Source organism: Mauremys reevesii, linkage group 20 (assembly GCF_016161935.1).
Source record: "Mauremys reevesii isolate NIE-2019 linkage group 20, ASM1616193v1, whole genome shotgun sequence".
NCBI lineage: Eukaryota > Metazoa > Chordata > Testudines > Geoemydidae > Mauremys > Mauremys reevesii.
In genome coordinates, this window is record NC_052642.1 from 23270070 (window position 1) to 23394210 (window position 124141).

Here is a 124141-nt window from a genome sequence, read left to right on the forward strand (position 1 = left end):
GCTCTGGGGGTAGACCTGCCTTTAGTGCAGGGGTAGGCAACCTATGGCACGGGTGCCAAAGGCGGCACACAAGCTGATTTTCAGTGGCACTCACACTGCCTGGGTCCTGGCCACCAGTCCAGGGGCCTCTGCATTTTAATTTAATTTAAAGTGAAGTTTCTTAAACATTTTAAAAACCTTATTTACTTTACATACAACAATAGTTTAGTTATATATATTAGACTTATAGAAAGAGACCTTCTAAAAACGTTAAAATGTATTACTGGCACACAGAACCTTAAATTAGAGTGAATAAATGAAGACTGGGCACAGCACTTCTGAAAGGTTGCTGACCCCTGCTTTAGTGCATTATAGGGAAGGGAGGCCTTGGCTCCAGGGAAGGGTAGGTCAAAAATCACTAGGGCAGTGTTGTTCCCATGCAAGCAGGGCTGCTGGGACCATTTGTATAGTGGGGGGGGGGGGCGGAGGGTTTGCTGAGAGCCACTGAACCAAACTGTAACCCCTGTAGATCATGGCAGCTACTGCAAGCCAGGGGCTGCCCGAGCGCCCCCCACTCCCCCCGCCGAGTTCCAGCCGCTGCGATGCTTTCCCAGGGCCTGGACTCAGCGCCGCCCCGAGCTAGGGTTGGGGCTGCGCTGGGCGCTGCTGAGCCCCCCCCCCCCACACACACACCCGGCGGGGGGGCGGGATTGGTGCTGCCAGGGCCCTCGTCCCCGCCTCGGCGCCGTGACAACGGGCACGGCGAGGACAGGCAGCGGCCTGGCCACCCCTGCGGGGGGGGGGGTCTGATACTCCCGCCCCCGCTGCTCCCACCCCAGCACGTGCCGCCAGCGCCCCTGCGGGCGCGGCGAGCCGGGCTTAGGGCTGGGGCTCGGGTAGCTGCTGCCCGGCGCCCGCACGTTCCCGTCAGGCGCGGCTGGGACACCCCAGTGACCAAGGATAAAGGCCCCCTCCCACCCCGGCTACGAAGTGCGCCTGCGCGGACCCCGAGGGGAGGGGAGCGCGCCTGCGCCAGGGCGCAACCGGCATCGCGCTTGGCGGTGAGAGCGCATGCGCGAGAGGCGGCTGGCGGTGGCCTGGCGCAGCCACCACAGCGAGAGCGGGGCCGGGGAGCAGCGAGCGGCGGCGCCATGAGGCCCGGGCAGGGACAGCGAGAGTAAGTGCGGGCGGGGGGCTCTGGGGTCCGTGTGACGCGCAGCGCGGGCCGGGGGGGCGGGGCGCGGACCGGCGGCCCCGGGGCTGTAGCGTGCTGGGGGGCCCCACCTCCGCCCTTGGGGGCAGAGAGGCTCTGGCCCGGCGGGGCCGCGGCGCGGACAGCGGGAGCAGAGACCTCCTGGCCGGCGCGGCGCGGCGCGAGCGGGTCTCTAGGGCCGGGCCGGGCCCGGCGGGCTCCGGTCTGGCGGACGCGGACGTGGAGCGGCAGGGACGAGTCCGTTCGACGGGACCAACCGCGGCTGCCCCGTGCCCGGCCCGGCTCTCTGCGGCCGCTCTGCGGGGTCCCCTGTAGCCCCGGGCCCGGCCTTACCTCCAGACGCGCTCCGCCCAGGCCGGCTTCCGACCCGCTCGAGGGGCCGAGGGCAGGAGCGGTGACGTTTCACGGAACAGACTGTTTCACAGATTTCTCCTGCTCGCCCTGGCAAACCCTAGCTCGGCTTGAAACCAGTGAGGCTGGAACAGAATTTACACGTGGTTCCCTAACCTGGCTAACATGCCAAGGTGTCAGGACCTAGCATGAAAAGCAGAGAATTGTTCCATGTCATGTAGCGAGAGTTGATAAAACGTGACTTGCCCAAAGTGGCACCTTATCTCATCGGTTTCTGGATTAAGACACAGCATCAGTGACCAGAAATATTACAGTTCTTTGACTGACAAAAAGACTGTCCTTTCCCCTCAGATGTGAACCTAGCCATGATGATCTTGCCTTTGTCACCTTAGGTGATCTCTGCAACATGCTCTTTCTGGAACTGACCATAAAGACCACCTAGAAGGTTCAGCTTGTTCAGAATCCAGTGTTCCACTTCTAGGCAGGACAAACTGGCTCCATTGTCTATGATAGCTGCTAAGTCAATTCTAGGCTTAATTCAATGTCCTGTCCATTATCTAGAATCCTAATCGAAGTGTGATCTATGTCAGTGACCACCAGTGTTTTCACCTTGAGTCACAGCTGTGATTATCAGGGATGTTTTGTTTATTAGGCACCAATCCAGATCCAGACTAACACGGCTACTCCTCTGATACTAGGCACCAATGTGGATTTGTCAGAGCCAGGGCATTCTCAATCTAGAACCTTCAGCTGTGGAATTTGTTGCTCATAGAGACTTGGGTAAATGCACTGTGCTTTGAAGGAAGCAAAACTAGCACCTCTTTATTCTGGTTTTCCTCTAATTATGTGGGTGAGTTTCCCCAGTATAGTTTTGTGGATTATACTGTTAGAGGATGGAAAGGAGAATCTTGGTCCTACCCACCCCTTTGTAAGAAACTGTATTTCCCAATTATGCAACTGATGTTTTATGAGTGTGTGTAATAATTTTGGAACAAGAACAGGCTCAGCTGATCCTTTTTTAAAGAGAGACAGTCAGGAAAATCCAAGACAAGATATTTTCAGAAAGAAAATGGCTTCTTGACCAGGTCCAGGGCACACACATAGGTTAGCTCTGGCTCTTTCCTAGCAGAGACTATCTGCTGTTGGGGAGCTAGTCCCAGATTCTTTCAGGAAGAGAGAGGTCAGTTATTTTTTTAGAAAGGCAAAGAAAGGGGAGGACCTTCATGAGCCCTTTTATGAGGTGCGCACACACATTTGAGTCCTTACACAGAGAGAGGGGATGGTTTTGAACCAATTTTACCAACTATAAAATGTCCTTATGATGAGGAATGTGGTGGTACATTAGAGCAAATCTATCAGCACTGTAATAATAAATTACTCTTGTTGGGTTTGGAACAGGAAGGGGAATAATTAGTTACTGTACAACAGTGCTAATGCATGTTTATTCCTGATAAAGCATGCAAGTAGTTTGTGATCTTTACTGATGTTTTAATGCAGAAATACGAGTCACAAAGGCTCATGTTAAACAAGATTTTGTAAATTATTTCCTTTTGGAAAATTTTGAAGCTTCCTGGCAGGAAAAGTATGTACAATAAATACCAAACCATAATGAAAATCATTCGCATTGCAGAGGTTTACTTGTTTGTTTCCGGCCCACTCAGCAAGTTAACTATTTCACTGCCTTTGGGTATGCAATATATAATTTTCCAGAGCAGGACCTGAATGGCTTTATAGGTGTATATGGTATGCTTTCCTTTTGGCTCTGCTTTAAATTACTGCATATGCCTTTTACAATAAATTGTGGATATAGGCCTGTACATAGCCCTGCTACACCAGGGGTTTAATAACAATAGTTTATTGTTCATGTTTATTAAGATGACATAAATTATTTCCTTTCATTAGCCACTGAGGCCTCATGGAAAACTGTTGAGCAGAAAAATATTTATTTAGAAACCTAAGTACTTTTTCCTCTGATTATAAAAAGACAGGTTCTCTTAATAGTTTATTGCTCTGTTGGATTCCTCTGTGATGTCATTTCCACAAGCGCCAATGTGATTTCACTGTAATAGGGTAAATCTTATTAGGCATACTGGGCTTGATAGTTTCCAGGTATGCAATAGGAAAATAAAATGTATTCTAGTTCTAGAATTGCTGAGTAAAATTGCATGGCCTGTGTTACGCAAGAGGTCAAAGTAGATCATCCTAGTAGGCCCTTCTTTCCTTTAAATCTATGAATAGGTACGTTTCTGATCAGACATTTTATTTTTCTGTAAGAACTTGCGCTGTCAGTCCAAGGCTCATGAATTTAGGTGAGCAATAAGCAACAGGAACAAAGTTCTTAAAAAGTAAATATTCTGCTCTTATGAAAATTCAATGTGGTGGTAAATCTGGGGAAGTATAATATATATAATATGAAATGTATTTAAGTAGAATAGATTTAATTGTCGTATCAGAGGGTCTGTTGAGAGAGAGAAAAACAAATGAACGTTGGAGGGTAGGAAGCCAGACTTCCTTTAGTGGGGCAGTTGGAGAATTAACTGTCCTGAAGTAACTTTCATATTTTTCAGGAGAGGAAGATCCAGGCCAAAAGTGATTAAGGGTCAGGACAGATTGGGAGATTGACATAAGGGAGATGAGTCTTTCAGCAAGAGATGGACCATGAGTTTTGTTTGTTTTTGTTTTTCCCCCTTACAATGGCCTACCTCTTTGGGATCCCTGTAAATGGATCTATACCACAGACCTTATAATAGAAATTAAATAGATCTAGTCTGAGATGGAGAGGCTAAAGAGCTGGCTTCTCTCAGGGAAAGACTGACAGAGTCAGAGAAAGCAAGAGCTGGGGGAGCATTAGATGAATTGACTTCATATTTATGAGCCTACTTGAAAGAATGGTGTGAAAAATTGAAAATATATGAAGAAACTGCACTGAATTATACTGAAGTCCTTCCACAGAGTCAGAAGAGAAAAGAATGTGTATCACTGAAACAAGAAATGAGCAAAAATAGACAAATCTAAAGAACAGCATAGGAGAGATTATTGCTGGAAGATGCTGGCATCTCCTCAGTTTTTACTCTTCATATAAGTTACTGTATACATAGATTTTGAAGTGTGTAAAAAATTATATTTTATCCTGAGATAAGACTACACACGCTGCCTGAAGATACTTACAGGAATCTGTACCGTTTTAATGTTGACATTAAATAATGACCCTTCTAATGCTCTATCCATCATGTTGTGAATTTTCTCAGTGGAGTAAACAACGTATCTTTGGCAAAATAAATACCCTCTTGCATAAGGGCATAGTGTGGGTTCCCCCTTCCCTCCATATTCCAAACAGATCCATAGTGCTTCATCTGTAGAACAGTTTGCCAAAAGTGTCTCTGCTAATAACATTTGAAAAAAGAGGTTGATAAATGCCCACTTAGGAATGTTTTTCTCTAGCTGTATATGTTTTCTATAATTGTAGGCAAGCAAGTTTAATTTATGTTTAAAGTTCTCATCTAGTAGATACCTGTTTACCTACATTTGCATTGGTGACTGTTGCTGAGGGAGAGGTTCAAGAGGTGAAATTAGGTTCTTTCAAATCATGAAGTATCTGCATTTCCCAGAAATGCAGCCTGCTGTGAAATGTGCACATGCCTTAGCATGTCTACTCTTCCGTATTCACATTCATGACTGCATGGGGGATTTAAGGTCTGCAATATGTTCTTCTTTACTGAGTACTATGTTTTTCTGTCACTCTGCTTTTTCTGTTCTCATCAACCTCTCCTCCACTCTTGACTTCTGGTCATTTTTGGACAGCTCATGAGGGTGCAAGAGCAAATGACTCCAACACCCACCAACTAATCCACACAACCAAGACGTTCTGCATTCTCCATAAATTGCTTTGTCTCTCTTAGTGGATGGACCAACTCTTAATAGTGAGAGAAATAACTCATTTAACAGGTTGGTAGATTCGTAGATTCCAAGGCCAGACAGACCATTGTGATCATTTAGTCTGACCTCCTGGATAATACAGTCCATAAACTTTCCCAAAGTAAAAATGAAAGGATGCAAAATGGACTTTTGGGGACCTTCTTGTGTTTCCTGCCTGACTCAGTTACTCCAAGGACCACCCAGTCCACATGCTGGGCTTTATGGAAATTCCAAAAATGCCACTGAGAACATATCCCAAAATCTTGTCTGCCAAGGGATTAGTGATCAAATGGCTGGGGTTACTAGATAAATGCTTAAAGTGCACATTTTTTTCCCCACAGATGATTGTGGTATCTGGTGTAATTGAATACTTATATAGGTCCACATTGTGATATATTTAACACACTGAGTAGTACCTGAGTTTATAAATAGGCCAGTTAACTTTCTGGGATTACTCATGATGTAATATGAATAAGGGTTTCACAATCTCCCCTACAGTGCCTTTCATCTTCAGAGCACTTCACAAGTATTTTAAACTTTTTGCACACTGTAAATTGATGGGGTTAATATTTGCAAATTGTACTGGGGCAGGGGGGTGGCATAATATTCCCCTTTCCCAGTGGTATTTTTAACTTTCCCGGTAATAGTTTCTAAGCCTAGCAATCTGTATGTGGGAGTATACAGTACATATATTTTTAATTGCATGTTGTTGTTTGAGAGGAGTTTGGATAACATTCTTCATAAGAAAGATAACGTCTCCCAAAAGAGTCTTATTGCTATTCCAAATACTGACTTATGCTAGTGAGAATAGTTCTGACAGTTATGCTTGCCTGGCACCACATGAATTTGAATATGACAGTTTGGTGTGTTCTTCAGCTCAGTCTATGTGAAGGCTAAGTCTTCATACTACTTTCCTTTTCAAAAGCTTTGTTTTGTTTGGTGTTAGTAACAATGCTTTTTGAAACATGCATCTTTTAAAAACTACTGAGGTGCAGGGGATCGAATACTTACTGCCACCATTTCTCTACTACTGGTAGAATTATATCCATTATTTCAGAGCCTCCTCTTCATTTTGTATTTCACATAACCTTGTTACAAACATGCTTCTGTCCTTGTGCACAGGGATTATGAATTGCTTGTGCGCATAATATTCAGAATCTTATCACATATATGAAAATTAGCTTCTCCAGAACATGTGAAAAAATACAGATATCCTGGTTTGTGGAATAACTCCTGAATGGCACAATTTAATTAGTTAAGGTCTGCTTTTGACATAGAATAAGTCTTGATTGGTTAGCTTTATCTATTTTGAGGGGGAGTGGGCAGGAGAGATTTTCAATACAATATTCCATATTGGCATGTTCTACTATGGTTGACCCAAATTAAGATAGAATAGCTTCTGTAAAATTTGAAGAACTGTGCTGTGCTTTTTTAATATAGAACAATGAAATTTAAGTGCATCCATATACATTATATAAATAACCTAATCAAAATACCTAAATAGATAGTAGATGGATCTACTCTAGGACAATTTATTAGAAATTGTATTTACTATAAATGTAACACTATAAATTCTAATCTTAGACATAGTTTTAGGTAGGATTTTATTAAGCATGTTCCTATTCTTATTAATAGAATTGTATGTGTTAGATTGTCTTCAGTGAGTGAAACAAATCTTTATCATCATTAAGTCTGCAGTGTAAGTAAAAATTGAAATTATATTGGTTTTCAAACTCTTATTTTGTCACAATGGCTAAAGTAGTAGTGTTACAAAGAAAAAGGTTAACCATTAAAGTTTTTATTTTTTTAAAACCAGTAAGTCAGAAAATGATCTGCCAAGTGATACGTTGCTGACATATTTAGTACAGGCAGCCCAATTAAGATGCTGTATATTGTTTCCAGTAGGATTCTGATTATTTCTAATTTTGGAACTATGTGAGAGCAAATGGAAGTAGGTGAAGTGATGTGCTTTGCTATTCATAGTGAGTTCAGTATCAATTTTTTTTCCTGGAATCTTACTTCTCATGTAACCTGTAATGTGTTGTACTGAGAAGAAGTCAACTACTTTGGTGTTCTCCTTTTTCTTTGTTTCACTGCTAAGATAATAACCAAGTTCAGCTCCCCACAAATAATCTCTTGTGTGGTGGGCATGGGGTTCCTGGCAGAGCAAAATGACTAACCTCCAGAGGTACAATGAATGAAAAGCTCATTGTTTTCATGTATTTTTACCTGTTTTCATCAGAGAGCATATTTGTCTTTTCAGTAATGGATTTTTCCATTCTCTGCTACCATTGTATAACATGACTTACTGTATCATGCCATCCATATTCTTGCTTGCACACTCAAAACTTTGAGCATGCATTTGAGATGACTTGTATATTGCAGTCTTATCCTTTATGGATATTGTGTTGTCTCTACAGCATACCGCACTGTCCAAAAGACTATTTATAATCCGGTGTTATCTTTATTTTAAGACCAAGATTCAGGTTAAGCCATAGTCGTATTAAATAAAAATTACTGTGGAATGGAAAGAGCATCATAATAGTTTAAAAGTGAGTCAGTGTTACTAATCTCTGAGGTAAATTTCCAGTGCTTGTATTCTGTGGCAAATATGCAGTGGAACAACATACATCCTTAACATCTGGAAAGGACAGTCCTTTGTAATTACCCAATCACTTTTCCATTCAGCCAGGTCAATGGTTTTAAAACATCCATTTGTTCTGTCATTGTATCTCTTGGTACTGTCTCTTAAATTGCACCAATCTTAAGGTTCCTTCTTTTCTGTTTTATGTCTATAATAATCAGAAGATGCACTGAATGCAATCTCCCCTAACTGATGAAAAATTATGTTTAGAACCATCTGAGAGTTGGCTTTATGTTGGTTATAATTGTATTCCTTCTTTATGACTGTATTTGCTCACCCTCCATGCCCTCCCCAACCCCCCATCCCCTCAATTCTGTGAGATAATAGGATTGCATGGAAACTAAGTCCTCCAGTGCCTTTTGAGAACAGTGCCATTTTAAATACAAGTAGAAGGCATTGGCTTCAGTGCTGAGAGGATATTTGGTTGTTCATTTAAGTCTGCCAAATTGCTCACAATTCAGAGGTTTACTTTTATTTATTTAGTTTTTATCTTCAACTACTGGAAATTCTTCCAGAATGCTGGCTTTCATTTTTTTCATCTGTACATAGTCAATAATGTGTTCTTACTAGAGCTCTTAATTCATATCTCCTTTAATATTAATTCCCCACAGCTGTGAGCACTTGTGAACTAATATCTATGAAAACCAACCACATGAAAAGACCAAAGCAGGCTAACAAAAGTATCTCTAACCAATTTTCCATGTTCTTTCTGTTCATACCACTTCTCCCCCCTCCCGTAAAGGCTTCAGATGTTTGGATTTAGAAATTACTTGTTTTGGAACTGGTCACTTTGAAAGCATTTTTTTTATAGAGGAATTGTAGATACTTACTCCCATTCAGTTCTGAAATCCTTCTGCTCTGGTCTATAGCTTCTTAGTTGCAAGACTTTATTTTGTTCTTACAGGATTTCTCCCAATATTCTCTAGGAATCCCGTTTTCCACCCAAGGCTAGAGAAATATTTGGGAAATCTTTTATACCTGTTCTAATTATCCCTTGTTTCTGCGCATTTACTGGGTGATGCTCTTGATTAAGATTTCTTATGACTTTAAAGTGTTTCCAATTACATATTATTTAAATTTGTGATTAAACCTCAGTAGTGCTTGTTTTAATATTTTGGGAATGTAACTTTAAAAATGAGTGTGATTAGTAAATAGAATATTTTGGTGTATATTCCCACATATAAGGATGGCATCAATCTTCAACATATAGATAATTACCTTAATAGCATAAACTGGCTTCCCACATACATGCTAAGAATGAGTAAAGTTGCACACTAAAAGAATGAAAGCCTGAGGAATTTTAAGTGCCATGTATAATATAAATTACAACCATTCAACTAAATTAAAAGTAGTGGAGGAAAGAAGTACTATAGCATTCTTAATACTACCATCTAATGTGTGAGAGAGAAATTGCATCCAGTTATTAAACGCCATTATTTTAACATGGTCCAATTTGGCAAGGTATTGTTCCATCAGTAGGCTTTTTTTTCCCTCCCTTGATGTTTCAGAATTGTCTGACATCCCAGGATTAATGAAGATTAAGGCTTAGAGTGCCTGCATCTTGGTAGGTTATTTGTAAAATGGCTGTGCACCATGTTTAAGAAAAATTGCCTTTCATATGTAGGGTTTATATTCTGCTTGAATGTGTTCTGCTCTATTTACTTGTCATTCTGCGCTAGCATGTGAACTATTTGATTTATGAATAACTTACTGCTGTTGAAATAAAATTAAAGTAGCTGTTGCAGTTATTTAAAACGCAATTAAATTTGATTTTATTCTGTTGTAGTATCTCCTATGAAAATGCATAAAACTTAGTGTATGGGTGAAAATCGTATTAAAAAATGTTTAGTGTTTTTGATTTTTCCCATAAGCTATGTCTTGCACCACTGGGACTTTCCACATAAATGCTCAATTAAAATCTCATACCATTGAGTTTGATGCTGGAAGTGCGGTGACTGTAAGAAAATATGGTAGCTATTATGTGATCTTATACATATCCTTAAAATTGACAACCTGTTCTGGGAGATGTAATAGGCTAGGACAAAGGCGTTTCTTCCTCAGTCTTTCAAAAAGTGCTATGAATTTAATTTCTCTGGGAAGGTCACACAGATCCTCCTAGAACCCTGAGCAGTTTATGCAAGAAAACCTTGATCTGTTAATACTATGGCACAGTGATAGAGAAATCAGCTTGTGCATAATGGTCTGATAAGGGCATGAACAGAGTGTAATGTTTATTGTATCAAAAAATTCTCTGTATTGAAGCACTCTGATGTCTTAATTTTGTTAGTACTGAATAGAGTAGAGTGGGTAGCGATGTCTTGGTTATCAGTTAAAATACTACTCTCGACTTTGCTTTTTCTTACTGGGAGGAAACTATTGTGTCCTTCCCAATTTTGTATACCATTTAAAGAATATATCGCTTCCTGATTTGTTACTGGTATAGTACTGTCATACATAGGACTTGAGAATATTTTTTTGGGGGGAAACGTTAATTTCCTTAACTTTTTTGAAAAAGTTAAGTAATGGTGCAAGATGTTTTATTTAATCTAGATGAGTTTGCACATGTAAGCTTTCAGCGTTAAGTCTGTCAAGAACCCCTGGAGCTGGAAAAAATGAATTGTAGCTTTTGAAGGCCCAGCTAAAACTCTATTTTTATGCACATGATACTGAAAATAAGGTAGTAAATATACCTAAAGGTAATGCATCCTATATTTGCTACAGATTCCAACTATTGGTTACAGTAGTGTTTTGAGAAATGCTGAACTAATTTTATACATGTTAAGTTTTTCAACAAATCACATTGACTTCAAAGAAAATTTAGAATAAATTTGTTCTCCAGCCACCTGCAAATATATCAAAAGCAAAATTAAGCAGGAGTAACTTCCCATTATAAGTCACTTATAGTTTAGTGATTAATAGACAAAACTTCCATACCTGTGCATCAGAGTTTCAGTTCTCTTGTGTCACTGACTCACTGTATAGCATTGGGCATGTGAGTTTGGACCTGGTGTAGGTCTCTGTATCTTCTCCACAAGTCCAGTGGTAGAGAGGGGAATTGAACACACCCTGGTTTCTAGATTCTGAACCCCATATTTTGACGTTGTGGGACCTGAAGTACTCAGCCCGTCATGTGATTGTGCAATTCATCTATTTGTGCTTCTGGTCCTCCCGCTCTACAATATGATCATATCTCACAGGAGTGTTGAAGATTATTTAATGTTGGAAGGTGCTATAGAATTGCAGAGCATTATTGGAGTCCTCAGGTTTTGCAAGAAGATTAGAGCTGATAAAAGTATTTATGGAAGCCTCTTAATGCATCAGCTGTGTTACTATGAAATGCTTTAAGGAAAACTCCAATAATTAAACTTCCTAAATGTTTACTAAATGACAGCGTCAAAGAATGTAAAGCATTTATTTGGGAATGCATTACTGATTCAGTAGCTGTTTAGTGAAAGAGGTAGTTTGTCACAATGGGGGACTGCAATTTTAATACTTCCCAGCAGGAGGCATTAGGACTAAAAGAGTAGGCTGAACGATTAGAAAGCATTGGCAATCAACAAAAGGTAACCATTATAAAATTTAGTCAACTTCAACTGTTGAAATGTTAATTATATAGTATACTTTAATTTCCAGTGGACTCTAATAACAAACCAATTTTGTTTTCCTTTGCATCTGTTAAGATGTAAGCTTCTGTCTTGATCACTATTTTACTATAAATAAGATACATAATTTGGAAAATGTTCTGTGTGCTTCTTTAAAAGTACTGATCATATTCCCCTGTAGTCCATCTTTCAGGCCAGGTCTCCTATTAATGTTAATGAAGTTGAACCTTCAGTCCCTTCCTATGTAATGCACAAGATTGGAAACATTTGTTTGTTAACTGGAGGCCTAAACCTTACCAGCCATAAGGAGGGATACAGAAGATGAGGGTGTGGGTTCTGTGAGCAAGGACCAGAGCCGAGACCTCTTGTCATCTCTGGTGGCTGGAAGCAGGAAAAGGCTGGGATAGCCACTGAGGTGGTATTCAGGGACTCTGCTTGCAGCTTTCATATCAGTTCTGGCTAATAGTGTGTGCCCCCTCACTAAGCTGGAAGAGGAGTCTGCACCCTCCCTCCCAGACCTTCTGAATGTTGCCAAAAAGGAGGGTCTCTGCTACTTTACCCCTCTTTGGTGTGTATGGGGATGAGTGGCAGGGAATCTATTGGGTTTCCCCTACTTTTGCCTCGTGGAAGGGAATGGAACAGGTTTGTAACCTCCCCCAGGTTGTGGTTTTAAGCCCCTTTTCCCTCTGAGTAATTCCCCAGCGAAGAGCTTTGATTGTACTCTTGAGAGTGTCAGCGCAGCCTCCCCATGAAACTGAGCAGAGGCGCTGGGTGCACTGTGTGCAAAGCTGTGAGTGGGGGCAGCCCCTAAGGCGCTGTCTGGCCCCAGAGACCGAATCAGTGCAGATGTGGCTCTGTGAGGAGTCTCGTTACCCGCATCAAGGCTTGAACTCTTGATGTTAGTGTTAAACTCCTCCCCTGCATGAGGGCACTTCCCACCCATGGCAGAGCCCGGGCCCCCCAGCGAGGGAGCCTTGGGTCGGAGGCCGGGCTGGGAGCCAGCCCCGAGGCGTGGCGGCGGGCGTGTGCCGTGGGCAGCTCCCGGCACGGGAGGCGCTTGGGGCCGGGCAGCGTCACGCCGAAAGGATGGAAATTCAGCCCCGCAGGCGCGGGCCGGGCGGCTCCCTGGGTGCGGCCCGGCCGGGCGAGCCGCCCCTCGCTCGGGGCAGCGCTAACAAAGGGCCCCGGCCGGCGGCGGCCATTGGCGGGAGGCCGCCATCCGTCAGGGCCGGGGCGGGGCCGGTTTCCGGCGCTGCGGGAGCCGAGTTTGCCAAGAGGATGCAAAGCGCCGAGCCCGGTGCAGCAGCCGCGGCTCCCGCGGCCCCAGCCCCGGCCCCGGCGGCTGCCTGCGCCGCCTCTCCGAGCCGGGCCCCGGTAAGGCTCCGGCAGGGAGAGCCCGGTTCTGCTCGGCCGGCTGGGGGGCGGCCTGCAAGGGCCCCTTTCCCGCGGCGGGTTCCTGTCCGGCTGGAGGGGCGGCCCGGGGATGGGGATGGGGATGGGGCAAACCCGGGAGAGGGGTGCTGCTGTGCGGGCAGGCTGGGGCGGGTCGCCCCGCAGAGCTTAGCCTGCCTCGGAGGAGTCCCTCCCTGGCCACTGCGTGTATGGACCTCCCCTCCTTTCCCTCTTGCGGTCGGAAACCCGCTGATCCCCGGTTTTCCTCGCATCTTCCTCCTCCGCCTTTCAGGCAGATAGACTGTTCCTGAGCGTCTGTGAAATGCCTCCTCCCTCCGAACTTAATTTGACCCTATTAATTTTTATTGGAAGGATTACAATTAAACCCATCCATTTTTAAACTTTCTTTCCCTGTTCTGTCAGTAGAAAGGACTATCTTGGCTTTGATTTTCTGTTCTGCATTCGCTACTGTCCATCTAGTTTTGCCTGAACCGGCTCTAGCAAGTGAAGCAGATTTGAGGTACTTCACTTCTGGTTTGGGCCTAAGTGACCATATCATAACTTTGGAGCTGTCCTGTAAGACAAGGAAGAGCATTTGAATCCAGCAGAAATCAGGGCAGTGCTGATTTTGGCACTTAAAATAATTCCTACATGGATTTCAAATGTCAAGCTTTAAAATTAATGCTTTGTAAGCAGCTGGTGCGTATGTGCTAATTAGGTGGCTATGCTGATTGTAAATGTTCTGTAATTAGGCATTTCCAACTAAACATGTGGAACAAGTATATCTTTTATATTGATTAGCCAAGAGCTGGCATGACTAATATCTAGTGCAAAATGCTAAGAGTTGAATATCAATTTTTTTCAGGCACTTTGGAGATATTAATTAAAGTGATATGGAGTTCATTCTTGTAAGCGAAGCAAAGATTCCAGAGATCATTGTAACCAGAAGGCAGTTGGTAATATGGTGCTGTGTTAGAGACCCACTAGTGGGTTCTTATTGCAGCATTGGCATGGCTTAGGTTCGGCAGCCCCAAAACTGTAAACTTTAAGCAGAAAGGTCTGTTCTTAATTAACTGATATCTTCTGCTTAGGAAAGTAAGCTACATTTGCTAGCTCCTTCAAATAGGTTTGATGAATTTTTTTCTTACCACCCATGATACCAGGTTAGTAACTGTTGCATCGTCATGTTTATTTCATTCTCTAATAGGAAGTCAGTTTTTGTGTATTAAAGTGCAATGTTTGGGAAGCCTGTTAACTCAAAAACACAAATGAGCATTGCAGCAACTATTGCAACACTGTTGGGTTTCTAAAAGCTTTTTTAAAATTATTTTTAAATGAGATTTAGTTGAGTAGGTGAAGTGACAGTGTCAGCTGGAGACACTTAGAAGGCATTGAATTGCGTAGGAACCATTGAGTCAAGTACCTTTTGACTTCCTAATAAAGGTAAAGTCACAAGTTTTGATGGGGCTCACATTTTTCATCTGTGAGAGTATTCAGCCCCCCCACCTTTATGAAATTGTATTACATGACATTAATTTATCTTCTGTTTAATTTTTTATCTTAAAAATGTAATAGTAGTAATATGCTGTATGTCGGTGATTTCCCAGAAGAACTGTACTCAGAAGATGAAACATTCTGCTATATAATCATAGGATACCTACACTAATCTCTATCATTTAACTTAGATGCAAAATAGGAAACCATCAGATGTTTACTTATGAGGAAACAATTATGTGAAATCATGACTTACCATAATCTCTGTAGCTAAGTGGTTGAAACACATTGCACTACTGAGACTGAAGTAGCTGGTTTAATTTTCTCCTATGGCATTTTTGTTCTGTCCTGGTTATTTATGAGCAACAGTGCTTAATGGGAGGAAAAGTGACTTTTGTTCTCTTCCCTATGAGAGAACCTATATCAAAGCCTTCAGAAATATAAATTGATTCCTTTCAGAAGTTGAAGGAAAGGAATAAGATTGTTATTGAGTTTCTTAACGATCGAGTAGCAGTGCCAAAACCTTGCATGATTAAATGTTGGGTTTTTTTTTAAGGGTGGGAATGGGCTCTTGGTGCTCAAGGTGGAAGAATAGTGGACAAAGCAGTACTGTGAATACTTTCACATGGAGATTTGCATTACGATAGTTTTTTAGCTGTTTCAAGCTTGTCAGACACTTGCTGAAATTAAATCCTGTGTGTGTTTAGAGTGGGGGTTATTCCATGAGCTTTACTGTAGGAGGCTTAGTTTGAGAGAGCTGTTTACAATGTGTCTGAAATAGAGGGTAGAAGACACAGTGGAGACTATTATCTGTTTACTGCTCAGATAAGGAGGCGGAATAGATTGCTGGTCTGTTTCTGAACTCCTTTAATGAATGGTTGCTAGGCACATTGCATCTCAATCAGTTTAATCCTCAAGATGTCATTTACAGGTCTGCTCTTTGTGAGTGCCAGAACTATGCACTTTCAAACTGTACCGGCCAGAATTTGCTGACAAAGCAGCCTGGAATTGCTTGTTCAAGAATTGGGTGGGTGTGTGTGTGTATATGTATATATTGCTGAGTGATCCAGTTTTAAAGTGCCTGGTGTCACAGGGCCACCATTTCATGGACATGTGCTAGATTAGGTCTCCAGTGATAAATAAGAGACAACAATGTCATTAGCATCTTTTCTAGATCAGTTTAGTATATAATTTACTTGTTTGACATTAGATTAAGATGAAGTAAAATAATTCCTTATTTTAAAATTTTGACTGCTTTCTGTCTTGAAGTGTTTATAGCTTGGCTGAATTAGCTAGGGCAGTTTTTTAGGGTTAATTTTTGAAAACTGTTAAACTGAGGAAAAAGTATTATCTAACATATGAGAAAATAGGACAGTGCAAATACTGGCATAAATAATAAATTCCCAATTTAAGAACCTTCCTGTTAAATTGGGGGTGAAAGTCCATTGAAGCAGTATTCAGGAAAGTAACTATATATGTTTTGTGCATTATGTAAATGTTTATGCTGGCAGTATAGAGCAAAGAAAAGTAGTTTCCCAACATGGTTAAACTTTAACAGCCTGTTTAAAAATAAAATACTAAGGCTCTCTTTTTAAATAGGTTTTCCATGAAAGATATTCATCTTATTGCAAATAAGAATGTGTCACTCTTTGCATGAGCTGTCTTCCTTTTGCATGGAAGATTTCCTTTAAATTCTGCATGATAGGAGTTTGATCTACTATAAGTGCAAATTGAAGAGTGAGTAGTAGTGGAAAATGCTTTGGATTTGTTGAATGTTAAATGCATTTTAGTAACATTTATAGACACTGCACATTGAAATGAGATCTGAGTTTGTTGCATAATTATATTACAAACTGCACATGAAAATTTAAGGTAGGAACTTAGTAGACCTTATGAGTTAGACGTATTTTAGGCATAAATGAAAACAATATAAAAGCTGCTGCAGAAGTTAATGTGAGCCTCTTGAAACTGAAATTTTGAAAAAGTCTTGATTAAAGTGAGATCAGTATATTTAAAAAAAAAAAAATCACAAGGTGTCTTCTCCAGATGGAGCATATGCAGTCTCCTGTATTACCAGCAAAACCAAGCCAGCACTTGGAGTTTCACTGCAGGAAGGAAAAAGTCCTCTAAACAGAATGGTGTGAGATCATAGAGTACTTTTTATATACGTGAAGATTTTATTATGTGCTGTGGATCGAGGGCCTGTCTGTAAAGTACAGCACAGGAGTGTTAAGATCAGATTGTAAAAAAAATAGATGATTTGCCTAACCTGTCCTTCAGATGGCTGAAATGGGCAAGGAACACCTGGTATTTAGAGAATTGCAGTACTGGTGCAATACTTTGGGAACAGGGTTTCTTCTTCATGACATGACTCTGCACATCTCCACTGTGAGATTGTCTCCTGATCCGTGGAGACAGACCCCCTATCAAAGCAGCTAGCTGTTAGAGGAGTGTGTGCCTGTCACTGTGCTCCAGCATCCTAGAAACAAAAGTGCAGAAGTCCCCACCTCCAACTATACCCCCATTCCTACCTTGAGGCTCAGTATCCATTCTCTCATCTTCTCCCTACATTTCGATTTATGTCAGTATTGTGTAGACAAATACTTCACATCCCTGCTACAAAGTTTGATCAATGTGTATATTCAAAATCGTTACCTGGGAATATGTGGGATTAAAATCTTGGTTCTCAATTGTATGAGGACACCTGCTCCTTCTTGCACCTCTATTGAAAGATCCTTCCCTTCCAACTATAGCAATTGCCAGGAGAGATTCATAACTGTAAGCTTTGGTGACAGGTTGTCCTTGTACAAATTTTGTAAGGATTGAGTTCTAAAATCCTATCCCAAAATCTTGACTCTGGTGGCCTCCAAATTTCCTTTAAAGCAAACACTTTGCTGAGCCTCTTGATCTTCCATGTTAGGCTTGGTGGTACCCCTTGAATATGAAGAAGGCTATTGATTATTTCCTTGGCAGTAGAAAGTTTTTTGTTTTTTTGTTTTTTTAAATCCTCAGTTTTATTATTTATTAGAGAAAAGAGCCAGTACTTTAGAGTGCATCTGGACTGAAAACGGATCCATTTTTGAATACAGATGGTCTGTGCTTACTGAAGATCCTGTATGAGGAGAACTTAAAGCTCTTTCTACGGGAGGAGTGGATAGCAGCTTCTTTAGCATCTATTTGTTGTGTGCCATTTGTTGAGATACCTACAGTTGATTCCCACCTTTCCAAAGCATCACTCTATCAGTATTCATCACAAATCCCATTGAATGCTTCATTCCAGGAGAAAATGTTCACATCTCTTTTCAACTAACAGTACTCAGCCCTTTTCCTAAGGTTTGTCACCACTAACTAGTATCTCTCAGAGGGATCTGTGGGAGCAATATCACAAAGGAATAATAGGTTACTTATTGAAGTACTACGTGTGTTTTGAACTTGTTCCTTCTGCAGATCCCCACTGACTCTTCCCCCTCTATTGGAGATTTAAAAGGTGTGCTCTTGGCTCCAGAATGCTGGAGCCACATATTTCCCTATCTGTATCCATCTTTTTCTCTCTTGTCTTTTACTTAGGGGCATTCTGGAGTAGGCACTGTCCTATTGTTCTGTGTTTGTACAGCACCTAGCACAATGGGATCCTGGTCCAGGGCTGGGGCTCCTAGGGGTTATGGTAATATAGGTAATGCGCTCCTTCGGTGTTTGCTTTTAAATGGGTTCTGTTGGCAGGTCATGCGCTGTCAGAGGGGATCAATGGAGACAACACATTTAAAAAATGTTAGTTTACCCCTTCAGTTTCCCTTCACTCTTCTGAAGATAGCTTATCCCACATTGTATCTGAGCTACCTTGGTTTGTTTAGTGAGTCTGTATCGCTAGGATTCAGTTACATCACATTTTTTCCTCACTGTGTTGTATGAAGTATGAGGAAGTTTTTTCAGAACTGCTCTGATTTCTAGTTTTACAATTTTACAATCTCTTGATCTGCGCTGGAAGTCAGCACCTGAGCACCTTTTGTCTTACTCCCAGGAAGTACTGCATCTTGTTCCTTCCTCTTTATCAACAAGTGTAATTTATGCTGTCTTTTATCTATGCCGTAAGACATGGAAAAAGAGCAAGACTCCTTCAGTAGTGGGAAACAGACTTACATGCTTAATGGAAATATTTTAGCCTTTAAATTAAAATTAACATAAGGAATATAAACGATTAACTTCTGTGTTGGACATGTAGTGAGTCAGTTCTGGTGATAAAGCTTTCGATTTCAGACTTTTAACTTACCTACTGAAGGTTGGCTAAGCACATCAGTAGTTAATACTGTCATAAAATTTGCTTTAATGTCAAGCCTTTTCTCTTAAATGAACGCTTTTAGCATATATCAACTGTAGAAAGCAACATTAGATTTAAGAAAATAGCATTCAATAGTCTCTAAGCATTTTATTTTTGCCTACTTTGTAAGCAGTCGATAGGCCAAACTGAATTATACAAATATGGTAATTCACTATGCATTTGAATAGGGCTCAGTAGTGCAGGCAGGGGTGAGAGATTGTTGCCATCCGAGTGGTTTATGTAAAATTTTGGGTTCCATTTCTAATGCCCCAAAAAAACAATTCTAAATTTAGTTGTGTAAGGGCACATCTGTTAATTTCCTGGTGAGTTGCATCATTGGTGAAAGAGCTCCAGGTAAACCATAAAGCACACATTTCTGCCAGGCTGGATAAAAAGTTTGATTAGTGTTGTCCTTTTCAAAATCAGGACTGCGTTTGACAGCATTCTTGATTTTTGTTGTGCGCGTTACTTTTCCAGAATATTGCTTTAATCAGTCTCTCTCTTTGCATTAAAGAGGCAGATTCAGCTATTCAAAGCAAGTTGATAATTGCTTTTCATTAAAGGTACAAGTGCCAAAGAGTTGAGCATATCTTCCAAGAAAAAACATTCATTATAACTTCTGTAGAGCTTTTATCAATCACATAGTTATAAGCCATATGAACGCAGTTAAATGAAAGACGTTAGAAGGGAGCATTGCACAACTTTAAAAGTGCACGTTCCTTAATTGATCAGCAACGTAACAACGAAACAATGTTAACCGGAACGACTTCAAGAGAGGAGTTACTGTAGTGGTTGGGGGGCGGGTCCATAAGTGGTGCTCTTTCTCAATCAGTACTGGATCAGTGCCCTTGCATAGTGCTAAGACTAAGAGGTTGTGTGTTTCTGGAGGCCTCTCTCTTTGCAGGAGATGTAAAATAGTGGTTGGTTGCTACTTATTTGGTTTGTTACATCCCAGATTACTGGGAGTTCTGCAAATGAATACACTGTCATATCTACGCTACAGCTGCAGTTATTATGTTGGGGATTTTGTCAAATGTGACACTATTTGGCTTTGGTCCCACACACCCTGCCCATCTTTTCCAGGTTCTAGCATAGTTACAACCTGGTTTGATTCTATCTACACATAATTTGTCATCAGAACTTGAAAAAACTACTGATCAAAGGTGAGTAGGAAACTTTATCTGGTAAGTGGGAAAGCTGCAGAAGAATTTAAGCTTTCTCTCTCAACCATAGATTCCTTTCTAATGAGAATCTGCATGAGGTCACACGCCACAGTTCTGCTGCTCTGAGTCTGCAGACAGAAATTTCTGGCTCTAATACTCTTGCATGTTCTGGGCAGTTTCGCTGTTGCTGTTCTGAACTGTGGGTAACAGCAAAACTGGCAAGAAGCAGCAGGTCTGTTCTGCTCCTGGGGAAAGCGTCAAATACAGAGACCCTTGCTCAAGGTAGCTAGGAGGTGGTTGGTGTGTGGGTGGTGAGTGTGTGCGCCCTTTTTTCCCTTCCTGTTTCTCAGAAATTTACTAAATGGAAGCTGATATGAAAAATAGGTCTGGGCTAAGACCATGGTAGGACGCTCAGTACTTTCACCCTTCCCAATAGCTGAAGGCAGGAGGCTGCTCCTAAATCCTTCCTGGTGTTGGTCCACCCCTCTTGTATCAACCTCTGACTATCAGGTGTCTAGCAAAGTTTACTATTACTGAGAATACTTTTATAGCAACTTCCATTTCCACTTTCCAAATACTAAGCCTCACCACCTGCCCTGTGAAGTAAGAAAGTATAGATTCATAGATTCCAAGGCCAGGAGAGACCACTGTGATTATCTAGTCTGACTTCCTGTATAATGGAGGCCAACGAATTTCCCAAATAATTCCTAGAACATCCCCATTTTATAGATGGCGAAACAGCTGTAAACAGGGTGTCTCATCCAACCTCACACAGGATGTCTGCAGCAGAGCAAGGAATAAAACCTAGATCTGCAGTCTTGTATCTTAATCACAAATCTACTGTTCCTTCCACCCAAGAAACTACTGCATTGTAATTGGGTTACACAGTCGTATGGAAGCTGGGACCTTAAATTCAATACTAACATAATTTAATACTGACTCAACTATCCGCGTTATTGAACGTGTCCACATGTCACAGGCATCTACCCAGCACTGACTATGAAGTCCTCTCCCAGCATACATCAGGCCTGCTGTACTAGAAAGGTGCCAGAGTGCCTTTCTTACTAAGGCTGGACTTGGCTTTTCATTTTGTTTTGTATGGAGACTAGTGTCTCCTCCCTAAATTTACAGTACATACTCTGTGGATAAAGATTGGATTTTCTCTTTATTTTCAACTAGATCTTTTTGGTTTAAGTTAAAATTAATTTAAAAACTAGGAGTGTTACTACTACTAAATGGCTGAGTTATTCTTCACACTTTACATATAGTTAAAACTTGTTGCCTGTTGGTTTGAATGTACATTTTGAAGAAATTTTGGTTGTAATTAAGCACAGGAAAATAATCATTAATCTGTTTTATTATAGTCACAATTTTCCTTACTCAGGATGGCCACCATTTCCCAAAACTTACCATGAGTAAACTGAAGCTACCCAAAACATGCCAAACTAGTCACACCTTGACTAAATTTTATTTTGTTTGCGGTTTTTTCTTTTAAAAGCTCATAGTGTTAGAAGGCCTTTGTTTTGAAAGTCCCTTTATAAAAGGAAGAGGAATTCAATGAAGTCTGAGTAAATTAATACAAACCGCTTTTTGGATACAAACAAGTTGATTTTCCTATTTCTTTCCAAACTTTCAGGGTCCAAGTAGTCTCTCTGCTTAACCCCAGACTGGGCAGTGCATGTTTGTTTCAAGTGTGATAGAGTGCTCTAAATCCAGCTTTGGAGCCTTGGCCAGGCCCTGTAGTCATTCTGCTTACTGTCTATTCTACATCTCCCCTTCGTTATCCTAGACTACTACCTACATCTTGTTGCCTGGCAGCTCACATTGCATATTTAAAAATGCAAAATTCACTCTAAAAATAGATTTCCCATAATATAGATGCTTTCAGTCCACTAAAATGAACCATAGATTTGGGATGTGGGCATAAAGGGGAATATTATCTACCCTACTCTTTGATATTTGCTTATATGAGATATGCTGTTGTGTTCTGAAACATTGCCCTAAGAGGAGTAGTGGCTAAAGGGAGGGGATTGAGAAGCTAGACTTCCATGTTCTATCCGTTGCTCTGCCACTTCCTCCAAAGCCTCAGCTGATCTGTTCATGTAATAGGGCCCCCATCACTGGAGTATAGAGCACCTTGCAGACTTTTTCTTGTCAGGTATGAGAGAATAAGTTAGAGATTATCCCTTGTATAAGTGACAGTTGAAGCACAGAGTGACTAAATGACTTGTCTAAGATCACATGGCAGAACCAGGATTTATACCCAGGTCTCATGAGTCCAACCCAGTGTTTTAATTACAAGACCGGCCTTCCTTCTATTTAATTTTTGTCTTGATTTTATGCATCTGTAAAATGGGATATGTGCAATTCATGCCTGTCTCAGAGTGATTGGGAGGCCAAAGCAGTGTTAGTAAGGTTCATTGAGATGCTTGGATGAAGGACAAAGAGTTAATAATTAAAATTGGAAGCAAGCTGTAAAGGGGTAGAACCATTTTCTGGTCTTTTGGCTAGCAAAAATGCAAAATATAAATGGGCCAACCAGCAAATATTAACCTAAAAGCTCCCCTTCCCCCAACCACCTGCCTGGGTCTGAACACTAAAAGCAGTTAACTGGCTCCATTGCAGCAGAGATCAGAGATGCCCACTCTTATAGCAGGACAAGCTATTGAGTTTTTTTCAAGTAGTAAATTATCTTTTGAGTTAACCTTTCTACATAGTAGATACATTATGAAATTAGTCAGGTGCTGCTATTTCGGATCTAGGTAGTTATGAAGTTAGATGAAACTATGTATTTTAGAAACTCTGCACCTTTGTGTTTGGTTTTTGTTAAAACATGTTTAGTGAGAAGCCTTGTTAATGGCTTTATTTTGGCCCAACTAACCAGGCATTAGTGGAATTGCATGGTGGTTTGCAATGGGCAAGCCACACAAGCAATTTCATGTTTGTCCACATCATTGCTAGCAGCTTCCTTTGCAGAGCAACACTGTCATTCAGATTAGGGCTTTAGTTCATTGATGTCTAATTAACATTTATTGCAGATAGCAGTGATAATTACTTCCAAGTCAGTTTGTTGTCCGTTGTTATCCCAAGGCTAAAGTACAAGTTGGATGGATTTTAATAACTGAAGTGACGCATTGATCTTCCTTTTTTTTTTTAAGACCTCATTTATACCAAAGGCCAGAAGCTATGTAAAACTCCATTTTACAATTGAAACCTACTGTTCTACTCTTCAGCAGACGTGTAGTGGTGTATTTTAAAATCTATTAAGACCAGCCTAAAATGGCTTTTTATATTCAAAAATCATATACTGGAGCTTTCTGCTTTATCACAATAAAATGGATTTGATGGTACTGATGTCATTCACAGTAATGCATAACTGTTATGAGATTATAGGTGTGATATTTTAGTCTTTTGGCTGCATTTTAACTTCTGTTCAAAATTACAGATATAGATTTGAAGCCGGGTAGCCCTTCTTGATAGTTTTCAAGTCCATAAGGATTGTAATGTTGCCAGTGTTTGTTTCGTGAACTCTTACTTTAAAGCCCTAAGTTTTCTGTTTTGAGTGTTACCGTCAGTGGGTTGGGGAAAAGGGCAAAAAGTGGACCCATATACATTTCAGTTTCTTCTTTCCTGCTTTTCAAACTAATTAATTTTGTTGCCTGACTAACATTATAAATGGTGGTCAGCCTAAAAGGTGAAATTGTTTACAAGCAAAATCTTAATTAAACTGCAAGGAGCAAAATTGATTTTATTGAACCGCTTACAGAGATCTAGAAGAGGACCACCTTGATTCAGACAATCAAAAAGCTTTATATTGGTAGAAGTTGATGTGACACTTCAACTCTTACAGAAGGCAGGTCTCCATTGTTCATTGCTTCTCTCCTTGTTTACCCCCAGATACACTTGCTAGAGTGATTTATTGCTGTATCAAGAAAAGCCGCCGCCTCTGTAAGGTTACTTTGCAGTTTTCTGCTTATAAAATGTTAAGAGGCTGTTGCATGTGTTGTCTATGAATACAGTGCTGGTTTGATAGTTTAGTTACAAAAAATGGTTAGATATGTTCAATATATTGTTCCTCTAGTAGGTTACAACAGAGATCCTACACAAGAATGTTTCTGTGTGGGTTTCCAGAAATGGAGGGGTGGTGGAAAATGGGAGAAGGGGAGAGCGGGAAGTCTGGGAGATATGCTGATGATATCAATCTAGACTTTGTATCAAGTGATGAAACTGACTGAAATTGTAATAAATACCAATGTTGGCTAGCGGGGATGGTGTGTGGTGTGCATGTATGCTCTTAAAACGCAATGCAGTGCCACTTGGTGTGTATTATGAAAAGAGACAAAAACGTAACCCCTATCTACTACTACTTAAATATGCTGATTCTTAAATCACTGGCCTTCTCAAACTGACACTTGTAATACTCTGAAATTTTTGAAAATAGAATTCTTCCTTTCAGTATTGTGTGAATTATGTAAACAATTCCTGCCCATGTAATTGGTATGAATGTGCTCAGGAGAACATCATATATACTTCAAAAACTAGACTTAGGGGGTACTTGGGAGAGCAAAAAGGAATGAGCCTCAGTCTTCAGTAGTCTGTAGTTTTGTCTTTAGTATCGTAACTGAGAGTAAACAAGACAGTTTCACTAGGAGCACGAAAATCAGCTTGCATTCAGTTAGTTTGTAGCAGGCACTTACATATGCTTGTAGTAAAGCGACTTTACAACCCTAGTTTGTCCTGGAGCATTTTATACAGGCTGAACTTAGTTATGCAGTGTGTATTTGGGATTTTGTCATAATAATGCAATGTTACTATTTATGAAATTTAATGCAGCTTCTATATGAATAAGGGGAAGAAGTGAAGCACATCCATGAGCCATAAGTACTTAAAGCCCTCACAGGGCTTAAGGGACCCCAGGGTGCTGGAAACTTTAAATAGCTTTGAGCTTTGTGACCTCAGTTGTGAAGGTCTAGTTAATGCTGGAATTTCAAACATGCATCTTTATTTTCAGGAGTCTAAAGTTAGACTTCACCAGCTTACTTTTTTCTAAATCAGACCTGTTTCTCATATTTCATTGGCCTATGTCAGTTTTGTGGGGACCATTTCCTTTGCCTGTGTGAGAGTTTCAGGCAGTATGGTATGTTTGAAAGCTCAGCAAAATCTTTTAATTTGAGCATGTGATCTATTTATTTAGTAGCAGAACTTGTAAATTAGAGTAATGGGACTTTACTGCTAGCACGGGGCTATTAAGAACAAGTAGTTTACTCTATGCTGTACAAGACACCAGAGGCATCTATGTTCCCCGATAGAGCTACTGTCTCCTGAAGTTTATTTTCTGGTTGATAAGCATAGAACTTAAAATTTCTAGAAAATTATACTATGGCAGCCTCTGAGAAGTCTCCTGCTAAAACTGATGGAGCCCTTCCGTAGATACTTTGGTTTAGGATGAAGTTAAGTGTAGGTGTCTCTGCCCTGTGACAGCTTGAAATAGTTGACAGGTTTCAGAGTGGTAGCCGTGTTAGTCTGTATCAGCAAAAACAATGAGGTGTCTTTGTGGCACCTTAGAGACTAACAAATTTATTTGGGCATAAGCTTTTGTGGACTAGAATCAGTTCTAGCCCAAGAAAGCTTATGTCCAAATAAATTTAAGTCTCTAAGGTGCCACAAAGACACCTTGTTGAAATAGTTGAGTCCACTCTGGAGATGGGGTACAGAATGCTTTCTACTACCCAGACAAAACCGTACATACTCTGCCTTCTTCATCTCAATATATTGGCAATTTAATGGTAAAAAACATACTGGGGCGTTCATGATTAGTCCAAAACAAAGCATTATAAATCTAGAAAATTCAGAATTAAGCTGAAAAAAATTCAGTTAAGGCATCCAAACAGCCCTAACTTGGCCCTATAGTGATGACCTATAATAACTACACGTTTACGACGATGGCAGTCTAGTGTTGTGCTCCCAGATTAGATGTGATTGAGTTTTAAAGAGTCAGTGTGTTTATCTTCTGACTTTAAAAATCACTAATGGAGTTTTTTGTCTGGGAATTTTTGTTTTTAAAAAGATTTTAAAATTTCACAAACAAGAAGCCCAAAGAGACTGCTATGTGCAAATTTCTAGTGATTTGATTATATGTAGTGTCAGCTTTTAAATCTATTTTTATACTTAACTTTTAAGGGCAGATTTAGTGATACATCAAGCAGCCAGAGCACCCAATTAATCTGGGTTTTCGGCTGCTTTGCATTGCTCTAGCAGTGTAAAGCAGCCAGGATATACTGGTGAATCTAGTGTTTTCAGTCAATTACAAATTAGTGGGCTGCGTTAGTGTGTGAAGAGGGAGCAAAGAAAGCTCAGACTGAGTCCTAATGTGTCCTCTGTAGCTGTCTCAGTTCCCCCAAGATGCTGCCTCAAAGGACAGTGGTAAGGGGAGCCTTGCAAGCACTGATGCCCAAGCTAGTATGCAGCCTTGGAGCCTTCATAAAAGGGACAGTTGGGCCTGGTTCAGTCTGTCTCCTACCTCAGAGTCATTCCAACCAATAGAGCTGATGCTTTTATTTCAGCTGGTGAGGAAGGGTTGAGTTGCTTCTGTCCCAATGGTCCACTTAAGAGTTAGCTGACCCTGTCTCTAGCCTATATAATTATAACAATTAGATCAAGTGTTTGCATTAATCCATTATGGAGATCATTAAGGACGAAAAAACCTGACATACTAAATTTATTAGAAAACATGTTAATTTGTTAACTGATCAGCTAATGAATTTACTTGTAAAATCTTAGAATATTCATTGTGTTCTCAGAGTACGTTCGGGGGCGGGTATACTGTATTTTTCATTTAAAAAAAAAGAGAGATTGAAGCATGTCTTAAAGTACAAAATGGAGCTCAACTTAACTATGGAGTCATAACCAGTTCCCCTGTAATGTTTTCTTAGCACTGCTAGAACACCTACATTGCTTCTTTTAATATCCACCATTAAAAGCCATTATGAATTAAATTATTGACAGTCAGCCCACAGTGGAGACCAAGAAAAGGTGGTGGTTCTTTTAAAATGTTTCCATTTTTTTTAAAAATTATCATAAATAAAACTCTTCCTTTAAAGATATGTGTTGTCTTTGTCATCACAAATCTATGTACAGATCTCCTATATTTAAAATGAGTAACTTAGCTTGTGGGCTCCTACGTAGAATGAACTAGGCAAAGCTTATTTTTGCAGCCTTTTAGCAAACATAAGCTGTGTGTAAGTGGTAGATGAAATGGAATTCTTAACTATGTAAATTGGTATGCTTTGGACGCCAAGGAAATGCTGCTTTCCTCTGATAGGAGTCTGACCACTCTGAACTTTCTGCTGTCTTGGGCTGCTCTTAGCCACTTGCTCACATTTTTAATGCGGCATTGTCCTGTTCATTGCTGTGGGTATGTGTACGGCATTAATGCACGCTGTGGCACTTTAGCAAGAGGTTTGCTCCTAAGGGTAGGTCTATACTTACCTGCCGGGTTGACGCGTAGCGTTCGACTTCTCGGAGTTCGAACTATCGCGTCTAATCTAGACGCGATAGTTCGAACTCCGAACACGCTCCCGTCGACTCCGGAACTCCGCCACCGCGAACGGCGGTGGCGGAGTCTACGGGGGAGCTGCGGACTTTGATCCCGCGGCGTCTGGACAGGTAAGAAGTTTGAACTAAGGTAGTTCGATTTCAGCTACGCTATTCACGTAGCTGAAGTCGCATACCTTAGTTTGACCCCCCCACCCTAGTGTAGACCAGGCCTAAGAGTCACAATACTTTAAGACTATAATGCTATTTAAAGACTGAACAGTTAAATAAATCCTCTGCGTATCTCATTCTAGGAAGTGTTACTTGTTCAGTCATAAAGTATTGTTAGTGCAGTTTGTACTTTATATGGTGGTGCTCCTTTTTTTTTTTTAAAGGGGGAGTACATACAAAAGTTGTTACATAAAACATTAGAGCAGTGATTCTCAAACTTCTGTACTGGTTACCCCTTTTACATATCAAGCCTCTGTGTGCGCCCCCCTCCTTAAAAATTAAGAACCCTTTTGTACATATTTAACACCATTATAAATGCTGGAGGCAAAGCAGGGTTTGGGGTTGAGGCTGACATCTCATGACCCCTCCATGTAATAACCTTGTGACCCCCTGAGGGGTCCCGACCCCCAGTTTGAGAACCCCTGCGTTAGAGGCTAAGAGCTGTTTTAACCATGAAATAAGAGAGAGCACCAGATCCTGGATTAGCCGCTGTTTTTAACAAAGTACAAATGAGATGCTTTTAGGACCTGATGATGATTGATTAAAATCTTCTGCATTGCTGAAGTTTGCGTTGGAACTCTGTCATCTTTGTTCATTGTGTACTCTTCACTGAGAAACAGGCCTCAGTTATGCCAGACTTGTGAAACTAATAGGGGAATGAGGAAAAAGAGTGTAGATACTTTCTGCTGAATCTGAGCTTTTGCTTACTCAGGTGAAGCAGTAAAAGTATATAAAGGAAGAATGTCAAAGTCTGTGGCAATTTATAATGGTTTTGTCATCTTTGGTTTAAAAGGCATCTGAATGCTTGTTTTGTCTTTCATTCTTGTTGGGAATAATTTGGAGGAGGGAACTGTCCACAGGATGCCAGGAAAGTTCTCATGGAATTCTGCAGCTTTGTTTATATTCATGAATAAGTTTCTTCAATGTAGAGGCCAAGCAATGTGTCGCTTCCTAAAATAATTAATTTAAGCTCTGGATGTGCCAGCACTTAGGGGTTTTTTAAATCTCATTGAGAACTCAGTCTGTTACAGGCTGAGACAAATTACAGGTTCAGGTTTAGAGGTCTTAAAGAAAATGCAAGATTTATGAGTTTAATACAGTTATTACCATATACTAATGATTAAATATAGAGCCAAAATGAAGTTGTTCTCTTGGTGTTTTGCATAATTATCTGAATTCTGCACTGCCTGGAGAGTTGTGTGTATTTATATTTCTCACAGGATTGCCAGTGAATTCCTTAGGTTTTCAAAGGGCTGTGTGTTTTGGGCTTGTCTGCCTTGATCAGTAGCTAGAATTGTCATGCTGGCTTTCAGTGCCCAAAATGATGGTGAGCTCCACGTCTACACTACTCACAACTGGCACTTGTTTGCACATGTAACTTACTTGACAATATACCTGGGAGACTTGCTGATGATAATATTTTGAAAGTATTCATGCTATGAAGAGTTTTTTTCATAAATAAATATTTGCAGAGAAAAACCTATAGGATTTCCAGTGCTCGGTTTTGATCAATCAGTTGGCTCAATAAACAAGTTAATGTCTTGTACAAATTGACCAACTGATATGACACGGATAACTTTGGTTATGTCTACACTGCAATTAACCTGCAACTGGCCTGTGACGGCTGATTCTAGGCTCAGGCTAAGGGACTGTTTAATTGCGGTGTAGACATTCAGGCTTGGGCTGAAGCCCAAGTTCTGGGACCCTTCCACCACACAGAAAGCTCTCTGTTTTAACAAAATCCGTGCTTCTGGGTTACACCACATGGCCTTCAATGCATGGTAGTGGTGAAATGATAATTCATGGTTTCATTTATTAAAACTGTCATTTCAACACACAGCTGTTTGGGTATGTGTGCTTTACGGTGGGTATGTCATGGAGTGTATGCACACAACTTGTGTGTCATTGATGTCAGTCCCATTGATCTAATGGGAACTAGTCTAATCAAATCCAGTTTCAAATTCAGAAATTCGTAGTACTCTCCAAAAAGGCATCCACATGGAGTTCTGGTACCCCTAGAGCTCCAAAGAACCGCTACCTTCTTGTTGATAGCCCAAGGTTCTTGAAGATGAGAACAGCATAGAATGCTACAAATGTTCTTCATTGCCCACAACTGTTAGCCTATGGCTACTCTACAGCTTGTGTCGGCATAACTTCTGTCACTCGGGTGTGAATAAACCACCCCCCGAGCAACATAAATTACACTGACATAACACTGTCCACATGAGCACTTATGTCGGTGGAAGAGCTTCTCCTGCTGACATAGCTTCTGCTGCTCGCAGGGGCTAGAGTAGTTAAGCCAAAGGGGGAGCTCCCTTCAGCTTCGAGCAGCTGCATTAGAGAGCTTACAGTGGCACAGCTGCATCAGTGCAGCTGCGCTGCTGTAAACTCTTTGGTGTAGCCAGGCCCTTAAAGTTTCTTCTAACTGCGATGGCCACAGCTGATCCCATTAGACCGTAGAAGTTGCTAAACTTCCTTGCTAGGATACAGGATGTTTATTCTCAACTAGTTTCCTTGTAGAGGTAGAGGGTTGTTTCAAGTGCTCCCAACTGCTTGAAAAGAATTTTGTTAGAAACCTTAGATTCAAGTGGATAAAGTTTTCTATCAGTTGTGAAGTCCATCACTTTTCTTCTACAAAATCTATCTTGAGCAGTCTGAGCTTCAGATATTATCACTAAGATCTTGTTAACATGAGAATATAGCATCAATTTATTAACTAAAGGTGCAATTTCAAACCAGTATAGTTAGGGATTTGCACCGGTTTGCATGGACACTCATATTTTGGTTAGTTGACATTAACTGGGAATAAATGTAAGCAGAACTGACACAAGGCACTCTGAAATGTAACTGTACAACTTTAATGTATAGACAAGGCCTATATTTTTCACCCATACACATCCCTGTGGAGAGTCAGATTTTGGCCTGCCTTCTGTTAGCAGGTTTCAAGTTCATCATTCCCTTAAATAATTTACCCATGTGGTGCTGAAATTCCAGTGAAACATCTGCTTTTTGAGAGAACAGCACCTTGTTCCCAGCACCTGGAGCAAAAGGGATTAACCTGTTAGTGTGGTGGCTGGTAAGTGCATGCAATCCACTGCCTTTATTTCCCCAAAGGCATCTTGTTGGGGTGGCAAGCACCTTGCGTAGAAGGCTGCTTTTTCTGAAGGTGCTTGTTTTTGTTTAACGAGGGTTCATGGCTCTATTGACTGAAGCACTTCCCACAAGGTGGCTTTTTGTGCTTCTCTAAATGGTGCAAGAATATCAGTTTAACTTTTTTCTCCAGTATTTATTTTAAAATTATTTACCTGGAGCAAACAAAACCCCATCATCACTTATCTGCTGACCTGCCATGCTGATAAATGGGCTGCTGCATTCCATTAAAGTCAGGATATACAGTACTTGGTATGGCTTCTTGGTGACAGTTGATCATTTTTCATTTGTTGACCTATCTCTGTGTTACCTTCACAGTATGTTTTAAAACACAGGTTAGTCTTAGCCACCCTGACATGGTTCTGGACAATCAGTTTGTGATTTCTACCATTGTGTCCTCACAGGATGAAACCTAAGCAGATATGTCTGGTGGTAGTTCATTTACATCGGGGACAGTGTCAGTCCCACTAGCTGAGTCTTGTTAGTGTTATGAAGGGATTTAAAGACTGAGTTATCTGTGCTGCAAAAGCCATTTCTTAACTCTGTGCCTAGGTATAAATGCTGATAAAAGAATTATCCTCTTTAGGTAGATAGCTGATGTGGACCTACAGTTTCTATCTTCCTTCATTTTAGAAGTAGGTTTGATCTGTTTAGATCCGAGGTGGAAAAGGCAGTACTGTATAGTTTCCCTCTTGGGGGAGTTTTGTAACCCTGAAAGGGAACATCGTGTATGTCAGTTTTGCTCCTCTGTGCAATATGCTACATGCCACATAACTCTGGATATGGGTTATTCATCTGTCTTGTAACCTTCGGGGAAGCTGTTTTGCTTATAGATAAAATAACTTTATTGCCTGGGTTTATTAGGTTGCAGTTGTGCAGCTTTCTCCATTACTCAAGGACTATAGCTGTTTTATGCCTTATCTTTGAACAGCAGTGTGGTAACTTTTTTTTTTTTATGCAACTCATTAGAACCAGGGTAGGAGGGCCTGTCATAGGAAATCCAGAACTTTTTTTCCCCTTCAGAATAACCCTGCAAATACAAGTGTCAAAATTTTTAGTTTGTAGGTTAAATGGTAGAAACCTTCCAATACAGGTGAACACTGAGTGCCAGCGTTTTTCATTTCCCAGTTAGTGTACAGATGTCCCATTTTAAAATGTCAGTTTAACCATCGCAACAGTTGGAAAGCACATTGTTTCTATAGATAAGTATAAGATATACTTTATCAACAATACTGCTAATTAAATTGCATTGGTGAGCCATGGGTCCCTCTCTCACATAGGGATGGCTGTTTGCTTCTATTTCACCACAGTACTCATCCGTGTATTATAACCTTTAATTGTCTCTCTTTTGTTGCAGTGTGTGGAGGAGTGAATGCCCAATGTTGTGTTAGTGCCTGTCTGCCATGCTGGCCTGTCTACCAGGACCAGGTGACCTCTCCTTTCAGCTTCTTTCTTACCCGCAGATGAACACTGGACTTCAGAAATGTGAGTGGTGGTTTGCCTTCAGGATGTGGTTAATTGTTAAATCTGGCACTGGTATAGCTATGAAATAAACGTTTAGGTACAGCAGAAAGTCTATTTAACATTTGTCTTTTATATTTTGTCGTGCCTTCAAGGCATCCATCAATAATGGCTGTGAGAAACAGCTGTCAAAGTTCAAGGATTAGCAGCTAGCCCTCCCTTTCCAGCGTTTGAGAGGTTAATTTTAATCATAGCAGTACAACACACTTAAATTCTTGCCTCTTTACTAAAAGCATTAGGCAGTGAAACAGTGCCTATTGATTTGACTCTTAATAGAATTTTTTTTCTGGTTCCTTTTCACCAAATTGAATTGACAAGCAGGCACCAATAGAAGTTAAATCATTCTTAATGCAGAGTTGTTGAAGTTTATTTTGTTGATATAAGGTTGTATCGCATTCTGATAAAACACAAATAGTTGTAATCTGGCCAGTATTTCCAGTATTCAGAGTGCTGTCTCTCCATCCTGCTGTCTTTCCTGTGGCTTTGACAATTCGTTCATAGAGTACAGCGGTAACAAACAAATTCACTTTCACTAACCTCTTTCGTCCCTGTGACATTTGCACTAATATTTCAGGTGACCCTTCTATTCAGATGCAAGCATTAGTTTATTAAGGGAATGGTTTAAATCATCCTCTTCCCCTCATCCTCCTGAGATCACTTGAGTCACAAATTGATTCCACAGTTGGGCTGGCAAATAAGAAACTATTCCAAGAGTGTTTGTTAAAGAACTGGGTATAAAGATCTCCATACGGAAATGTACTTTAGCCTGTCCCTAGTATCTGCAACTTGTACATGGGGGAAATTCATGTCTCTTCGATTAGCTTTTGATTTTGGACTTGCTATCACCTTTTCAAATCAAATAATTTACACTCCAATTATAGTCAAACTAAACAACATGTTATGGTCCATGACTTGCTAATTGAGTTTGACATGGGAATGTTGAGGAGTAAAGGTAATAGGCCCCAGTTATATAACTAGTAGACTACCAGGAGAGAACAAATTCTTGAGACACGTGTCTCTTACATCACAGTATTTGTAATTTCCCCAAATGTGCTTTGTAATTGCAGTAACAGTTGTGGCGTTAACCCAGTTAATATTAACGAACGGTGGGAAGGACTGCAAGCCAGCCTAGGGAAAGAACAAGTTAAAGAATATTTAGATGTATTCAAGTCATCAGGGCCCGATGAGATTTAGGGTGCTTCAGCTAGTTCCTTTAGTAATCTCGGAACCATTAGCAATTATTTCTGAGAACTCATGGAGAATGGATTAGATCCCAGAGGACTGGAGAAGGGCCTGCATAGTACCTCGCTTTCAAAGAGGGCCTGTGAAACTATAGACCAGTCAGCCTAACATTGGTACCTGGAAAGATACCGGAATAAATTATCAACCAATCAATTTTTAAGCATCTAGAGGATAGTAGGGTTATAAGTATAGTCAGTGCAGATTTGTCAAGAACAAATCATGCCAAATCAATCTAATTTCCTCGTTTGACAGGGTTGCTGTACTAGTGGATAGGGAAGTTGTAGATGTGAGAGATCTTGATTTAAGTAATGGTTTTGACAGTCTCGCGTGACATTCTCATAAGCAAACTAGGGAAATGTGATCTAGTTTAAATTACTATAAAGTGGGTGCAAAACTGAAAGATAGTGTCAATGATTTGTTGTCAAGCTGGGGGAGTTTTTCTAGTGAGACCCCATGGGGTCTGTTCTGGGTCTGATCTATTCAATATTTTCATTAATACTCTCCACTCCATTGTGCAAGTATCTTTTTATAAATTTTGCAGGCATTTTTTGAAGACAGGATTCGAATTCAAAACAACCTTGAAAGTTGGAGAATTGGTTTGAAATCAACAAGATGAAATTCAATATAGACAAGTGCAAAGTACTACACATAGGAAAAAATCTAATGCACAACTACAAAATCCTAGAGTAACTGGTGAGGTGGTAGTACTGTTGGAAAGGATGTGGGGGTCTAGTGGATCACAAGTTGACTGGCTATGACTATGCTATGGCTTATGTTGGCATAACTTATGTCACTCGGGAGGTGAATAAACCACCCCCCTGAGCAACATAAGTTACACAGACATAAGCGCCTGTGTGGACAGGTCTATGTCGGCAGGAGAGCTTCTGCCAACCTAGCTCCTGCCACTCGTGGAGGTGGTTTTATTATGCTGACAGCAGAGCTCTGTATGTGCAGATAATCCTTGTGAGTCAACACTGTGGTGCAGTTGCATAAAAGGCTAATAGGACACTTCTGTTAATACACCCCAGAATACTGTCAGACACAGGAGGAGATTGTCCTGCTCTACTCAATACTGGTGAGTCCTCAGATAGAATACTATGTCCAGTTCTGGACCCCACGCTTCAGGAAGGGTATGGACAACCTGGAGAGAGTCCAGAGGAGAGCAACAAAACTGATAAAAGATTTAGAAAAGCTGATCTACATGAGGAAGCTAACAAACTGGGCATGTTTAATCTTGTGAGAAGGAGACTGAGGGGGGCCCCAATACCAGTCCTCAAATACGTTAAGGGCTGTTCTAAAGAGACTGATCAGTTTTCCATGTCCACTGAATGTAGGACAAGAAGTAAAGTACTTTAATCTGCAGGAAGGGAAATTTAGGTTGATATTAGAAAAAACATTTTTGGATAGTTAAGCACTGGGATAGACTGCTGAGGGAGGTTGTGGCATCCCCATCATTGTCGGTTTTAAGAATGGTTAGATAAACTCCTGTGAGAGAGGGTCTAGGTATAATTTGTCCTGTCTCAGTGGAAGGGGCTGGGCTGGGCAACTTCTCAAAGCCCCTTCTAGCAGTACGTTTCTGTGGTTGCAGCAAGACGATGTGCCCAGAATAGGGCTTTCACAATGTGATATGCAAGTAGACTGCCAGCTAATGGCATTCTCCTCTCCCCCCCCCCCCCCTTCTTTCCTCTTTTTCCATCTTAATAATATATAAAGTATTTTGTCTTTTCAGTTGAAGTATTGCTGACTAAAACTGCCTGGGAGGGGATAGCACTTACTGCACTTTCTCACAAAGAAACCTACAATTTGTTAAAAGGCTTCCTTGGTTGGTGATCACTTCAGAGTATTGGAAAGCTTCATACTGAAAGGGCAAATTTAGTGAAATCTTAATATATTTGTTTGGTGAGATGAGGGTGTGAACTGTGCGCCAATTTCATGCTGCATTAGTTCTATATTTTCTAAAGGTAACAGGCTAGCATCTCTTAGCTTGATATTGCCAGCTCTTTCCAGGCACCGCTTAACATTGGACAGAAAGCACTACCATAACCTCATTTAGGCCTTGTCTACACAGTGAAAAGCCTGCAGTAGCTACTCCCACATTTACTGTGGCTGTTCACTGCACGACTTAGTGCACAATACTTTACTGCACTTTGGAAGCGCATTAAGCTAAACTGTCCAAGAAGTGCTCAATAAGTGTGTCCACACAGGGAGTTAGTGCTGAGTAGCTATTGCACTATACATTTGCTCCCTAGCTTGCTGCTCACTAATTTTCCTAATGTAGACAAGCCCTTAGTGAAGAGTTTAGGTACTGTGTTTAAAAGAATTTAGCACATAAAGTAGCTGGCAGGCGTTTAAACAGCACTAATGCTTAGCAGTTCCAGTTAGCTCTGATTTATATTGAAAATCAAGATGCCCCTCTGCGGCAGATGTGTATAAGATTATTTGGTGCGTTTCTCCAAATCCAGTATATGCATAAATAGTCTTGCTCCTGGCCAAAGGAAAGCTGAGTTAATAAGCATTTTTAATGCTTAATCAGAATAATGCATGGCTTTTTTGTTGTTGTTTGTGGATGGCTGGGGAAGAGGATTTGAAATAGTCCCATGCTTTTTATAGAAGCCTTAAGAAATTGTATAACTACACCAGATAACCTTTTGGTAATACAAGTTCAGAAAGCCTGAGGAATTTTTTTCTAGATATAGCTCTCTGGATCACATTGGTCTTGCATTCTATTTAAAGCTCTACGTAGTTACCTTCTTTTCTGTCCACCTCCAAATGAAGGGCTTTTTTCTAAGGATACTGTATGAAGGAGGAGCTGCTAGATGACTTGTAAATAGTCTCTTTTTGAAACTGATGATGAGGGGTGGGGTGTGTGTGTGTGTATGTATATGTGTGTGTGTATAATATATTTTAAAGACTGCAAAACAAAAACCAAAACAAAACTCAATTTTGTAAGATTTCAAGGGAAAGCAGAGTAACCCTGAAATTTGTCCTTCACCCATGTGTGGGATTTCTCATTGGTTTCTTGTCTGCATTCTTTCTTTCCTTCTGCTTCTTAAATATAATACTGAAGACAATATCAAAATACTTGAGGCAAAGAACGCGTTGTCAAAAAAGCAAAATGCCTTTTTATTGGGCAATTATCATAGTTTCCAGTGCTGTAAAGACAGGTGCCTCAGGGCCTTAAAAGAAAAAGATTTGATTGAGATGATGATGGAGTAGCCACAGTTGAGACTAAGAGTGGGTTTTATATTCCTGGACTAAAAGACAAATCCACAGGCTAAAATTAACTCTTGCCCAGAGACTGAAGACTCTCGTTAAACCTACAGAAAAATTGCAGCGGTTGAGAGCTTTACCCAGGAATTGGGTAGCTCTTCTTTTTTTGTTTTGAATTTGATTATTGTGAGGGTCCTTAAGGCTTGTTAGACTTGACTGAATTGTAATGAAAACAGAACCCTAAGTAGGTTACAAAGCTGTGCTTTAAAGCCCTAATGTGAAATGCACATAAAGAAAAATGTTAATTTTGTACTGAAATTAAGCAGAGAAACATGCCATTGCTAACAAGAAAATATTTCTGATATTGAGAGGTGCACATCTAATTGTTGTATGGACTGGCACAGAAATCTGAACTGATCACAAGTGGTGGGGATGTTGGACAGCAAAGACACATTTTGTTTAAATTATGCTTGCTATTTTCCCATTCATTTGGTCAACTGAGCTAATCTGTTGTATTTTTTCTATCCTACCTAATCCCCATGACTTCTACACTGTAGTCTTGGAATCCCTGTACTGGTTCTTCAGGTCCCCTGAGAGTACACCTTAATTCCTATTTCTGACTTATTGACAATTTTCTCTGTTTTGTTGCCCAAATTGATCCAACAAAGATTAGTCTACTGTGAAGAAAAACTACTGGTGTAACATAATTACATTTTATGTCATATATGGGAGCCTCAGGAATACATTCTCTTGATCAGTCCTAAGTAAATTATGGATGTTTTAGCTAGTTCAGGGCAAGAGAGGCATTGACTCTGTAAACTAGAATTACATAGGAAAGACGGGGGGAAGGTGAGGGAATGGGTTGTTAACTTCAGAGAGGCCTGTTCAAAGGGGATTTGAAAAGTGGTTTGTCAGTTACTTAAGATGGGACATCAGGTTTCATCTTGGCACATGTTTAACTTGAACTGAGGCTTGTTTTCAGTCTTAAAGTAAAACTATTTAAGGAACTCTGGGGTTCAGAGTTATAGATGATAGATGCAAACTGTACAGTTTTGCATATTAAAATGTGATCAATATTTTAACTGCTTCCTTTGTAATGCATTGTCAAAGTACACCCAAGACCTTATCTACTGGAAAGGTGGCAAACAATCCAGTATACTTTGTCACTAATAACATTCATTACCCAGTTTGATGTTGGACTTCTGACATTCTTGTCTAGTTTTTCCATAGAATGTAAAAGAAAGAGGTCTTGAAGTGTTAAGTAGAAACTCTATCTGAAATTGGCCAAGTTCGCACAACCGGTGTTGCATAAAGGCATGGATTCCCTTCAGCCTGATCAGTTACTCTTTCATCAGAATTACCTAGCACGTTTCCAGGGTAGGTATCTCTGGAAAAGGCCGAGAAGATCAGAAGGAATAGAAGAACCTGCTAAAAATAAAGCCAACAAAGTTTTGAGAGCTGCTGACAGAAACCTGGCAATAGAGTAGCATTGCTAAGCCTAACTTGGAGACAATCCTGACTTCATTAGAAATGCAAGAGCTGAGTCAAAAAGGAAGTTAGAACCTGCATGACAGGGTGAGGTGAGACATGGGAACAAAGAGGATGTTTGTTACTGAAATACTCATTTGATAGTTATCTTATTAGTAGGGAGGGTGGTAGATGCCAGTGCTTAAACACCATGGTGAGAGACATCTCAGAAACAATGAAGATGGATAGGTAAACTGCCAGCTGGCATATGAGTGCATGCTGTGCTAAAGAAACAACTACTGTAGCTTATAAAGGATATGTTTAATTTCGTTATAACTGCTTCTCCTTTTGGTATCCATCCCATCATCTCCTGCATTGCCCTTGGTTTATAAGGACAGCTTTTCTCATAGAAGCAGTTCCCTGCCTTCAGTTTTAGAGACTAAAATCATATGCTTTGCAGACAGTGACTGAATGGGAGCTATTAATGCTGCATAGACCTTAACCGTTCTTGGCAGATAACTTATTTGCTTTCCAAAAGGCTATAATCAAGTGCATATGTTCAAGCAGAGATTTACCTCCCTGGTAGCAGCATGATCTCTGATGAGCTGTAGTTCCTAGGTCTCTTCCTCTTGGGACAGTGAGGTACCAAGCGCGCTGGCAATGGCCCTGCTCTGCTCTGGAGAAGTCAGCTGCAGAACCCCCTACCAGCAAAGCACTGCAGTAGCATGTGGAGGAGCTGAACGTCTTGTTCTATTAGAGGGGAGCTGCTTTTTTGGTGGACAAAAACTGCAAGGTGAAAAATCAAGCAAAATGGGATTGAGGAAGGCACAAGCCTATATTGGAAGATCTATAACATTGTTTTTAAAGCAATAGCTTATGAGAGGCAGCCAGTATAGCTGTGAAGGGAAATGTGCTGCCTGCGTGGAATGAGACTACAGCACTCTACAGGTGCATTCCACCCTCCTAGATTTTCAGACGGCCTTTGCTCAAATGTACAAATGACAGCCTGTTGGTCTATAAGGTGCCACAGGACTCTTTGCTGCTTTTACAAATGACAGCCTGGTGCTCAACCTTCAGCCAGGTGGATATCTGCTAAGTGAGAATAAATGGAACAGGATGACTGTCTGGAATAATTTTGCCCACATGTGGTAGGTAGATGTGCCTTTAGGATCTGTTGTGGTACACTGATTTTAACTGTTTGTTGTTAGGATACTCTCCCAAACTGACTGTCCTAGTGAATATAGAGTAGTTGGGTAGGGATGGACAGAGTTGAAAGGCACAAAATAATGCATCTTTACCAGAATGGGATACAATATAACCTGGCAAACTAGAATTGCTAAAGACTTCTCAAAGAACCTTTGAATATTTGCCAAAGAAGGCAGTTTAAAAAAATTTAAATGCCCCAATTTCAGAATAATGCTGAAATTGAAATTCAAGAAGTTTTTAGATGACGTGACTTTATATGGGGCTCTCACCAACATTCTGTGCATTTTTCCATTCTGTTCGCTAACTGCTTTCTCTGTTTCCTAAACTAGAAGCTCAGGATTCAAAGAACGGATTAAGAATGGGGGATAGGGAGGGAGGGCAGAGGCAGATTTAAATTCAGAGAATATTCATTAGGCTGTGGCATTTCCACCACCTTATCCAGCATAGAAAATACCCTGAGGTGCAGGCCGTCTGACATGTTTGTAATGGCCATTACTCCTGCAAGGATTAATGTAACTACAAACATTTTCTGAATAAACTGAGTTTAAGAAATGGTTTGGTTCAATTTTTACTCCCTTTGGGCTGGTCTTGCCTGAAATTGAGTGGTGCGTCATGTTGGTTTCCACTGAAGAAGAGAATCCGATAACTGGTGCTTGCCCACTGGTTTTGGGAAGATACAGCTTTTTTTTTCTTTTGAATGCTTTTCTACTATAACTTGCTTGTTCTTAGGGAAAGCAGTTTCTTACCAGGGTCAGTACTGATGGATTCCCTCTCTCTCCACAGGGGACACTACACAGAAGATGAGATCTGCACAGTATCCTACCCCAGCAGAATTGGATGCTTATGCTAAGAAGGTTGCCAACAATCCACTGACTATAAAAATTTTTCCAAACAGCGTCAAAGTTCCCCAGAGGAAACACATACGCCGTACTGTGAATGGACTTGATACTTCAGGCCAGAGGTATAGTCCTTACCCGTCTCAGCCCACCACAAAAACAGGCCTGCTCGCGATAGTCAAATCTCCAGCTAAAGGAATTATCAAAGACTTTGACGGAACACGAGCACGTCTGCTGCCGGAAGCAATGATGAATCCCCCTTCCACACCATACGTTGCACCTAGCACTTTAAACCACCCCCAGGCGCTTGCTCGCCAGCAGGCCCTTCAGCATGCACAGACTCTGCCACACCCCCAGAGTAGACCGCAGCCACCAAGCTTAACACACCCTCAGGGTATACCGCAGCCGCAGACTTTGCCGCACCCTCAGAATATGCAGCAGCCACAGAGCTTGCAGCATCCGCAGACCATGGCACATCAGACTCTGCAGCACCCTGCAAACACTTTGCTGCAGCCAGGTTTACATGGAAGCAGAAAGATGCCAGATGCAGATGCGCCGCCGAATGTGACCGTGTCTACCTCAACCATTCCCCTCTCTATGGCTGCCACTCTGCAGCAGAACCAGCCACCAGACCTGAGCAGCATTGTGCACCAGATTAACCAGTTCTGCCAGGCCAGAGCTGGCATTAGCACTACCTCAGTATGTGAGGGACAGATTGCAAACCCGAGCCCCATAAGTCGCAACCTGCTTATCAATGCAAGTACCAGGGTATCGACTCACAATGTTCCCACTCCCATGCCTTCCTGTGTAGTAAACCCTGTAGATCATGCTGCTGCTATTCCTTCTTCTGCCTCTGTTAATTTACCCATGGTAAACATCAACAGGGTGCCATCTGCATACCAGAATGAAATGAAATCAGTTGCATGGAACCAGCACCAGCTTGCACATCTCCAGCAAATGTGTGGTGATGCTGCTGGACCTACTGGACTTGCGGGGAAGCACCCTCAGAGAGAGATGGCAGGGCAAGGTTTTCCTGGTAAAACTTCAAACTACCCTCAAGAACTGTGCATGGGCCAGTCTTTCAACTTAAAGCCTCCTATTGAGAAGCCTACACCTTCCCCACCTGTGAATGGATTGCAGGGACCCTTGCCATATACTAATGGGCACTATTTCCAGCCCATATGGAATAACATTCTGCCCACACCGAACAGTGACAGCTCTGGATCACAGGACCTTGCCATGCCTTTTCATGGAGGACAGCCAGCAGGGGCACCACTAGATTGTGCAGCAGGAGCTCATTATAGAGCCGGAGCTGGTTCATCCAGCCAGAATAGTGTGATGCAGACCATGGATTACCTAAGTGGGGACTTCCAGCAGGCTTGCTTCAGAGATCAGAGTATGGCTGTGCTGGGAAAAGTCCATCGCCCTCCCATGAACCGAGCGCCTGAACCAACTGATAGTCGAAACCTTCATATTCAGCACCCGGGGTATAGATAGGCTGCAGTCACTTTCACAGACAAAATTAGAGGTTTAGTCTTAATTTTAATTAATAAGCAAAGTATTTTTAATTTGCAAACTTGTGTGATCATTATAATCATTGAAACAAGACTTAATGTGTATTTAAAAGCTTTACATCCACATTTTCTCCTGTTAGCATCAAATATATAACATGTCTTTTGTTTCAAATAACTTGATTACACTACAGCACCCCACAGCTGTTTCTTCACCACAGAATCCTCTTTGCTCAGCTTTTGCCTTCTGCTTGGTGACTACTTGCTGGACTGTTAAGTTGCTGCAGGGTTCATAGTTGCATCTGATAGCCAGCTCTTTAAAGAGCTAGGTAGCATAGATGCTTACATTTCCATTTAAATTTCCTCTGCAGATTAAGAGCAACAGAATTTGTTAGGAAGTAGGGCTTATTTTCAACTCGAAAGCCTGTTTCATTAAATGCATTAAACATTGACCATTTGCACTGTCTAGAGGCTTATTTAATTGAAAAGGAAGCCTACCTTTGAAAGGATTTAGCTAGGGTTATATATTTAGGCATTAACATAGGAAGAAGCTTTTTGCTAGCTCTTGCAGAGTTCTGCATTTATCATTTTGACTTTGGTCTATCTCCAGAGTGAAAAGTCCCTCCCAGATCTTCCGGACACATTGCTGAGGACAGGGTATGGGAGTGGCAATTTTAGGATGTAGGATACATAGCTGCAATTGTAGCTGCCTCCTTCCCTCTTTGCTTCCACTTCACCATTTTAAAGCTAACTATGTCTGAACCCCTCGCTGCTAGGAGTCTGGATTTCCTGATACAAAGTGCTGTCTTGAGGTTTTATTCCAGGAATCTAGACCCATTGATGACCCCACAAAGGGTTCAGTTGCTTCTCCAGTAGTTAGAATTAATTTCAGGGTAGATAAGCGTAGTTAGAAGTCTGTCTCCACTGTAAAGGAAGGGCACATAGTCACTGGCATGGCGTTCTCACATTCCGACAGCATCAGTGAAATGAAAGGTATTTGCTATGAAATGAAGCTCTAGCCATGAGACATGGTGAGACTTACAACTCTCTATTCTTGTATGTTAAAGCACCACCATAGATATGATAGAACAGGTCTCATATCTGGGAATTACCATTTAAGCTATTTTTAAAGTACTCTTTTCCCAGATTCTCTGTGCCTAACCACTTCTCTTTCCTCCCCATGTCACCTAAAGCAGCTAAATGAGTTGGTGACCAATAGAACACTAACTATTGGATAACCTCAGTGTCTTATTCTCTTCAGCATATTGAAACGTCCCTTCTTTTAAAGCTAAATTTATTGTAAGTAGGAAGTTTCTCATCTCTGTAAGTGAGACTAATACTTGAACATAATGATCACAGTCGAGTTTGGAATTTAAAAAAAAAAGTAAATGCATTGATTCTTTAGATGTACACTGGCTACAAATATTGCTCTACACTGTAACTTTTAAGTGTAATATTTCTGTATGAATGTCGCCTGGTAGCGTGGGTTTGAGTAGCATTGTGTATGAGTGAACCCACTGGCCTCCGCCATTCACTGGCCTCCCTCACAGCCCTTTGAAAAACAAAGCCTTAAGTATTTGCTCCTTGAACTTTCCTTAATGAGCATGATTTAAAATCTTAAGACATCATACAAAATTAAAAAAAAAACACAACTTCTTACAAGTTTTGAAGTGATGTCATAGTTGGCTAGAGATTCTTAAAGATTTTCGTAAATGGAAAAAATTAGAAAACATTTATTTGTATTTTTTAATTTAGACGTGTAGTTCTGGGCTGTAACAAATATTTAGGTTTCAAAGCTTAGCAGAGTACGTTTTCTGATTCCTTGCGTAAGAGAGTACACTTATACCATGTCATTATTTAAATTCTTTTAAGTGTACTATAAACCGTTCTTTAGCGATTACTCTTTAGCGAAGTTAAGCAGTCTGCCTAAAGACGGATTAAATTATGTGTTGGCTTGTGTTGCCTTATATTTAAAAGGAAAAATTGCCTGATTGTGTTATGCCAAATGATAGCAACATGAAGTCCTAATTTATTGTTTATAATCGTATTCCTGCAGTCTTTGTGAAAACTGGTAAATATACATCTATGAAAGAACTAAAATCTAAGGCTTTTCATGCAATATTTTTCTGAATACATTATCTTGGAAGCCAAGGATTGAGTCTGAAGCTGCTTCCCTTCCATTTTCCCTGTCGCCTTTTCCCCTCCTCCAAATTGATCTAGGGCTGTGCTGTGACTTTAACATTTCCCACTGAGTTAGTTATTGTAAGGGGTTCTGCTACCTGAAATACCTACTTTTTATTCAGTCCATTAGCCTGCTGAGAATCCAAACCCCTGACTGTGATTCTCCTTCTGCCCTCCCCCTAAACAGAGAGCTAGTGAAACCCCATGTTTTGGCTCTTGACAAAAAGTGGTTTAAATGTCTGAAGTTATGCTAATGTTACAGTAAGCCATGGAAGATAGTCTGAGAGTCTTGTCAGGAGTTGTTCTGCACTATTAACTGCAAATAGAATCCTCACCTCTGAGACTTTGGCCTGGTGCAGCAGGACTGTGAAGCAAAAATATTCAAGACACATCCAGGTAGGACATTCCATTAGCCTGTTTAAAAAAATAACAATTTTGCTATTAAAACCTACTCAGATATTTCACCTTGTTCTGAGTCCAATTTTTATTGAAAATAACTACATTTCTGCGTCAGTGTATGACTAACAGCTTTTTCTTATACTTAAAGAGATTTTTACCCTTTTTTAATCAATGTTTTTGTTCACTTACATACTTAGTTTACAGACACAACCTGTAAAAGAAACCTTTACTCCAACATGAACCCAGCAATAAGGGTCCAAGAAAGGTCCCCACTGGACATGCACTATTGCTCAAATGATCACAAAGGATAGAGTGGTACTTAGTATCATTTGGTAGAATCTTCTTATTTTGGGACTCTTTTATGCAGAGTGATGCTCTGGTGTGTTTAGTAGGAGCCATGCTTTGACTTCTAGAGACACTTTGCAGTATTCATTCAGTTTGATATTTTTCCTTCCTCCCGTTCCTGCTATAATTTTACTAATACAAAGATGAGTAACTGCTTCTAAGGAAAATAGAGCATTCTGGTCCTGTTCCATGCAATATTGAATGCTGTGAAAGTCTCCCTAGCTAGTGGAACACTGTTTTGCATGTGTTTAATTTGTACAGCACTCTTGTAAACTCTAGGCTTTCACTTGGGTCTTTGCCATAGATGGGTGTCTTCCATTGGAATTTACACCACTGTTCTGATTAGAGCACTTCCAGCTTTCCACGTCTTCTCCACTGAAAGGTCAAGTACTTATGACCTCTGATGCAAATCTCTTGCTTCCCCATGGGTGAAATCAATCTTGGACATTTATGGAAGAATTCTTTCCTTTGGGGGGAAAAGTAAGGAGCTAAATATTTCATGTTTTTCTCAGTGAGCTCTGGACTATTTTATGCTGTGCTGTCATCACCATAATCTATCCCCTTCTAATGCACTACACTGGTTCAGCAGAATATTGCTGTGTGGACACTTCTGCTGGTTTCTAATGACTGACTTCTGCCCAATGGAGGTTGTTACTAAACAGAGCAGAGAGGGGATAAGTGTGAAAGTGGTGTAAAGGCTTCCAATGGGAAACTTCCATCTCTGCTGTATCTTTTCTATTGAGTAGGGGCTTTGAAGCTGTTAAATCATCAGCCCAATTTGTTACAGCCCAAAGTTAACATTTTATAATGACACTTGTGAATTTTTTTTCTTAGAGAACCTTTTCTGAAGCTTATGATGTGAAAGATGTCTCCACAGAACTCGGCCATTCCCGTAGAAACCAAACAAATGTTTGCTGGGGTTTGCTGTGGAGAGAATCAGGAATTGCTGCTGTATTTCATTAAAACACATACTGATTATATACACTGCTTCTCATGTGCTACGGGTATAACGAGAATCTTTTCTTTTCTATTTTTTTTCTTTTGGTCTTCAGGAAAAATAAAAAGTAAAGCCAAAAAGTCCTTTTCCCTCTGCCCCTTCTGCTGTTTTTATGCAGTGTGAATGAATGAGGCTTGCTTGGCCTATGGTATTCAACTGATGTAGCCAATGGCTGCAGGATGGACGTTTGCTGTAATAGTCTAACTTCTGGCCAAACATTTTCCCAGAAAAAATTGGGAAGGACTGCATCTGGGATTTCAAATACTTTAGGAGCATCCTAGAGATCCTTCTGCAGTAAAAGCACTAAGTAATTCTGTGAGACTATTATGTCGTGTGGAAAACTGCAGGCCAAAAAATGGTGAAATTCCTGAAGAAGTCTGTTTGGGGGCTGGGTTTTCTCCGTTCCTGGTCTTTCTATCTCAAGAGCTGTGGGGATGTTATTTCCCTTTTAGTTTGATGTCATGAAAAATTGTTCTTACCTTGAAAACTTGAAAGTTACTGTCACTGTCCTCCTGTCTCCTCTCCACTGCCTTTTTCAGGTAGAGTGGAAGTGAACTCTCCCCAGATGCCAGTATGAGTGCTTTGCCAGCTGGAAGGCTTTGAATGAAGCAGAAACGAGGTGCTGCATAGGCAAGTGGAGCACCTCTTCAAAGTAACCACCTTTTGTGAGTGTTTAGTGAGAAACTTCCCATTAACCCATTGGTTTGTGGTCCACTCCAGTTCTCGGGAGCAGCTCCAGTTTTCCCAAGCGCACCTTGCTCTGGCTGATCTTAGAAGCTGAATCCCCTTATTAATCTAGCATAAAGGAATATTGAAAAGAAACCACTTTACCCCATTGGAGACGCCCACTGGGATTGGGTAGCTCAGGTCTCAGCAAACCCCAAAGTAAACAGATTGTTTTGTTCTACAACACTCAAGTTGGAAAATGGGCAAAGTGGCTATGGCAAGGCAGACTAATCTCCCAGCTCCTCCATCCCAAATAAACTGACTCCCCAGCTAGTGGAATGTACTGGCGTTTACCTCTTATTTCTCAGGTTGAGAATAGGAGGAAGATTCAGGGTGAGATTTTTAAAGGATTCTAAAAGGGTACTTAACACACCTTATTTTAACAAGGCAGAGAGAATAAAAATCTTTGAGGAGAAGGACAAAACTTGTGCTAGTTGGAAGGTCTGCTCCACTGATCACCTGATGTGTGATTTTTCAGAAGTTATTTCCATGTAAGGGCAAACTAAATCTAAGGTGGCATGTGTCTGTTTGGAAAGGTGAAACTATGGAGACTCCCTTTATTCCTGTTAAGGATTTGCAGCAAGTAACTTGGGTGTGTCATAGCCACACAAGGTTCTTCATTTACTAGTATAATTTTTAAACCTGGATTTTAAAATGGAGTTTAGATCAAGTTTGCAGGATTCTCTCATATAACTGAAGGTTATGGCCGGGGGTGCTTTTTCCAGTTTATAATGAATATACATCTAACTTACATGATGAAACTAGAGCACAGGCAAAGTCCATCTTTCCCTGAGCAGAGAAAGGGACTATATTGGCTCCAAAATCATCCCTCCTGGATTTGCTTGAAATGCACTCAATGAACGTTTAAATCCCACTGATACTAACTTGTATCTTCCAGGCTGTATATCCTCATTCCCCTGAACTCTGGGTATTTTGGGCTGGCGTGGATGTCTGGTTCCTCTAGTGGAAAGAATGTTCCATTTATACCACGGGGGTCTCATCCTCTCTACAAACACAGGAACATTAATTGTAAACTGTTATCTATTGGGGGAGGACATTCCTTGAAATACGCATCTCCTTTACATTAGGAGGTCTGAACTGCTTATGCAGATGGTTCTTCATAAATCACTAAAAAAGAACTCTAATTTATTTGACCTGTTCCAAGTGTTGCTGTATCTTTAAAGGGCACAGGATAGGAGTAGGAAGTCAGGGAAGGGTTAAAATCTACCTGCCTGTCCATAAATCCCTTTCTAAGAGCTTCTACTTCACTGAGGTCTGTCTTGTATAGCTGTAGTAATGAGACTGTTTGCAAATATTAAGAGCTTGTATGAACACCCCTAGAGTGAGAGGAGTTAAAACACCACCAGAACTAAGTTGCCAACCAGTTGGGGAATGTAATAAATACAAACTATTAACAAGCTAAACCAAAGGCACCAGGCATCGTGCCCAAACGGCTGTAGACTACAAGGAGTTCCAAAGTCTCTAGGGCCTTCTCTGAAGCCCTCCCTTGGTTCAAGTGGGATTAAGCTGAAATGCTGCTTCTCGGCTGGATGCTTGCTTTCATCAGCAAGGGTGCATGTGTGGGTTGTGTTGTAACCTCTTCTCCACTCTGTTGTATGTTGGGAAAGTGTTTGAGTTCTTAATGCAAGGCAGTGCTTGTCAGCTTAGCTCATATCCTGAACTGAAAAGCATTGGCAGATTTTCTGCCTCTTGATCTGGGGGGTGAGGGGGTTAAGAGTGAGGTGAGTGCTGGTGAAGCAGCCCTGCCAAAGTCCTTCCGGATCACAGACCACAGCATTGGTTTAAGTTGTGCAGTCTAATATACATAACACTAGACTTGGCTACTGATGAGCTGTGAAGATAATACATTGCTGCAGGATTTCCATATCTGGGTTTTAGCTCCTTGGCATGAGACTGATGAAATCCCTTCACTCTTACTGGTTCTTTTGAGTCTTGAGAGCAGTAGTAGCAAGGTAGAATGTGAGTCATGTCGCCTATTGGCTGTTGCAAGCTGTGTGTTACTCCTACTTTCAGTGATCCATTGGGTTTCCTCTTGGCCGCAATGGCCAAAGAAGAACTTTTGGAAACTTGGCATCTGCGTTGCTCCAAGTCTATCAAAACTCCTGTATCCTTCTCAGATTTATTCTTCTTTTCTAGTCAGTCCTAGACTGCATCCTATATTTTTCATGAAGTGCTTCCCTTCAGTGCCTTGGCACCTTATTTTGACATGGGACAATATTTCACTGCCATTTCTAGATGTGTGGTCAGACTCCTAATGTTGGTGGGATCTAGCCATGCCGAATGTCACCAGTTGTAAATATGAATGGATCTTTGGCCCTGTGCCTATCGTGATCTGCTGTCCTCCCTGAACAGATGCACACATGGATTTTTACTGGTTATAAAACTCTGCTCTGAATGAGCTGGAGAGGCCAGACTAGATTGTGAGCTCTTTGAGGCAGGGGGTCTCTCTCACTCTGTTTGCATGCCCTGGTCCAAATAAGGAATATGCTTCTCGGTGGGAAATTGCTGTGTTACTTGAGGAACCCAGAGTAGAGCTACACTAGCAGTAACTGTTTGAAGTGTGACTATTACTGGCACATTGTAGTAAGTATTGTAGTAGTATTTTATCTAACTAATATGACCTAATTTCAAGGCAATTGGGTACACACTGTTAATTCACTTGGGGCTTCTGATATCCTGAGGACAGACCAAAACTAAAACAGTCAAGTCACACTAGGATATAACTAGTCCCACAATAAAAGTTTCTCCTCCTCCTGGCCCCTGTCCAAACCTCATATTTCTGAAAAGAAAAGCTCAAACTTTTCCAGTTTTTAAAAGAGAAATTAAAAGCAAGTCTCAAATCCATTTATCAACGTGAAGCAGTAACGTCTGAGACATTTTGGCTGAGTGACATTGATTTAATCCATGGGAGTATTGGCACTAGGGAATCTAGTTGTGTTACATGACCATGGATGGCAATTCTGATTAAACCTCCAAGTGATGCCTGCCTTAAGAAACAGCCTTCATCCTTAAACAAGCTGGCAGGCATCATATGGGTTTTTGAAAACTGCTCTGTACCTAGATAGCAAAGGCTTAGTTGTTTTCAAAAAAGGGTTAGCTATTGATTTAGCTAATGAGAACGTCACAGTTACATTAGGATTATAAAAAAGTGATGCCATGCCTCCGGGCATAAGACAATCACTGACTGTTGTGGGTAAGAAGACATACCCCCATCAATTAATAATTCCATAATTATCCACTTCTTGCAGCTTCCTCTGAAGCATTTGGTACTGGCCTCTGTCAGAGAAAAGATGCTAAACTAGTGGGGCTACGTCTTAGACACAAGGTAAATCTATACTACACTTTTATTTTAAATTTCCTGGAAGCTTTTATTTAAAACTTGACACTTTGAGAGCTTTCATTTAGTACTAGACAAGCTGAGAATATTTTCCCAAATGCATCCTAAGAGATGGTCTCTGTTTCTTGATTCCTCATAGCAGTTGGCTGTTCTATCCTTGCAGTGGTTTTGCAACCTGGTTTAAAAAAACAATTTTGCAAACATGTTAAGGTTAAGAGGTACTTAAAGATTCATTTGACATTTAAATATATGCATTGCATGAGAAGTGCAAAATTTCCCTAACTGCAGAGTAACTAAGTAAACTGGCATGTCTTAGAGTGCTAAGTTAATCACAAGTTACCAATTTCAATGGTTATATTTTTTTTATTCTTTTTTAAGTGTGATCCTTGGGAGCTATTAAAGCAACACTGTATGGCAAGCTTCACTTTTAAGATTGCAAAGGAATAAAGTGCAAAGTAGCAGTGAAAGCAGAGGTGTAACAAAAATGCTTTGGTAGTGGAAGAAGCATTTCATACTCTCAGGATCATTTCTGCCGGGGTCTGCCCATGGGTCTAGCAAGATTGTTTTTTCTCTTGCCTGCTGCCCTGGAGCCCTGCATTCTGGCTTTGATTTCTGAATTAATATTGCAGCCAAGCAGATAGTACCCTGGTTAGGGGGGATAGCACACCCGTTATCACATGTCCCATGCTTCTACATCATTTGATAAATAGTTTTGATGTAACATGTATACATGGAGAGGGGGGAGAGCCATCAACGATACGTACGGTAGCACTGCAAATGGTTGCTCCAGCTGGGCACAGGAGTTATGGATGGAAAAACCTGCTAGATAATCTAATCCATCTCCTGTGGCGAAGTGCAGATTGCTTTCTGCATCCTGTTTTGTAATAAATTGTCCTAAGTAGCCAAGCAAAATGCTCAGGAGTTGTCACAGCAGTGGTCTATCTGAAGTCTATCTAGTCCAGTATCCTGTGCCTACCCTGGGCAGTACCAGATACTTAAGAGAAGATGTAAGAAACCATATAGTGCACAATTCTGGCATATCTGTTAGGTTGAAGTGTCTTCCTAGCTCTGACGGTGAGTGGTTGGCATGAGGGTTTAAATCCCTTAAATAAAGATGACCTATTTAATGTAACTCTGGATGTGTGCTGATCTACTTAATTGTCTCCTTTTTTGGAATTTCACTTAGGAGGTGATATCGTGTGGCAGAGTTTGAGTTTTTGTTCACTGTGTATACAAGTGTTTCCGTTTTATCAGCTGAAAATGTTTGCCTTTCAGTTTCATTGAATGACCCTCGCTCATGCTGTAGTGGAGAGGATAAACAGGAGCACCCAATTTACCTGTGCTATATGTATCATTGACTTAATACTCTATTATCTGTGGGCTTATTCACCGCCTCTCTGAATCAGTCTCTCCTATACAAATCCCTCTGCTGTTTAATTCTTTATTGACAGTCTCTAGACTCCTGTTTTTGCTACATCTCTCTTCAGATGGAGTCATTGCAACTGAACACAATATTCCATCTTCAGTACTGTCTTACGAAATGCACTTTGTGGTACACCGTTATGAAAGAAATAATGACACTAAATGAACTTTATTTTAGTTTACTTTATTTCTAAAAGAACTTATGTTCTTAACTTCAGTGAATGTTTAATTCTAACAGTCCTTTGTAACATTAGTTATGCTATCACACTGCATGCTACAAGACAGTAAATACTTATAATAGATAAGGCTACGGGAGGTACTGTGCGTGTGTGTGTGAAAGGTGCTACTTTCATAGTTTCAGTGGAAATAAACACCTACTGTAAGAATAAAACTTGAACTAACACTTCTGGTTCATTTTGGAAAGTAGAAATTGAAAAACCAGCCAAGCATGACACTCATTCTGAACATGTGCAAACCCTCAGACAGTAGAAATTCAGATGAAAAGGGGCCTCAAAACAGTCCTGTTGAATCTTGGCTGAAGCAGTGTAAAGCTAGCAGCTTTTGTTAGTGTGGCACAGTACGCACACATTCGCCATTTTGTGTAATTTATGAAGGTTTAAAGGAAACACTCAAACTCCTGAGTCCCATGGACTGGTGGTGGTTACGTCTACACTACAGCTGGAGTGAGCCTCCCAGCCCGGGGAGACACTCATGCTAACGAGGGGGATGTTCCACCTACGGCAGAGACTTGGGCTAACCACGTGAGCTCACCCCCACCCTATCCTCTGGGTCTGAGCTCCTGTGCCTCACCGAGTCTCTGCTGGAGCTGCAGTGTGCACATAGCTATTTTTAGCATGTCAGTGGAAGTCTGTCTACCTGGGCTGGAGGCTCTCTCCAAGCTGCAGTGCAGACAAACCCAGTGAGACTGTGTATGTTAACACTGCAAAAAAAACCCACACATTCTGGTTAGCTGGCTTGGGTTAAATTATCAGTGACAATACGGCAGCTCTGCTTTGAACTCAGACTTGCCGAGTAAGTTGAAGTCTGAAGGGTAGCCAACACTCCCCCTACTAACCCAAGTGAAAAGTGGAGTTGCAGAGCCTGTGCTGCTGTTTAACTTGGTAGCTGACTCCAGTTAGGAACACAGGGCTTTTTGCACTGTAAACATATCTTTAGGCTCCTAAGTACCTGAGCCGCTTTTGAAAATGGGGCTTACGAGTCTAAATAGCTCATAGAGGTAATATCTGTAGATGTAGCATTGTCAGGACTCAAAGGTACAAAAGTTTCAGGGAGAATAACTGGACTTGGTGTAGGATTGGCTCGACTGGTTAGGAGTAGGAGTCACAAACCCAACTGAGGAGCACGGGTCGGTATTGGACCCACAAAGGGAGCTTTAAGTCACTGCTGAGCTTCCTCGAATCAGGCTATCCTGGCATTGGTCCAGTCTCCAGTGCAACTCAGAGCAGCCTTCAGGATGCTTTTAGTTCTTGACTGCATTTGGCCCCACAGAGGCTGTTCCAGCTGCTGAGGTCACCAAGGTGCAGCCGGCAGGACAGTAGTGTAGGACTAAGCTGCTCCATGTCACAAGAGGCTCCCCTGTGCTGGTGCGATCTGTCAGGTGCAAGTTAAATCAGTCCAGGAACAAAATCTATTTGCCCATTGTTTCCAATAATAAATGTACTTTCCCTTGCCTGTTCTGGTTCAGTAGGATTTCACAGGGCTGGTTCAGGGGTTTGTATGGTTAATATAGACTGCAGGAGTGTGAGTGACTCACCTGGAAGCACCTGACCCTGAGTGTTTGATATTTCAGCCTTAATGTTGAATGAACAGTTTTTAAATTAATAATTAAATTGTAACTCTCCCCTCTATAGATCTTAGAATGGTCACAAACCTTCCTAAAACCATCAGCAGTCTGCAGTGTGTTCAAGTGGTCTCAGCTGGATGACTTGATTCTCCTCTATTTCACTAGCCACATTTAAGTGAAATTAATTCCTGCAATAGGGTCTTGCTCCCAATCAATACCAGGGCAGGCAGCTATATTGTGGGGTTTTTTTTAGACTTTTGTCCGTCTCCCATCTCTCAACTGTTCCTTATTATTTGGAGAGTAGTTCCACCTCTTGGATCTGCATTTCCCTCCCTGCACCCAAAATGTCCTGCTGGTTTTGGTGCATGTATCTAATAAGTATTTGTACCTAATGCTTCTAGAGGTTCAGTTTGCAGCCGTTTTCAGCTCCCTCGGTGGAAAGGGAGCATGTGCAGTCTGACTGTAAGAAGGAAACTAGCCCCTCTCCTGTAAGATGAGATCAGACGGCTCTAGGATTCATTATGGTAGGGCTGCACTGAACAAAAAGAAATCCCTGTACAGCAAGTTTAGCCCTGAGTGCAGCATATTCAGCCTCCTTTTGCTTTCTAAATCTCTAGGCTCTCACTTAAAGGCAGGTATTTCAATAGTGTTTCTTTGCATGTCCTAGGTGACCTACAACATTTTTTTTAAAGTCACTGAGCCCAATAAATTGCTCTCCATTTAAATGATGGAGCAGATCAAACGGGGCTGAATTTGGCTAAGATGTTCTACCTCAGCCAGGCTGATTCTGGTGAGGTGTGGGGTGATCGGTAGTGACAGACTGCAGGCAGAGAAGGAGGAGAAGGATCCTGTTGCATCTGCCATGCTTGATGGGAAAATATACATCCCCAAAAGCTCTCATGTATGTGCTGGAAAGCACCTTGGAAAAGACCACTGTAAGGGAGAGGCTCAGGTCTGAGTGCTGTCTGAGGTGGACACAGAATGAGGGGAAGGCAAGGCTGATTAGCAGCAGGGCCTGGCAAGCACGGAGGCCCACCAGCCATGCAGTTGTGACTAATAGCTCAGACAACTTCTTAAGCAGCTTGTTCGCTAGGCAAGGGCTGCTGCAGGACCGAAGTGATTAAGCTATTACATGGACGCTGCTGCTGCTGCAGTGTCTCTGATGTGACAGGACCCTAGTGAAGTAGGGAGGTGGCTGTTTATAGGTGCTCTGCAAAAGCTTAAATTGGCCTATGAATGACTGATAACTGTTAGCCTGATTGGGCTCCTGCTCTCGATCTCTATCCTCCTTGGACTGTGACAACTAGTGCATTGAAAACAGCAAAAACAGGAGGAGGAAGCTGGATGTAGTGCAGGTGGGCAACTGCTGTCACCTTTGAAATGGCCAAGGAGAGACTGACAATGACCAGCTAAACTGCTTCTTAGTGTCCATTTTTTCTAGCTACGCGTCTTCCATTACCAGCCCTTGGTGAAATGTTCTGGTGGAAGGAGCTTGGGGCTCTGTCACTGAGGTATGGAGACATCTCTCCTAACCCCCCACCCCAACTCTTTAACACAGTTGACCTTTCTGAGCGGGCATCTTGACCCCGTCCATGCCTTGGTGCTGAAGCAGCATTCTTTTACAAACACCATGCCAGGGAGCTCACTGGAGAGTCTTCTACCACCCTCATCTCTGGGATATCTAAGCACCTTGGTACATGGCATGTGCTGCAGCAGTGGAGGTATATTTTTGCCTGATGTACATAGGCTATTACAGCAGTGAAGCAATTAACCCCATCCTGACCAACAATAATGACTAGGACAGACAAGCTAGCCGTTTGCCCTTCTAGCAAGCAGTCCAATAGCTCTGTTCTGCCTCCCGCAGCCTGAGTGTTTTCCTTTGATAATTTACAGATAACAGTGAGTTCTCTGAAGCCCAGATGTGGTTCTCTGCATTTTAGTGAGGTTTTTAGTGGGATCAGAATATAATTGGCACAGTTAGGAAATGTCACTGCAGTTTAAAGACAGGTGAAGTGTCTCATACTGTATGTGGGAGCTTCCTAGAAATCCCAGTGCCTCTCCTCTTGCTGTCAGTCACCTAGCAAAGTGGTGCTGGTCAGACCTGAGGTGCCTGGAGACATGAGCTCACAGGATGGGCTGGGGGCAGGAGTGTGTTGTCACAGCTGTGTGGGATAGGACTGAGGTGACAGGGTTGCATTGCATTGACACAGCTGCTGGGTGGGAGGGGGCCTTGGCCTAGGCTGGTGCACTGGCAGAGCTGTACGCTCTGGGGGAGGAGGTCACCCTGAGCATGGAGGTCTGTTGGCAGAGCTGAGTGGGAAGAAGTTTATGCAACACTTGCTACACCTGTTGCAATGCACTTAAAAAAAATGGGGTGAAGGTAACATTTCAGCAGAGTTGGCCGCTATATAGAGATTAGCTAAGTGCAAAGGGCTTTCTTTTTGCCGGTATCCGCCACAAAGGGTTACAATACTTCCCTCCTCCAGCATTGCAAATGAGCTGGTAAAGCCAGCCTGCCTTAATGCTAAACCACTACACGGAGTAAACACCAGCCCCGTCCCAGTCCATGCCCACTGGCTCTCAGATGGTTGGGGTTCTTTGGCAGTGGGAGAGTGGCCGTGCTAGCTTGGTCAGAATGCCCTAGTGGCTAGAACTGGGAACTGCTCATGGCGCCTGTGGCTCTGCTACTGCCTTTGGGGTTTGGGAGAAGTTTCTCCAGGTGTAAAATACACACAGTGCTTTGAGAGCCCTGCATGAAAGAGCCTAGGCCCATGCAAAGCATTGTGCTTGTTTTCTTTGTTTTGCAGTGGTGCTCGGAGCCCCACTGTGTGAGGCACTTACAGCTGGTACCTGTGGAAAATGTAATAGGCTTTTAGGAGTGGAGCTAGCCAGCTCCCCGCCCCCTGCTTCCTCCCTCCTCTTTGGAGAGCTTCTCGGGGTGACAGGCCTCTGATGTGAGAGGTAGCTGTTCTCTCCTCACCATCTCTCCCTCCTCAGTTGGCTTACAAACTAGTCCTGTTTGGAGTGGAGGGGGACCTGGCAAACAGACCCTTGCACCACTAGTAATGGTGAATGGAGGTAATTTCTACCCATCTGGCCTCCGAACGCCCCTTGAGAATGTCAAGGTAAGTGATTCCGTCCCTGCCCAATGGTGAGGTGGCTGGGAGGAGGTGAAACGCTATGGAAGTGTGCATTGTATCTTGGGGGCGGGGGTCACTGGAGTTCTCTCCCTCTCCCTTGATTTTGTGCTGAACTTGGGGGAGGCAGTTGGCTGAGACTGTCCCAGCAGTTCTCAGAGGGAAAGCGGTGGAGATAATACTCTGTAATGCTCTAGAATAACCGGCGGGGGGAGATTACTGAGCCAATGTAGGGTTGGTGAGCTCTGGCCATATGAACTGACCGCAGGGATGGTGATGTACAAGCCTATATAATAAACAGCTGATGGGTTGAATAATAGGAACTGTGTGTTCCTGGCAGGCTAAGGAGGGGCTGTTCTCCACCAATGGCCATATCCCTGTAGTGATGCCCACACTGCCGGAATAATTGGTCTTGGCACCAGGGCGCTTCACACATTACTGGGGTTCATACCATCTGCTTCAGTCCAATGTCACATCCAAAATACTCGGGTGTCTAGCTCTGCGTGGTGATGAACCCAGGCCCTAGCAGAGGTGGGTACTTCAAATTGCTTGTCCAGAGCAGGGATGTGCAGGGATGGGGTTTGGCCTGTTTCTGTCCCCTGGGCAGGCTACTGCAGAAAAAGCAACTAATTTCATTGGCTCTCTTGAACTAAAGAAGAAACTAGTCAGGGTTCCAGGGTCTGAGCTACTGGAGTAAAGGATGCAAAACTACTGTAGGCAAGGCTGACACCCTCCCTGGCTTAGGGCCTTAGAACAGCATTTCCCAACCTGGGATGTGCCAGACTAGCCTCGAAGATGTGAGACAGACAGCAGATCATTGCAGCCTCTCCTGCCTCCACAGATCCTCAAACCATGCTGCTGTGTCTGAAATGATCAGTAGTTTCTTGATGCTTCCTTTCCTCTCCGCTTTGAGACTGACCCTTCACAGGGCTGGCCTGGCCCTAGGAGCAGCTTTGGCATGCAGATGACAGGATCAGGAAGCAGCTTGCCAGCGCACACTCTGTATGTGAGCTGCTGCAACTCCTAGCTGGAGTATTTTAGGTCTAGGCAGACACATGAGACACTCATCCACTAATCCATCCCTTTTCATTTCGAATTGGGGTAAACCTGCGGCTGTTTGGCTGGCGCTCTAACCCTCTTGCACTGACTTGCTGTGTGGGCTTGGACCAGCCAGCCTGTTGGGTTCCCGGGCCAGCCGAGGTACTACTCACTCACTCCCCAGCCTGTGTGGGTTCCCTGGCCGGCCGAGGTACTACTCACTCCCCAGCCTGTGTGGGTTCCCAGGCCGGCCGAGGTGCTACTCACTCCCCAGCCTGTGTGGGTTCCCTGGCCAGCCAAGGTACTACTCACTCACTCCCCAGCCTGTGTGGGTTCCCAGGCCGGCCAAGGTGCTACTCACTCACTCACTCCCCAGCCTGTGTGGGTTCCCAGGCTGGCCGAGGTGCTACTCACTCACTCACTCCCCAGCCTGTGTGGGTTCCCTGGCCAGCCAAGGTACTACTCACTCACTCCCCAGCCTGTGTGGGTTCCCTGGCGAGCCGAGGTGCTACTCACTCACTCACTCACTCCCAGCCTGTGTGGGTTCCCTGGCCGGCCGAGGTGCTACTCACTCACTCCCTCCCAGCCTGTGTGGGTTCCCTGGCCAGCCGAGGTGCTACTCACTCACTCCCCAGCCTGCTGGGAGGGTTCCTTGTTGAAGTCTCTGCACAGTGTGGTGTATAATTGGAGCCTCACTGCTCCTGCCAACTCTCACTACAGCTGGATTCTAACATGTGCCCCTGTTGCTGTCTGGGTTTTGTTCTGGCTATTTGCCTAAGTGGGTTTTCTGCTACTGCTGGGTGGTTTAGAAAGGTTATTTTCCTCCTGAGTTATAGTGTGTTTATAAATCCTCTATACAAACACTCCCCTTTCAAACAAGCCTCTCTCAGCTCAGGGAGTGAATTTGAAGAGGGGGAAGTTAATGTGCTGATGTTTCCCAAGGCAAAGTGACTGGACACATTTTGTGCCCTGCCACTTTAACTCTTCATGCAGTGTAACTCCCCCACACATCTGTGTAAGGGAGCTGCTGTGGTGGCCTGGGGGAGTAGAGATCACAGTAACAGAGGCTGCCGTTGCTGCAGCTATCGCAGCAATATTTGAATGCACAGAGAGGAGGATGTGTTAGTGCTCACAGAATAGGCCTGACCATTTGGGGGCTACTGGCTCAGCTATAGATTTTAGTGAGTCATTGAGGCATTTCCGGGCCTTGTGTCCCTCCTCTCTAAGAAAGGAAATGGCTTCTAAACTAACTGGTAGTTGTAGAGTGCTGGGAGCGCCTCTGCTGAACGGCAGATGTACACAGTAATACAATATTTCCATGCTCAGCTTGTCCCTATTGCAGGGTGTCCTGCTTTCCCCTGTGCCAGCTAGTTCACCTGCCTGGCAGCTGGCCTTTCGCCCGAGCAGCTCAGCTCTCAGGCCCGTAGAGGGGTGGTGCTGTCAGGGGCTAGAGTTGGCTTCTTTCCTATTGCATTTGCAGGCCTGCTCTACCCTGTGTCCCCGTCACCCAATTTCCCATCTTCCCTGGGTCTCCCAGCCCAAGTCTGCCTGGCTTTTCCAAACCCCAAGACCTCCGAGCCTGCTGTTCCTTCTCTCTCTTTCTCTGCTGTAGCAAATGTTCCCTCCCAGCCCCCCGTTAGGAACAGTTCAGCCCTTGGGCCTGGCTGGGAGGCTTCCCTGCCTGGGCCAATTCTGTTGTCATTTGTTTTCTTGTGCTGCCCCCTGGCGGTCTAAGTCTTCCATCACCCTGGCTTTCTGGAGGGATGCTGCTGGCTGGCCAGGGCCTTCTGGGACCAGCGTTGCACTCCGAGCTGTCCCCTGCTCCCTGGGGGTTGTGGGCATGGTCCCATGAAGCCATCCTCATTCGAGACAGTCTCTCCCCCTCTCTTGCCCATGGAGCTGAGCAGCTGCCTATCCCCAGAGTTCTCTTTGGGGTTGTTTTCAGGCCCGCACCAGCCCGGGGCTAGCGGGGAGTCTGCTCCTGCCCCGGAGGTGGCTAGAGACCCCTGGGCCTGCGTCTCCCCTTCCCCCTTGCGTCCTAGTTCGAGCTGTTGCTGTCCTAAGGAGGCCAAAAAAGCCCGTCTTGCTGCAGGGGGTGGTCTGGGCATTGTCACAGGGCAGTGCTCCGGGCGGGGCTGCCTGCTGCTAGCGCTGTGGGCTCCGGCCCTGGGAGTTCGACCCTGGGGGGTGGCAGAGTGTTGGACTCCAAGGCCCCTTGAATGGCAGCAAGGTCAACTCTGTCCTTCAGCTCCCTGAAGAACTCACCTATGCTGGGGGGGGGACGATGCTTGCTGGAGTCAGAGATGTAGGAGTGAAACCCACATCAAGCTGGCTGACTGCCAGCCCGGAGCCGTGTGCCCAGTTTGGTCTAAAAGGAGCTTGTTTGGGTGTATTGAGATACTGAACTGCCTTCAACCAAACTGCACTCTGTGTCCCCCCCCCCCCCCGGGGTGTGTGACGCTTTAAGTGCAGCTGCCTCCAGTCAGGGGTGGTAGGCAGGGCTCTCCGGGCCTGTATTACAACCTCTGTGGGCTCCTTACCCCTGTTGGGGGGGCTGCCCTGGGGTGAATGTTAACGCTTCAGCAGGAGGCAGGGGGTGCGGGTCTCTCTGGTTCCTAACGTGCTGGGACGAGCCCTTCCCCAGCCTTGGGGGGGTGTGGACACACACACACACACCGTTCCCCAGAGACGCCGCCACTCGGGGAAGTTTAGCGTAGGCCCAGAGCCGTTGTCCCGGTGCTGGCGGAGATTTGTGCCTCCCCTGCAGCCCGGCAGTCCCCTCTCCAGCGCCCCTGCCGCCAGGATCCCCCCCCCGCTCCGCTGCGCCCCTCGCTGAGGGCAGAGGCCGCTGCCCGGCCATGCCCCTGGGCGGGGGGACTCCGAGCCCGGCTGCGCGGGGAAGGAGGCAGCCTGGGAGCAGCGTGGCAGGGCGTTTATTGAGCAGCTCGGGCCGGGGCGCTCAGCGGAAGCTGGCCCGCAGCTCCCGGCCGTGCAGCGGCTGGCACGGCCGCCAGTTGTCCTGCAGCGGGCAGGGCGGCTCGCCGGCCGCGCTGCTCAGGAGGCCGCGCAGGGCGCCCAGCTGCTCGGCGCCGATGGCCACGGGCTCCCGCAGCACCAGCCAGGTGACGCTCTCCAGCAGCGGCGGGGTGGTCAGCGAGCCCGGGTACGTCCAGAAGTCGGCGCAGGCGGGCAGCAGCTCCCGCGGCTGGAGGGCGGGGCAGGGCGCCTGGGTGCCCCGGGTGCGCACGGAGCCCAGCGCCCCCAGCAGCGGCTGCAGGGCCGGGCAGGGCGGGCCCAGGCGCAGCAGCACGGCCACCACGGCCAGCCCGTCGGGGCGGCTCAGCGCCTCGCTCAGCCGCGGGTAGCGGGCCCGCCAGTGCACCAGGTGCAGCTCGGCCGGGAAGCGGCGCCCCTCCAGCGTGTGCTCCGAGCCCTGCTCCGGCCCCGAGCCCCAGTGCAGGTGGAGCTGGGCCAGGCGGTAGGGACCCGCCAGGGGCCCCCCGGCCAGCGCCGCGCCCTCCCCGAACTGCACCTGCACCGTGTGCCCGTTGTTGGCGATGCTCTGCGCCGCCGCCGCCTCGTAGCCGAACTGCAGCGGCCGCAGGGCGGCGTCGTAGCGGGTGTCCTGGGCCCGGATGTCCACGGGGGACTGGCGCCGCCCGCGGGCCAGGGGGAAGCGCTCATGCCAGCGCTCCGGGCCGTCCTCGGGGCCGTAGCCCCACGCGGGGACGGGGCTCCGCCGGCGCCCCTGGGGCCGGGCCTGCCGCAGCAGCCCAAGCAGCTCATGGTGACCCGGCCGCCTGCGCTCTGCGCCGGGGCGCGACTGTCCGCTCAGCGCCCTGTCACAGCCGCGTGTCCCGCTCCCGGCCGGCAGCTCCCTGCAGAACCCGGACTCCCCCCGCTGGGCCCACGCGGCTCCGGACGGAGCTCCGGCTTGTGCTGGCTTCGCGGGTGCTTTCTGGGTAGCCTCTTCTCAAGCTCCGCAGCAGCTGGAGGAGTTGATGTACCCCGGCCCCGGGTTTGTGTAACCACTGCCCCAAAGGATCCCTGCCTCTGCCCTGGTCCCCCCCCCCCCACACTCCAGTCCAGAGGCTGCTGGTCTGCGCACAGCTGTGGGGCAGGGCTGTGGGGCACAGCTGTGGGGCAGGGCAGGCCTGGAGCGCAGCTGCAGAGACCAGTCACTTCCTCCTGACTCATGCTCCCTTCCCTGGGGATTTCTGTCTCCCCCTATGTGCCCTTGCCCCCCAGCCTCCCTGGAGGATCCCCCCAGGCAGGTCCACTGGGATCCCCGCACGTCCTGGAGGATCCCCCGGGGCAGGGGCTGGGACGGGTTTCTCTCTGCTGGACGTATGTTTATTTTCTCCTCTCCTGTTTCTAGCATGTGCTCTGAATGCTCCCAGCCAAGGGCCAGGAGCAGCCCAGGACCCACCCACCCGGGCCTCTCACCCACTCGGAGGCCCCACGCCCACTTGACCAGTTGTTGCACCTGCCCTGGCGTGAGACACACTTCAGAGGTTTTTCCACCCTGTTCAACAAGGCAGGGAAGCAAAGGCTCGGGTAACCCCCCACCCCAGGGGGCCAGCACTTCCCAGCCCCGCCAGGCATCTGTCCCAGCTCCCCTTGCAGCCTGTGCCTGCCGCTCTCGGTCACCTGCACATGCTCCAGCCCCAGGAGCCTGCAGGATTTTCCTCTCCAAAAGCCAGGGAGGTCATGCAGTGCCACAGTGTGAACAGACAGACACCCGTTGGGGCTGCTCAGTACCGCTCCAGCACTGGGAGGATTAGCCAGGATTGGAAGGGTGGTTGCTGCCTGAGTGGGAGGCGCTGGCCGATTCCATGGAGCCCTGTGGTCACACTGCTGGAGACAGATGCCGTATTGGGATGGGGGCTTTCCCCAGCTTAGGGCAGCTCCCTGTTCAGCTGCAGTGCCTGTCCCATGGGTGGGGGTTGCAGCGAGGTCCCCTTCCCATTGCTGTAGCTGCCTGCTGAGGCCCCGGCTGTCACACAGGCCAGTGGACCTTGGTTTCCTCCCACTGCCCCTGCCACCCAGCCGGCGTCAGGAAGTGGGAGGGCCTGTCTGAGCACAGGACAGCTTAGCGAAGGTCCGGTACAGTGGGAGGATGGGATAGTCTGGGGTTCAGGGGGGTGGTCGGGGACAGTTTGGGGTTCGGCTGTGGAGCATGGGAGGAGGCCTGGGGTTCACCTCACAGGGTGGTTGCTATTCCTGCATCCCAAGCGCCCAAGCCAATCTGCCCCCTGTTTTTTGCCTCTGGATTCTGAGGCTGGGTGGTGCGTTTTCCTCTAGCTTTCCTGGCGGGGCCGGGAAGAGCTGGGGGACTTTCCAGGGTGCAGCCCACTTGTGGTAAAGAGGGAAGCAGCGGCCCCAAGCGAGATCTTCGCGCTCAGCACAGCAGATCTGCCCAGCCTGTGGTGCCTCAGAGCCATGCCTGGGAGCGCTCCACGTGGCTGCTAGTGCTGCCATTACTCAAACAGCCAAATTCTCTGTCAGAGGCCTGGACGGCTTCCTTCTTGGAGCAGAGCCTGAGAGCGAAGGGCTGATGGTGTTGAGGAGGGTGAGGCACACGGGCAGGACTTCTGCCCATGTGCCTCACCTGTGGCGTGGAGCTGGGATCTTCAGCTGCTGCTGGGTTCTGAGCCACTGATGTTGTGTCCTGCTCCTTTTATGCCACGCTGAAGCCTTTATGTCTCCTGGGAACACCCAGGGCACGTGTGGGTACTTTCCGCTCAGACCCAGGAGTTACAAACCCCACGGGCAGGTTTCCCTTCCCTTCCCTCCAGCTCGGTAGCAGCAGCAGTGAATCACCTCCGCAGCGCTGCCCAGCCATGACCCAGCTGGGAGCTAGGAAGCGAGGTCACGATGGAAGCCACGCAGCCCTGTGCTCAGCAGCCATTTCATAGCTGCCTTCCCAGGGGCTTTGCGTGCGCACACATCCTGAGAGCTGCCCCCAGGCAGATCCAGGACTTTCCAGGGCAGCAGCAGCACCATTTCCTGCCTCTCATCTGGTCTCCTCCCCCACCTCACAGTCATTTCCTCTCTGTTTATTTTCACTGCTGCACTCCTTGTCTCCCCTCCTTCCTCAGCAGGCCCCATCTTCTCAAAACAGGACCCCAGTCCCCTCCCAGCTCTTCCGACCCAGCCAGTCTGCTGCAGCCTCCAGCCCCAGAGCCCCAGCACTCTTAGCTCTGAGCTGAGATGGGCTTTCCAGGGAGCACAGCACGCTGCTGACTCCAGCCTGGCTCAGGCCCCTTCCTGCCCTGGAGCCTAGAAGGGCCCAGGTCCTGCTTGCAGGTGGAGTCCCGGCAGTGGTCACACAGGAGACCCCCAGCCTGCACCAGACGTCGGATAGTCCTGCCTTGCTACCAAAGGGGCACAACTGCTGGGAGGGCCACCGTGGAGCCGCTCCTGCTGGGGCGTAGCTGAGGATGAGGCCAGCACAGCGACTTTTACCAGTGCCCCATAGGAAGCACAGCTGGTCTCGTAACTCTGTCCAGAGTCTCCCGGAGCTGCCTCCCAGGCGCCTGCTACCCCCCTTTCCCCCAGATGCCGAGCCATGCGGGCCATCCTAATGCAATTAGTGCTCATTAAATCCAAGATTTACATTTGACCCTAATTACCCTACCTGCCTCCATATGGCTGTGCCCTGTCTCCTGTCACTCGCTCCATCGGAGCTGCACCCTCGATGTGTCTGGGGATGAGGGGACACCTGCCCCAGGGCTCACTGCCGAGTGCCTGGCCAGGGAGAGTGGGAGGGCTTCTTGCCTGCATGGAATCCTGCCAGCCCACTCTGCCCTGCCAGCCAGCTGCGTGGGCATAGCCCGGGCCCCAGGCTGCCACGGACGGCTCGGGAACCAGCAGCAGGGCTCAGTAAGCTGGAGCGGTTTGTCTAGGGCTCCTAGTGTGTCTGTGCTTGGCCTGGGCATCAGAACAAACCTATCGCGTCAGTGGTGTCTTAGCCAGACCTCCCTCGGCTGGGCCACGAGGAGCCCCCCAGAGATGCTCTGGGCCAGAGTTGCCTTTTGTTGCTGCATTCTGCCACCCCCTGTGCCCCTCCATGGGGAGCCTGGAGCGGGCAGCCTGAAATGAGCTTGACAGCAGAGATGTTTGTCCCCTCAGAGCTGTACTGCAGCTCTATGCTGGAGCTGGATCCCAGACAGGCCTGGCCCCCTGCTGCCCCTCCCATGGCAGGGATCGGGGGGGTTGGTGCCATTAAAGTCTGAGCCCCATGCCCGTCTGCCAGCTCCCAACTCAGCTCTCTCTGGGAGTGCGCAGAGGCTCTCAGTGACGGCTCCAGTGCCCCTTCCGGGAAGGCGCGCAATGCGTTACTCAGCGTGAGAAACGGCTCTCCCCAGTGCCGTAATGCGCTCTCCAGCACGGGGCGGGAGGCAGAACTGGGGCACACCCCAGGCACAGGCTGTGGGAACCCAGCTAGGCCGCGCTGGGGCTCAGCGGAGGAGAGGGCTGAGGTTAGCTCTCAGCACACAGGGCGGTGCCCCGGTCCCCGTTATCCCGGCCAGCACACAAGGCTCTCAGATGCCCTTCCCAGCCGGGCAGCACGGAGGTAGCAAAGCCAGCCCCTGCCAGCTCGTCACACCTTCCTCCAGTGGCAGCATTGAGGGCACAGCCAGGCACCCCCAGCCCTGGGCATGGGGAGCGCGTACCCCTGTGCCCTGCACGTGCCCCTGCTGACTCCAGGCTGGACGGTGACTCACCAGATCCAGGCACTGCCCCAACGCACTCTCATGCACCCAGAGACACGCCGACCCCGACAGCGCCATGCCTGCCGTGCCCCGAGTGACACACCCCAACGTGCTGCACGCACTGGCTGGGCGATGGGCTCCTCCCTGCTGCCCGTGGCCGTGGCCCGGGCCCCACGCTGCGTGTATCACAGCCGGGGCCCAGAGACCCAGCCCAGGGGAAGCTGTGCCAGCAAGGGGGCGGAGCGGCACGGACACCTGGCTGCCATCAGGAACCATCTGGCCTTGCTGGGCCTGTAACACACACATCCAGCCCAGCCCTCTCCCCCTCCACTGCTGCTCGCCGCCCCTCCCACAGCCGCAAAGGGAGAATGGGCCGGGACGCAGCCCTCTCGCCAGCTGCTGTTCCAGGGCTGTGCACCAGGGATAATGGGATCACCTTAAACTGGGGCAGCACTAATGCAATTGTGGGCTTAGCAGGCTGGAAAGGTGACAACCCCCCAGCTGAGCCGAGCCCTGCCCACCCTGCCGAGTGCTGCCTCCATTTGCCACCCGCCCCCCATTGCTGTCGGTTCCTGGACTCCAGGGGGGCAGGGCAGAGCAGAGAAGCCCCCCAGCCGGCAGCACTGGGCCTGGCTGGGGGGAGTATTTGGGGTGAGCTGCGTGTTCCCACGGCTGCTCCCTAGGCAGTGCGCTGAGTGCAGGGAGGTGCCGAAGCCATGCCCAGGGCCTGATTCCTGAAGACAGGGCCTCTCGCTCCCCAGCAACCCTGCCCTGCGCTGGGACGGGGCCGAGCTGAGAGAGCCACATGGAGCCCTAAGGGCATTTCCTCTGCCAGCCACAGGAGCCTTTGCCCCTCCGCCCAGGCTGTCCTGTCCCCTCACCGTCCTGGGACAGGGCAGAGGGGCTGACTGTGCTTTCCAATAACCCTGTTCCTAGCTTAAGGAAAACTGGTACAAGCCTGATGTGAACACGCGAGCGCATCCACACAGCCGGCGGCAGCAGGTTCTCTCAGTCGTGCTAAAGCCCCTTCACCCCCTTAAACCAAACCAAACTGGTGCAACTCAGGGTTCCAGGAGCCAGGCTCTGCCTGGGGTACAGAGAGGGCACAGCTGCGAACACCTGCGGGTGCAGGCGGGTGGTGGGGCGCTGGGCCCTGCAGCCTCTCCCCTACCTGAGCGGGAACCAGGGCACCTGGGATTTATTCCCAGTTGTGCCACTGATTTGCTGGGTGATCTTGGGTAAGTCCCCTCCCCACGTGTGGCACAGCTGCCCAGGCCAAGCACAGACACACTAGGAGCCCTAGACACTTGGGGCCCTCAGGGTTACGGGGCTGATAGCTGGGGGTGACTTTCTGACGCCAGGGCCTGCGACCCCCAATGGCCTCTTTGCTGGGTCCTGCCCCCGCCAGGGTTCTGGCTCCAGCCGCTCGTTCCCACACAGCGGCACAAGCACTAGCTGGTGCCCAGTCGCACGGCGTGAACCCACACGCGTGGCAGGCCCAGGCCGGCCCCTTCCCATCTCACTAATTACAGTAATTGTGCCCCATTGGCTCCAGCGCTGCTCTGGGTCTTTACTCACTTCACCCTTGTCTGCTTTGAATTATCGCCCTGTCATATGCAAATGGCACTTTAATTACATCCAGGCCAGTTAGGAGCTGGCAGCCCAGCCCTGTGCAGTCACCCTGCTGGGGCTCCGGCTGCTAAGGAGAGTGGGGGTTTGCACGCAGCACCTCCCCCGGAGCTCAGGGTAAACACCCAAGGGGACAGCGGCCAGGTGCTCCTCAGCAGCTCTCTGCAGCAGCTGGCAGCGCTGTGCTTCCTTCCGGGGGGATTTCCTTCACTGGCGCTGGCGCTTTCAGCGGCTGGGGCCGATGCTCAGTTCCCCTCCAGAATGTAGCTGGGCTGCTACCCTGCCAGGCCGAGTCGGCAGCTCCTTCGCCAGGCCTAGTGCAGGGATTCAAGGGGTGCAGCGAGAAGTGACCCCCGCTCTGCTCCTGGGGAGCCCATTAGCTCTGCTGCCCAGCCAGTCCCCTGGCCTGGGGAGATTCGCACCCCACCCAGGGCCAGCACCAGAGAGCACTTCTATAGCAACCCTCCTCCACCCCCGTGAGCAGCAGCAAACTCCTGGACTCTCAAACCAGCACCCCCAAGCCAAGCAGCCTGGTTCTGTGCCGAGCCAGGCAGAGCCCTGGGAACTGGGGCACTGTGGGGCCTGCAGGGGTGGTGACCTCAGCCCAGCAGGACGAGCTCCTGCTTCCTGGGCTGCTGCCCTCCCCCATCCGGGCCAGTCCTAGCCCTCCTCCCCTCAGTCCCCCCATCCCCGGGGCCGGTCCTAGCCCTCCTCCCCTCAGTGCCCCCCCATCCCCGGGGCCGGTCCTAGCCCTCCTCCCCTCAGTGCCCCCCCATCCCCGGGGCCGGTCCTAGCCCTCCTCCCCTCAGTGCCCCCCCATCCCCGGGGCCGGTCCTAGCCCTCCTCCCCTCAGTGCCCCCCCAGCCCCGGGCGTGGCCTAGCCCTCCTCCCCTCAGTGCCCCCCCATCCCCGGAGCCGGTCCTAGCCCTCCTCCCCTCAGTCCCCCCGTCCCCGGGGCCGGTCCTAGCCCTCCTCCCCTCAGTGCCCTGAGCCTGAACGGCTCAGGGGGGGTCACAGGAGAGACTTGGCTGCTGCAGCCAGGAGTGCTGGGCCCGGGGCTCTGCCTCCAGCTCCTGGGCTGGCAGGCAGGGAGGAGCAGAGACAGCTGGGTGGGCGCTTGCTCCCGCTCCCTGGCAGCTCAGCTGGAGCCAGAGAGGGCATGTGCCCAGCCAGTGCCCGGAGCAGAAGGTCCTGCAGTGGATGCTCCACCTTGCAGTGTCCACGTGCCACGGCCTCCTCATCCTGCTGCACCCCGCACTGCCCCTTGGGGAACGCCCACCCCAGTCCCCGCACACCCCCGGGCCTCCACACAGCCGCCAGGGGGTGCCCTGAGGGGCAGGGCAGGTGCCCGAGCCGCTACTCAGGGATCACATCCCTCCCCAGGCTGCACAGGGGGCTGGCACGGCGTTACATGGATGCTGCCACCCCGGCCTTGGAGCCCTGCCAGGATCATGCCCCAAGCCGAGGCCGGGAATTGCCACTGGCTGCCAAAGCCCCTGACTCTGCCACGCACTAGAAATGGGGCCAGAATTGCCGTGGGCGCTCAGCCCAGGCCGGGCAGCGCCGGTGTCTGGAGCTCGGCATTGCCTGCCCAGTCACCCCGGCTGCTCTGCTCAGCTGGGCCAGACGCACCTGCAGCCTCACCTGCCCATGGAGCCGCTGGGGGGGGCGGGGGGGCCGTGCTGGCGGCAGAGACTCCCTGGGGCTGGTGTGGAGCTGTTGGGGGCAGCCCCTCCCCCCCCTGCACTGACTGCTTGGAACAATGGCGGGGGGGGGGGAGAGGTGGAGCAAGCTGCCGCCTGGCCCTCAGCGATTATTGAGTTACCCACCTCCATCTGAGCCCCATCTGCTCGGCGTGTGTGGGGCAGGGATTAGCGCTCGGCTGACCCCCCGGGGGGGGGGGGGGCTCCCCGTCCCTTTGCCACAGCCCTGCCACCCCCCCACACACACACACTTTAGCAACGCTGCCTGGCGCCTGACTTGGCAGGGCCGCCAGCAGCCCTGGGCTGGGCTGTGAGTGGCGACGGGGCGGCTGGCTCAGGGCCCCAGGGGCGACGTCCCCCGAGGTGGGAGCAGCTCTGGCGAGGCGGTGGGTTCTCCCTCGCGGGGTGACCGAGCGCGGGTGTCTTTCGAACTGGGTGGCTCCAGCTCAGCCAGGGTGCTGGGGCCGGGGTAGGATTGCAGGGGCAGCTCGCTGCCTGAGTTGTGCAAGAGGCTGGACTGGCCTCTCCTGGCCACAGTCTCTGGGCTGCACATATGAGGGGCGGGGGCGGCACACCCCACTGGCTCAGTAGGTCAGGAGCAGCAAGGCCTCTGCCTCTCATTTTAGCTGTGCCCATCACGGCCATGCAGCCACCTCTGAATTCGAACACAGCAGCTGTTTACCAGGCTGCTGCAGCAGCCGTGCCCAGCTGCCCAGGGTGGGTAGGGAAGGGCCCCGTCCCCGTCCCCCAGCGTGGCGCAACAGTGCCTCGTTCTGCCACATGGACACGGCAGCTCGGTGGGCTGCTGTGCCAGGAGCCCCTCCCAGGGCCTGCCTGTTTCAAAGCCGGGGGGGCTTGGGGAGGGAGCAGACCATCGGCCTTGGCTCCTGGCTGTGACTGTGGGACTGGAGCCTGAGACTTTCCATCACAGTCACGGGCAGGGCCCTACCGGCGCCTGCTCAACACAGACCCATCACAGCTGACGTGCTTGAGCTGCCGTGACGGGGCTGCGGAGCGTAGCGCTCGGGCCCGGACGTTGGGGGGGGAGGGGCTCCAGCTGAGTGAGCACCTGGCCAGCTGGGCTTATTGAGCGCAAGCTTAGAGCCTTGTGCACCAGCCCGTGGTACCCCCTGGAGCCCACCCCACAGCCCCCAGCCTCCCCTCGCCTCCTCCAGCTCTGCGCAGGCCTGACCAGCTGCTTGCTCCTGTTTGCCCCAGGCAGCCGGCTTTGGCGCCTGGCGCTGGTGAGCCGAGCCGGGGCCCCGCCGGGCGTCTCCCCTGCAGCTGGGAGCCAGACGCCCGGTGGCCAAACGCTCGTGATGGGTTCGACTCAGCCTGCTAAAGGCGCAGGGTGGCGTGTGTGGCAGAGGCCCCCCCCATGCACACGGCCCCGCCCGGCCAGCTGAGAACACGCCTAACGACCCCACTGATGAGCCAGTGGGTGCAGCTGCGCGGAGAGGCCTTGGGGCCAGGCTGACGCACACGCTGGAAGAGCTGGTCCCAGGCCCCGCTCAAGAGAAGAGATGAGCCACCTGCAGCTCGAAGTCTGACATGCTGAGCGGGGGGGCACCCCCCCCCTTAAAACAGGGGTGTTGTGGGAGCGTTGTGTGCAGCTGGAGGGAGCGGGGGTAGAAGCGGGGGGGGGATGCAGAGGTGTGTGGGGCTGGGCAGGGGCGTGTTCAATCAGGCTGCACCAGCCGGGGCCAGGGCATGGCACGAGGTGAGCGCAGCGTTGCCGGTTGTGGCTGAGCAGAGCCGGCTCACCCTCCCCGTCAGAGGTGGCTCTCACCGCTGCAGCCCCCCCCCCCCAGCTGGGGGTGATGGGGCAGCACTGGGACCCCTAGGCCAGCAGGGCTCTGCTCAGCCCCTGGCATGGGGCTGGCCCAAGCCAGGGCCCTGGGTGCTGGCACCCGCTAGCATGAGGCGAGCCCCATGCCCCTGCAGCTGGGCCTGGGCCCAGGGCGATGCCATGGCGCATTCCCACTGCCTAAAGCCTGAGCCAGGCAGCGCCCAACCCGTCCCTGGCACCATCGGGAGCCCTGCTGATGAGCTGTGCCAAGGGGCCTTGCTATGCTGCAGGGCCCCGCTCGGCGCTGGGACTGCTTGGGGGGGGGGGAGTGTCTGCCTGCCTGGGCTGCACCTTTCTCTGCTGGGGGGGGGCAGGGAACAGCTGGGCCCCTAGGTTGTAGGGAGAGCCGCTGCTCCTGCTGTTCTCTGCTGGGGGTGGGAAGGGGTGTCCCCACTTGGCCAGGGTGGGACATGGGCAGGATGCACCCGGCTGGTGGGGGTATGGCCTCACAGGGCGCAGAGGGTCGAAGCGGGGGGGAGGGGGGGGCTGGGTGAGTTGAATGGGGGGCCTTGCTCTGCCCAGGGCTTCCAGCTGCAGCTGCTCCACTGGCTGGGCCCCCAGCGCTCTCAGGCCCTAGTTACAATCCAGCCTGTGGCAGCAGCTAGCGGGAGAGTCACAGCTCACCCCTTGCCTGGCCTATGGCTACCTCTGGGGGCCAAGAGAAACAGCCCAGCCCAGCGGCAGGGGGAGCAGGGCCCAGCCTGGCCAGACCTGGCACAGCGCAGCTGGGAGTTGTCTGCCACGTCCCTTCCATTAGCTCCATGCTCAGCCCCTGGCTGCCCTGGTGCCCAAGGACCGGCGGCCCCAGCGCCTGATGGGTTTATGGCCCCTCGAGCAAATGGGCCAGTGCATTAGGCCTAGGCTGACCAAATGTCTCCATTTTATAGGGACAGTCCCGAGTTTGGGGGCTTTTTCTCACCCCCTACCTCCTGTCCCGATTTTTCACACTTGCTGCCTGCTCACCCTAAGGAGGCCCTGCGCAGGGAAGTGCAGGCAGCAGAGTTGCGGCTTGGCGAAGCTGTTCCTGGCATTACAGAGCAGCCATCACAGGCCAAAGGGGCTGGACTAAGCAGCCGGGCAGTGTGAGGCCAGGCCCGGTTTGCTGGCAGAGCTCAGTCGAGCTCCTGTGCATTTGGGAACAGGCTGAACCTTAACCTGCAGCTTCAGGCAAATTCCGAGCCAGAGGGAGAGGCTGGTATCCCTAATCAGTAACTGCAAAGCCCCGGCCAGATCTCTGCTGGGCAGCACCTTCCCTGCTGCTCCCTGGTCTCTGCTGAGGCACATGGGGGCAGCGCCAGCATATAGGGGCAGAGGGACTAGTGCTTTCCTCTGCCTTGTGGAGCAAGGGGGCAGAGGTAGTTGAGGAGAGGTCTTGACAGTGAGTCCTCTGTCCCCCCTGCCAGGGGATGATCAGCAATGCCATAGTTAGTGTTACCTGCCTCAGACTGTCCTCATTAGGGACCAGAGTCAACGCCCACTGAGCTGACTGGGGGAGTGCTCCCTGTGATGAAGTGGGTGGGGGGTTTCTTGGGGTTTTCTGTGTTTTCCAGTGGGTTGTATGCACAGGGGGTGGGACTCAGTGTCCCCAGGTGTTACTGGTTTAACGAGGTGAGGGAGTTTGTTGGGACACAGGACCGGAGAGGGACTCGGGACCCCAGCTGATGGGCTGGAGGATGGAGACCCCAGCGACTGGTGACCCAGCTCAGGAGTCACAGTGGGAGGACAATGGGCTGCAAAGAGAGGACCCTGGTGACCTGACCAGCTGGGTCCAGCTAGAGGAGGGCTGAGAGGAGAGGAGACCCAGGCCTTCCTGTTTACAACCCTGTTTACCTGGAGAGAAGACAATGGAAAGAGGCAGGGCTTGGGATATCGGAGGCCCAGCTGGGAAGCAGGGGGGCTCGGGGCTGGAGGGGGAGCAGGCAGAGCCCCCCTGGCTGCAGGGAGACTGGGATGTGCTGGGCTGAGGGAGGCCAGGCCTGAGGCCCTGAGAATTTCCAGTGCTGTGTTCACCTCTCAATAAACCTCCTGTTTTATGCTGGCTGAGAGTCACTCCGGTCTAGGGAACAGGGTTGCATCAACCCCTTCGGGGGTGAGGAGGCCTGGGGAGTCCAGAGCGCGTGGACTCCCTGGGGGGGCCCACAGCAGAGACAGACGTGCTAAGGCTCAGAGAGGTGCAGCTCCAGGAGGTGGAGGGGCCTGACCCCGAGCGTGGACCCCTGAGCCCAGCTGTCGCACTGAAAGGGGCACCCCCACGGGGCCATGAGTGGGCACGATCTGTGAGTCTGACACACTCCCTACGCTCAGCGAGTGGGCAGGGTGGTTGCAGACAGGTGGTGGATGTGCTGCTTGGGCACGGTGCTGGCAGGTTTTCTTTGCATCCCACACAAGAAGCAATGTACATTTGTGTCAACAAAAGCTCAAAATGCTGCAGCCCCAGGCACCCTGCCAAGACAAAGGGCCTGTCAGACCCAGTCCCTGAGCTGCTCTGATGGTGTGACTTGTGCCCAGCCCTTCAGCTTTCAGTCCACCCACCCACCCCCATCTTGGGCACCCATCAGCTAGAAAAATGCTATTGCCATCAGCTACTAGGCACATAGCCAGGGGGATGGGGATGGTGGCAGGGGGGCAGGTTTTCGGTATCACATAATGTTTAAATGTTATTGGGCACCTAATCTGTGAAAACATCATCACGGCACCCAAAGGACCAAAACAGAGTCTAATTGTGCCCACAGGTGGCAGAAAGCTTCTAAATACCATTTGTAGTGCAAGTGTGTACTCAGAATAGTCCTGTTCTGGGGAGTGGGGGAAACGTTTCACCACCGCTGATAGTTTGTGCATTTCCCTGAACGCTTTTACCTTCAGTTAAAGCAAAATTCTATAGGCCCAGACCAGCAGGAGCGTGTTTGTACCTTGTAATACATCAGGAGATCTGTCACTACTCACGGCCTGGACTGATTTGAGAAGTTTGCCTAGCTGCTACGTGTGGGAAGTTATGCAGATGAGAGCCCTGCCCCCCAATTATAAAACCTATTTTTGATGTTCTCTGCTCAGCCGGGGAGACAAGTCTAAAGCACACACGTTACAATGGTAACAATCTTCTGTCTGAACCCAATGGTAACACACGCAAACCTCTTACGTACCGGTCAGGGAGCGCAGTCGAAGGGCTGTAGAATGTCTTGGATGAAGATAGCGTGTGAAGAACAAAGTACTCGGCCGCACCCAGTAACTGACAAATGGCTGAATTTCTCCTTTCCCCCCCATATCATTATAAAATCAATCAATCAGAATATAACTATCGGACTGACATTTCAGTGTAGTCTAGAGAGCAGTATAAACAAGGCGTATGAAATTTTAGCTTGTACTGAGTTCACTAGAGCTTTGGATGTAGCCTGTTGCACAACTAGGCAAATATCTAGATGAGCTGCCGCTCTGCGTCGGCCTGGCCGGGAACCCCTGCACGGGACTGTCCGGTCGTCTCGCGGTGACCAGGTCTGTGCTCTGGCTCTTTGCCCTCAACACTGCTCAGCCTGGCGGGGGTGGGAGCAGGTTTATAGCCAGCCTGCAGGTAGGTTACTACAGCCCCCAGCTGATAACTCGGCTTGGTCTTGGGAGGGGAAGAAATCACTTTTGTACAAAGTGTGAGTAAGTGAGTGAGTGTGTGTGTGTGTGGGGGGGCAGGTGCTTAGAGGTAAACGGTCCCTGCGCTCTGCAGTCCAGAGACAGGCACGGGGGCTTGGTACCTTGGACTCGAAGGGGGGGGGGGGGGAACACTGGTTCTGGGCATAAGCAAGAGCTGCTTAGCCTGGGTTAGCCCTGAAGGACACCTGGGCTTCTGTAAAGTGCGAGCTCTGTGTTACCTTTGGGAACTTAAGACTAACTCCTTCCTGCATCTGTGATCACTCGCTTTAACCCTGTACATAAGGCTCTGGTTGCCTTTTCCGGCTTAAGAAATTCTCCTGCCATTTACGAGGGCTGGCCGTGTACCTGACCAGTTCTTTCCTTGGCTGACATACGTGTCCATGGGCACTGTACGTGAAGTCTGTTCTGTCTGCCTTCGCCACGTCTTCAAATGCTTCAGTGCACGTTCGGGCTTTCGCCAAGATGCGTCTCTTCACGTTTGCTTGCAGAACGGCATCGTCCATGGAATCGCCAAGTGCCGCCCCTGGCCAACAAGTCACTACGTCATTCCCAAGGCAGCTTTCCCTCTTCCAACAGGGCTGACTGAGGCACCACAGGTGACGGCTTCCACGAGCCATCTTCCACCCGACCTCCCCACATCACCCTGAAATTCATTGCCCAATGCAGGGGTCCCCTCTCAACGGGGTCACTGGCAAATTTGGTTTGACGCCTCCATTTAATCAACGGCGTTTGCAGCACATTGTTTGGTTGTACACAGCGCTGGTCCAGTCTGGGCCCAAAGCGGGGCCTCTGTCTTGTGTAACTTCCATTGCCAAGGCAGGAAGCAGGGGACAGTTGATATAAAATAGCAGCTAAAGAACTGATTAAATCTCTCAGTTCTACAGCTACTAGAATCACAGACTCTCAGGGCTGGAAGGGACCTCAGGAGGTATCTAGTCCAACCCCCTGAACTACATGACACCTACTAGCTCGTACTACCATGTAACTACGGGCTTTGGCATGAACCCAGGGCCAAGTACTACAGGAAACATCCATAAAGTCTTGGAGGCTAAATATTTTCCAAACTGTCCAGAACAGGCTTATCCGGAGCACACCGTTCTATCATCAACAGTATTCAGCAGCTTGCTGTCAAGTGGGGTCACAGCTAGACTGTTCTGCAGGTGGTGGCCTGTTGGGGGCGGACTGGCTTTTCGGAGGGGATGCCCAATAGCATTTCGACATTCCGTGATATAGAAACACTGCCTCTCCCTGCCCCCAGGGGCTCCCAGCGTGTCTAGCCGGTGGGTTACCCGAACTCATTCCTGGCTCTGCCCAACCCCGGAGGAGCGAGGAAGGAAAGGCAGCAGGACCAAGCCTGATAAATACAAGAAGAGTTTATTGAAAAAGTGTGAAGGCAGCAGGGCCGGGGCAGCTCCACAGCCAGGACAATAAATAACAGACGCCCCCGCACGGAGTGAGCGGCATGGAAGACTCCCTGGCAACAAGACACATGCAGCCCCACCCCGCCCGCAAGGGAGAGGCTGGGGCCGGTGCTCTCAGAACATGGCTCTGTGTGGAGGGGCCCTCTGCCCTCCAGGGGTCCCTGAGGCAGCAGGAGGGAGGCAGAGCCTGGGGGCCCTGCCAGTTGCTTGCTGCTGGGGCATCAGGCTCTGGCTGTTCGGTGCCTCCCTGTGGGGCTTGCCAGAGCACCGAGGGGCTGGTAGCTACAAGGGGGCCCCTCACTGGGGCTCCCTGCTTAGGGCTTCGTTGCAAAGGCCTCATGGGAGGGGCGGGGAGGGGGTCCCTGCCCCGCTCCATGGCTCCTGTGTTGTCCCCGCGTCTCTGGGACCCTTGCTAAGCTGCAGGGCCCAGGGGCGAGTCCTGCCCCAGAGGGCCCCGGCCTCGGCCCCTCCAGGCACTGTTTGCTCCTCAGGAGGGGAGGGGAATGTTGTCAGGCCAGCTGATTGGAGGAGAGCTTGGGTCATAGTGGAGATCAGGTGGATCCACTTTCTGCCAATGGGGTGGCAGCTTAGAAGCCCCAGATCCCAGGGGGTGAGGCCACTGCCAGTATCTGGACAGCATGGCTCTTCCCCTCCCCCGCCATGGGCCCCGCTCCAGGGCTTGCGGGTGGTGAAGGGGGGCTGGGGAACAACCCTGCCCCACAGAGGCTGTTTCACGCTGGTGGGGCGCAGGCTGCGGGCAGCAGCCATCAGCCTGCCTGGGCCCCGTGACTGTGCTGAGGCTGGAGAACCAGCCCCTGGGAATGTGTCTCTGAGGGCAGGGCCCGCTCTCCTTCCCACCCACTGTCTGCGGGGCCTCTCCCTGCACCCCACGGCCAGCTCCAGCCACGGGGCCCAGGGCGGTTCCAGGCCAGGGCTGCACTGGCTCCAAGCCAGCTCGCTTGGGACAGTCCCCGCTCAGGAGGGAGCTGCCAGGCCTCTGGGGCGGAAACACCACGAGGGCCCCAGGCTGCTGTGGACGGCAGCGACGGCCGGGCTGAGCCATGCGGCCCCCGGGTAACGTCTCCATGCCACGCCCAGCCCCAGGCTCAGGCCAGGATTCGCGGCGGGATCTCCACCGAGGCCTTGATGAAGACTGTGTTGTCCCGCACGTAGTTGCGCTTCTTGATGTCCTCGTGCGAGATGAACTTGGGGTACCCGAAGCCCAGGGTGCTCTCGTCCAGGGAGCTGCGGGAGGCCCCCGGCTTCTGGAAATTCTTCCAGTTGGGGTCAGGGTTGAAGGTCTCAGTGATGTGCTGGGGCTTGGCCAGCGAGGGGTCGCTCTGGTCCAGCAGGGAGAAGGTGACGCGGTAGGAGAAGGGCCACTCCAGGAGGTTGTCGTACTGGCCCGGCAGCACCCGGATGTAGATGGACAGGTGGCTGCCTTCCCCGCTGCCGTTCCCATTGAGGAACACGGACACCTGCAGCTTGTAGCCGTACCGGTGGGTGTAGAAGGGCGGGCTGAAGAACTCGTAGTTGCTGCGCACTTTGGAGTCCTGCAGCTTGCGGGCGTAGTCTGCGATCTTCCAGATCAGGACCCCGTCGCTGCTGACCGACAGCTCCTCCATCTCCTGCCGCAGCTCCTGGATCTCCTGCCGCTGCCGGCTCACCAGCGAGCACACCATGCCCAGATGCACCTTGGTGCTCTCGTCCAGGTGCCGGCTCATGGCCAGCTTGGGGCACTGCACGGAGGAAGGAGCAAGCAATCACTGGAGTGCAGCACAGGGAAGGGGCGGTGCTGGGGGGATAGCGAGACCCAGGGGGAGGGAGCTCCAGCAGCTGCCTGGGTGCGGGGGGGGGAGGGGGGGGCAGCGCTGGCTCTGGCCAGGCCCAGCTGGACGGGGGCAGCAGGCAGCACTCACCCGATGTTTGCAGCCAGCGTCTTTGAAAGGGCACAGCACAGTGGCTGTGCTGCAGTTCTCCTTCAGGTGCCCGGACAGGTCTTCTCGGGCGATGCTGGGTGTCCCGCACTGGTTGGGGCAGGACACGGGGTAGCGGGGACACTGGTACTGGTGATTCTGGGGGCAGAGGGGGAGGCGCTGTTAGCTGGAGTAACGCTGCCCCGGAGACCGTCTGGGCCCTTCCCCCAGACCCATTCAGCGCAGCAGCTGCCTGGGACCAGACCCGGGCCCACCCCTGCCAAGCCCCAGGGAGCGGCACCCCCACCCCCCAGGGCCCTGCCTCACCTGGATGGTGTCAAAGACAAACTGCTTGGTGCAGTAGGGGCAGGGCTGGGTGCGCTTGGGGCAGTCGGCCAGCGTGTGCTGGGACAGCAGCCGACGCATCATGCGGGCCCCACACTTGTTCTCGCAGTACACGCTCTCCTGGGGGCAGACGCCCTGGTGGTTCTGGGGGGACAAGAGCATGATGAGCTGGTGCCAGGGGCCATCACCTACAGGGCCACCCCTGCATCGCCCCTGCCCCCCGGGGGGACATCCCCACACCGCACCAGGGGACCCCGTGGGGCTGCCCCCACACTGCCCCTGCCCCCACAAGGGTCCCCAGCGCCCCGCACCAGGGAACCCCATGAGGCCGTCCTGGCATTGCCCCTGCCCCCGCGAGGGTCCCTAGCTTTGCCCCTGCCCCCGTGAGGGTCCCCAGCTCCCCACACCAGGGGGCCCCATGAGGCCGTCCCAGCACTGCTCCTGCCCTTGCGTCAGCCCCCGCGAGGGTCCCCGGCGCCCCGCACCTCATAGGCCTCGCCGGTGAAGTCGCTGGTGCAGAACTCACACTTGACGCGGCGCTTGGGGCAGTCGTGCTGCAGGTGGTCAGGCAGGTCGCGCCGGCTCAGCTTGATGCTGCAGCGGTTGGGACACGGGATCACGTTGAAGCCGCACGTGCCGAGATGGGGCTGGCGAGACAGGACCGTGAGCTGGGTGGGGTGTTGGCGCGCGCGTCTGTGTCTGGCATCGCAGCCCAGCGCCAAGCCCACCCTCGCTCCCTCTGCCCCTCACCTGCAGGTGCTTGATGTGCCCGCTCCAGCGGCAGCCCTCTTCGCTGTGGATGCAGCGGATGGTGAGGGTCAGCACCTGCGCCTCTAGCTCGGGGTCCGGGTAGATCTGGGGAAAGGGGGACAGAGACCACGGGACTTGCACCTTGGGTCAGAACAGCCACCCCCCAGAGCAGGCCCCAAGCAGGGGAGTCCCACGACGCTGGCTGGGGCAGGGCATTCCTGGCGAGGCCAGGGGGAGTCCTGGGGCCCAAGGCAGACAGAGCGAGTGTGGACATGTCCCCTGCTCTTTCCCAGGTGTTGGTCGCCCCTGCTGGCCCAGTGTCTCCAGGACCAGGGTCCTGGCTTTGAGCCTCCCCCTTCCCAGCTGCTCCACGCACAAGCATCATGGCTCTAAATCCACCTGCCCTGAGAGGTGCCCGCCTGAGCCACTGGGCTGCCTGCAATGCCCTCTCCATGAAGGAGAGGCTGGACGAACCTGCCTGGGAACCACTTAGCTCAGGGTTAAATTAACCCCCTCTCCTCGTGTCCAGAGCTGGGCTAGCAGGGGCTGCAGGTCGGGAGTGAGGGGCACCGCAGGGCTGGGCTAGCAGGGGCTGCAGGTCGGGAGTGAGGGGCACCACAGGGCTGGGCTAGCAGGGGCTGCAGGTCGGGAGTGAGGGGCACCGCAGGGCTGGGCTAGCAGGGGCTGCAGGTCGGGAGTGAGGGGCACCGCAGGGCTGGGCTAGCAGGGGCTGCAGGTCGGGAGTGAGGGGCACCGCAGGGCTGGGGGAAGGAAGTTTTGACAGCACCTGCCCCATTAGCATTTCTCTTACAAACCAACCCACGGGAGGGGAGGGCAGGGACTGGGTCTTGGCTCCAGCCACATTCTCCAAAGGGCTGGAGGAAACAAGCCGGATGCCCGGGGCCCTTGCTGGGCCCAGGAGCTGTGGCTGGATGTCCGCAGATCCCCAGCCCATGGTGCCCTCCCCCCTGTGGGGTGGAGCTGTTTCCTGCTGGCTGGCAGGAGCTCTCGCGTGCAGCCTTTCCTGGGAGAGGTGCCAGTTTCCCAGCGGCTGCACAAAGGGCTCTCTTGCCTCAGAGCAGCGTTGGCACTGCAGCCTGTGCCAGGCCTGCCAACGCGCAATCCAAGGGCCGGCTGGGCAGGGAGGGGGGGTCCCTGTCTGTGACCTGGAGGCTTCAGCCAGGGCTGTTTGCCACCCGGACTCACCCCAGGGAAGGCACAGGCCACAGGCTGAGGCCATGTGTGGGGAGGGGGGGTCCACGCTGCCAGTTCTGTGGGACCTGATGCAGGGTCCCCCATGGGCCCAGATTCAGCTCGGTCCAGGCTCAGATACGGACGCCCTGCAGTTACAGCCCAGGCCGCGGTGAAGGGGGAGATTCGGCTCCCCACGCGCTGGCTGACCTCCCTGCGGGACGGCATGGCCAGGCCCTGATGGGACACCAAGCTCCCCTCCCCATGGGCAGGGTGGGGCTCTCACCTTGGCGTAGTCGAGGGGCAGCTGATCCTCTGGACACTTGAAGACGCCTTCACTGCAACAGAAATGAGCCAAGGTCAAAGCTGGGGGGACAGCAGGGCTCCCTGGGGGGCAAAGTGGGAATTTTCTGTAGGCTTTTTTTTAAATAAGCCCTCTGTGTGCCTCAGTTTCCCCTACATGGCACTTCCCCCTGTACAGGGGAAAGGACGAGGTTTGCTCTGAGAGCAGGTGAAGACACAGAGGTGTGTGCGCCACCTCCCTGGCCGAGTCATTTGAAGTGTCCCAGCCATGCCCAACGCCCAAGCTCCCCCCACCCTGCGAGGGACACAAGTGAACCGAATGCCCCCTTCTCTGCTCAGCCTCCTCTGGCAGCCTCTGGGGCACATGGCCCCACAAGCTGGCCCCAGAGTGGCTGTGTTCTGCTCCACCAGAGCCAGCAACCCGGAGCCCAGGCTCTGCTCAATGCCACCAGTGCCACGGGGTGAGTGTCAGCTCCTCTAACGACCGCACACCCCTCTGGCGGTGGCTCCTGGGGGGGGGGGGGGGAGGGCGCCACCCACCGCTGCCCACAGGCACCACCCCTGCAGCTCCCATTGGCTGCAGCTCCTGGCCAATGGGAGCCGCAGAGTCGGCGCTCAGGGTGGGGGCAGTGCACAGAGACACCCCCCCCCCCGGACGATAGGGCCGTTCTGGCCACTTCTGGGAGTGGTGCAGAGTGAAGCCTGGCAGGAAGCTGCCTTAGCCCCACTGTGCTGCTGGGGGTCCCCGGGGGCCACCTGCTGCCCCCTTTAAAATTGCCTGGGGGGCAGCAGGTGAGGCCAGGAGATGCTTTGGGAAGGCAGATGGGGCCAGGGGACAGACCTGGCCTGGAACATGGGTGGAGCCGGGCCCCGAGTATTTCTGGAGCGTGGGCACCTCGCTGCCCCCGGGAGGAAAGCAGGGCAGATTCTCCCAGCCCTGGGCCTTCAGGGCTCTGCAGTCCAGGACCACAGCCCAGCTCCCAGGCTGAGGAGCCTCATTGTCTGGCTCCAAAGCCCTCTGCAGCCAGGTGCTAAACGCCTCCCAGGCTCCATTAGAGGTGAGAAATCTGCCCCCGCACAGCAGGAGCCGGGATTCCGCCCTTCTGCAGCTGCTCGCCAGATGTTGGGGGGGGAGGGAACGTGCTGCCAGGCAGCCGGGGGGGCTCCTGGTTTCCAGGAAATCGCTAGTGCTCAGTCCCCTCCAGTCATGCAGCCTCTGACCCTGGGATGGCGGGGGGTGCACAGCTCAGACAGGCCACCCCCGTGCCCTCCCCCGCGGGTGAGCCCTGGACTGAGAAGGGTCTGGGCACGGGGACAGGGGGGATGGACCATGTTCTCCAGCCTCCCACAGATCCCAGGAGCCTGGACACACAGACTCAGCTGGGAGGGCCAAGAAGGGAAGGAGCAACAGGGCCCTTGTGGAGCATCCGCTGCCCCATGTGCCTCGCCCAGCAGCCCAGGTGCCCCCCGCGTGGGGCAGATGGCGGCGTCGGCCTGGGGAGCACCTAGCAAACAGGGGGTGGGGAGGCAGGCCAGGCAAAGCCGGCTCCGGTTAGCGCCTTCCCCAAAGCCAGCCCCCCCCCACCTGGAAGCACAGCAGCCTCCCCCCGGAGCTGCCCCTCGCCCCCCCGGGCCCAGGCCCACAGACACCTGCACCCCGCAGGAGGGAAGGGGAGTCGCTGCTTGTCCACTGATCAGCTTCCGGAGGCGCCAAAACCCACGCACGGCACCCTGCCTGGGTCCCTCTCCGCAGCCAGCCTGCGTGGGGCTGGGCCGGGCCGGGGCCTGGAGGTGCCCTGGGCTCCTGGGCCTACAGCACAGCGGTGCCTCTCCCAGAGGGCACCTGAGCCTGCAGCCAGCACCGCTGCTTTCTGCGGAGCCACTGCCTGGATTCAGGGCTCCCCCTCCTCAGGAAGCCGTGGGCCGGGAGCCAGGCAGCTGGACTTTTCCAGCCCATCCTTCAGGCTTCTCTGGCAAGGAAACGTGCCCCGTATCTGAACCTGCCCCCACGCGCTCCAGGCAGCTGGGCTCAGCTCCAGATGTTACCCCTGAGCTCAGCAGCGAGCACTCAGCCCCCCCAACAGAGCTCCGGAAAGGAGGGGGTCCCAGGGGAAAGCGCTGGCCCCCCACAGCCTGGGTGCGAGGCCACGGCCAGGAAGGGAGAGGGGCCTGGCTGCAGCGAGGTGGGGGGCAGGTGCCACAGAACACTCAGCCCCCCGAGCTAGTCTCCCCCGGCCAAGCCCTTGCCCCAGGCAGGGCCATGGGGAGCAGGGGCTGCACTCCAGGCCCCAGTCACACCCCCGGATGCAGCATACCCAGAGGCCACCTTCCCCGCAGGAGGCCAGGACGTGTTCAAAAGGTGGGGCTGGCCCTGGCTGCCTCCCCCAGAAGCTCTGTGGGCACAGCTCCAAGCACACGGCTCCTGTTAGGCCAGGCCGGGTCCCAGGCTCCTTGCCCCGCAGGACAGAGCAAGGCACAGCCAATGCCAGGCAGGGAGTGTGAACACCTTCCCTGCATGACAAAGGTCAGTTACCCAGTGGGCGTCACGCCCGCAGGCAGCGCCTCCCTGTGAGTCACTGGGGCAGGGTGGGAACGGCTACATCAATTTCCCCTCCCCTGCCAGGCCCGGCTCCCCCTGGCACAGGCTGGATTGGCACATGGAGCCCCAGCTCCAGACCCCGCACAGAGCTGGGCCAGTGATCATTGCAGCAGGGGATTTACCTGGCTCTCCCCCCACCCCACCAGCTCAGCCAGCTGCTCCTCCCCTCCCCCAGTTCCCATGGCCTCCTCTCCCCCTCACCAGCTGCTGGGAGCGTTACATGAACCCCTGATGGAAACAAACAGAGACTCTGGAGCACGGCACCGTATTCCTTGCAGTTTGAGCGCCCGCCCACTGCTTCTGAGCCCCAGGAGAGACCGAGGGAGGCCAGAGCAGGGGGGCTCCCACCTGGCCCCTGCACAGATTAGGGGTTTTATCAAGGCCCATGAGCAGTGATTTCTGGCCCCAGAAATGCCCCCACCCCACCCCCACTCCTAGCAGATGCTGCTTCCTCCCCCAACAAATCCCCCGCTGGACAAACAGGGATGGGAAGGGCCCGGGAACAGGTGTCCCTCCAGCCAGGCTGCCAGCCTGGGATTCTCAGCATGCTGAGACTGCAGCAGTCGCCCCACTGAGACCAACAGCTGCTGCCATCCTGGGCCAAGCACACCAAGAATCCCACTGTGCCTCGGCCAGCCCCGGCAGGCAGCAGGCCCCTGCCCAGTGCCGCTCCAGAGGGAGCTGAAGGGGTTGCTTCGCCTGCCCTGGGCTCTCCCCTGCTCTGCCAGCCTGCATGCGGCCAGCCCCCCGGAGCAGCTCTCTGTCCTCTCAGGCGCTGAACAGGGAGCTGTGGCTGGGAGACACCAGGACCCTGACCAGAGGCCCGATGCAGAGCTCCACAGCGAGTGGTGGAGGGGCAGGGGGCACCAGCACGGGCTAAGGGTTCGCCGCAGAATCTGCAGCTATGCCTGGGCCAAGGCAGCGCAGAAAAATGCCCCTTTGCCCTACAGTGAAATCTGCTCCCAAGCCAAGGCCAGAGGAACCAGACACCAGGGCCAGCCGAGCCCTTCCCTGGAGCCAGCGCTTCTCTCCCGCCCGGAGTCACCAACACGCAGCAGCTCCCTCGCCCCACTGGGACCACCAGGGGCTTGGCTGCACTTGCCAGATTCTGGAGAACCCTGGGCATGAGGAGACTGAGGCTGGGGGGCCCTGCCCTCGCCTCCCCCTGCTCAGGAACCCTGGTCCAGCCCAGCTGCACAGTGCCACCTGCCTGCCTGTGGTGACAGTGTCCAGCAGCGAGGCCTGGGGCGCGCGGGCACGGCAAGAGCGCAGGGAGGCTGGCGGCCGCTCTCCAGGCACGACAGGGTTACATCTCCGGCAGTGCTAAATCGCTCAGCCAGCATTAAGGAGCTGCCAGACGAGAAGAGCAGCACGTGACCGTGTGTTCCCAGGGGCCTGGCCCGCCAGCAACATGCACAGGAGCCAGGAGCCGATCGGGCAGGGCAGGCAGCCACAGTCACTCGCCCTACAACAGACCTGAACAGCAGCTGTGCTGAACTGTGCTCACGGCAACCAGAACTGCCAAACCTGGGACCACTCAGCCTCTGCATCAGAGACCCCCGGGGCCCCGGGCAGCCCACGGCCCTGCCCGGGGGAGAGGATACCCTCCGTGGGCACAGCCAGTCTGACCTCCTGCACAGCGCAGGCCCCAGAACCTCACCCCCCCACTCCTGTAACAGCCCCGAGCTCTGATAATCATCAGTCCTGCCATGAGGGCAGGGGGCTGGACCAGACAACCTCTCGAGACCCCTCCCAGTTCTACGATTCTGGCTGAGTCGCTGACATCACGGTTTAAAGTCTTCAAGTTACAGAGAATCCCCCATTGACACTAGTTTAAACATGCAAGTGACCCACGCGCCAGGCCGCAGAGAAAACCCGCCAGGATCTCTGCCAACCTGACCCAGGGGAAAATTCCTTCCTGACCCCAGATATGGTGATTAGACCCTGAGCATGCGGGCGAGACCCACCAGGCAGACACCTGGGAAAGAATTCTCTGTAGTAACTCAAAGCCCTTCCCATCCAGTGCCCACCTCCAGCCATTGGAGGGACGTGCTGTTGGCAGTCACAGGTAGGCAGTCCCATTGTACCACCCCCTCCACAAACTGATCAGCCTCAGTCTCGAAGCCAGTTGGGTGTTCCCCCCCGCAAACTTGTTGCTGGCCAGTTTACATCCTTGTGTTCACCTTGGTGCTTACCTCCAACACCACCTCCCCACCCTGGCCCAGAGAGCTCCCCTGGACACCCAGGCGAGAGCACACGGGGCATGTGAGCAGAGACACCGCCCCAGCGGGAGGATTCAGAGGGTGCCGCAGGGCAAGGACGGGAGCAGCAGCATTTCATACAGACTAACCAGGGCCGGAGGGAACGAGCAGGGGGCCAAGGGGCAGCTGTGGAGACAGGACGGTGCTTTTACTCACCCGGCGGCGCTTCGGGTCTTCGGCAGCACCGTGGCGGCAGGACCTTCGCTCGCTCCGTGGGTCTTGGGCGCATTTCCTTCAGTGCCACTGAAGACACCCGGAGCGAGCAAGGGACCGGAGCGCCGCCGGGTGAGTGATAATTAAAAAGGCACCAAGATGCTCAGTGGGGGAGCGGGCGCTGCCCCGTCCCCCCCAGCTACACTACTGGTTTCCCTGCCACCTGAGCCCAGCGCCGCAGGCCGAGCCCGCTTCCCTGCGCGGCCCTAGGCTGCCCAGCTCCGTTTGTCTGGCGCCTGCCGTTCCTGTGGGGACGGTTGCTGGGCAGCGAGGGGAAATAAAGCCCCAGCCTGAGCAGCAGGCTACCTGGAAGCAGGGCGCTCGCCAGGGAGCCGCCAGCGACCTCCACACCCCTGATGGTGCAGCAAGGAGCCAGCTGTGAAACGGAACCTGGCCTCCCCACATGCAGAGGGGCCCCCCGGGGACGGACCGTGGGCAGAGCCGAGCCTGCACTACAGCTACCTGAGAACGGTTCAGACAGCAGCTCCCACAGCTGGGCATAGCTCAGACAGCGCCCGCCTTGGCTCTGGCCTGGATTCCACACCCAGAAGAGGCGACTAGGGCGAGGATTATGGCAGACAAGGGTGAACAAGGCTCCTTGGAAAGGCTGGCGCAGGCTGAGGTTGGGGGGAGCCTGGCACCATGCTAAGCAGTGGGGGGCCTGGCTCACACCAGCAGCTTGGGCACAGGCACATGGCCTGGGCTGGCTCCAGGCAACCCGGTGGCTCCAGCAGCGTGTTACGCTCCTACCCCAGGGCCGTGCACAGAGCAAGGGTTAACCAGCACAGAGTGGAGCAGGCTGCAGGTCCCACAGGGCCGGGGGAGAGAACTGACATAATCCCCAACAAAGCCTGCTCACTCCAGCACTGCTGGCTGGGCAGAGAATGTGCTGAGGCAGCAGTTTGGGAGTTCGTGAGTGAAGTCCTTGCCTGTGACCGTCCCTGAACACTGTGTGGTCTGAAGGCTGGGCTGCCCAAGGTGTGTGTGAGGGGGGTCACAGCACCCTCACCGGAACCCTGCTCCGTTCCAGGCGCTAGCAGTGAGCCGCGGGCGCAGCCATGCGCCCTGCCCAATGAGTCAGACCCGAGCCCACACCCCTGGCCACACCACGGGGGCTGCATGGAACAGCAGCCCTGGAGCAGGGTCAGCACCTTCCCGAGGGTCCACAGAGTTCCCCTGAGGCAGCATGACATGTGAGAGCCAGAGACAGAACCCAGGAGTCCTGACTCCCAGCCCCCCTGCTCCAATCCAGTAGACGTCTCCCCTCTTCCCTCCAAGGTTAGAAATCTTAACTCGAGCCAAGAGCCGGATGCAGGCCTCGGGCAGCATCAGTGCAGGTGACCCAAGGAAATGTCAGCTTCCAGCTGCCCCCAGCCACTGCCCAGCCACCCCCTCCACAGCACCAGAGGGTGGAGGGAGCCTCCCTTGAGGAACCCCCAGTTTTGCACAAATTAGGTTCCTCTTGCCTTCATGTGGCACTCGCCTGACTCCTCCCAAGAGCCAGCTGCCTGGGGGACTCTCCAGCTGTGCTCAGCGGAAGGGCGCCCTGCTGGAGGGGTCGCCCCCCTGCCTTAGCAGAGTGGGGCTCGGGTCAGGGGCTGTTGAATAGGACCATTGGACAGCAGAAACAGACCCAGTTTGCAGGATTTACAGAGGGCTCGGCTCCTTGGTGCAGCCCGAGGCCTGGCCTCACTCTGCTCCCGGCCCTGTACCAGCTCAGTCCTGGACCGAGCAATCACAAAACACTTTCTGAATTCCTGGCTACGCAGCCAGCCCGGCAAGGTTCAACTGGGCAGGACTGGGCCTGCCCGGCCCCCACACCACCAGGAGGGCAGAGCGCCATGGGGGACGGGGAGACGCTACTCTGAGCCGCAGCCAGCCCTCGCGCTGTTAGCCCTATGGCAGCTGCGAGCAAAGACTGGAGCACATTCCCCCACACCTCCAAACAGCCCAGCGAGCTCGCACACTCCGCACCAGCCCCTTTGGGGAGTGGGGCCACGGGGGGGGGAGCACATTTCCCATGGCCAATAGCCCACCAGTGGGGGGAGACAGCAAGGCACGTGGAGCCCAGCCCTGCTGGCAAGGGGACGCTGCACCCCGGGACAGGCTCCTGCAGGAGGGTGCTGACGGGGAAGCCCAGGTGCCAGGGTAGGACGGTTTCTCGCCCTACAGGAGATCTGGTTCTGAGGAGCCCATACACCTTGCTGGCACGAGACCACATTTTTTTGGCTAGCAACATCCCTAAGGGCCACACACGTGCTCTGTGCCTCCTCGAGATCCCAGACAGCAGCCAGGCAGCAACCCCCCCTCACAACTCAAACCCGGGCGGCCGAGGGCTCCTGAGAGTAGGGACGAGGGCTGGTCACACCATGCTGGCATCGCGGATGGACACGGGTAGCTTGCCAGCGCTAGTCCTGGCAGGCTGGGGTGGGGGGCTGGGCTGGAGGTTTCTCAGGAGGGGAGCAGGGGAACATGCCCCAGTGACTGCGAAGAGAAGACCTCCCCTGGGTCAGTGCCGAGGTAGAAGGCACTTTCAGCCCCAGTCTGTACTGGTGCCAGTGGACACCTCAACATGGACGATGGGCCTGGCTCAGCCAGAGCCTCATCCACCAGGCTGGCCCAATGCTCATGGCAGCACCAGTAGTGCTGGGCCAGGAAGCATCAACATCTGCGTCTTCCCCATCCCCCATTGCAGGAAATGCTGGGAGGACTTGCTGTGCCTATGGGAAGACCCCATGTCCCTCAGCGCAGGGCTGCAACCCCTCAGGGGCTGTGCCGGCTTTGGCATCAGGGCTGTGCGGGGTCCTCCCTCGGCGGCACGTCTGATGCTCCCCGGGGTGCGAGGCGACACTGGCCTGGCCATTCGGAAGGTTCTGACGCTCGCCACCTGGGGGCTGAGGAGACCTTTGTGGACAGTCCCAGATGGTGGAGTTTCAGCTTCATGAGTCCAGAGAAGGACGAGGATGCTGAGCATCTGCTGGGAACGTGGGATTCTCGCAGACAGAACAGGCCCCGATTGTGCCCATCGTCAGGGGAACCAGTCTATGGAAGGAGGGCCAAGCCCTGCGGCTTGATGAGGGTCTAGTTGGCGGGGGGAACCCAGAGAATTTCAGGCCACAGTTGCCCTCAGCCCATGGTGGTCAGGAGCACCGAGGTTCTGAAGCCGCTTAGTCTGAGCTAGGAACATGCGGGTTGGACGTGCGCCAGGTTGGGTCTCGCTGCCACGGGCATTAAACAGAAACTGAGACGAGTCACAGCCCCCCCTCCTGTTATGCCCCCATGCGAGGGCACAAGGTGCACACGCAGCCCTGACAGTCACGAAAAACCAGGCCTCATGTGCGAGGCACATGCACCCCTTTAGTGAGATCCGTGCTGACTGGGTTCTATTCCAGCTCACAGGCACCAGTGCCAATTTTGGGCTCCTCATTACCAAGCCGGGGTTTAGTTAACTCTGGGCAACGCCGCACAGACTCAGGCTGCTGTGCTGGTCAGTGGGCCCGGGCATCCGTCACAGGGAGTACGACCATGGCCCGGGGGCCAGCAGTGAGTCCTGGTACCAACCGGTGCTCTAGTCCTCCCCCATTCCCACAGACACTCTGCACACCAGAGATCCCACAGCTGCCGCTTTGCACTTGGTGACAGTGGAGTCAGACACCAAGGAGTTAAACATGAATCATTCCACACAAACACAGACCTCAGAGGTGGAGGGGCTTCCTTCGCCCGGAGCCCTGCCCTGAGGGAGGGGGGACCGCAGCCCCCCAGACAGGAGCCTCAGACAGGCTGCTGGAGTGTGTCAGGCTGGAGAACATGAATGAATCAGACCCCCGAGGGCTCTGCTGAACCAGGCCCCAGCCTGAGCGCCGGCGCCAATAGGCTGAGCTGCCTGTCACTCCGCCAGGCCTCATTCAGGCAGACGGCGAGAGGACTGGCTGGTAGCTGGAAGCACTGGCTCTGGGAGTGCTCAGAGGCGCACTCCAGGCTTCCCTGGCAAGGCTGGGGACAGCTGGCTAGCCTGAGACTCTGCCTGCCCAGCAGGGGAGGGGGGACCTGGGACAGCACATGCCAAGCACTGGCAGCAATTTGGCAATTCTAGTTTCACGCCCAGTCTCAGGCTGTGAGCTGCGTAACTGCTCAGCGACCAGTGCAGAGCTGCTGCCATGGGCCAGAGATCCCCAACAGCAGGGTTTAAAAGCTGTGGCGTGGCCAGGGCTCAAGCACCAATTTGAAGACTCTGCTTTTTAAGTCAGTGTTGCAATTGCTGAGCGCCAAGCTGGGCTGGGGCTGCTGAGGGAAGTCCGGCAAGGGCTGAAATAAATCCCATTTGACACTTCTTTCCCAGCAGTGTCCCCAGCACAACAGGCGCAGGGATCCTGAAAGCCCTGGATGCACCGGGAACAGGACTCTGCCCACTGCCACTGCATGGGCTGCTGAGCCTGCACTGCCTCTCACAGCCTCTATCCCCCCTCTCCTAACCCAGTGCACAGCTCCCAGCCCTGCCCACACCTGCAGCTGCTCTATTGTGATCTGTATCACTGTCCTGTCCAGAGCCTCAGTCAGAGGCCAGGACCTCGCTGTGCCAGGCGCTGTACATGCACACAGCCCAGGTTCTCAGAAGGGTCTGCCCATTTCCAGGGGCTTGCTCACTGCAGCAGACCCTGAGAGAACACTGCAGCCAAAACCACCACATGGAGCCCAAGGGTCTGGGGGCAAACAATCCTATGGGCCCGCAGCGGGGCGGGACGTAGCCTGGCTGAGCTCTGGCTTCTCAGAGAAGACTTGCCCTGGACAAGAGTTTCCCCTCTCTGTGCTCCACCTTCAGAACCCACTTCTGCAATAAGGTGGCTGTGCTACCCCGCCCCCCAGATGGCAGGGAACCCGCTGGAGGAGGACCCAGGGTGGTGTGGAGCTGGGGAAGCAGCTGCTGAGCTGGGCACATAGCCAGCCATGTTTGCAGAGTCCTTCCCGCTGCCAGGCCATGTGGGGCAGGCAGAGAGGGCTGCGGAGGGGGGGTGGTATCGGGGAGGAATGCTCAAACAAAGAGTGGCAGGGGGCAGAGAGCAGAATGGTGCCACCACCCAAGGCAGAGTCAGTGCCTGGAACACACCAGAGCGTGAGGCTGCCAGGACTGAAGGGTTAACCCCCATCCCCCCACAGACTGAGCCCACGGCAAGGAAAGGGGCTTCCTGGGAAGCCAGCGAGAACTCAGAGCCAAGAGCAGGGCAGCCCCCAGCTAGGGCCTGAGCGACGGACCCTGGTCCCAGTCACCATGTGGAGAGCGCCTGGCTTCTCGCTCCGCAAATGTGGGGCATGGCTCCTACCACCACCTTGTGCGCAGGCCAGGGCAGGGTAACAACTGGGACAGCCCCACTGTGGCCCCACTGGAGGCTTCGCAGTGCAGGGACCCAGCCTGGAAAGCTGGGGGGGTGGGGCTGCCATTACCCACCGGGACCCCCTGCGGCTCCTCGCAAGGCTGGGACTGGGAGTGCTCCCCAGATGGGGCAGGACTGGGCCAGGCCAGCCGGGAGCACCAGGAGACAGGCCCGGGCCAGGCAGCAGCTCCCAGCACTGCTACACCCTGGTTCCTCCGCAACCGCTTGCGGGAGCCGGCAGCCCGGGCGGGCAGGAGCAGCCACGTGGCTCGGCGACCGGGCGCCCAGGCGCAGGTGGTTGTCAGGTCTAGTCCCCCCCGCCGGGGGCCTCGGGCACCGCCTGACACTTGGATCTCAGCCCCCGTCAGTTCTGCTGCGAGCCCGGGGAACGCCCCGCCCAGCCCCAGGCTCGCAGGAACCGCGGCTCCCCCGGGGACTGCCCCGCACCTGCCCATGGCACGTCACGAAAGCAGCGAGTTTCGGCCCCACCTCCCGCAGCAGCCCCGCCCGCCCGCGGGCTCCCCAAGGCCGGGCCGCAAAGCGCCGGGCCAGGCGGGCACCGGCCGCAGCGGAACAAACCGCCCCGGGCAGGAGCCGGGCTCGTCTCCCCGCTGCCCCGGGCGGGGGGCTTCGCCCTGGGGGAGCAGCGAGCCCCGCGCGGTCCCAGCGGCTGGAGCGACCCCGCAGAAGACTACGCGGGGCTCCCCCGCCTGACGTCACAAAGGGAACTCTGACATCACAACCCCCCGCTGCCCCACAGAGGGTCCCACGAGCCCCGGTCCGGGGGCTCGCCAGGCCAGCGCGGGGCGGGACTCTGCCCCCCCCCCGAGCCCAGCCGAGCGAGGCCCCACCTGAGGAACTCCTGCGGGGCTCCCGCGAGCCGAGCCCGAGCGCGCCCCACCTGAGGAACTCCTGCAGGGCTCGCCCCCCCCCCGCCGAGCCCGAGCGAGCCCCGCGAGCCGCACTTGAGGAACTCCTGCAGGGCTCGCCCCCCCCCAGCCGAGCCCGAGCGAGCCCCACCTGAGGAACTCCTGCAGGGCTCGCCCCCCACCCCGCGAGCCGAGCCCGAGCGAGCCGCACCTGAGGAACTCCTGCAGGGCTCGCCCCCCCCCCAGCCGAGCCCCGCGAGCCGAGCCCGAGCGAGCCCCAGCTGAGGAACTCCTGCAGGGCTCGCCCCCCCCCAGCCGAACCCCGCGAGCCGAGCCCGAGCGAGCCCCAGCTGAAGAACTCCTGCAGGGCTCGCTCCCCCCAGCCGAGCCCGAGCGAGCCGCACCTGAGGAACTCCTGCAGGGCTCGCCCCCCCAGCCGAGCCCGAGCGATCCGCACCTGAGGAACTCCTGCAGGGCTCGCCCCCCCCCCAGCCGAGCCCCGCGAGCCGAGCCCGAGCGAGCCCCAGCTGAGGAACTCCTGCAGGGCTCGCCCCACCCCGCCGAGCCCGAGCGAGCCCCGCGAGCCGCACCTGAGAAACTCCTGCAGGGCTCGCCCTCCCCCCGATCCGAGCCCGAGCGAGCCCCGCGAGCCGCACCTCAGGAACTCCTGCAGGGCTCGCCCCCCCGATCCGAGCCCCGCGATCCGAGCCCCGCGATCCGCACCAGAGGAACTCCAGCAGGGCTCGCCCTCCCCCAGCCGAGCCCCCGATCCGAGCCCCGCGAGCCGAGCCCGAGCGAGCCCCGCGAGCCGCACCTGAGGAACTCCTGCAGGGCTCGCTCCCCCCCCCCCCGCGCCCCGGCGCGCCCCGCGCGCCGCACCAGAGGAACTCCTGCAGGGCTCGCTCCTCCCCCCGATCCGAGCCCGAGCGAGCCCCGCGAGCCGCACCTGAGTAACTCCTGCAGGGCTCGCACCCCCCCCCATCCGAGCCCGAGCGAGCCCCGCGAGCCGCACCTCAGGAACTCCTGCAGGGCTCGCTCCTCCCCCCGATCCGAGCCCGAGCGAGCCCCGCGAGCCGCACCTGAGGAACTCCTGCAGGGCTCGCCCCCCCCCCGCCGAGCCCGAGCGAGCCCCGCGAGCCGCACCTGAGGAACTCCTGCAGGCAGGTGTCGCAGAAGCGGTGGCCGCAGGTGGAGACCTGCACGGGCTCCCGCATGGCCTTGCCGCACAGCGGGCACAGCAGCCGCCGCTTCGGCTTCTCCAGGAACTTGTAGTCGAAGCCGGGCATGGTGGGGCCGGCGGCGCCGCTCGCCCCGCGCCTCCCGGGCACCGACTGGGGCCGCGCCGCTCGGCGGCTCAAGGTCCAGCGGGCGGCTCCGCCCAGGCGGGCCCGGGCTCCGCGCGGTCCTAGCGCCCGCCCGTTCCCCCCCGGCCGGGGGCTCAGGGGCCTTCCCCGGCTCGGGCCCGGGGTGACGCCACAGCGGCTGCGCCCGGCCCTGCCCCGTAGCCAGGTCAGCACAAACTTCTTCCCCCAGGCGCTGGGGCAGGGCGGGTTTCACAGCCCCCGTCTGGCTGGCAGAGGGTCAGAGTCCCGGAGCCAGGCCAGGGACACCCCCTGCCCCCGGGGCCAGAGCGCCCCTGGCTCCCTTCCTGTGCAGCAGCCCAGTGGCCGTGGCCCAGGCCTGGACAGCAGGGGAGCCCGGTTCTGTTTTAGTCTTGGCTCTGCCACATGTTCACTGGGTGTCCTTGGTTGAGTCACTCACACCCTGTGCCTCAGTGTCCCCTGCTGGGGCTGTTTACTTACCTGTGCCTGGAGGAGTCATTAGCTCTGGTCTGACTGGGCTTCCCAGTGACTAGTGGGTGCGGTGGCCACACTCCCAGCCCTAGAGAAACAGGCCCAGCAGTCACTGGCTCACCACCCAGGTGGGGGGGGGAGCGATTACCTCCCTGGGTTGTTTCTCCCTAACTAACCCTTTCCTTTCTCAGAACTGAATCACGCCCAGTACCGGGCTAACCCCACACCAATTTCCTCTCCCAACTCAGCACTGCCACCTAAACCCTGGTCTGGGCACATGGCTACAGTCAGGGGAGAAGGGCGCCATCTAGCGAGCACACCTGTGGCCTGCACAAGTTATTAAACCGTACACATCTGGAGCAAGGTGAGACTACCTGCAGTGGTTCTCAAACTATGGGGGCACCAGGAGTGCCTTAGAGTTGCTGGGGCCTGGAGCCAAAGGGCTTCAACCATGGGCAGCAGGACTAGGTTACAGGTCCCCTGCCTGGGGCTGAAGCCCTTTGGCTTTGTGCCCCTCCCCCCAGGGCTAGGGGACTCAGGCTTCAGTCCCCCCCCCCCAAGGGTCTTGTAGTAATGTTTGCTGTCAGAAGGGAGTCGCAGTGCAATGAAGTTTGAGAACCCCTGCACTAGACAATCCTTTTCAGGCAAATACGGTGCTGCGCGTCTCGCCAGGCTGCAGGCGTGGGGCAGACGCTCAGGACCTAGAGAGCACAAAGATCTGCAGTGACCCCTGTGGCTAATCTCAAACAACTGTTTGGTGCGCTCCTGAGATCTATACCTCCACCCACACCGAAGGACATTTGCCCCAGTGCTGACATGGGCAAAGAAAAATCCTGGTCCCTGTTTTTCAGAGCAAAGAACTTCCGATTTCTCTCCATCACTCTCCATGCAAATCCTCAAGACTCACAGCTTAGCCCCTCTTCCCCTCCACTGGGAGTGGATGGGCAGCACCCTTGGGGGGCCCTGCTCAGACTGCACGGCCAGCAGGCAATAGCCTTCCTGCCCAGCGTCTCACCTGTTTCTCAAAGCGTTTGGAGGGAGGATAAGACACAATGAGCAGAGCCAGACTAAAGCTACCACCATCCAGCCTCGGCTTGCTGCTCTCAGAAACCAAAGCGGCCTGTAGGAATATTTGTCCCTGTCCCCGGAGGCTGGCAGAACAGGTCCAACCACCGTTTGCTGCCCACCGGCTGACAGGGTGAGCAGCAGGTGTCTGGAGTCTAACCAGCCCGTGCGCTAGTCCTTGTCCCATTGAGGGTAGCAGTTGCTATGGTAACTTTTGGGTTTAGTTTTCAAATAGCAAATGGAACACGGGAGGGATTCCTGAGGTAAATCCCCATCGTGACGTTTGCTGCTCATGTTCTTCGCCCCAAAAAGTCTTGTTAAAATTAAGATAATCTGCCAGGGTCTGCCTGGTGGGAGCAAAACCCAGCCCCCCTGCATTTGCTAGAACCAAGGCCAGCACAAAACTTGAGGGGTGCAGGCTGCAGCCCCCCATACACAGCCCGGGGGAATGATATCCCAGGGAATCAGGCTCTGTGCTAGCAGCTTAAGCTGCCACATGCACGGTCTTGCCCTACCTGCTGTCGAGCAACTGGATATGAGATAAATGGGTTAAACCAATGGGGGCCTCCATATTTAAAAGAGGGTCTCTGCCAGTGCATGCCAGGAGTGCACTGAGATTCCTCTCCAGCAGACTGGGCACCAACAGGACTGGAACTGCAGGCCCTTCACAGCTCTGGCTGACAGTGGGCCGCTGGAGACCGGGCCTTTCCTAAGACGATAGGCAGGAAAGGTTAACAAACAGGCTTTGTAAAGGCAGGGAGCTGGTGGCAGCATGGGCTAAACTTTAACCAGCAGGAATTTGCTCCCTCACTTTCCCAGAGCTCCTGGAAACACGCTACGCGTCAGAGATTAACCACGGGTGGCCGTATGAGAGCAGGCTGGGAAATGCCATTAGAACACTGGACACATCTGGAGTTTGTTGCTGTCCCACCCGGTCTGGCATGCTGGGTACATGGCCCATGGCGTTTGGGTAACTATTCTTCCCATTCAGCTTTCTGGTAGCCATAAACCTCTTCAGGTCTCAGGGGAGCTGAATCCTTCCTGGTTCTGCCACTGAGTCACAGCATGACCTTGCGTCCTTAGGTGCCTCTTGCATTACCCTTCAGCCAGTGTCGGGGAAGCCAGATACAATGGGATTAGCCCCAAGCCCTCCGATAGCATAGATGGCTCTTAGCCCTTTTGCTTACAGAAAGAATTCAGACAAGGCCTTAGCCTGTCCAAGCTTTAGCTCGCTTTGGGAACACAGTTAGGGGCCTGTCTGCACACAAAATGGACACGTTGTTCAGTTGGCACTGGAGTTGGGGCCTGGCTTTGAAAGCTGGTCCCATCCCCCCAGGCCGGCCAGAACAGGGTAGAACGTGCTCCTCCAGCCATAACTCCATTTAAACCATCTCTGCACCCAGCTTTAAAACGGGGATGGGGCTCTACCTGCGCTGTGGCAGTGCCCACGTGGCGAATGGGGACAGAACTTCGCTAGCTCACAGAAGTACGTGCAGCTCCATTAATGGAGGCCTGCGAGCCCTGTGGGACTCTCAGATGAAAGGTGCTAGCAGGCTACAGAGTCATTATTTCTATTTATTGCACTTTGATGTTTAAAACTACTCAGCCTCCTAAGCCCACTGCAGAGAGCATTTCTGACTCATTAGCTAGTGGGAACACAAAGTCATCAGAAGGAGCTAGCTGGAGAGATGGGACAGCCTGGAGTGAGGAGTCCCTGTCCCTGCCATGGGGTTTACAAGCAGGAAAGATCACCCCATTTCAGAGCCTGACCAGTATCGGCTATTGTGTCTCTCTGCCTCCCTCAGGCCCAAATGCCTCTAGTAACTAGAAACACCTCAAACATGGGCAGTACATGACCTCACTCCAAGCACCACCAGAGCAGCTACTGAACTTACAACCTCCTCAGCTACCCTGACATACCACTCCCAGACAGACAGACAGGCAGTTACCCTACACCCAGTGCCCTCAACAGCCCATCACAACCCTACTGCAAACTCTCTCTCCCCAACTTTCAGCTGAGAATGGAACAAAGCGGCCTGGAATTTCACCAGCTCCCTAGGGATTTTCTACTTCTTGAGTCCCTCCCTTCCCTCTTCCTGATATTACCATCCCTTCACACAGAAGGGATCGGATTATGGAGGCCACTCCACTCCCAGCACATGCTTAGGAGAGCTACAGAAACTACATAGTCCCGCTGCCTCTGAGTCGGTACGCCAAGTGATGGGCCTTCCGCTTTTCTTCAGGAATGTGAAGACTGCACAAGATCCACCTCAAGCTGGAGCGAACAGGAGGGAAATCGGGTGCCTCGGCAGCCTTTCCCTTTCCAGCATCATCTCCTGAACGTGTTATTTTTTCTGGCCATCCTCCGCTCACCAGGGATAGCTGAGGGACGGTGCCGCTCTGGAATAGTCCCATGGCTGAGCTGTCCTCTTCACCAGGACAGGGCCCATCTCTCTTCCTCTATGCACTCCATGGCGGTGGCCCCGTGGAAAGTGCTCTGGCTTTGGAAGCGAGCTGAGAGTAGGGGGCGCACACGAAAGGGGTACGTGCACTTCAGTGCCTGTGGACGTGGGGCTCCTTGCCCTGGGCTGGGATATGTACTCTAGGCCCCCGTTTCTCTACACACAGGACTACGCACAAGCAAACAAGCTGCTGATAGGATAAGCCGGAGCTTTCACTAGGGGTGGCATGAGCTTGTGCGGGGAAACAAAGCACAGACTTGAGGAATGGAATGGCCTGTTAGCTCCGGCTGTTGTGCCTCAGGCAGGGAGGACGTGTCTCAGCCTGTAGTTTCGAGAGCTCTATTGTTGTTCTGGGGCCTCTTTGTTTCTTTTCCGAGCTGGGTCACAGTCCAGTATTAAAGTATTCAGATGACCTTGCTGAACTCTGGGGCTTCAAAGATTAACTCCAGTGCTCAGCAAATACCAACAGTGGCTGTGAATTCCTGCTGGCTCTGACCTTAGCCTAGGACTGCAACACCCCAAACTCCACACACACCAAGGTGTGACATGAGTAAAAATCAACGGGGTGAGGAGGCCACACATCCCAGTTTGGCCGGGACAGTCCCTTTTTTAAGCCTTGTCCCAGCTGTCCTGACTTTTTTGACAAAACTGGGCATTTGTCCTGTTTGCTTTTGCTGCCTGATGATCTGTTGGCAAGAGCAAACTGGACAAATGCCCAGTTTTGCCAAAAAGTAGGGTGTGACCCCCAACAGGGCGGGAGAGCAGCAATGCCAGCCTCACACGGGAGGGAGGGCTCAAGAGAGCGGCTCGGACCGGATCAGCCCCAGGTGGGTGGGCAGCAGAGAGGGCTCAGGCCCAGGTTGGCCCCACGCACAGAAGGGAGGGGGCCCTGTCCCGTGCAGTGTCCCGTTTTCCCTTGGGAAAACAAGGTCACCCTACAAGGGAGGTTACTGGGGCCTTCCCCTCTGGCAGCACAGGGTTAATGAGTTGGCTCCTTGCTTCATTACAGTCCATAATGCTGCTGTCCCCCCATGGACTCTGCTGAGAAATGGCCCTTCAGTAGGCCATAAACCAGCATCCCTCATGCAGTAAAAGCCCCCAAAGAGGCTCCTGAAGTGGAGCTGGTGCCAGGGGATGCCGTGGCAGATACTTGGCCTTGGGGAGTTGTTTCTTGTTTCACTCCAAGGGGACATAGGAAACAAGGCGGCTGGTGGAGAACTTGCCAAGGGACTGGTTTAAGGTGGATTTCTACTCAACTCAACCATACTTTATTGGCAGGAGCGGCTGTACAAGTGCTGCCAAAGTGAAGGGCCGAGACCTTGTGCTGTCAGAGGCAGACATGGTTCAGCAGGTAGCTGCCCTGCCTAGGTTACGGAGTCACAAACCCCCTGTCCAGTGGCCAGTACTGGCCAGTTCTGACCCTCTGGCAAGTCTCTCCAGAGGCAGGACTAGCATCTCCCTCGGGGAAGGCACCGTTTTCCCTCAGCCCTGGGTCAGTAAGCAGACTGGCCAGGCTCTCCAGAGGGAATCTCTCACTTGCGCTTCCACTTTGGAAGTGCCTCCCTGGACTCAGGGTGGACTTGGGGGCTGACTGAGAGAGGTGCTGAGCACCCAGAGCTCCAGGTCAGGTTGGGGGAGCTGTACGCACTCAGGTCCTCTGGCAGCCCTCTCCCTGGGCTCTACAGAACAGAGCCGAGGCAGGAGATGGAGGTTGCTAGCTGGTCTGAGGAGACATTGGCAGGAGGATGCTATTCCTACAGGAGCTGGGGCTGCCCTACAGCAAGAGGTCTTTGCTGAAACCATTAGCCCAGGAAGGCTGCGGTGGTTCTCTTAGCCCTACGAGCACTGCAATCCCCTTGGTTAAGGGTTGCCCTGACTCTCGATCCTGGATCCGACTGGGGGCAGAAAACAAGGGCTCCTGGCAGCCTTACAGTACCTACCGGAGGGAGAGGAAGGGCAGCTCATCCAAAGCAAAGGGCCATGAGACAGGCTTACCCGGCACAGCCAGGTACGCTCTGCTTTCGTCAGCACCGGCTTGGAACCGATCGAGAGCCATTCCCCACAGCGAGCCCTGGATTCTAACTCCCCAGGTGAGCCGCACCATTCTGAGGGCTAGAGAGAGCCAATGAGGAGGTGCAGTGATCTGATCTGCAGCCCCTTCGTGTGAATAGAGCTTCCAAAGGCAGCAGAGGGGGACGGCACTAGGCAAATGCCAAGAAAACAGACACCTTTGAACAACAAACAGGACTTTCTGGTGGTAACCGAGCGCCGATTCTTCCCACCTCTGCAGAGGACAGCACCAGGGAAAGGAGGCCTCGCTCTCCTGGCGGAACACAAGCTAGAGAGGAATGTCCCCAGTCAGGTCACCGCGCAGCTCCCAGCGCTACAGGGGACACCGTTCCTCAGCCTCTCCAGAGCCCCAGTACCCAGTGGGGACAGGAAATGATCTTTCATCCTGCAGTCGTAGCAGCCAGACACCACTGGAGCCTGTCAGCCACTGCCAAGGTTTGCCTCAAATCAAACAAAGATCCACAATGAAATAACTAAGCCAGTGAATCTACCAGCGAGTGAAAGCACAGCCTTTATACACAACTGACTGGCAAGTGTGTCCTAGCAGAGTGAAAAGGAGGCCTGCCAAGATAGATCAGAGACAAAGGCTCTTCAGCAAATGGCCCAGAGTCTGGTGTCAGTAAAAATGGGAATGATCCTTCTGGTTACATCGAAAGAGAACTCCAGTTTCTGGCAGGAAGACCCCTGGGGAGGGCCGCCTCCTTCCTCCTGGTCAGATCGGGGCTAGACCTCCAGTTACTCACAGCTGCTTGCCGTGATACTGGTGAGTTTCAGTTGCAGAGGTCTAGGCTGTTGGACAATGAACTGGTCACTAGCAGGCTTTAGAGACCTGAGAACAAACCTTAGCCGGGGCATCCAGAACTAAGAGTTGAAGGACCCAAGTCAAGCTGTGATCGGAGAGTTAAAGCAGGCACTTGGGAAGAAAAGCCCAGGGCCAAGCCGCCTACCCACGAGATCACTGTTCTCGTTGGTTCTGGTGGCTGGCGAAGGGCCAAGTGGGTCATGGCCCCAGAACTTTGGTCGCTTGAAAATGCAATGAACTCGGTCAACAACTGGGCCAAACATTCTTCAGGAATAAATAGACTCTGAGGAGAAGAGTTTTGCACTTAGTCACCCCTCACAGTGCCTGGGGCCATAACACCAGACGTTCCGGTACACACGCTGACAGCTCCCTCTGACACCAAGCTGCCAGCCCACGCTTTGTAACCACAGTCAGTTTTCACGGAAGTGTGAAAATAAACCGAGCCCCTTCTTGCTGGTGGCAATCACATATGCAATGCCACAGTAAAATCACTTGAGTGGAGCCCGCTGAATACAAGACAGGTCGTGATCACCCTTCATCATTGATGGAGAGATGTGGCCTGTCCCAGCAGGCGCTGCTCCATGGGGCAATGTCCCGGGGGAGGCTTCAGGTTCCAGCATGCAGTGACCCCTGTTGGTCTGAGTGGCTTGACATCTCTGTATTAAAGATAAGGGCCTCAGTTCTGTGCATTCCATTCTCTCTCGATTAGGTGTTCTCCGGCTCCTGGCAAGCACCAGCGCACTCCAGAGCCCCGTCCTCCAGGCCTGAGTAAGATGGAGGCAGGCAGGAGAGGATATGCGCGCCATGCAGGTCAGGAGATCAGAAGGAAGCTGGCTATGTCCATACGGAGGCGGTGCAGTTCACTCCTCTCAGCCCGTTCCTCACTGGGGGCCCGACTCTTCCCCTGCAGCTGAAACACAAAGGGCAGAAACCAGGGATAAACACAGGCAAAGTGTCCGATGGAGCACTCCACCAGGGGGCTAAAATCAGCAGCCTCCTGTGGCTACCAAGCCAACAATCAGGCTGACAGGCTTTGTGGTTCAGTAGCCCAACTTTCTTGCTGCCCCGGGAAGCCACTGTGAGGCCTCATTAGTACACAGAGCAGAGGGTGTGGGGCTGGCATCACAACTGCCATGTGCACTGGTGCTAAAGGATTAACAGAGGCCCTTTGTCTTCATGTTGATTCTAAAGGGTCTTCTGGGGGGTAAAGAAACAGTGACTCCTTGAGATCTGTGCCCCTCTTTCTCCCCCCACTGGGTTAGCCCCGAAGGGGAAGAGAGACTCTCTCCAAAGGAGTTCTGTGCCGCTGGACAGGCTCCCACTTCTCATTGTTAATTCATTAGTGGTCCCTTCCTGACTGGGGTTGCTTCGGCCCAGAGGTTTGCACTGCTGAGGTCTGACTGGAGTGCGCAGCAGGTTGCAGTACAGAGCTCACAGCAAAGCGGGTCGCAGGTACTAGTCCAGTCCCAGGCAATTGCAGCCAGGGAGCAGATGCCAAATGCTGGGAAGAAATTGTACTGAATGGTGACCAAGAGAGAATGACAAGTTGGGGCAGTAAGGAACCACTGTCTCCTCAGCACAGAGGTGCTTGTTAGTGATGGGCCTTTCGCACGCCCCGCGTCGGGGGACTAGGGCTATACCACAAGCAGAAGGTTCAGACAGGTTCTCTCTTCTGGGAAAAGCTTTCCAACCCGACAGTTCAAACCGCCCCATTCCGTGGGCTTTCCATGCTACCTGCACTCGGTGCCCACGGAGCAGGGCAGGGCTGGGCGCTGTTTTGCTGTTATGCATTTGGGTTCAACGATAAATCAGGAAAAGACTGTGAGGCGCTCAGATGGGACTGGGAGTAGGGGGGCAGATAAGGACCTAGGCTGGATCGATACAGATACAAGACTGTTTTCTATAGCTTAATCAAGGTGCCCAGTGGCGTGTGAGGGAACTAGAAGCTCCTCCCTGCTGCGGACAATTAGCCCGCTAGCAGGGGACAGGGAAAGGGAAAAGCCACAGTCCACACTGACCCAGGCTCCCTTCACGTTCCCTGGCACAGGAAGGGCAGGTCCGACTGTGGGCTTACTTGAACCACGTAATGATGCTTCCTTCAGACCGAGGGACGAGAAGCCACAGGCCGTTGCTATTTTTATCAAACCACAGAGACGATCCAGGAGCCAAAACGATGCCTCAAATCTCAGTTTCTATTTAGGCAACTTCAATTGCTCTGAAAGCAGCTGGCTTGGGAAATGCTTTGGCTCCATAAACACGGCAGCTCCCTGCAGGCTTCCCCTAACCAGCATAGCAGGAGGGCATTAGGAATCCAAGGGGCTCCTCCTTCCCCACTGCTCTTTGCTTTGCTGGGTTGGCTCAATATCACTACAGTGGCAAAGGGGTGTAGCACACAATGAGAGATGGATTTTGTGCTTTGCCTGGGGCTCACCATGGATTCCAGAACCCACCCAGCTGGTAACCAACGGGGGGCCTGCAGAGGTGCTCCAACCAGTGGGGAGTGGGCTCTGCACCACTCAGGAGCTCATGTGCTCCCCCTCCTTCCACTAGCTGATGTATGGAGCAGTGCTCAGTGACTCCAGAGAGTGCTGCATGCAGCACTCCCAGCTCGGGAAGAGGTCTCCAGCCTGTGACCAATCCCCAAAGCGCAGACACTCTAAACACTTGGTACAGGACGTCCGGACTGACGGGGCTGAGCAGGGACCCATTGCAGTGGGGGCTGCTCCGGAGCTCTGTGGGGCCAGGGTTCACTGTAGAGGAGTAAATCCAGATTGCAAAGGTGTTGGATTCCCTGGTTATTCGCATTTGGCTTAAGGAAGAGCAATGGAACAGCTCAGCCAGCCAGGGACCTGGGCGGCAGCAGACATGGCAGCACCCCGCTTCCCCCAAAGGAAATCCCAGAGTGGCAAAATCTGGAGGGGCTTAGTCCAGAGGCAAGTCAAAACGATGCCACGGCAGGCAGAGCGTCCCAAGGATCTGTGGCCCAGCAGGCACGGAACGAGCAATAGAGCATTAGTGTCCCCCAAATCACACAGCATCATTAGCAAGGAGAGCTGCAGAGATCAGAGGGCAGCGGGGGCCCCCAATCTCTGCCCCCACCGCGCTGCTGGGGATGACCCCTCTAGGCGCCAGGCAGGGCCTCAGTTTAAAGTCCCCTGAGCGTGGCGAAGAACCCTATACTCACGTTTTACTGCCAGCAGTGTGTTCCCATGGCAGCAGGCAACAGAGGTCACCAGGTAGGGGTGGGTCTCCTCCAGCTGCACAGGCCTGGGAGTCCTGGTCTCCTCATCCTTCCTTCCCAAGCGCCCGCGGGCTCCTTTCCCCCAGGTGTACACCTCTCCCTCTGGAAAAGAGACATTTGGCTACAGATGCTTTCTCCCAGACTGACCACGAGCTCTGCTGACCCTCCTGTCTCAAGTTACGGAGCAGAGTGCCCTGCCGAGCCGAACAAGCGTACCCCCCATGCCTCTCTCAGAGTGGCCATACGAAGCACGGTGGGCCTGCAGTCTGGAGCAGAGCAAGGCTTAACTCACCAGCAGCACTAACTCCTTAGCTAACAGCTCAAGAAAGCCAGGGACTGCTGCAGAACAGGACACCAGGGCTTCAATCTCACCTGCTCCAATGGCCACAGTGAAGGCATCGCCACAAGCCACCATGGTGACCTTAATCGCTTGGAGTCCCACAACCAGGTAGGGCACACGGCTGGTACGGCAAGTGCTGGTGCCAAGCTGCCCGTGTTGGTTGCTGCCAAAGGTGTAACACTGGCCAGAAGCTGTCAATGGGGAAGACAGAAATGAGAAGTCAGCGACACTCGCCTGGTCAGAAAGCAGCGAGATGGCACCAGAAGAGGCCAGTATTCCAGCGTGTTTCACAGCGCTGAGCACGCTGCCCTCACAGCCCCAAAGGTTCCCAGGCCGACTCGCTGTCTGAAACCCAAACCGCATGGCGCGGGGGCCAGTGTCCCCCCACACTACCCCTCCCAGCGCAGGTTTCCAAGGGCCACCTCCTCACCTGTGACTGCAGCCGAATGGGCTGTTCCAACATCTGCACACACCACTGGCTCTTGATTTAAGGGCCCTGACTGGACACACGTGAAAGTGGGAGCTTCTTCCACCTGATCCCCCAGGGACGGCTCTGCCTCCTCCGCAATCTTATCCAGGCCCAGCTTGTTAAACCTGCATGAGGAGAGCAGTCCCGGGGCTGAGCAAACATCACAGATTGTAGATGGAACTTCTCCAGGATGCCTTGGGCCAAAGCCATCCCGGGCTAGCTGCACTGAAGCCAAGGGATGCTGAGAAACGTACCATTACTGTGATCCAGGGCACATTCTTGCTCTACACCAGAGCTGTCTGCAGCTCCAGAGAGATACCCATTACTGAGCTTCTTGCGCCGCTGGAGACAGGACACTGGGTTAGATGGGCCCTGGGCTGATCTGCTATGGAGACACCTCTGGTCCAGAAGGCAGGGAAACATCCCTCTTTTCTTACCTGTTGCTCCCACAAGCAAGAATCTGGTTCTTCACCGTCAGGACCATGGAGGAGTCAATACCACAAAGGACTTTCTGAGCCTCGTGCTCAGGCGGAAGAGCTACCTGCTGGGGAGAATTATGGGAATCCAGAGTTCCCAGCCCAAGCCGACCTGGGCAAAAGAAATCGTTTAAAGAGACTGTGCGTGTCAAAATACAAACCAAAGGCATTTCCCCGAGTAACAATATCTAGAGGGGTGACTGCAGGGGCCTGGATGCGGGACACATCCAGCAGGGGGCACTGTGTGTAGGGGGCAAGCACCCTGGCTGTGGGGAACTGCTGGGTGCTCCAACCCCAGTCAGTTTCGCACAACAGTTGCCTTCCAAAAAGTGCACACAGGGAGATCAGTAGGGAGGAAAATTACCCCGATCATGCTAAGCAGTGGCAGCTAAAATCCCCTTACCATTGTCCCCTCTGCCCCAGGCAAACACTTCCCCTTCATTGGAAATGGCCAGCACATGAGACGCACCACATGCCACCTGCACAATCTCGTAGCCCAGCAGCGCCTCCACGATCTTAGGCTGGTAGAGAAAAGAACAGCATTAGTCAGCTATGCCCTTTCCCTGTCAGCTCTCTGACTGACACCTTACTACAGCAGATCTGCCTGCCCGGTGGGCGCTGCAGAATGGCAAGGCAAGGTAGCAGAGCTCCATGGATTTTCTAGTTCCAATCCCAGGTTTTACCCCATATGAACAATATTACATTCCATAGTACCTTTTGTCCCAAGGGATCTTAAAGGTGCTTTACAAACTATGTATATACAGCACAAAAGAAAATGCAGCCACCTCTTGGGTAAACGACAGCTGCCAGACAACCAACTAGCACAACAGTTTGGGGAGGAGAAACGTTATGCCAAAGGCAGCAGGGCAAAGCTCTACCCTTGCGACAAAAGCCCATGCAAAGCAGGCAAAACGGGGTTATAATGTTTCACCGGAAAGATCCACACTCAGGGCACTGCACGGAAACCACTAACTAACTCTCCCATGAGGCAGATGGGTGGAAATTCCCCATTTATCTTCTCACCTTGTTTTTCCCCTGCTGTGATAGGGCAGATCTAACACATCCCTCCCATGGGCCTCATCCTCCTCAATCTTCTCAGGGAAAAGCACCATTTGCTTAGATATGGTTGCAGCCACCAATCTACGCTCCTCCACAGCAGCAAATGGGAGGTGTGCGCAGCTCTCAAGCAGAAGCCAGAGGGTAACACCCAACGAAGCAGCGCAAGGGAGCAAAGAGACAAACAGGCCCAAACCCTCATCCCTGGCTGGATTTCACATGCTATCGCCACCAGCCCGCCAGGGTGGGCTGGGAAACAGCCCAGAGAGGGGAGGGGGAAAGGAGAGTGCCTTTACAGCTCCAGCGCTTTGTCCCAATCAGGGACGCGTGGCTCTCCTTTGAACACTGGCTCTATTGAAAAACAAGTTTCCCAGTGACCCGCAGCAGCTGCAGGGCTGAGACTGAAACAGCCAGGTGTGTGATTGGAGGCAGCGGCAGAGTCTGGGACCCAGCCAACAGCAACCACAAGGCAGCTCTCGACTTCACTCGGCATGTTGCAACCCCTCATTTAAAGACATCTTTGTGCAAATGGGGAGGGAGAAGCAGGATGAATAGCAGCAGAACAGAGCTGGGGGAGGGAAGGGAAAGCATCCGGTTCCAGAGCCCGCCAGCGTCATTTGGATGCACACAGCAGGACTGCTGCAAGTCCGCTCAGGGCCTGGGAGAAGCTGGGCACACGACACAGTCCGTATTTATCGGTGTCCCCAGCTCCTTACGCTACAAACCTGTGTTACATCCGTGAAGTTTCCATGCCCCAAACAACCATTACTGCCACTGCCAAAAGTCATGATTATCCCCCTGTCTGGAAAAGCAAAATAAAGCCCTGTTACAGCCACTCACGACACGCCATGGGTCCACACAGCCTGGGGACTAGCTAGGCCACAGACCACAGCATCCAAGCAGTCCCAGCGTCCCTGGGGAGCCCGCGCTGGCTGGCAGACACTGCAAATCCCACACGGATGCCTTGGGCTAGCTGCTAGGGGGATACTGCAGAGGGTTAGGTTTGGATGGGGCTCAGGATTCTTGAGCGAAGAAGCCATAAATGTGCTGGGACAAGTCACCCTACAAGAACTAACACAAACAGGGGATGATGGGCAAAGCACTGAGATAACATTATTCCAGCTGTGTACGCAGGAGCTTCTCATTCAACAGTCTGGAGAGGTGTTAAACACACAGAGCCCTTCATTTACCAGCCACCCAGCCCAGGGGCAGCAGGAAGCGTGGTCAGAGATAGGACAAACACACACATTTGAAGTTTGCCAGTTGCAAATCTGTCACTTATTCCCCTGATCCCCAGCAGAACTGCAAACACACCCGGCTCCCCAGGGGCCATCAGAAGCAGCTCACTGTGCAAACAGTGCACATTCCACGCTGATGTCACTCAGCCAGGCAGCTCAGACCAAAAGCAGCTTCGAAGATGCTTTCATAGAGTTTTCAGACCCTCTCCCCAGGTGCTGCTGAGGACACCTGGCCCTGCAGGGGGCTCACAAAGACTCACTGAAATTGGGAAGGGCTCTCTGCCACATGGACTTTGGGACTAGAGCCCTGCTGGGCATGCCCCGTCAGCAGCTGCACCATCCCATCCGTGCAGGGGGGCGGCACAGCTCACGTCCATACCTGTCAAGCAGGTTGTGAAGAGGTCACCACAGGACACATGTTTGATAGTCACTCCGGACTGGCCTTCCAGGAAGCGGGACACAAACTGAGGCTGGAGCTGCTCTGTGGCCCCTGGGAGGGAGGGGCCTCCAGCGGCACCCACTGGGGAAGCCTGGCAGGGAGAAGCCAAAGGTTCTGAAATGCACTTCGCTTGCAGCTGGGCTTGGGTGAAAAGAACAAGTTAGGGGCAATAAGGCCACCCCCACCTCCTGCAGCCTCAGTGGTGACCAGGAGCAGCCAGGGATTCGCCTGCTCACTGGGGGGGGATGTGGGGCCATGGCATGTCTGGAAGCAGCTGCACTCCTCCTCCGAGACCCTCTGCCCAAGCCCGTTTGCCGACAGTGGCTTATTGCCCTTGGCTGCCACCTGCTCACCACTGCTCACCTCCCACATGATGAGCCTCCCTGATTTAGTGATGCCGGCCTTCTGGGTTCTCCCTGCAGAAACCTGCACCACTTCTGTGTTGAGCATGGGCAGGCGGAGGGGGGCGGTGATTCCGCTGCCCCAGGTGTAGATGGAAGACAGGGGAGGTGGGATTCCAGTCCTGGCTGAGCGAACTCGAACTCCTAGGAGTCCAAATGAAATACCATCACCCCAGCTTGCCACCCCCAGCCCTCCCGGGCAAGCAAGTGACCCTAGCCATACTATCCAGATGCCCACCCGCAGTGGAGGACAACCCCCAGTTAGACAGAGGGGCTAAATCAGCTAGCAAGAACAGGGCCTGGAACCTCTGTCTGAGGCTCACCGGGCTGCAGGGAAGGCTGCTCACAGCAGCTGGCCAGGGCGATGCCAGCAGCAGGAGGGGAAAGTAGCCTTCTACTCTAGAATTTCCAGAGGGTAGATGGGGTGCTACAGCTCTAGCTAGTCATCACCCAGGGACCCTCAATTCCCAGCCTGGGTGTGCTGCAGCGCAGGGGAACTCAGGCTCCAGACAACAAGGGCAGGAAAGCCTCTGAAGGGGCTGATCGAGAATAGCCGCTGAGCCCCACCTGCCTGGGGCTGGAGTACAGGTTCTCCGAGGAAGGGGATTTAGGGTGTGACGTGCCTGAGTTTCATCTGGCAGAGGATGCCACTGATGGTCAGTACAAAGGATTCGCCTTTAAAATGAAGTTCTGCTGAATACACTGTGCCCGGCCTTACCCCTGGGCCTGGCGCTTGTCACTCTTCCTCCCGCTCTGGTGTGGGTCACTGGTGGCACTGTAGCTAATGGCTTCTCAGGCCTGTCAAACCGAAATGCACAACTTCTGACTGTTCACTCAGGCAGCCTGGCCAGCATTAGCACTGGGCTCACAGAGGAGCGGGAAGCTTTATCATTAGGGCAGAGTGAAGTGCTGAGCATGGCCTGGTGCAGGTACAGTCAGGGCAGAGTTTCCTGGGGACAGTTCTTTAAGACCGGCCGGCTGGCTCTCTGACGGCACCATGTCCTGTGTGAGGTCATGCTGGCCCTAGGGTAAGGGTGAGCGAGCAAGTGCAACACCATTCAGCAAGCTCCTGAGACCGGAGGTGAACCTGTCCTCCCAGTGACACCCCTCAGCAATGCACTCTCTCCTGAGCCCCCGGGCTGCACAGCAGCACCAGTGCTGGGTCCTGTTAGTCTGTATGCACGTCCCACAAGCACAGCTGAGATCCCTAGCTGGTCAGTGTCCCTTCCCAGCTCCAACCAAGTAAAGAACTGACCCTCTCAGAGACCTCCTGGGAGCTGTGGCAGCCTCTCCAGCCCCACTCCCCCCTTGCTAGGCCCCAGAGAGATGAGCGCAGCAGCACCACTTGCCTTCTCATTTTGACACTGCCCACATCAGTGTAAAGGTTCAGAAGTGGCCTGATGCAGATGGCCTGGGCCATGATCTCATTCAGCTGGGGCCGTTTGGAAGGGTCCAGGTTGAGCATGCTCAGGATGAGCTGGCGCAGGTCTGGGCTGTATCGGTCTGAGATGGGAGCAAATGTCCCACTCATGATCTTTAGCACCAAGGCGGGCAGGTTCTGGAGAATATGGAAGGAAGATAGACACACATGGTTAGCAGAACCCTGGCTGCTGCATGGGCAGAGGGGCAGGAAACATCAGGAACAATGCAAGGTCTTAGAGAAGAGCACTGCAGGCTCCGTGGGAATGCAGCAGGCACAACCCAATGTGGACGTGTTTCTGGAATTCACGTCTCTGCTTTAGGAAAACCCCAGGCCCCAGCCTTACTGCAGCTTCAAAGGCTCTCTTGAGACTGGCAAGTTCGTAGAGCACACAGCCCAGCGCCCAGATATCGCTCTTCTGGTTGTAGGGTTTCCCTTCACACAGCTCTGGGGAGATGTAGCACGGAGTCCCCACAACCTAAGAGAAAGAGGCACAGATGCGTGATGGCACTCCGAGTCCAGAACCGTGGCAAGGAGAGCTAAAGATCAACACTCATTACAAAAATGACTTGACTACAGCACAAAGGAGCCAGAGTTCTAGGTGAACTGGGAGGGGCATTAGTTTCCCTGCTACTGATTACTGGCCGATGATCTTCCCATGATAAAATTGCTGGAGGATTTACCGTTTCTGACACTAGTAGAGCATGGCTCCCTCTCCCATTCAGCACTTCGCTCCAATGTGGACTCCTAGCCAACTGAGGGGCTCAGATCACCTAGTGATGCCAACCAGATCAGGTTAGATGGGGAAAGAAACTGAGGTATCAGGCAGAGAGAAGATTAAAAAAGAAAAGACAGGACATTCAGCCACCAAGCATGTGTGTCATATCAGCCCGGTCCCAGAAGAGGCTCTCTGGTGCTAACTTCTTACATAGCAGCACTTTCTACCATCTCTGGTTGGCTAGGAGACTCCATCCCAGCCTGCTGGACTGGGACAGAACCTTGGTTATCCAAGACTCTGTCACATCTCATCTGGACTACAGCAATGCAATGCACCTGGGCACAAAGGCAACAGGCCTCAGGAAACTCCAGCTAGTACAGGATGCCACAGTGAGTCTCCTCAGCACCACAGGCCATCATGAGCTCGGCAGGCCTGTCCACCACCCTCTGCGCTGCCTTTCTGTAGCTTAAGAGTCAAGTACAAGAACTCAGTCCATATCTTCAAGGTGCTCAGTGGCTTGGACCCAACATATCTAGGAGCCTAAAGTTTCAGGATGAGGACTGTAGTCAATGACTCCAACCCTCTGGAACAGTGCGACTTTTTACCCCAAGGGCAAAGCTGGTCTGTGCAGGAGGAAGAACTTCCACAAGGCCAGTACCAGACTGTGGAACAAACCTCCCCAGGAACTACGGATCATCCCAACACCCCCCATTCCCTCCCGCTGCAAGTGCCAGGCACCTGCCTCCAACCAGCCTTCTCCAGCACAAACACACAGCAGCAGGGATATTTTTAAATAAAAAACAACAACCAACAACAAAGCCCTACCAAAATGAACCAATCCACACCACACACAACACTCCCCTGGGGACAAGGAGGAGAGCAAGAACAAGCCACATGTGACAGTTGTTTTAAAGCACTATTGGAAGGCATTCAGACACTATGGAAATGAGAGAGATAGGAACTGACAGAATCATGTTCATGACTGCGGCAAGGCAGGCTATCAAGGGAGATTAAGGGTATCTCTACGCTGCACAAGATCTGTTCTTACTTTGGGTTAAAGTAACAGTGACCACGCACCCACTCAGCTTTTAACTTGGGTTAACAGCTCGAGTTAAAGCCTGTAGAGCCGCCTGGGGTTGAACTCCAACTACTAGCCTGTGTTAAAAGCGGAGTTGCTGTGTCTTCACTCGTGTCAAGTATCAGGGCGTAGCCGTGTTAGTCTGTATCCACAAAAACAACAAGCAGTCCGGTGTCACCTTAAAAACTAACAGATTTATTTGGGCATAAGCTTTCGTGGGTTAAAAAACCACTTCTTCAGATGCATGGAGTGAAAGTTACAGATGCAGGCCTCTCCTGGAATTGACACCTCCTCATCTATTATTGGGAGTGAACTACACACACCCTGATTGAATTGGCCTTGTCAACACGGGTTCTCCACTGGTGGGGTAACTCCCTTTTCTTCATGTGTCAGTATATAATGTATAACTGTACATTATAGCACATGTAACTTTCATCCATGCATCTGAAGAAGTGAGGTTTTTTACCCACAAAAGCTTATGCCCAAATAAATCTGTTAGCCTTTAAGGTGCCACCGGACTCCTTGTTGTTTTTGTGTCTTCACTGCTACCCTAACATCAGTGAGCTAACCGGAGTTAGACACCCATAGAGCGGAAAGATTAGCAGCCAGTAATATTGATTATTTACTGACTTGTCAAAATCTAAATCACATTCGCTGATGCAACCCAATCTCAGACCCAATCTCAGGCCCACTCTCCTCACATGGAGGCACAGAAACAGAACAGATCAGATCAGATGGAAAGAACTTCCCCCAGACCTCGGCAGATACGCACCGTGTAGGCTTTGCTCTTGCTGCTCAAGATTTTGGAGATGCCAAAGTCTCCAATCTTGACAATCATGCGGTGCTTGTCCAACAGAATGTTCTGAGTCTTTAAGTCCCGGTGGAGGATCTGTTTGGTGTGAACATGATGAAGGGCCAGTAGGATCTGCACAAAAAAGTGCAGGATGGTGTCTTCGTCCAACAGGGAGTTGCAACGTTTATGAATAAACTCTGCCAAGGTGCCACCTGGGATGGATGGCAAAGGGCAGAAGGGCCATCAGCAAAGGAAGTTTACCAGGGCTGGCATAATCTTAACCAAAAGTAATGGAACTGAGTCACAGTATCTTAACTACACAATTGCTGCTGAATGAGCCAAGGATGTCCAAAGTCATAGAATGCACCAATGGAGCATACCAGCATTCTCTGAATGTAAAGAGAACAATAGCAGCACAGCACATGGGATGCAGGACCAGCAGCAGAGGGGTTAATGTTAGCACCACACTGTCAATGGCAGTGCTGCCTCCAGGGCTCAGCAGGCAAAAGAAATGCTAAAACCATACATATCAGAGCACTGTGAGGAAGCAAATGTCAAAGGGAGAACAAGATAAGCCTGTTCTGCATAGGGAAATTCCCCTTGTTAAAGTACCCACATGCTACTTAAAGGGGCCATGTCATGTAATGCAAGCCCAGAATTCAGGTTTTGTATGAAGCAGTTTTACAGACCCTAAGGTAAATGTTTTCTTGATTCCAAATGGCAAGGCAAATCTTGTGTTTATTTGAATTGACACTGCTCCAGGCAGCTCTGCCACTCCAACACTGCTGCCCAAAAGGGAAGCAGACAACAAACAGAAGGGAAACGGACAGAACCCCCGAGTGAAGAGTAGAAGGGAACACACAGATCAGTGATGACAAAGATATTTTTAAAACCCTTTCCGCTGGGATAAGCGCTAGCAATGCTAATAATGCAAACGTATTTTACAACGTTTTCAAATAATAGGATTTTCAACGTGGCCAGGTGACGGTCCCTTTGAACAACAAGCGTATGTTATCCTGGGGACCTCCAAACCATTTCCACAGCAGCCTTACATGGGATATGCTACAGATAAGGAAATAGGTGACAAAGGACAAGAGTGAGCACCTCTTCCAAGGGAAACAGCCTTGCCAAACAAAAGTCAGGCCTGTCTCAAGTACCAGGGACATTGCTGGATTCTCCTCACCTTCAGAGCACACAACCTCCTGCTTTTATGGATGCCTTGTACCAAGCAGCTCTATCCCCAGCCCATGCCCTTCCTAGCCAGTGTCCCACCTGGTGCATACTCCATAGCAATCATAAGAGCCTTGTCTTCCAGGAAGTTCTCGTAATATTCGATGATGTTGGGGTGATTCAGGAGCTTCAGCACCTGGCACTCATTCTGTGCCGCCAGCCGCTCGTCCTTCGTCATCTGCTCCACAGGGATCTGTTTAATGATCACTAGCTTCTGGTCAGCCTTGCGCAGACAGAGGTGCACTATTCTGTAATAGCACAAAGCAAGGACAGTTTGCATTAAAGGGGAGACCAGCCATGCAAGAAATGGGATGGGAAGTAGCTAAACAAGGAAAGGGGTGACCAGGCCTAGAGCCAGAACGAGTGATGTGAAGTGGAAAACAGCACCAGATGTTTTCCAAATGCATGTGTCCAAAAACCAAGAGACACAAGCAACACAGGAACCATTTCACTTCCACTCCTCCCCCAAACTACAAGAGGAAATAAATGGAGTGTTTAGAGCACAGAACTCCAGGGCTCCTTCCCCAACCATGACACTGTCCTCCTGCGTGCACCTAAGCAAGTCACACCTGGTCCCAGTTTCCTCACCAGTAAAATGGTAATAATAGTGATTCCCCACCTCTCCGGAGGCAGTGCACTGAGTTAGCGATGCAGAGTATTATGAAGACGCTAACTGGGAGCTCTGCTCCAGTTACGCATCCCCAGTACCTTTGGACTAAGATGCTCGGCTCTAGACATCTGGCCCCAGGAGCTTTATCAGTGAGAAACACAGGCCTCCCACTAGACCTAGCAGACCATGGTCTGTTATCTGCCCCCAGCCCACCCCCCCACGCTCCCCTATCTGCCCCCAGCCCATCCCTCGCGCTCCGCTATCTGCCCCCAGCCCACCCCCGCGCTCCGCTACCTGCCCCCCAGCCCACCCCCCACGCTCCCCTATCTGCCCCCAGCCCATCCCCCCGCGCTCCACTACCTGCCCCAGCCCACCCCCCGCGCTCCCTATCTGCCCCCAGCCCATCCCCTCGCTCCGCTACCTGCCCCCAGCCCACCCCACGCTCCCTATCTGCCCCAGCCCATCCCCTGTGCTCCGCTACCTGCCCCAGCCCACCCCGCGCTCCTATCTGCCCCCAGCCCACCCCGCGCTCCGCTCCCTGCCCCCAGCCCACCCCCGCGCTCCGCGATCTGCCCCCAGCCCACCCCTCGCGCTCCGCTCCTGCCCTCCAGCCCACCCCCGCGCTCCCTATCTGCCCCCACCCCACCCCCGCGCTCCGCTGTCTGCCCCCAGCCCACCCCCCGCTCCCCATCTGCCCCAGCCCACGCCCCGCGCTCCTATCTGCCCCTGCCCACCCCCGCGCTCCCTATCTGCCCCCAGCCCACCCCCACGCTCCCCTATCTGCCCCCAGCCCACTCCCCGCGCTCCGCTGTCTGCCCCGGGGGCTCCCTCCTGTCTTCCGGTCCCTGATTGGCTGCGCCGGGTGCGGGGGAAGCTGCCGCATCATCATGTACCGGGGCTCAGCCCAGGGTGTCCCGTCCCCACATGCCACGTGGCAGCGCTGCCGCCCCCGGGCTCGCGGGAGGGGGTGTCTCACCCAAAAGCTCCTCTCCCCACCACCCGGATCCGCTCGTACTTCTCCATCACCCCCCCCAGCCCCGGCCCGGCTCCCCCATCTCCATGGAGACACTTCCGGGCTCCACTACGGCGGCCGCGGAGGAACATTCCGCCGCGTTCTCCGCACTGGGACCCCCTCGCTGCGGATCTCGCCCGGGATCGCTGCAGGGGGCGGGGGGCAGCAGAGCCGTGGCCGCTCACAGCAGCGGGGTGGGGAGCCCCGGGGGCACCACGAGGGTGCTAATGGCCCCAGGGTACTAGAGAGACCCAGGGAGGGCACCCCACGGCTCCCAGTGCCCATGGAAGGTGCCCCACAGCATGTCCCCCAGCTCCCAGGGAGGGTGCCCCATGTCCCCCAGCATCCAGGGAGGGTGTCCCATGGCTCCCAGCGCCCAAGAAGGCGCCCCACTGCCCTCAGCACCCATGGAAGATGCCCCACAGCTCCCAGGGAGGGCACCCCATGGCTCCCAGCGCCCATAGAAGATGCCCCACAGCCCCCAGCGCCCAGGGAAGATGCCCCACAGCTCCTAGGAAGGGCACCCCACAGCTCCCAGCACCCATGGAAGGTGCCCCACAGCTCCGAGGGAGGGCACCCCATGGCCCCAGTGTCCGAGCTGGGGGAAGATGGGCTCAGGCAGCGATGCCCCCGGCGGAGGTGCTGTCAGCCCCAACAGTTCAAAAGTCACAAGTCAGGCCCCAAAACTCATGAGATTGGCTTTAAAATCTCAAAACAGGTAACACTGTGCAGTGCTGGGATCCTGCCCTTTGCCAGCTTGTTTCCGGGCACTCCGGTCCTGGCCAGTGGGCGTTGCCAGCTCTGGGGAGTGGCTGGCGAGTCTTGCGGGTTTGGGGGTGTTGTTAGAGCCCCCAGCCCCTGGAGTCAGGGGATTAATGAGAATCCCATAGGGGTTTGTTGTTTTTTTCCAGTAAGTTTTGAGCTGTCATGGTCGCAGAGGAGTGTGAGCATGTGCCCTGAACCCGACACAAGGTGAACACCGAGAGACCCCCACACTCTCCTGAGTTTTGGGGCCTGACTCCTAGTTTGGTGGGGGCTGAGGCTGGCAGCACCACCAAGGCCCCCTGGGGGTTATGAGCCCATTGGGAACTTCAGCAATTTGCCATTCCTGCAGAGGGCAGGTGAGATCAGTGAGTGGTGCAATCCCTCAGCCCAGCCCTTTTCCAGGGGGTGCCTGACTCATCTGAGACCTAAAACAACCTCGGACCCACCCTAACCCAATCCTGTGCTCTGTCTGACACTGCAAATCATTGACAAAACGCTGAATCAGGAAGCTGAGGTTACTGGGAGCTGTCTACGTGCTGCCCTGGCGCTCCTGCCCGGCCCTCTCGCTGCTCTGAGCTGCCAATCGCCCACAGCACTTGTTCTCCCCAGCTGCACTGCAGTCGAGTTGGGACGGTGTGCGGTATGACCCCATCCAAGCTGCCACGCAGATGGGATCTGATGCCCCAGGGCGTAGCCCAGCTACAGAGGTCCCGTCCTGCTGTATCCATGTCCATGGGTTAAGGCTGATGGAGAGACGGCTTTAAACTGCAAGTGCCTCTGGCAGCTCACAGCCTCTTCTCTCTAGGAACTGACTTTTGTAGCCAAGAGCAGGGGACCAGCCAGCCATGCTCCACACTGCAGGCCCGTGCATGCTCCCTCTGCTTGCTTGCAGCACAGCTCATCGCCAGGCACAGGGCTGCTGAGCCTGGGTACCACTGTGAGCAGTGCCCTAACCTTTCCCAGCCCCCCTCACCCTCTCTGGGTCACTGAGGCCTGGTGCTGAGCTCCTCCCTCAAGCTACCTGGGTCTCGGGTCCTGGCACTGGGCTCCCCACTCACTGGGACCTGGAACTGCCCCCCCCCCGGTGGGGTCACTGGCTGCCACCCCAACCTAGGCCCAGAAAGGCCTTTGTGCTCCGTCAGTGACACCCTGCCCACGACCCCGGACCTAGTGAGCGTTCAGGACACAGTGAGGCAGCCAGAGCTCCTGCTCCCATCTGCCAGCCCCTGCGGAAGAGCCCTGGGCTGGAGCCGTCCTGCCAGTGCCGGCCAGTGCCCCAAGACGGCCCCTGGAGCTGTAATTTAGCGAGAATTCCTGTCTGCTCTCCCAGCAGGGCAGGGCTGCTCAGGGCAGGGTGACACCCACCCACCCTCGCCCCACCTTCCTCACTAATGAAATGGCTCTTTATTGGGCTCAGTCACCCTCTGAATGCAGCCAGGGCTGTAAATTGCCAGGTCCCTTTAATCTCAGTTAATTGCCATGTGCCTCTGGGGCGATTAGCTGCTGTCAGGGAAGGAGCAGCTGATGGCTGGGTGGGGGCGGGGGTGTCTTTGTTCAACAGACAAAGGCAGCAGTGTAAACGCCAGCCTGCCGCCCTGTCCCAACAGTCTGGGCTCTACCTGTGTCTCCTCTCAGAGACGGACAATCCTGCCCAGACAGGGCCAGGCCTAGTGGGCAGGAAATGCCAGATCCCGATGGCACTCAAGGGATGGGGCCGTGACAGGCAAACTCCCCGTCCCTGGCCTGGCATGGTGCGGGCTTGGCCCAGTAGGTAGCTGAATCCAGAACCCGCAGTCCCAGCAGCACTCACCCCTTGTAGGCAGCTGCACGCCAGGGCTGGGCCTGCAGGAGAGGTGGCTGTGCTGAGCTGTGCAGCGCAATGCTGGGGACCCCAGGCTCCTGGCTACTAGTCCTGACCCCTCTATGAAGTTGCTGTGTGGCCTTGGGCCAGTCACTTTGCCTCCCTATGCCAGAGTGAGCCCAGCTGTAAGAGTGGGAAACCTGCGTGTGGCTAAGGGCAGGCTGACCACATGCCTGGGTGTTGGCACAGCAGCGGCTGTAGCAATGGAGCCGTAGTCATTATTCAGCTCGGAGCAGCGCCCAGAGGCCCCTGGCGGGATCAGGACTGTGCCAGGTTGGATTGTTATTCATGAACGCTGCTGCTATTTTATTGCTCCCATAAGCACTGAGATTCCTGGCAGATGCCACTTACCTTCCTGAGCAGGGAGCCGGGCAGGGCCGGCAGGTCCCCGGCTGTGAGGTTAGCCAGAGTGGGTGGTTTGTCGGGCCTGCTCCTGCCAATGGCACCAATGGGACAAGACTCAGGCCCCTCGGTCTGGGTGATTCGGCAGGTCCAGTTGGCAGCCTGCTGAGACAGGCAGCACAGGACTGCTCTGGCAGGCCGCGGGGGCACCACGGCCTGTGAACACCCCTTTGTCTCCAAATCCCATGGTGTTAAAGCACTTCGCCTCCAGCTCTGAGGGTCAGACTCTGTTACCTGGCTCCTCCCCTCCATGCCACCGTGCATGGACGTGCCCAGCCGGCTGCTGGCAGGCCAGGCCCAGGGAGATTCTCCTCCCACTGGGGCAGACAGACTGTCGTGTTACACTCCCTTGGGCTGGCAGGGGGCAATCAGTCGGCTGACGAGAGCTGTGCTGTGCGGACACCGTCCTGTCCCAGAGGGGGATTAACGGGCAGCGAAGGAACGGTGGGGTTATGGTTCATTCGTCAGGAACGGTTCATGCCTCACTCTCCAAGCCCCACGTGGGTGGCACATGGGAGAAAGCAGGTCTCTTCCCCGCACAACACACTCCGGAGCCCCAGCCTCAAGATATGGCATCTGGGAGTCAAAAAACCCCAGCAGGTGTGTGGGGGTGTCCGCTCCTGAGAGGCCACAGAGAGAGAATGGATTAGCCCAGCCTGCCCCATGCACCACACAGAACGGTTACTCCGGCTGGGAAGCCAGGACTCCCTAACCTTCCCCAGCCCCACACTCACTCCAGAGGAAGAAGGGAGTTAATCTGTAACTGGCTGCAGAGCCCTTGAGCCTTTGCAAACAGAGAGTGCAAAGGGACAGGCCTGCCCTGCGCCTCCCCTGGCAGCTCAGGGGAGCGGGGCCCAAGGTGGGCAGAGAGTGCCAGGCTGATAGCAGGGCACGAGATGAGCAGGGGCAGGGCAGCGTTACATCCCAAAGGAACTGGTCCCACAGCCTGGCCTGAACCCAAAGGAGCTGGCTGTGGGGCTGGGCTGCCCTGACAGGGGAGTCTGGTTCTGAGCCATGTGGGTTTGAGATAAACATTGCGCCACCCACACTCAGCCACAGGGGTCTGCACTCAGCATGCCAGGGAGCCACGGAGGACAAGAGCTGTTTGCCTCCCCCTTCCTGGCTGCATCAGGCTCACACCAACTGGCCCCAGCAGCAAGGGACACTGGGGGGGGGGCAGCTTGGGGCACTGCCTGTGTTGATACACCCGCTGCTCAAGCCAGTCCCTGCCCTGAGGCTCGGCCTGTTTGTTGTCACAGAGGGATGTGGCTCTGGCTGCTTTCCCAGGACCTGGCTTCTCTTTTCACTGCATTCTTGGGATACCTCTGGACAATGGCAGACACCAGCATTGCCCTGCAGGGCCAGAGGAGCCTGAAGCTGGCCCGGACCCAGCAAGGGTGTGGGGCAGCTGCACACAAAGGACAGGAATTCACCGCAGAGGGGCTGGGGCTGGGGCAGTCACCCTATTCTTAGCAGAGCGAATGGAAATGCCATGCCATGGGCTGGGCTCCCACAGGCTCTGAGTGGGGCCAATCCATCAGCGTGCATTGACTGTCACCCTATAAATCCCATCCAGAGATCCAGGCAAACAGTCCAGCCGGTTCTCAGCTGGTGAGCGCTGCACAACACTTTGGAAGGGAAGGGTTAACAGCAAAGGGGGAGTGGGGCCATGGATTCCTACAGTCCATGGCCAGAGGGACCACTGATCATCTAGTCTAACCCCCTGGATAGCAAGGGCCAGAGACCTGCCCCAACGAGATTCCTAGGGCAGAGCTGTTAGAAAAAAACAGCCAGTCTTGATTTAAAAATTGCCAGGGCTGGAGAATCGCCCATGACCCATGGTAAGTTGTTCCCATGGTGAATTACCTTATTTCCAGTCCCAATTTACCTGGGTCAGTTTCCAGCGTTGGATCCTGCTTGACCCGTCTCTGCTCGGCTTAAGAGCCCAGTATCAAATACTTGTTCCCCGTGTAGGCACCTATAGACTCCGCTCGAGCCACCCCTTCCATTACAGCAGAGGTGGCTCTGTCCTAGGCCTGGTCCCACTAGCCCCATTGGCCCTTATGTAGGGCAGCCTCCCTGGGCACGTGTGGGCAGAGGGCCCAGTAAGCTGCCTCTGGGGTGTGAGCTGATTCCTGCAGCAGCACACAGCTGGCCAGGTGCAGTATAGAGGTTTTCTGCCTGTCCCTGAAGCACAGGGCTTGGGCTCTTGCCAGAGGCAGGACTCCCCGGGGGTGGAGGCCCAGTGCTCTGATCTTGGAGCCAAAGCACCATGCTCCCGCACTCTGCTCCCCCCATGGTCTGCGCCTGCTGATGGGTCCAGCTTGCTGCTGTCCTGCAAGGGGAGGGCTACGATGCCCATCACCGCCCTGTGACACTCGGCTGCAGGGCCATGCCGCTATCTGGAGGAGGGTGCTTAGGACACCGTGGGTCCATGGGGACGAGCCGTGCCAGTGATGGGGTGAGGCCAGGAGCCGGCCCTAGCCCCAGGAAGGTCATTAGGGTGGCAAAGGATGGGCTAGGCCATGCCCGGCCAGGGGAAATGGTCTGCAGCGGCACAGGGAGAGGAGAAGTAGGGCTGGATTCCCCCGCCTCCCGCCCCACGCTAAGGGCTGAGCTCCCTGGGGAGAGAGACTAGGCCACAGCCTGTGAGAACAGGCCCCAGCTAACTGCTCTCCCCCTGGGAACCTCCAGAAATGGAGGGGGACAGAGACCAGGTCAGTCACCACCCCACACCATGTGCCGCTGCCGCCATCTAGTGGCAAACAGGAGGAGAGCTCCCCAAAACTCCAGCCCCAGAGACACAGCAGTGCAGGGGCTTTGAGGTCAGTTCTGAGCCCCAAAGGCGTGTGGAGCGCGATTCCCTAACAAGCCAGCCTGGCACCAGACACTGGCAGTGTGGCTGCTCCCTGCGCCCCTTCCCAACTCCCCTGTGCCTCACCGCAACCAGGCACACAACCCGCACTGATTCCCCAGCCTTAAGTGTCACATTGTGCAAAGGACACCCCCTCGCCGCAGGCACCGTGTCACTGGCCAGCTGCAGCACCGAAAGGCCTGAGAAATCCTACAAAGGCTGAGATAAAGCTGCTCTTTCCCATCACCCCCGGGAGCACCTCAACCCCCAAGGCCTGGCCTTGCACCTCCCCTCAATCACCCAGGCACACAGGAATTGCCAGACCCAGGGGCCATCTAGCCCAGTACCCTGTCTCCGACAGTGGCCAGAACCAGATGCCTCAGAGGAAGGTGCAAGAACTCATCAGCAGGCAGAAGTGGGGTAATCTGTCACCTACCTTAGATTCCATCCTGGGCTCTTATGGTTAGAGATTGGCTTGAACCCTGCAGCATGAGTGATGTGGAGAAAGTGGATAAGGAAAAGTTATTTACTTATTCCCATAATACATGAACCAGGGGTCACCAAATTAATTTAATAGGCAGCAGGTTTAAAACAAATGAAAGGAAGTTCTTCTTATTATAGGACTATAACAATGTTTAAAAGGGAACTGGATAAATTCATGGTGGCTAAGTCCATAAATGGCTATTAGCCAGGATGGGTAAGAATGGTGTCCCTAGCCTCTGTTTGTCAGAGGATGGAGATGGATGGCAGGAGAGAGATCACTTGATCATTGCCTGTTAGGTTCACTCCCTCTGGGGCACCTGGCATTGGCCACTGTCGGTAGCCAGATACTGGGCTAGATGGACCTTTGGTCTGACCCAGTACGGCCATTCTTATGTTCTTATGTTCTTCACACAGTGCACAGTCAACTTGTAGAACTCCTTGCCTGAGGTGGTTGTGAAGGTTAGGACTATAACAGCATTTAAAAGAGAACTGGATAAATTCATGGAGGTTAAGCCCATTAATGGCTATTAGCCAGGATGGGTAAGGAATGGTGTCCCAAGCCTCTGTTTGTCAGAGGGTGGAGATGGATGGCAGGAGAGAGATCATTACCTTGATCATTACTTGTCCTCTGGGGCACCTGGCATTGGCCACTGTTGGAAGAGAGGATACTGGGCTGGATGGACCTTTGGTCTGACCCAGTATGGCTGTTCTTATGTTCTTATGTATGTTCATAGAGTTTAATACCCTTCCGTAAACAGATGTTGGCATTAACCACCGTAACTCTGGATATCCTTATTATTCATATACATGTCCAGTCCCTTTTTGAATCTTGCTAAATTCCTGTCCTCTCTGACATCCTGGGGCAATGAGTTCCACAGTCTAATGATGTTTTGTGAAAAAATATTTCCTTGTATCAGTTTTGAATTGACTACCTTTTAATTGTATTTAATGTCCCCTCTGATTTTGTGTTATGGGAGAAGAGATACTCATCATCTACCTTCTCCAGACCATTAATTATCATACAGGTTTGTATCATCCCCCCCTCTTTTCTCCTTTCTAAGGTACTAATCACAATCTTGAAATCTCTCTTCATAGGAAAGTTTTTCCAACCCTTGATCATTCTCATTGCCCTTCTGAGAATCCCCTCTGGTCTCCAATAACCATTTTGAGATGGAGTAACCTAGATTGCACACAGTATCCAGATGAGGCCACATAACTGATTTATATAAATAAATATAAATTAGTCTCCATCCCATTCCGTATACATCCAAACATCCTATTTGATTCTCTGACTACAGCTGCACATTGCGCAGATGTCGTCCTTGCACTGTTCACAATCATGCCCAGGTTCCTTTCCAAAGCTGTTCCTACACCTCCAGAACCCCATACGCTATAGACATTTCCCCCTCCAATGGACATTACTTTGCTTTTGTAGACATTGAATTTCAGTTGCCACCATGTTGCCCACTCGCCTAGCTTGTCCTCTTTGATCTGAACTAATGTAAATAACTTTGTGCTAACTGCAGACTTTGCTGCTCCCCTGCTCACAGCCCTATCCAGATAATTAAATCAAACAGCACACGATGTAGGACAGAACCCTCAGGCCCTGCTGTTAGCCTTGCACCATCATGAAAATGGACAATACTTTGCCTCTCACCCCATGACAATTTGGCTTCTTCAGTAGTCTCTTGTGCAGGATCTTGTCAAAGCCCTTTTGGAATCTAAATACATTCAGTCAAACAGTTCTCCTCTAGCCGTTCAGGTGCTGACTCGTAGAGTTTTAACAGATCTATGAAACACACTTTTCCTGACTACACCTATTATACAGCTTTCAGGTGTATTTTTATTCTTACTTTAATTACTGTTTCAACCACAGGTACGGCTGACTGCTCTGAAATTTCCAGAATTGACTCAAGAGATTTTGGGGGTAGGAGGGAGGTACATTTGCTACCTACCCCCACAACGAGCCGGTTCTGAGAGTGTGCGGAGTCAGTCGACGCTACACCTGGCTCATGAGACAGCTCATGGTGTCCGACACCATCAGGTGGTCCAGAGACATTTATACCGAACACATCACCGGACACCGAGCAATCGAGACCGCCAACCAGGGAAATAACCCACTTCCTTCTCTGACAGACCAAGGGACGCACCCCACCCATGTACTCATTTGCTCCACCGATACTAACCTGGACTCCTTATACAGTCCATGGGTGGCAAACCCGAGCCCACTTATCCACTGACACTTTAAAAACTCCTGCACCCCAATCTGGGTCTATGCCGGTTATGTGATATGTATGTATCTCTTCACCCTTGCAACCGATACCTGTGATCCCTCCGAACTCAAGCCTGACCCCAGATGTACCGTACCTTCCCTCTTAACTTGTGTCTATTTAATTTTTAACATTAACGTTAATACAATTTTTAAATCTGTTCCTAGCGGGGATATGCCTTGGGGATGCTGCTGAGGGGAATGGGAAGGGACAACATGGATTTTGAAGAGAAAAGGTTTCGGAGGCTCCCATGGGACTGATTCTGGGGCAGCAATGCAGGCCTGAAAGGGCCCACAGAAGGTGCTGGCACAGGAGGAGGCTTCTCCCCAGCTCTGTGGGTTCGGGATTGGGCTTACCCCCTCCACAGAACTGGAGCTGTTCTTTGGACCATTCTGGGCCCTGGGGCAGGAGAGGCCTCGTGCTGCAAAGTGACAGAGTCAGAGGAACCGTGGGCTGGAGATGAAGGGGACACGCAGGGCTGGGAGCGGAACTCCTGCCAGGGAAGCCATCGGCTCCCAAGAGTCAGTGGGTCTGTGCCGGCCAAGCCCCATCAGCTGAAGAAACCTTGCAGGCAGGTACTAGGTCTCTGCCCCATGTCCTCAGCCCCTCCCCCTGCCAGCCCCTCCCCGGGCCAGCCCTGATGCCCTCTGAGTGGGCACAGCCCCTCCCCTGTGCCAGTCCCTCCCCCTCTGAGCTGGCACAGCCCGTCCCCCATGCCAGCCCCCCCTCTGAGTGGGCACAGCCCCTCCCTGTGCCAGCCCCTCCCCCTCTGAGTGGGCACAGCCCCTCCCCCATGCCAGCCCCCCCTCTGAGTGGGCACAGCCCCTCCCCTGTGCCAGCCCCTCCCGCTCTGAGCTGGCACAGCCCGTCCCCCATGCCAGCCCCCCCTCTGAGTGGGCACAGCCCCTCCCTGTGCCAGCCCCTCCCGCTCTGAGTGGGCACAGCCCCTCCCCTGTGCCAGCCCCTCCCCCTCTGAGCTGGCACAGCCCCTCCCCCGTACCAGCCCCACTCCCCTGCCAGCCCCTCCCCGTGCCCCCAGGGGGCGGGCGGGCGAGCGGGGTCCCGGCGGGGGGCGGGGCCCGCTGCCCGCCAGTCAGGGCCGCGGGCGCACGTGGGCTGGGCCGGGCCGGCCGGGCGGGGCGGAGCGGAGCCGGGCCGGGCCGGGCCGGGCCGGGCCGGGGAGCCAGGCGGCGGCGGCATGGGGCCCTGGCTGCGCGCGGCCGGGCTGGTGCTGGGCTCCACGCTGCTCTTCAAGGCGCTGCAGCGGGGGCTGCGCCGCCTGCCCCTGCCCGCCCACGTGCGCCGGGACGCGACCCGCGCCTGGCGCTGGCGGAACCTGCTCGTCTCCTTCGTGCACTCGGTGGTGACGGGGCTGTGGGCCGTGCTGTGGTGAGTGCGCGAGCGAGCGAGCGGCCTCCCGGGGCCTCCGCGGAGCCCGGCCCGGCCCGGCCCGGGGCTGTTAGCTGCTGCCCGCAAAGGCCTTGGGCCCGGCGGTGCTGCCAGCGCCCGAGCCCCCCAGCACATCAGCTCCCTGCTCCCGGGCTCGGCCTGGCGCCACGGCCGGGGCATGGCACCGCCGCCGCCCTATCCCCGAGGCGAGCCGCGGGCTCGCCGCACACCCTGCACCGTGAGCGGT

General features: G+C 51.8%; 5 protein-coding genes and 1 long non-coding RNA gene across 22 annotated transcripts in view; 3 read left to right on the forward strand and 3 right to left on the reverse strand.

Annotated features, from left to right (window-relative positions):
- The first annotated feature begins 1027 nt into the window (after positions 1–1027).
- Positions 1028–45980, forward strand: FAM222B (family with sequence similarity 222 member B). 10 transcript variants are annotated; one of them, XR_005590050.1, is made up of 5 exons: positions 1028–1156; positions 32340–32467; positions 40412–41951; positions 44419–44552; positions 45735–45980. XR_005590050.1 is itself a non-coding variant. In XM_039507479.1 (4 exons), the coding sequence occupies exons 2-4, from the start codon at positions 32386–32388 to the stop codon at positions 44438–44440; spliced, it is 1644 nt and encodes a 547-aa protein (XP_039363413.1). In that variant the 5' UTR covers positions 1028–1156; positions 32340–32385; the 3' UTR covers positions 44441–45977. The 10 variants fall into 10 exon arrangements, 9 of the variants coding, with proteins under 9 accessions (XP_039363413.1, XP_039363406.1, XP_039363414.1 ...); XM_039507479.1 differs by having other exon boundaries at positions 44419–45977; XM_039507472.1 differs by lacking the exon at positions 44419–44552 and having other exon boundaries at positions 45735–45880.
- Positions 45981–60314: 14334 nt separating this feature from the next.
- On the reverse strand, positions 60315–74423 carry LOC120387556 (carbonic anhydrase-like). The gene is made up of 2 exons (XM_039508474.1): positions 74249–74423; positions 60315–61351 (listed from the first exon to the last, which is right to left on the reverse strand). Exons 1-2 carry the CDS (start codon positions 74421–74423, stop codon positions 60342–60344), a joined length of 1185 nt encoding a protein of 394 aa, XP_039364408.1. The 3' UTR covers positions 60315–60341.
- An 854-nt stretch (positions 74424–75277) lies between these two features.
- TRAF4 (TNF receptor associated factor 4) lies at positions 75278–92472 on the reverse strand. 2 transcript variants are annotated; one of them, XM_039507406.1, is made up of 7 exons: positions 92301–92472; positions 79830–79881; positions 78353–78457; positions 78088–78249; positions 77585–77746; positions 77261–77416; positions 75278–77080 (listed from the first exon to the last, which is right to left on the reverse strand). In XM_039507406.1, the coding sequence occupies exons 1-7, from the start codon at positions 92441–92443 to the stop codon at positions 76448–76450; spliced, it is 1413 nt and encodes a 470-aa protein (XP_039363340.1). In that variant the 5' UTR covers positions 92444–92472; the 3' UTR covers positions 75278–76447. The 2 variants fall into 2 exon arrangements, with proteins under 2 accessions (XP_039363340.1, XP_039363339.1); XM_039507405.1 differs by lacking the exon at positions 92301–92472 and adding an exon at positions 83652–83803.
- A 37-nt stretch (positions 92473–92509) lies between these two features.
- Positions 92510–98957, forward strand: LOC120387150. 2 transcript variants are annotated; one of them, XR_005590047.1, is made up of 5 exons: positions 92529–92666; positions 93142–93314; positions 94835–94985; positions 96259–96557; positions 98238–98957. It is a non-coding gene; the product is annotated as an uncharacterized LOC120387150 (long non-coding RNA). The 2 variants fall into 2 exon arrangements; XR_005590046.1 differs by lacking the exon at positions 98238–98957 and having other exon boundaries at positions 92510–92666; positions 96259–96890.
- Positions 98958–99040: 83 nt separating this feature from the next.
- NEK8 (NIMA related kinase 8) lies at positions 99041–113888 on the reverse strand. Of its 6 annotated transcripts, none has more exons than XM_039507399.1 (15): positions 113835–113888; positions 112291–112496; positions 110998–111230; positions 108776–108907; positions 108359–108567; positions 107728–107807; positions 106972–107153; positions 106549–106699; positions 105657–105733; positions 104279–104396; positions 103837–103987; positions 103361–103524; positions 102963–103121; positions 102534–102692; positions 99041–100259 (listed from the first exon to the last, which is right to left on the reverse strand). In XM_039507399.1, exons 1-15 carry the CDS (start codon positions 113879–113881, stop codon positions 100231–100233), a joined length of 2097 nt encoding a protein of 698 aa, XP_039363333.1. In that variant the 5' UTR covers positions 113882–113888; the 3' UTR covers positions 99041–100230. The 6 variants fall into 6 exon arrangements, with proteins under 6 accessions (XP_039363333.1, XP_039363337.1, XP_039363335.1 ...); XM_039507403.1 differs by having other exon boundaries at positions 113752–113872; XM_039507401.1 differs by lacking the exon at positions 113835–113888 and adding an exon at positions 112957–113055.
- Positions 113889–123669: 9781 nt separating this feature from the next.
- Positions 123670–124141, forward strand: part of TLCD1 (TLC domain containing 1) — a 3718-nt gene continuing 3246 nt past the window's right edge. Inside the window, exon 1 of the mRNA XM_039507408.1 lies at positions 123670–123894. Coding sequence (XP_039363342.1) covers positions 123704–123894 — 191 coding nt within the window. The 5' untranslated portion in view covers positions 123670–123703. The remainder of the gene's footprint in view (positions 123895–124141) is intronic.

Excerpts from the sequence above, each read along its gene's own strand:
- FAM222B (XM_039507472.1), top strand. The coding sequence starts at position 32,386 with ATGCTGGCCTGTCTACCAGGACCAGGTGACCTCTCCTTTCAGCTTCTT. Across the intron at positions 32,468-40,411 it reads GAACACTGGACTTCAGAAAT|GGGACACTACACAGAAGATG; the intron begins GTGAGTGGTGGT and ends CTCTCTCCACAG. Across the intron at positions 41,952-45,734 it reads CTTCATATTCAGCACCCGGG|AGAACCTTTTCTGAAGCTTA; the intron begins GTATAGATAGGC and ends TTTTTTTCTTAG.
- LOC120387556 (XM_039508474.1), bottom strand. The coding sequence starts at position 74,423 with ATGGACGATGCCGTTCTGCAAGCAAACGTGAAGAGACGCATCTTGGCG. Across the intron at positions 61,352-74,248 it reads CAGGTACACGGCCAGCCCTC|AGGCTACCCAGAAAGCACCC; the intron begins GTAAATGGCAGG and ends GAGCTTGAGAAG.
- TRAF4 (XM_039507406.1), bottom strand. The coding sequence starts at position 92,443 with ATGCCCGGCTTCGACTACAAGTTCCTGGAGAAGCCGAAGCGGCGGCTG. Across the intron at positions 78,458-79,829 it reads TGCCCCTCGACTACGCCAAG|ATCTACCCGGACCCCGAGCT; the intron begins GTGAGAGCCCCA and ends CCCTTTCCCCAG. Across the intron at positions 77,081-77,260 it reads ACGCTGGCTGCAAACATCGG|TGCCCCAAGCTGGCCATGAG; the intron begins GTGAGTGCTGCC and ends TCCTCCGTGCAG.
- NEK8 (XM_039507399.1), bottom strand. The coding sequence starts at position 113,881 with ATGGAGAAGTACGAGCGGATCCGGGTGGTGGGGAGAGGAGCTTTTGG. Across the intron at positions 103,988-104,278 it reads CTGGGGCAGAGGGGACAATG|GTCGGCTTGGGCTGGGAACT; the intron begins GTAAGGGGATTT and ends TCTTTTGCCCAG. Across the intron at positions 103,122-103,360 it reads CCATTCGGCTGCAGTCACAG|CTTCTGGCCAGTGTTACACC; the intron begins GTGAGGAGGTGG and ends CCCCATTGACAG.